This window comes from Triturus cristatus, chromosome 8 (genome assembly GCF_964204655.1).
Source record: "Triturus cristatus chromosome 8, aTriCri1.1, whole genome shotgun sequence".
NCBI lineage: Eukaryota > Metazoa > Chordata > Amphibia > Caudata > Salamandridae > Triturus > Triturus cristatus.
In genome coordinates, this window is record NC_140591.1 from 1,426,832,439 (window position 1) to 1,426,954,334 (window position 121,896).

The 121,896-nt window shown below is 44.8% G+C and overlaps 1 protein-coding gene across 3 annotated transcripts; it reads left to right on the forward strand.

Annotated features, from left to right (window-relative positions):
* Positions 1-4,497: 4,497 nt before the first annotated feature.
* CREBZF (CREB/ATF bZIP transcription factor) lies at positions 4,498-107,701 on the forward strand. Of its 3 annotated transcripts, XR_014967933.1 has the most exons (7): positions 4,498-4,702; positions 25,887-26,736; positions 26,943-27,017; positions 28,702-28,772; positions 58,087-58,119; positions 58,207-58,309; positions 58,401-59,904. XR_014967933.1 is itself a non-coding variant. In XM_085623216.1 (2 exons), the coding sequence occupies exons 1-2, from the start codon at positions 4,648-4,650 to the stop codon at positions 26,738-26,740; spliced, it is 909 nt and encodes a 302-aa protein (XP_085479342.1). In that variant the 5' UTR covers positions 4,498-4,647; the 3' UTR covers positions 26,741-26,880. The 3 variants fall into 3 exon arrangements, 1 of the variants encoding a protein (XP_085479342.1); XR_014967932.1 differs by lacking the exons at positions 58,087-58,119; positions 58,207-58,309; positions 58,401-59,904 and adding an exon at positions 104,873-107,701; XM_085623216.1 differs by lacking the exons at positions 26,943-27,017; positions 28,702-28,772; positions 58,087-58,119; positions 58,207-58,309; positions 58,401-59,904 and having other exon boundaries at positions 25,887-26,880.
* Positions 107,702-121,896: the final 14,195 nt, after the last annotated feature.

A 121,896-nucleotide genomic window follows, 5' to 3' on the forward strand; every position in this document is an offset into this window, starting at 1 on the left:
GCATCAAAACAGTCATGTCGAATACATTCTCAGGTTCACCCTCTCCACGCCCTAATGGAATCTCGTCTAAACTGTCATAGACATGCCTGCCCTCTACTCCCAAGTTATGTAAGAGCGTGGCTTGTTTTCGCACAGCTGAAAATTTCTCTCCCCCAATGGCTAAGAGGTAAGAATCAAACAATGGTTTCCACCTTTTCCAAGGCAAAGCAGGATCACCCACATCAGTTAGAAATTGGGGCGGTTGAGACATCCCCGTGGAAGCCATTATTTTCAGGCAATGTGAATAGTAGCGGTATATCTACAAAATGATATCCCAAGGTAAACACCAACAATCAAAGGAAATATAACTGTGCCAAACTATATCACTAACAGGAAACCGAACCAAAATTCAGCTAAACCCTTCAAAAACATACCCCAAAAGAAAAAAATAATAATAATAATTTGTACTGTAAAGGCTTAATCAAATGTCCGCCAAGAAATAATAGCCCCAAGCCTACAAATGTACTTGAAACTGTGATCCAATTTTCACCAGGCACGAGTGTGTGTATCACTGATACATAATTCCGATGTCCATGTACAAAACGCCGCTTCGTGAGTGAACAATTTTCATCAGGCAAGAGTGTGTGTATCACTGATACACAATTCCGATTCCCATGACGAAAATGCCGCTTCGTGAGTGAAAGTTGAAGTGCTTCGTGAAATCCAAAATGGCGGCACGTTGCGTGATAATCCTGGAACGTCACCGGGTGGCTCACAGCACGTAATTGTCATTCCGAAGATGCCGGGAAGAAGCTAGCACGTCATCCCTCAGTGCTCGAGCCCGGTAAGAATCTTTAGAGTGATTTTTTTTTTAAACTGCAACCGCTGGCTCCAAATTAAAATGCGATGTAATTAGAAATGCCAAAATTAAACTTGACATATCTTACAAGCCACTCTCAGCGCAACAGAGCCACATCTCGAAAATGTCGGCGGACTGCCTAATAATCCAATTCAACTCCAAGTCACACAATCCACAGCCTCAACTTGCGTTACGGTTGATAATTGTTATCCTCGCAATTGGAGCATGAATATCTTCGCTCTGGAAACACGTCGAAGTCGTCGGCTCGCAACGTTGAAATAATCACTTGTTATTCACCACAGCAGGGCCAGTGAATTATTTACCAGTATTCAATGAAGTAATCCAATGGGTTCGTATACGGGGAGGCTGGTGGTCATCAAGTCCTGTCCCCAAGCAGGTCAACTCGTCGCCAGTGTAGAGATTTTCATCAATCCCAAATAAGGAGTCCAGAGATCACTTCAGGAATGAAGAAGTTTAATACAGAGCATAGGTAAAAGACCGCCAGTCCAAAGAGCAGTTGCAGTCCCACTGCCCACATCATATTCTAAACTCCACAGCATTCTGTTGCCATGCCATGACCACATAGAATGTAAGACATAGCCTGACAACAGTGATGAGAAGTAGAACATAATTAAACATAACTACCAAAGCATAAATAAACCCACAACATCTTTATTGTGATGTTTAATTCAATTTCATCCTATGCTTTAATTGATTTCTTCCCATGATATGCTCTGTGCTGTCCTGTTTATATTACGTTGTGGGCAGCATGTCATTCTTTGTTGTTGATTTGTAAAGGGGGAAGATGTGTGGTATCTGGTTCTCAGTGTCATGCATCTTTCCTTATCCTCTGCCTTGCTGCTCAGCCAGAGTGGATGTGCTTTGGAATGCTGGTACATGTGAGGTAATGGAATGTTGGGGATGCCTGGTGGATGAGTGTCAGTTGGGAGTATGGGCTGAGCAGCAAGGGAGCTGTTCCTGGTGGGGCTCGCATTATAATCTACAGACTCACCTTAAGATCTACAATAAACCTTCTTCATTGATCTACACCTCGGCTACATGGACTTATTTATTATTACCACAAAAGAGGCGATGCAGCGCGGAAACCCAGGTAACAGGGAAACAACCCGTACCAATATCCTCCCTGCGTCACAGACCCGACATTACACTAACTCATTTACACATGCAGTCATTGGTGGAGCCCATAACACCAACACTCACATGATTCTTTCACTGGTCTGCACACACAGGAGGGATGAGTAATTCAAGCGCTGGACATGTGGGGGGAACACCGTATAACCTATAGGAAGGAAAAAGTCATTTACAAATACACATTAACGCCCTTTGCCTACAGATCCTTAATCCTAAAACATCAAGGCACTCCTCCCACTTGGTCAATGGACCAATTAGTTGGATTGGTTGATGGTGATTTAGAACCAACTAAAACACATTTCAAGACTTAGATCTTACCTCTCTTAATAAACCACAAACTCATTTCTTATTTATCAATATCTGTTTATCTAAATTTTCGTAATGAGTTAAATTTGCATTTGTCTCGTCAAGTTTAGAAAGTTCATATGAAATTTTGAGTAAATCGCAGAACATCATATTTACCTAATCTGGCTATTTGGAGTCTTCTAATTCATTGGCTCTGCATAATCAAATTTTCAGTAAATCGTCCGATAGCAGGCCAAAGCTCCAAGTTCTTTGGTCAGCACGTTACAGTCCCAAAGATCGGCAAAGGACCAGAGACGTGCAAGCATCTATCATTGCCCGTAGATTTTGGAAAAGTTCGCAGTCATCAGAAAATCGGGCAGCATCCGGACCTTCTAGGATTCAGGAAACGCAATGTCGTAGCGTCAGTCAAGAAGTCAAGAGTTCAAGCGGCAGCGGGAATCATGGGGGGGGGGGGTACCCTCTCTATTCTACTACTCTTTTTTATAACAAAATGAAGCAAATAAGATACAATTTAGAATTTTAGATCAGTCGTGATTGGCTGGTTTGAGATCGTCCGATGTAAGTTTTTAAGTTCTCAGGAAAAGCTCGAGGGGTGAGGTCATTGGTTAGTCCAAGAGTCGGCTTGTTCCGGTTTATTGTAAGGTTGATTGTTCTCCTGTCTTGGCAGACCTCCCATACTCCGTCCTTGCTCGGGTACATGGTGACCAAAGGTCGTGACGAGGCTTTAGGAGGTTTCTGGCGCATGCGTAGCTCACTCCGCACCTCATGAGACAGTCGCCACTTCGTCGTGTAGTGTCAGCGGCCATCTTTGATGTAGGCCCAAATGCCAACTTAAGCGAAACAAACACAAAGGAGTAATTAATACATAGAAATAATGAATCTAATGTTAACCCCTTACTAATCCCTCTATGTGCTTGTAATTATCTAGCGTATAGCGACATTTAAAGCAATTATATTCACCTTTTCGATCCTCCTCATGGGCAACATCACAAAAGCAACATATATCATGCAGTATTCTATTACCACATATACTACTGTTAATATGTGTACATATTTTAGTTATAAAGCTTATTTAGCCATGCAAAATGCAATTCCCAAGTGTAATTCGAATATTAATAATGTTGGTTAATATACATGCAAACTCATTTAAGAATATTATAATTAATAGATTACATAATTAGTATTTTCATGCAGAATAGAGGAGGTATACAAAATTTTGTACTGCCCGCTCGATCAGAGGATATCAAGATGGCAGCGACTCGTTTTCTACAAACAGTGACATGATAATTGGTGCACCGCAAAAAAAAAAACATGCGAAAACCCCAGCAATGGCGGGAAGATCTTGCTCTGTAAATATGTACTATATATTTATACAACCAAAATCACTTAAACTTTTCGTTAAATGTAATCTTGAGTGAACAACTTGTATATGTATATAACTCTAACCACTGGTACCTGTAGTAGACGTATGTACTTATTACCATTCTTATGTGAGTTTAGAGTTTATCTGTTTTGTATCTTTTATGTAATTCATGTACTCTGAAGTCCTAATGTAATGTAACTAGCTGTATTGTAAAGCGCTCTGACACATCCGGGTAAAGCTCCCGCAAAAAATAAACGCATAAATAAATATGTAGCCCCCCCCCCCAAACACACATACCATGCACCAATCATCACGTCATAATGAGATCTATTGGAAATGTAGTCTTTACAAAAAGTTTATACTGAGCTTGTTTTGAGTGGCTGCTGTCAAAATTGCGTTAAGAAACAGCTAAGAAGGAGATGCATAATACTCCGATCTGAGTCCTTAAAAGAATTGAAAGTTCTTGACCCGTTAGAAATATTTTTTTATTCTTGTCATGATCCTCCTATCTGAGGCTCCTGTCGTCAAAACACATCTAAACGTAATGAAATATACATATTTTTTTCATAAAATCTTTAGTAACACATTTTTGTTTTTATTTTTCCGTTTTTCGTTTATATTCATTCAAGAAAAATTCTCTCAAATGTATTATCTTTTTTTTTCCCCCGTTCCGAAAAATATAACTGTCTGATGTTTTGTCGTTGTACATTGTGCCAGGCCACCCATCCAAATATGGCTCCCGCGTTCCATTTCTTTTCCCACAAGCCTGCGGGCGAAATTGCTCGAGTCATTCTAGAGGAGACAGTCCAATAGTCTCTATGGTTAAACCTTAAAATAAACTCTCGCGATATCACAGCGTCGTTCTTTATGCTGTAAGCAGTTGCACAGACCCCGTCTTCGACGTTTTCAAAGGCGAAAATTGTTATAAAAGAATCTTTTGGAGCGGAAAGAGGAGGAGTCCGCTTGGGATCGGACTGACGACGTTCTCATGCGGGCCACGCGCTCCGGTCGTAACCATGCACCAATTCCTCGCGCCGCCTGCGGTGAGTGTTGGCTCCAAGATAAGAGGCCTTTACCGGGCGGGAGGCTTTCCTGCTAGCAGATATTCTGTAGATGTGGTTTGGTGATAAGCCTGTTGCAGGAGGCTTTTTTGCAGTTACAGGCAGGCGCCGTCGATCCCCATCTGTGGGCAGACAGTGTTTTGCTCCGCGCCAGTTAGCGTGACGATGGGCCCCTCCTCTAAATAGGCCACATGTTATCACAAGCGTCGCGCATTTTTTTTTTTTTTTTTTGCAGCTTATATAGCGCGAACTCGATCCGAAGGTATTGGAGCGCTGTACATGAGCACCGTATTTACATTACATATGCAGGCACAGGGAGATCAAGTGATTTGCTCATAATCACAGGATGTGGACGCGACCCCGAGGCTCGAACCCTGGTTTCCAGCACCAAAGTCGGCAGTCTAGCCGACGGACCTAGAGAGGCCTGAACTGTACAGATCACGTGTGCATTAATCTAGAACGCTAAATTGATAAATGTGGGTTGGTCAGGCAACACCCCGCCCTCCGCCCCCCCCCCCCAAAAGGCTAACCACATGTATTAGTGAGATGGACGGCATTTTATTTTTCCTTTATTTAAACGTTTTATATAGCGTGTGTATCAGAGTGCTTTACAAATACACAGGAGATAAATGTTGCATTACATAGTATGATCTAAGGAAGCAACAATAAAAAAACATATGTAAAAACATAATAATTAGGCAAACAGTGAGGGGGTGGGAGACTAAAAATACTAATACGTTAACACGATGACGGAACCGTGCTACGGCCGCAAAGAGCTTAACGGAGTTAGTAACCGCTATATATTTTGAATACAATGTGAATAATTAGGATGGAGTAAGTCCCTTATACAAGGAAACCTTTTTATTATTTTTTTTTTGCGCTGCCGAGGCACAAGTTGCAGCGACGCCTCTAGCGTGATGTTATTGGGCAATTACTAACTTTTACCGTACAGCACGTTGCTGGGACTGTTGTTTAAGACGTAATGGGAATCCAAATATGCAAATCTATATCGGTTGGTCTCACCCTTCACTTTTTACATGAGGGCTCCTTGGCATGGATGGTTTCAGGTAGTTCTAGTGCAACTGCACAAGAAACAACAAGCATTTGCAATGCAATAGGTCTCGCATTTACTCGAGTTTAAGCTATTGGCATTATAAATGACAATGTGTTTTATTTATGTTCCAAAACATAAATAAAAGGCATTGTCATTTACAATGCCAACAGCTCAAACTCACGTAAATGCGAGACCTGTTGCATTGCAATCAGAAAAATGAAAAATTGAAATTTCAAATTATAAAATAACAATACAACTGTAGAAACGTGGAGTTAAAAGTTTAATCTTCTCGCCACGTAAAAGAGTTAATTAGATTTCACATCGGGTAAGACAGATCTACAAAGGCAAGCTAATAGTGCTGTAAACCTACTGTATTTTCTTTCACGCTGTGCGGATTGTCAACATACGTGGTCATAATAGGCACTTTAAAGATGGTGGACGAAGAGCCATACCCTTGTAGTACTGAATCAACAAAAGGGATCTCATTTTGAATAAATCGCACTAAACACTGTGAAGGCTTACGCCAAGTTTTTCAAAGATTTGTAAACAGGGCAGAGGAGAATCTGTACAGGGAACACTTTGGGCATGCACACCCTGCCTCCTAGGCAACAACTCCTCTCAGACGTCATCCGGTGGGATATTTAGTTTTCCTGTATACAAGTGCTTTAACACGTCATCGTGCTTTCAGAGGCGTGATATACTGAGGGCACTCATGGTCACAAAAACACTGACTGATAAGACCTTACAAAAGTGCATATTGTGAAAGCTGGCCTATAACTTGTTACCTCATCTCGTCAACCAAGATTATCCCAGTTTCTCGTATAGTCCATGGGCTAATTCGCCCTCCCTGTCAAATCATTATTTTTTGGATGCAATTTTATATAACGCAAACACGACCCAAAGAGGTTCTAGGGCTTTACATGAGCACCGGCTACATTACACAAGGTCATATTAGTCTCTTTTATACACTGAATTGTGCAGGATCACAGAATGTTAAGCCAATGCTGCTGAGACTCAAACATGGTTCACCAGTTTCAAAGTTGGTAACTTTAGCCCTAGCGCATTCCAAGTCAACAGCAATTTAAAGCCTGGATTTATCTACTACATGGGACATATTTCATTATCTTTACAAAGCATAAAGGTTTAAAACCTTTAAGATTGGCATTTCTGGGGCCCTGAAGCTCTGTGATCACCAAGGGTGAATATAAGTTTTTCAAAGACAGATCAATGTGAACGAGGGAAGGTCCCAATCCCACAGAGCCGGGACCAGTCATCCAAGTTGATCTCGTGGGAGAATTCCTTTGGGCTCATCCATTTGTGTGTGGATATTTCTTCCCTCACATGAATTAGCCACATTGACAAACTAGCAGCATCTTTCCAAAAAAGTAAACGGATCCAGGGCAGACTTCAATACGCACATTAGGCGCACCAACAACAGCTTACAACAGGAGAATGTCTAGTAATGAGGGTAAACAATTTGTGACAAACAGAAGAATTAATTAGAAATATATATGTGATGAAGGCAGCTGTAGAGAGCCCTCCATGCAATATATAAAAAGTGGGATTTCAAAAAAAAAGTGCCAGAGCCTAATCCAATTCACATGTAGCTAATACCATTTTCCCAAAAAATGATAGGGACACGATAACTATCTGTTTGGATCCCACATTGTTTTTTTAATTTGATTATAATGATTAGTACGATTTATAGTGCACTTTAGTGTCCAGAGCATGTACTCCACTTTCGCGCAGATGAAGAGTGAAGTTATTTCTGCACTGTAAATGCATAATTTGGGAGGCTCGTACATTGTGTTTGGAGAAACTAAATGGGAAACTGATGCAAGTAGCTGTCGCCACAGATATAACTTAGCCAACATCTGTTTTCGTAGCTTGAATTATTAAGATTTGCTTTGGTGCACAGATAGCGGAATACGGGTTACTTTGATCCCATTGTAGCTAGGACGGAATTCACTTGTGTAATATGCCAAAACATGTCTTAGAAAACAGATGGTCAACTGTCGAACATTCTGAAGAAAACGTGCCATTTGGACGTGTCAGGTTCGTTCATGAAAGGTTCTCACCTCCATAAAATAGATGACATTCACTCGAGGGGAACGTCCAGGTACTGCATAAATTAGATGGTTGCATTACATTAATCCAAATTCTTCTCGTTTATGTGTGTCTCAAAAATATACAGCTGACTGTAAAACGGGACGCATTGAATTGGTTCGATTGTCTGTGAAACAAGCAGGAATTGAGATAAGGGAGGGGGTGGCAAATGGTGAGCATTTCGCGGCGGCTTTGATGTTTTCAGTGGCCGCGCGGCTCACTGAGAACATCAAAGCCGCCGCGAAATGAGCTTTTGTAAACGGGGGATTTGAAAGTGCAAACTAGTGCTTTCAGGCTGCCAAATGGTGCGCGCGCCTGGCGCACATGCACTGTATTTGGAGGCCTGAAAGCACTCGTTTGCACTTCCAGATCCCCCTTTTACAAAAGCTCTCGCGAGAGCAGCGCTAAAACGCTGGCTCCAGCGAGACCTAAAAATAACGAGACCGTGTCAGTTGTACTCTGATGTGTAACCCCTTAGGGTGATCTAATTGTGAGAACTCAATGGCTTAAGCTGACTGCAATAGTCCACTATTCATCCTCCTGCCACAGATTCTATCTCCACAGGAGCAATCTATAATATATTTTTCAAAAGCAGATGGCTACCATTTGCAATGCTGCTGAGCGTCTCTGTGCAGCATTGCTAAAGGTTACGTTTGGGAAAAGCTTTTTTTTCTCTCTAGTTATACTTTTAGCCGCGTTGCGCTGCTGTACAACGTGGCTAATAAACATGGGCGATGTCAATAGATCTCGCAAAGGCGAGACCTATTGGCTTTGCCAGTGTGTTTATTTTAACACCTTGGTTATGGAGTCTCCCTCGGCAGCATGTTTGTGATGGCATGTTGAGGGTAATTGTCAGAGTTAGACCACCCTGGAAAAAGGATGTACCTGTAATAGTGGAGGTATTTTGTTTTGCACATGGGGTGGCCAGGGTCAGTAGCCAAGTTCTGACATTGGTACTTTCTAAGTAATTCTTGGCATAAAATGGCACCCTTGACAAAGTATTCCGGCTGTCATGCCGGAGGTATTCTTGTAGGGTGCACACGTGGTAAATTGGGGTGGGGGTCAGTACCTCCTGGGGAGTAGGCGTTTTGATTAGTAATGTATGAGATTACATAAATATTTCACGAGCCCACGTTCGGGGCATGCCTTTTTAGCAAATATATTGAAAATTATACTTAAGAGCCCCTCTTTCACCCTTTTTTTTTTTAAACGTGGAAATACAATTTTGGGGACGGTGGGCGAACCACCGACAGAACCTTCCTAAAAAGAAGCTTGACTCACTCAAATATGTCTCGTGTGAAAAGCATAAGTATGCGTGTGGTTTACTCAGCTGGTCCTGGGCTTTCCTGTTGTTTGATAAGAATATAAGAAGGAATGATTGGAGAAACGCAGTGAACAGTAGACCGATGCACAGTGAAAGGGATTGGTCGTAAGGATATACTGGTCTTCGTTGTGAGTAGTGCTCTCGCTCTGCTTTAATGAGACGGATCTGCTCAGGCTTCCTCATCCAAACTGCCTCAACGTCAAAGCCGCTGTGATGGGCGACCAGCCCCTTTGTGTGCATTTTTTTTTACTGTCACAGAAGCTACGTGCAGAAGGAACAATTGCTAATACAAGACCAAGATTAAAATAGTTTCTCGTACAACAAATAGTTTAATTACGCACATTAACAGGTTAGCGCGTCCACCCCGTACATTATAACCGTTCATGTCCAATATATTATTGTAATATAGGATACTTAACTTTGCAATTGCTGCCAGGCTTTTCTCTCAGCTCAATAAATTGCATCACGCATATCCGTTGGCTTTTACCTGGTCACAGAATTTGACATCAAGTGACCCAAGAATCCCATTTTCTGAAAAGTTATTTTCCGGAAGTGACTTATAAACTCATCTAAGGTAGAATATAAATAGGTGAGACAAGGAAAACGGTCATAATTACGTAGGTGATATAATTTCCTCCTTTAGGATATTGTCAAATGTCCTGTGATTTCCAAAATATGTAACTGAGCCAAAATCATGAAGCGTAGTCTAGCTAGTTAAATATTATCAACAGTTGCTGTTTTAGTTGGTTATTGATCTCCTTTGATGCTGTGCTTTCATCTAAAACTGGACGTGGTCTCGTTTTTTTAAAACCACCAGCTAAGTAGGTTAACCTCCTTACGCGTGCCTTAATTAATTAATATAAAGGGCAGTGCACTCGGCTCGAATGCTTTATATGCCGAAACTAGTCAGTCGGTCTGCATGTTTTCATTGCTGCTCTTCGTAAGCCTAGGAGTTCAAGCAGGGTAGAATAACCACATTAAGTCTGGTACTGGTTACTTGTAACGGTGTTCGGATCTTATTGGTTTTTCTTCAACAGATTAGTGCACTGCACAACATCATCGCAGGTACTTTACTAGGTAATCACTATTGAGCAATCCACACGATAAGACGATTTCACGCCAGATCCTATGTTTTCTTATATGTATGCAAGCCCTGGTCGATTTTCAAGTCAGATGTAGCCCATGATAATTGTAATGCACTCGTAGGGCAGGATGTTGCAGGGATACCGGCTTTGTATCCCTGTTTGGAGACCCACCCTTAATAGAATTCCCATTATTTTCATTAACAAAACATAATCTGTTTGCTCAAACTCCTAGCTAATCAATCTGGGTAATCTATAATCCTCTGTTTGGCCCATTCATTCTAGCAGAGTTAAAGTGAAACTTTACCCTTGCCTGTAGATAAATCGGAGTATTCAGTATGTTTTAATCTTATAATACCAGGAATTTGCGAGGGAACTAGGTAATTCTACGCAATGGGTCAAGGTCAGTTTTCTGCACTAAACAAAAAGTTACTTATTTGATGGGGACTCTCCATTTATTTGCTAAAAAGGGTAGTATTAAATTCACAAAGCTTGAATTTAAATTAAATTAGTTTTATTCAGCATGGCACGGCAGACCTCCTTCCAGCTCCAGACTCCAACAACCACTGAGTCTTTCTCTGGAACATTACATCTACAGTTCTATACTAGAACATAGAACAGCGCTTGAAGATAAACACAGCGCATGCCAGGAACACAGTGATGTTACATACATAAACACAAATAAGAATACAACACATCCCCCTCCTTTGAAAGAAACAAACACAAAGGAAACTTAATAAATAAAACTAAAATAACATAAAATAAAAGCAAAAAGAAAAAGACAAACCACAACCCCATATAACAACTAAACATAGTCATTCAATTTTTTAGGAAAATATTTTACACAACTTGATCTGACATTTAATCCAACAGGAACTTTTCCACCCACAATGTTAGAATCACCGGAAACCCCAACATTGTACTCATTGTCACGAATCATATTTCCTGACACCGGATTAGAAACAAACCTGTTTAGACTGGGAGGGCACTTTGCCACTCTTCTGACATTCCAAACCTTCCCATCTTGAGTAGCTACAGAATTTTTAAAGACTCTTTTAATTTGTATAGCTTTCCCAAATCTACTAGATCCCTTACAAAGAATACCAGGTTTTTTGATCCTAACCCAATCACCCTCTACAAATGAAGGTGATTGAGTTTTCCATTTTTTATCAAACCACGCACAAGTCTTGCCTTGCTTACTCTTAACCTTCAAAGAAATGTCATCCACACAAACACCGTTAGTCTACTTTCGTGCACTTTTCTCAAAACCACCACGGACAAATCTTTGATGCTGGCTCCCTTCCCTTCAACAATTTAAACGGACTGACTTCTGTGGTGGTATGAGGAGTAATTCTGTACAACCATAACTTCTCTCTAACTCTGTTTAACCAATCATCTCCAAACTTAACTGAATCAACCACAAACTCCTTCAACACTCTATTAAACCTTTCAACGTGTCCATTTTCATGCGGTCCATAAAGGGAAGTGAAAACATGTTTTATTCCACATACACCAACAAAATCCTTCATCTCAGCCGACTTAAACTGCACTCCATTGTCTGTGACCAAATACGAAGGGCAACCTTGACGTGCAAACGTCTCTTTTAAAAAATTTACCACAATTTCTGTTGTAATTTTATTTACAAACTTTACCTCCGGCCATTTTGAGTGGTAATCCACCAACACCAAAGCAAACCTGCATTTCTCAGGAAGCATATTAAACGGCCCTGAAATATCAAAAGCTAACCTTTGCCAAGGTACTTTTGGCCATTCCACCATTCTTAAAGGTGGAACTCTAACGCTCCACATTCTTTCACTAGACACACACAGCTCACACTCTCTTACTATTCCATCAATAAATCTGTCAATTCCAGGCCGCCAAAAAAAATTCCTTACTAAACGTTTCATTGATGAAATACCAGTGATGAATACAAGCCCCAGCTAGGCCCGCAAGAGACAAGGGTTCGCTCTTCTGTAACGAAATCTATAAGGAAGTTGGCACGGAAACTGCAAAGTACAAAAACAACGTTTATTAACCCTTAAGGGTGGTCCTACAATCCACACAACACTCTTCAGTATTGCAAGGAGTAGCACACAGAACTTGCGTACACAGTCCCCTTTTATACACAACAGAGGGGCTCATGAGTGGGTGGATACCACATGAAGTCGAAGAACATTACCATTTAGGGTCATTCTCGATACTGAATCAATACATGGGCGGAGCTAACACACTCCTTAGGCCCATGAAAACACATGGTCAAGCAAAGCTAATTATAACAGATGTGGTCAAGTCTGGGCATGCGCCAGATGGACAAGAGGGCTATTTATAAACTGTTGCTAGGCAGATTACAAGAGCAACTAACACAGAGGTCGGACTCTCCTCGTGGTGAACACATGGCAGCATGTCAATACAAAATGGAGTCCGGACTTCGGCCAACATAAGGAGGAAAACACGATTAAAGGGGAAGCATTAATGTTTTCAGTAAATGCTTAATCACATTCTGCTTTAATTTACAACAGACGACCCTTTCAGCATTTACTGAAGACATCCGGTTTCCAAGAATAATCATCGTATATGTCAATTATCATCATTCCTTTAACCTCCTTAGCTAGACCCTTCTGGCGGGCAACATCGGCAATAGCTTTCTTATCTGGAATGCAAAATGAAATGCATACGGAACAGCACAATGGTCCACATTGAATACACATACAAAAAAGGAACAGAATTGCTACAATAATACAGAGACCAGTTAGAACCTTCCAACCCCAGGCAGTAACCAACGCCCAAAACCATCCAGAAAAGGACCAAGTGCCGTTTTCTGTGTGGATTTCAGCTGCTATTTTGTGCAGTTTATTAATGGCATTATAAACGGATGGCGTATGATCAGGGATGAACACACAGCAGCTACTTCCAATAATTTTACAGGCTCCTCCTCGATCAGCTAGTATCACATCCAATACCATACGATTCTGCAATGCAACAATCCTGGTTATCTGTAATTCTTCCGTAAGATTCCCAAGAGCAGCAGCAGTCTGATTAGTCACAGCTTCTACCACTCTCGTTAATCTCCGGATCTTCCTACTATTCAAAGCAGCTCCAACAAAGAAAAACAGTCCTAAGTTGAAATCAATATACTGTTGCAAACTGGTATCCGTTTGATCCACATCATCAATCGATAAAGTTCGTTTATATCTATTTACAGTCACATTATTCAACAACTTCAAATCCTTATGATATGACGCGGGTGCTAGAAATACAGGAGGTAATAGGAATGATACATAGCATACCCCAGACCACCCAGCCGGCAAACGGTAATAACCTTTATTTCCACATACGAAATAGGTATTATGGGATGCTAGGAAGGTGCTGTTGTTCAGCCCATCGATGTTTAATACGGTTATACAATCACTGACACCAACAGGGATGAAACCCACACTCTGGACACACAGGTCCGCTTGTGCTTGGGCCACTTGGATCACAAATTTTTCCTTCCCCACAGTGTCTCTGGTATTCGTGAAGATATAGGGAATGGATTCATTGTCCGGTCGGTACTCTTCCCATTCCCAAATTGTTCCATTTGCTTGTGGATATCCATTTCTGTCCTGATGACATTCTTTATTAAGTCTGAAAAGCAATCGTCCCACTGTCGGTTTCCGAGTAGCAAACAACAAAGTGTACCATGCTCTACAAGAGCCATTATGAGAGAAAGGAAGTGGTATGAATGGCGTACCTCCTTTCTTCTGATGGGCTGGCATCATCCCACATATCCAACAGTTCGTAGCGTTCGTAGCAACGTGGGTGTGATGCAGCATCTGAATGAAAGTGTTATTCAAATAGGATTGTCGATGCTTCAACTCTTGGTATGGCAATGTATAAAAGTAGTGCTCCGCAGGCACTGGAGTCGTTAACACAAGTGTCTCTCGGGCAGGAGTTGCCTCCTCCACAAACCATGTGGTTATACCAACGATAGCTACTGTTAGCATGAACCCCAACGCACAAAAAATTTTCTTCTTCTCCATGTCAAAGGAAACAATACCCTGATGTCTTCCTGAAACTAAAAAGTCTGTCAGAACTCTTCCCCTTGGGCAGCGGTTGATTTCTTCACCAGCGGGCCAAGACGGGTGTCGCTACACTAATGCAGGGCTGATCCCCCCCCCTTGCCTCATCGGCTCTCCGTTTCACTAACCCAAGGGCCGTTCTGACAGTATGTCCCGGTACTGGAAACCTCACTTCCTTGGTCGCAGATGATATCGCCTTCCTCCAGAAGTCGTGTGGTCCGAAAAGAGCTCCTCAGTGTCGTTTGGCCCCGCAGCACAGCCTGTCTCTGCTGCTAGGACTTCTCGTTGATCGGTCAGCACGGCAGACTCTACCAATCCGGGCGGTACCTTTCGACAGTGCAAGGAATGGATCCAATTCTTCCTGTTCGAGACTCGCACTGCCGTCCTCGTGGCAAGAAGGACTTGCTCAGGTCCGACCCATCTCGGCTCCAAACTGTTCGATCTGTCGAAAACCTTTATCATCACCTGATCTCCGGGCCGGAGACCATGTCCTTCACCAGTAGACCGATCAGGGAGCGCCTCTCGGACCTGTTGATGAATAGAAACCAAGTTATCCGTTAACTGTGCCAGATAATCACTCATCATCACACAAGGTACATCATACACAGCCTTAGGTCTTGGTGGACCCCAAATATTCATTGGGCGTCCAAATACAATCTCATAGGGTGTAAGGCCGGTTCGAGAGTGTGGCACCGACCTAATTGACAATAACGCCAGTGGCAAGGCGTCCGGCCAGGTCAAAGATGTTGAAGCTTGGATTTTGGCGATCTTAAGCTTCAGCGTACCATTATACTTCTCGACTAGTCCTGCAGACTGAGGGTGGAACACGGCGTGGAACTTCTGGGTGATGCCTAGGCCCTTCAAGACATACTTTATAACATCCGCTACAAAGTGAGGGCCATTATCACTCCACAGAAGTCTACAGACGCCGTATCGAGGGAAGAACTCTTTTAGCAGTAGCTTCGCCGTGGTCATTGCAGTATTGTCTTTCGTAGGGTACGCCTCAACCCATTTACTGAAGGCGCAAACCACTACTAGAACATACTTCAAATTGTTACAGCGCTCAAGCTGGATGTAATCCATCTGCAGAACCTCAAAGGGTGCAGTGGGCGTCGCAAATCCTCCTGCTGGGGTTCGCGTGCCTTTCCCTGGGTTATACTTCAGACAGATCATACAGGTCTGCACCACCCTCTTTGCCGTGCTAGCAATCTCTGGATGCTCCCAGACTTGGGTAAGCAATTTCACAATTGCGGAAACTCCAACATGTGCTAGCCCATGTGCCATTTGAACCATAGGTTGTACAAAAGCCGTGGGTAACTTCCATCTATCCATCTGTTTATTTCTCCAACAACCCTCGTCATCCAACTCTCCCTCGCTAGCCCATTGCTCCCGCTCTTTATCAGAAGCGGTCCTTTGTATTTCTCGCACTTCTTCCTTTGCATCACGCCATCTCTCCACCTGTGATTTCACTACATACATGGCAGTAGTACCGGGCTGCATCGCAGTCTCCCGTGCCACTCGGTCTGCTAACGCATTCCCTTCTCCAACTTGATCAACTACTTTCCTATGCGCACTACACTTAACAATGGCAATTTTCTTCGGGTATGTCAATGCAGTTAGAAGATTGTGGACTAACTCCCCATGCATTATCTGTACCCCATGTGACGTTAGAAACCCTCTCTCCTTCCAGAGTAGGCCGAAATCGTGCGCTACTCCGAAGGCATAGCGGCTATCTGTGTAAACATTCACACACAATCCTGTACTGAGCTCACACGCTCGTGTTAACGCTATCAGTTCCGCTGCTTGAGCTGATTTCTGTGGTATGCGTGCTGTCTCCACTATCGTCCGCAACGTGGTAATTGCATACGCTGCTGAAGCCGTACCATCTGGTAGCTTCAGACATGATCCATCTACCCACAATTCTCCATCTACCTCTGAAAAGGGCGTATCCTGGAGATCAATACGACCCTTTGTTTGTTCCTCAGTCACAAGAATACAATCATGCGCTTTCTGCGCCTCAGGCTGGGTCTCGGGGTATGGCAACAATGTGGCCGGGTTTAACGTTACGCACCTTTTCAGCGTAATATGAGGAGCCAAAAGCGTCGGCTCATATCCCGTTAAACGGGCACTGGTCAAATGCTGCGTCTTTGTTTGATTAAGCAGGGCATCCACAGCATGGGGAACTAACACCAACAATGTGTGGGACAACACAATTCCTTCACTTTGGCGTATTGACACAGCTGTCGCCGCTACCGAGCGAAAACACCCTGGTAATGCTCGGGCGACAGGATCAAGCACAGCCGAAAAGTATGCACAAGGGCGCTGCTTGTCGCCGTGCATCTGTACTAAAACTGACAATGCACATCCATCTTTCTCATGCACATACAACGAAAAGGGTTTTGTATAATCAGGGGTCCCTAACACTGGTGCTGAACAAAGGGCCTGTCGCAATTGCTGAAAAGCAGCATCACACTCATCTGACCAAGGGATTGGGATAGGCGTGTCTTTTGTCAAGAGCGCTAGTAATGGCTTAGCTATGTGTGAAAACCCCAATATCCACTGTCTACAAAAAGAAACGAGGCCCAAAAATGCACGCACATCCTTCTGCGTGGATGGCCTCGGTGTGTCCAAGATTACTTGGATACGATCTGGTGTGAGTGCACGCCCCTCCTTAGACAAAAGGTGACCCAAATAAGTCACCTTTGGTCTACAGAATTGCAATTTCTTCCTAGAGACCTTGTGATTGTGGGAGGCTAAAAAGGAAAGTAAGGCTATCGTGCTTTTCTCGCACAACTCCAGGGTGTCAGCCGCCAACAGGATGTCATCGACATATTGAATGAGGGCGACCCCCTCGAGTAAGGCAAAGGAATCCAACTGTCGCTTCAAAGCCTGACTATAGATACTAGGGCTTTCTGTATAGCCTTGGGGAATTCTACAAAAACGATAAGATCTATTGTTTAATGTAAACCCAAAAAGAAATCGGCTATCAGGGTGAATGGGAATAGAAAAGAAGGCATTTTTCAAATCAATCACTGAGAACACGGTCGCCGTAGGCGGAACCAAGGTAAGCAACGTCGTGATATCGGAAACCACCGGGTACTGAGGTATCACGATCTTGTTTACCTCCCTTAAATCAATTATGAACCGATAGACCTTTGCATCCGTGTCCTTTTTCAGAATAGGGAGAATCGGACTGTTACAGATATTATAGGGAACTTCTTCCACTACTCCTACTGCGATCAAATCCTGCACAATCTGTATGAGAGCTTCCTCGCCCTCCTGGGAAATACGATACTGTGGGAGGCGTGGTAGCACCGCCCCCTCCTGGACACTAATGTGGACCGGAGGAATCACCATTTGTCCCACATCTGTGTCCGAAGTCGCCCATAAAGCTCGGGGGAGGGTAGCCAACAACGCATCCTCTGATATCGTACACATCCGCCCAGACCGGGGGTAGTTGTCATTCAAGATCACCCTCAGGGGAACAGCGGATTGTAGCCCTAAAGTACTTTAACATATCAAGGCCCATAATGTTATCCGGTGTATACGGAGCAAGCAGAAACGGACAAGGCGCAGAAAAACAATCAACTTTAAATGCAAGGGGCTGTGAAAGAGGGCTTCGGGAGAGTGTACCGTCAAACCCTACCGATGTAACCATTGAGCCGGATGGGGGAGCCCCCGGAACCAAGTACCTAGACAATGCACTACGTGTCGCTCCTGTATCCACGAGGAACTGATCAGTAGAACCTAAAACCTCAGCCGATACATAAGGACCCGTCTGATCGACCGGCACCTCAACTGATTCAGACCCCCATCCAACGCATTCCTATGCATGCTGAGGATCATGATATCCCGAGTGATCGATGTCCGATACATGATACTGATGCTGGCGATCGAAAACGTTTGAGCTATCTCGGTGCTGTCCAGCAGTGTCGAAACGGACATTATCGTTAGAATTCCCTCTAAAGTTCGAGAAGCCCCCTCTACCTCTCTGGCCACCCGGAGTGTGCCCCTGCCGCGAAGCACGCAATGCTGGGCACTCCCTGGCCCAATGGCCCAACTGCTTACAGTACGCACATTGGTTCTTATTCAAATCAGATCGGCCCGAAGGGGGACCATAAGCTCCGCCCCTTCCCCTATTATTATTACCCCGGCGGGGCGGGCCATATACTTGTGCTAACATCACTTTGGTTTTGAGATCTTTCGATTTCTTCTCCTCCTGGCCCTTCGCCTCGTGCTCCTGACGCTCATAATACTGAGCGATGGTCAGAAGGGCCGTCGGTGTCGCGGAGGACCAAGAACTCTCACTCGCTTTTAACCGGGCCGCAACTGCCGGCAGCAGATTGGCCACATACTTGTCCGCGAAAAGGTGGCGGCCTGTGTCGTCGGTAAGCGACTGGCCACTAAAGTCATGGAACGTTTCTTCGAAGCGCGTGAAGAAATCTGCAACTGACTCATCAACTTTCTGCTTACATGCCGCTAACATATTCCAGTCAATCTTTTTGGGGGGGATTATTGTTTTCAATTTAGCCACAATAGCAGCAGGGAGATCTAGAATATTCTGGGGTGGTTTCTGTGCAGGCTTCCGCTCCCTATCCTCATCCTCAAGGTCAGACCACCGGGCCTTGAAGGCAACCGCATCATCTACCTTCCGGACAGAGCGCCACGTATCCGGCGGTAGGATAAGGCCAAAGAACAGGTCTATATCCGCTAAGGTCATAATGCAAGAATTCAAGGCCCCCTCGACTTCTTCATAGAAGGCCGCTGGATTCTTGCGGGGGTCAGGCAGCGCATTCTTTAATGCCATAACATCGGCCCTATGCCATGGAGTATAAACCCAATTATATACAAAATATCCCCTTGCATCGGCGGAGTTAACATCCGAGCTAGTCCCTGCTCCCTTAGGAGGAACATACAAAGGTGCCGCCTCTCGCATCGGTTTAGCATGCACTACATTATCCTTATCTGACTGGGGGGTGGATGGGTGGCCCCCTGCCGCAACTGAATCCGACCGCTTCTCCTCCTCCGCTCGTTGGCGTGCTTTCTCTCGAAGGGCCAGCACCTCGTCCCGCAAGGCGAACAGCCGCCGAGCCGCCTCAGGAGCCTTAGAGGGAGAAAAAGCACCGTTACGTATTGCTCTGGCATCCGAAGACACTTCGTCAGGCTCAAAAACATGAGAATATTTTCGGAAAGCATTAATCACTTCGTCCGCGAAATGACCCAGAAAATACACTTTATCTCTCTCCTGCCATGGCCCCCAAATTTGAAATAATTCCTCCATGGATACCTTGCCTTTGAGCGCACGGAAGGAAATTTGCCGAAGCTCAGCCATTTGCTCGGCCGGCAGCATGGACCGTGTGTCTACCTTACCCGAAGCCGGGTCAGAATCTTGCGGCCGCGGAGCGGATGCGCCAACATAAGGGGGCGGAGAGCGATCTAGCAAATAAAAATCATCATCAGGATTATTAAGGACAGGATAAAGCGGCTGGCGAACAACATATTGACCCGAAACTTGTAGCCTACGCTCTTTCTCTTGTCTATCCGTCTGCTCTTTGTCCTCCCGACGCTTCGCTTCCTGCGCTCGCACATGATCATTCTTCCGTTGCTCTTTATCAAACAGCGCTTTCTCACGCTTCTCTCGCTCACGCACTTCCTTCACCCATAATCGCACACACTCAAACATATCCTGACGAGCACGTCGCTTACACATACACTGTTCCACATACTCAATCTTACGTATATCAAACGATCCATACAAAGGCCATCGCAACTCAGGATCCTTCCTAGTATATTTCCTCCATAACGTGCTGTACATTATGGAAGAAAGACCATGCTTCACATACATATCTCTATTAGGAGTCCCTTCTGGGGGAGCTGGAGCAGATTCCTCGAGGTTCAACCGGTTACCCAAACAGCAGCACCACTTACGGAGTGCGCTAAAAGCAGGCATGCTAGGAATAATGCAAAATATGCAGTATTATCAAGAAAAATGGCACTTAATCGTTGCGCCGTTCCAAGTTTACACAGCTCCGGAGAAATTTCTCCACATTACCTGCCTATATGTGTTGCAACGCATATATTTTTCACAAAGACAAATTCAAAATATGACTAGTCACCATCAATCAAACTCAAATAGCCAGACCAGGCTTCAAAACTCGGAGCAAGTACCGTACAACGGTTCTTACCAATCAAGAGTCCAGGTTCCAACTGCCAAGCTCCACAATCGCCCAAACGGCTCTCACGGCAGGACCGACAGAAGAGGTCTCAGTCGATGACCGGCGCCACCCAGACGGTCAGCTCGGAAGGGAAGGAGGAAAAACCTCGGGATGCCAGGGCTAAGACGCCGCTGGCAGTGATCACGTCCCCGGCCAAACTCCTCACCTTCGTCGCGACCAGTCCTTCGAGCATCCGAGTCGCCGATGAGCCCCACGTGACGGGCGCCAATTGATGAATACAAGCCCCAGCTAGGCCCGCAAGAGACAAGGGTTCGCTCTTCTGTAACGAAATCTATAAGGAAGTTGGCACGGAAACTGCAAAGTACAAAAACAACGTTTATTAACCCTTAAGGGTGGTCCTACAATCCACACAACACTCTTCAGTATTGCAAGGAGTAGCACACAGAACTTGCGTACACAGTCCCCTTTTATACACAACAGAGGGGCTCATGAGTGGGTGGATACCACATGAAGTCGAAGAACATTACCATTTAGGGTCATTCTCGATACTGAATCAATACATGGGCGGAGCTAACACACTCCTTAGGCCCATGAAAACACATGGTCAAGCAAAGCTAATTATAACAGATGTGGTCAAGTCTGGGCATGCGCCAGATGGACAAGAGGGCTATTTATAAACTGTTGCTAGGCAGATTACAAGAGCAACTAACACAGAGGTCGGACTCTCCTCGTGGTGAACACATGGCAGCATGTCAATACAAAATGGAGTCCGGACTTCGGCCAACATAAGGAGGAAAACACGATTAAAGGGGAAGCATTAATGTTTTCAGTAAATGCTTAATCACATTCTGCTTTAATTTACAACACCAGGATGTGTTTTATGTGCAACTCTAAGGATAACTTCCCGCATCCCTTTAGGAGGAATACATTTAGAATTCTTGAAAATAAAATCTCCTTCCACCTCAAGTTCATCTGCAACCTTGCAAAAAGACAATAACTCTGATCTGACCTGACGTTTATTAGGCCAACCTTCCATCACAAACCTCCTGACCTCCAACAAATCCTCATCCTTACACATGCATTCTTTCCACAATTCCTCACTGATATCTTGAAATTGCGCTGGAATTAAATCACTAATCTGAAGCACAAAATCAACCTCTTTCACAAAATTCACACCACTACTACTACACGGTAGTCTTGACAAAAAGTCAGCTGTAACATTTGTTTTTCCTGGAACATACTCTGTCTTAAAATTGTACTCCTGTAGCCTTGAGGACAACCTAGCAATCCTAGCAGTTGAATTCCACCCTCCACCAGAAGAAAGGATGTTTACTAAAGGCTTATGGTCCGTCCTTAACGTAAACTTGCTCCCCCACACATACAATTTGAAATGTTCAATACCCCAAACACACGCGAGTAACTCTCTTTCAATTACAGCGTACTTTCTCTCAGCCTCATTGAGTGTTCTTGAGGCAAAAGCCACGTTCCACTCTTCCCTTCCATGCCTTTGCGATAACACACCCCCAATACCGTACAAACTTGCATCTACAGTTATGATGCATTCTTCCTTAACACAAAACGGCTTTAAAGTAGGTGCTTTCACAATATCTTGCTTGATGTTTTCAAATGCCACCTGTTGGGTACCACTCCATTTAAAATCAATATTCTTCCTGAGTAACTCTCTCAACGGCTCCATTTTGTTTGCAAAATTCATTACAAACTTACTATAATACTCGCACATGCCAGCAAAACTCAATAATTGTTCCTTGTTTGTAGGAGCCGGAGCATTGATAATAGCATCCACATTTGACTTCTTAGGAACTACCCCATTCCCAGATAATGTATGCCCCAAATACTCCATGGACTTCTTATACAATTTACATTTACTTTCTTTGAGCGTGAGGCCGTTCACTTCCAACCTTCTGCAAACTTCCTTAAGGTGTGCATCATGTTCTTCATTATTTTTAGAAAAGACCAAAATATCGTCTTGAAAACACTTTACAAAACGGTCGACATCTCTAAATATTTAAAACATTACCCTTTGGAACACCGATGCCGCTGAGGCTAATCCAAACGGCATTCTGGTGTAACGGAAAAGCCCTTGTGGGGTAATAAATGCTGTTGGATTCTTTGACTCTTCAGAAAGACAAATCTGATGGTATGCAGAACGCAGATCTAAAGTTGAAAATACATTAGCTCCTTCCAACATAGATACCATCTCATTTATATTTGGGAGCGGATGGCAATCAATCACTATGTTAGAATTAAGTGATCTGAGATCAACACATACCCTCAAATTTTTATCAGTCTTACGTACTAAAACAATGGGTGAAACCCACTCTGAAGATTCAATCTCTTCAATAATGCCCTCATCTGTAAGTTGTTTCAACATCTCTCTGAGCTCTTCTCTCACATTTATGGGTACTCCTCTTAATTTTTGTACAACAGGGCGTGCATTTGACTTAAGAATGATCTTGTGTTCAAAATCTTTAAGTTTCCCTAAATTTTCACAAAAAACTTTCTTAAATTTGTTTACCAAGTTTCTTACTCTGACATTTTGATCCACCGCAGCAATATTTCCTATTTCACATTTGTCCCCTAAAATGACAGGATCCGCTGCTCGTGGATTTAACATAATGCCTAACTTCCACTGATCGCGCCATCCTAAAACATTAACTCCTTTTTTCGCAATGTACAATTTAATATCAGCAAATCTGCCCTTGCACTGTAGCGACACCTTGAAAAAACCTTCCAAATCAATCCTTGTGCCATCAAAACTTTCAGCAACAACATCATTAGCATGTAGGACTCTTCCAACACAAACATCTTGCAATTTTTCTCTGAAGTAATCTCTCGATTATAGTCCATGGCGAACCAGAATCAGCCATAAGATGAAGTTCAACCCCCAAAACCTCTACTATACATTTTGGAGCCTCCAACCGTATCTCTTCCTCTCCTACTGAATGCTTATTAATGATTGAAACTACAAATCCTCTTTCACATTCGTCGGAAAACTTTTCTTTACCTTCTCCATCCTGCACTATATCTGTACCACTAATGGTCGAGATTGAACCAGAAAAAGATGTGGAAGCACTATTTCTCCTTATCTCCCTGCAGACTGTACTAAAATGGCCCATTCTCCCACACTTCCTACACTGTCTATTTATAGCGGGACAACCTACAAAAGACGCAAAATGTGACCTACTACCACATCTGAAGCACATATTTTGTCCTCCCATGTTCACATTACTTCTGAACTGGCTTCCACCATTATATTTATTGCTTATGCTTCTCTTTTGGACAACTTCCATACTGTCTTCCTTTAACTGCGTATTGTTCCCAGAACTATTCTTTAAAGCACACACTTCTTCCACACATTCTCCCTTCTTAGTACTCTGCTTAATGGTTTGCATCCAACTTTCTGATTGTTCCACTTCTTTCGCATTAGCTATTGCTTCTGACAGACTAGGGTCTCCCATGACCCACAAATTTTCTTGTACTTTTTTGTTTTTTACATGTACAATAATCTGATCTCTAATCATTTCGTCTGCCATAACCCCAAACTTGCAATGTACACATAAAGATCTTAACGACGTTAAAAAAATCGTCAAAGGATTCCTCCTCCTTTTGTGCTCTAGTATAGAACTTGAATCTGTTCAGAGCGATACTTGTCGTTGGTTTGAAACGTTTTTCTAGCCTCAGTAAAGCCTCATTGTAAACATTCAAGTTCTCTTCCACCACTTGTGCAGTCATTTGTGGAAGTGCTCTGAAAACGTCTTGTCCTTCCGATCCTAAGCAATGTAGAAGAATACTTTTTTTCCTCTCTGCACCCATCCGTTCTCCATCAATAGCTTTCATGTAAGTTAAGAACTCTTCTTTCCACCTTGACAATGGTAGTGGTGGGTCTCCCTTACTCTGTAAAAACTTAGCTGGAGGATCAAACTGCATTTCTTTGACTACACTGAGTGTCAAACGACAAAACCCCAAAATAATTAATACAATAATAAAGGACCCAACACCCAACTACCCTTACGACCAGGTTAACAGTTCAAGTCACAAACTTTAAAAAAAAAAAAATGAGCAAAACAAAATAAAAGAAGATAGAAAATTCACTCCGTAGAAAGCACCTTGTGTACTTCCTTAAACCAGCATAAGTAGAATGGGATGCTTGTGGACTTTCAACTACGACCTCTGTAGGCTTGATCCGTGCTGAACAGATGCATGACAGAATGAAATCCCACCTTGACATCTTTTCCTTTATCCTCTGAACTTTCATCTGCTCAACGCCCCAAACGATTACCGGACCTTTTACTGGCTTTTCCTGACAAACGAATATTTCCTTACTCGCGTTACACTCCTTGTTGTGCAGACGCTCTTCTTCCTTCCTTGCCCGTAATGTTACTAGGCAACCTCTGCAAACATCATTAAGCGTCACCACGTGTACGCCTGACGTGCGCTCTCTCACGTTCCCCTTCCGCTTGTCGAGCGCGTTGCCAGGAAACGCCCACTGACGTGCGGTCACTCACGTTCCTCTTCCGCTTGTCGAAGTCGTTGCCAGGAAACGCTGAACCCGTCCTTATGACGCGCTCCTGTACGTCCTCGTCACGCTCGCTCTCCTCAGTGCCTGGATACACCGAACACTCCTCGAGTGTTCTCTCTTGGTAAAGTACGTTACCACTTATGTTTTCCTTTGAAAATGTCCACAATTACTTCTGTGATTACGCCTCTTCACACTTTTCTCTCGCCACAATGAATCTTCTCTCTCCCTCTTCAACGCTCCTCTAACAGCACGACGTCCTTCTCTTTTTTACTTCGCTTTGCCCTTTTTCTTCCTCACTTTTCCTCGTGGATTCTTCTGCTCTCCGTACCCGTGCCTTCCTGACAGGAGAGACTTAAACTCTTCGCCAATATTAAATTCACAAAGCTTGAATTTAAATTAAATTAGTTTTATTCAGCATGGCACGGCAGACCTCCTTCCAGCTCCAGACTCCAACAACCACTGAGTCTTTCTCTGGAACATTACATCTACAGTTCTATACTAGAACATAGAACAGCGCCTGAAGATAAACACAGCGCATGCCAGGAACACAGTGATGTTACATACATAAACACAAATAAGAATACAACAGGTAGCTTAGATTTTTTTTTTGCAAGCAAAATGTGACTCAAGTAGTCAAGATTGTACTATTCCTAAATCAATAGTTTAATTGACACTTTTTAATTATATTTACGTGTATGATGTGTTTTTGGTCATGACACCCATTAGCTTGTCAATTTTCCCTCTTTATAAAATCACTGATTAATACATGCTCAATTTAATAATTACTATAGCTTTCTAATTTAGCTTTTTTTCCTTTGATCTTTAGGTGACAGAGGAACAGCACAGCATGAAGCTGATGGGCCCCACCTGAAGCAAGGGAGACTACTGCCTTCCACTTGGGCAACAGAGCCTCAGTCTCCTACCACGACCATGTCGTCTCAGTCCTCTCCTGGTCCCGCTGATGACATGGATCTTCTCTCCAGCATGGAACTGGCAGAGCTTCTTGGACATGGCGTGCATGATCAGTGCTGGGATGCTCACTTGCATAAGGAAATGTGGAATGATGATAATTCGGTGAGCATGTCTGAGTCCGATACACTCCCTTTTGGGGATTTATTGCAGCAGCTGGTGCGCTGTGACAAGACTGAAAACCGTGGCAGTTCTTCCCCTGTTGATGGTCCCTATAACCGGTTGAACGGAAAAAACTCTACCAGGAAACTGAATGGCACCTATGAGGCAGCCAAAACTAACAAGAATGCCTTGGCTGCAAGGCTAAACCGTCTTCGCAAGAAGGAATATTTGATGGGGCTTGAGGAGAAAGTGTCTTGTTTGTCTTCAGAAAACATGGAGCTGAAGGAGGAGAATCGGAAACTTGGCAAACGAGTGCACGACCTGGAGGAGGAAACCAAGTACTTAAAGGCCGTTCTAGCCAATGAAAGTGTGCTTTCCCAGCTGTTGGGGAGACTGACTGGAGTGAAAGGCATGATGCTCACCACGTCCCTCTTCAGGGAATCTGGCGAGGAGATGGACCATGACTATGCGTTGCCCAGGAAGAGGGTGAAAGTGGAAGAGCAGGAGAGCACGTCTGGTGGCATCTGTCTGCATGTGGACAAGGAGAAGGTGTCGGTGGAGTTTTGCTCCTCATGTGCCAGGAATGCATGTTCTACAGTCAAAATGTAGGGTCAAGTACTTGCTATTTTACAACTTTTACATTTGACATGCCCTATACTGAGAAATATATGTAAATCATATTTTTATAAGTTGGACATCTTCAGTGGGCGGACAGCTAGGAAGCCATCTTAATATTGGTTGATCACTAGTTTAAAGCATGCTTGTGAGATACCTATGTACATTATACTTTACTATTAAACCTTTTTGACAGTTTGTTTTTTAGGTGATTTCCCTGCCCTGCTCCGTTGTAGGGGTTAAAGAACAGTCGTTTTCGCCTCGCAACCTGGTAAGGATCTATATGATTACCATAATGCGGAAAAGATAGTTCATAGTTTGTTTGAAGAGCAGAAATGTTTCTAAGAAAATGAGGCAAGCCATGGCATAGTAAACAGTACAGAAGTGCTCTTTTTTTTGTGAATAGTTTGCAGGTGCTCTGAGGTACAGATTTCCCATGGTCTTTGCACAAATGACCTGTATGAAAAACGTGGCTATAGCAGATTTAAATTGCCACTACATATTTGGGTTCTCGAGCACTTGGGGATAGCTACGTAGTGACTAGTCTACCAAAGAGGCTCCTCCCTGAAGGTTAGATCTCACTCAGAGCTTCACTGTTTTGGCAGCCACAACTGCTTTCTGTTGACTGTGCTGGCTGGGCTCTTAAGACTGTTTGTTTTCTATATACTGTTTTTTGATCTAGTTGTTGAATATGGCCTATGAAGTAACCAAGCATCTTCCATGTTGTATGGTCGAGGTCCATTATGCAGTCTTCTATTACAGCGTCCAAGCAGCAACATTTTATTTGGTCTTGGCTGTTTGAATTGTACTGCAATATATGGTTATTTGTGCAAGCAGTACTAAAATGTGTGGGGGTGTGGTAATACGGCCTGCTAAAAGCAACTTTATCACGGAGATTGCCCATTTTTAAAAGAATGACATTTACATAGTTCCAATATCCATGGAGTTTTCAACTGCATCGGGGAGCAGGTTCATTAGAACTGCCTAGTGTGCCATTTTATCCTGGGACGTTATTTATAAAAACAAATTGATGCTCTTCTCTTGCGATGTCAAGATCGTAGGTTAAATGTAGCTATGATTTATGTATTTTTGTAATGGAACATTTGAGCTACTTTAGGGATATACGAGGGACCTTGAGATAATTTAAGAACATTACAGCCAAAAAATGAGTCCTCACTTTCTATATTGAAAGTGGGGTATTATAAGTCTTACAAGTAGACCTTAGTAGACCACAAAGTTGAGCATTGCATTTGGCATTCAGGTTTTGAAGCTATTGGCAGGAGGAAAGTGAAGGCTCAAGTTGAGAGTGTGTGTGTTCTGCAATGAGGTACAATATCTTTGTTTCAGAAAAGGCCCAATATTCAAATGGGTGGCAGAAGTAATGCTTTTGGTCCGTTCCCTTGGCTATGATGCTACAATACTTTGCTCAACTTCTCCTTGTCTATGGCAGCTGTGGGAGTAAGGTGGGGGGGGGGGGGGTGGGGGGGTGCGGTTGACCCTGCAGGGACATTGCCTAGTTATGTGGGGACAGATTACTTAAACATGTTATCCCAGCAACCAGGCTGTGGGCGATCACTGAGCTTGTAGTTTTATTTTGGTAAACATTGGATCGTTCTTGCACTTGAGAATTAATATGCATTTGTAAACTGTAATTTGTTGTGTAACAATGCTAAATGCTTGCACAGAGCTAATTAATTGATTTTTAAAGATGTCTATGTAAAGTGAGGTTCCACAAAGAAATTGCATTTATTGAAAATTTCAAACCGGAATGCTAGTTTTGAGCGAGAACTAGCTGGGGCTGTCAATCATTCTTTCAAAAATAAGTGTAAATTATAAATCCAGTTATTTGAGCCTTACCCACTTACTCAGGGGCTGCATCCATATTTTTTTGTGAAACCTCGCTCTCTGACATTGTATATGTATATTTAGCATCCTTATTTTTCTTTATGCTAAAGTGGAATCAGCTGTGCTGGGGCAGAAGACACGGGACCAGCTCCTGGCCACGTTTCCTGCTATTTATTAAAAGGTAGTATAACAAGACGTAAAGGTAAAATTAGGGCTTGTCTTTTTATGAAAAGTCTGTAACTATTGGGCTAGCTAATTTTTGTTTCCAATATCTCGATTGTTACATTGGCTTGTAAGTAAGTGTTCTGCTAAATTTTATGAGCTGTTAAAGGTTCAGTATCCCTTTTCTTGTTTAGAGTTGTTTATATGAGCTACATAGATCAGAGAATATAATGCAAATGTCAAGTCTTATCACACTGTGCTCATTTATCCAGATTGCAAAGAAAACTACTTGAATATTTGTGAACTTTTTGTGCTGCATTTATTCAACTAATGGAAGTGTTGAAATAAAACTTTGTATGCTAATAATTTAGGTTTGAGCTTGAAGCTTTTGTATCATTTTGAAATGACTGAATGCTCCCTTTCTGGTTTACTGCGTTTATCCCTCTCTCAATGCAGACGCTCTAGTAATTGTTTTCTGCCCTTGCATAGTGTCCACAAATAATTTGCATTTGCACATTGAATAGTTTACCAAGTTGGTATTATACCCGTCCTCCATCTTAATGTGGTGGAGCTGCCACATTCAGATTTCCCTTGTATTCATAAATTCATTTAACATCTACGTTTGAAATAATGGAGTGCTCTTCCAATTTTTGCAGTACTAAGATTTCTATATAGTTTGCCATTTAGAGAGCAAGATTTGCATGTCGTAAATGCTGTACATAATCAAACGGTAATGTACACCGATGTGATATATTTCAGCAACACCTAAAAAGCAAACCGACATTTCTGTTACCTTTCCCGGTTCACATATTCGCTTGATCTGTCTTGTTCAATATTTTTAATTGTCCATTCATGAACCGCTCTTGTGCCGTATATCCGTGGCCTATACAGTTACTGAAAAAGGAAAGTGAATCGTAAAGCATCGTCTATCGGACTGAACTTGTCTCCCTGAAAGTAATCCAAACTGAGACCCAATATGAAAATCATATTGTAGAAGAGCTGCAAATGGAGATGATGGAACCAGCCATTGTTTCATGGTGTCCTGCTGCTTCCTCAGGGCTCTGATTTCCCTAACCCAGGGCCATCTAACTGTCTGTATATGAATCGGAAAAGCTGAGACTCTCCTTTTCTACTACGATCTCCAATAGTTCAAGACAGCCAGATTGAAGTGGACTATGACCCTTTTGAGAACCTGTTTTTGTTATCTTTGAGATCGTAGTAGAAGTAAAGAACCCCAGGGTGAATCAGCTGCAAGAATACAGGATTATGCCAAACGAATGAATATATATAATATTTACACTTGCGCATGGCTGGGGTTAAGGGAATCTGGGGGAACCCTAAGGAAGCGGCTGGGTGCTGTAAACGTATTGGTTCCATCGGGCTCTTTCTCATTTCTTCTGCAGCATGATCTTAATATTGGTTCTGTCTGGATTTCTATTGTTGAGATCTAAGCATTGTCTGTCAGATTGTATTTTAATTCAGTATTTCTTCTTGGTAACGATCTAGACCAAGGACATTTGGCACGTGAACTGGTCATTAATAGACCAGAAGAGAGAGCAATCGCGACCGATAAAGTGGCGATTACCGATTGAGATACAGATTGATAGCACCAATATCAAGAGGGAGATGAAGGGGCCTATTTTTTAAAGTTTTGTTGACAATTTATTTTGTAATTTTGGTTTGACAGTGGTGCAGAATCCGGAGTAACAAGCTGTTTGGATATATTAATAAAGGTTTCTATGTTGCCTTAAGGTATTGCCTGCCTGCTCTTAATCGGTTTGTTTGAAAAGCTGCTCGGTTCATTCCATTAGAGGATTGGTCATTTTTATTTTTGATGGAGAGGAATAGCAATTTCACTTAAACACGGTTTTAGTTTAAACTTAATTGTTCAGCATTGGCTAACTGGTTTGAATAATACTGTTGGGTCTCTATAGATCTTTATTGTGTGTATTTGTGAGAGTTGCTGCTTTAGTGTGGTGGTTGTGAGAGGTTCACAGCTTAGCAAAAGCCACCTTTCTTTGTGTGGCATGTCTAACTCCACTCCTGTACAGCCCAGATTGAGATTAGCTATAGTGACATTAAAAAGTGTGGTATATGGGTTTTAGATCTTTGTTTGGACGAAAAGTCTTCACTAGTGTAGGGCTGAGACTTGAAGTTATTTCTCAAATCTGTGATTGACCTTGTTGGCCACAACTGAGCAGGGGGGCTTTCTGGTAATGCAAGGCTGTGTTTTATTGTGTCCAAATGTAGTTCAGAGCAGTCCAGTGGACCACATAGTTGCGTTTGGGGGTTTCCCCCCCCATTAGTAACCGTTGTAGGCTTTCTGGTACTACTGAAATGTGGACTTGCCTGACTGCTCTTGGGGCTGCTCTCGCCACTGCTTTATGGAGTCTTCAACCGTCATTAAGAAAGTTGGCATGAAAAAAATGCCATCTGCATTGGTAGGCCTGGATTGTATAAGCACACTGCTCAACTGTTTTGTGAAGTTGGCCTGACGGACAATATTTGGCAATTTCAAGCACTTCTTCTCTGAAGCTGCTACTAAAGGTGGCTAGCGGATAGGAGCAGGAAAGATGACCACATTAGCAGGACTAGGGCTGGAAGGAATGTCAAACATTCTGCGAATCCAGTGGAGCCATACCAGCTCCTCTGCCTTTTGTTGCGTGCATCCGTTTGTCTAAGGTAATCGGACATAGGCCAAAATAAGGACATGTCGTTTGGTTGGAGCTTTAACATCCTTAATGATTGGTATCACTTGTGTAACTAGAAGCACCCGTGAACCTAGACAATGCTAATGAGTAGCCATTGAAAAAAATGTAGACCTACTGCAGAGGTACAACTTCATATTGCTATTGTCTTTATGCTTAACTGAATAAACATGTGATTATCTGATAAAGAGACCGAATCTACTTTAGGGCAATCTCGCCTTAAATTCTGATTTAATTCCTCTTTTGGCATTTTAATTTTTCCCTTGTGTACAGCAACATAGCCTGCTTCAGGATCTCGCTTGCAAAGAAAACCAGCATTTGCAATCCAACAGGTCTCGCATTTACGTGAGTTTTAGCTATTGACATTGTAAATGACAATACCTTTTATTTAGCTTTTTGAAACCATAAATAAAAAGCATTATTTATTATGCCAATAGCTTAAACTCTTGTAAATGCGAGACCTATTGCACTGTAAATGCTTGTTCACAGAGCTACGAGGGACTGGTATGGACAAGAGAAAGGAGTTTGTTCGAAGTCTTTGTAGGCACCTGAGGGGGATTGTTTGAGGGACTAATAACCAATTTGGGAGAATTGCATTTCATGGATGTTTGGCATCTTGCCTTTGTGAACCTCTTGAGTTGGTGAAGATTGTCTAGATGAACACGTGTGAGGGTACACACCTTTCTGGGTGAAAAAGGCTATTTTGAAAAGTATTCTGTTTGAAAGGGGAAGCCACTGAAGCTCTTCAGTGTCATGGATGTATAATCTGGCTCTGCAGGCTAGTGAAGTGCGTGATTTAAGCACTGGTTCACTGGGAGTTTAAGCAGTGCTTAATTTAAACTGGTGGTGTCCGGTGGGGGCACCGGCACTCATATTTGGGGACCGGCACTTATTTTTCTGTATTAGACATTTAAGAGAGGAAAAGACGCAAAACAGAAATGAGACAAAAAAAGTCACAAAGGTAGAATGTAGGAACCTGCAAGAGTGAGCTAAAGGGGAAGGGGGTGTCTGGCAGTGGATTAAAGAGAAATGAGGTAGATTTAGGACTAGCGGGGGCATTTTATGGATTACCAGGGCCCTGGGCCAAACATATTTGGGGGGGGGGGAGGGGGGCCTGTTCGGAACAACTTTGGATTTATGTTCCAATTTCAGCTCTTTCATGGCCAAGTCACCGACAGTGCGCACACACACTGCCAAATTCTAAATGTATTCACATCTACTATCCTGGGATAGTGACGTGTGTTTTCAATATTGGACTACAGCTGCAGCTCACTAATATTATTTCAAAAATCTGACACCCTCCATTTCTCATATGTGAAGTCCTGCTTTGATCTAAAAAAAACTTTAAATGGATTTTTTTATGAAACCTGTTTATAAAATTATCTAAGAATTATTCAAGGCCATCAGGGCAAGACCGTCGGCAGAACATAGCAGGCTCTATTAGGGGGCCCCCTGAAAGATGGGAGCCCTGGGCCAGAATTAATGTGACCATGCCTTAAAAGTCTCTAGGACTACACAGCCTTTGTATTCAGATCGCCAACATCCAGTTGCAGCGGGTGCAGGCTTCTGGGCACCAGTACTCATTATTTTACATGGGTTTAAGGTGCTCTAAAGGAGGACAGCAATTTACACCTATTTATCTGTGACCTCACATGGATGTAGATTTATGACTTTGTGAAGTTCACAGAACTTAACGGGTACACTTGGAATTCTGACCTAATCGCAGCTTTCCAGGCGAACATCTGAGCGAAGTTATGTCAGTTCACCTTTTTAATTTTTTTAGCACCTTCGTATTTCCCAATGCAGAATTCCACATTGATAAAAGCCAATGCCTCTGTGAGGGCAATTTTTTTTTTTTTGCCTGTTTATTTTGCCCCATCCAGTGGGCAGCAGGGATGTGGAATTCCTATAGCCTGAAGCTCGGGACATATTGTTTGGGGTCAAGGGCAACACGTTTTCATGTGTATTTTGTCCTTGGGACAAGTAGGGCCAACCCCATACAGCACAAACCCTTTGGCTGCCATATTACAGTACCACATTATGGATCATGAAAGGGCAATGTCTGCAGTTAAGGTAATATTTGTGTCCATGTGTTATATGTTGTTCAAGCTTGTATTTATGGTTCAGTAATGCAAAGCCTTTATTATTAGGGTGAGTACTAAAAGTGAATTCTGTAAGCTCAGCCTGCACTGACGGTGGTTCCAGTATAAATGTGAACACACGTTTTCAAAGTTTAGTAATATGAGGCTATGTATAATGCTCCCAGAATGCTCTCTGAGCAAGAGTGATTCTTTGCCTGCAAAATAAAATGTTCACAAAAAAATGCAAGTAGGAAAAGAAACGTTTTGCTAAACTACTGCAAGGTTTTTAGCTACCATATCTTTGCAGCATCATTTAGTTCCATGTTGATGTATGCTTGCATTTCCCAACAATATTCATAATGGATAATCAGTGTAACCAGTTTAAATACGATTATGGGAAACAAAAATAAACACGCATTGGCGAAATTGGTGGTCAGCCTTATGGTTTTGTCAATGCGTGACTTGTTTAGGCATGGTTTTTGTAAAACCTTATCGGTGTGCGAGCTGCTGGGCCCTAACCATTCTAAGAAGCATTGGCAAATCAAAAATTGTTTTTGCTCTCAAAAAGCACACATTGCCACAGCAGTTCCAGGCACTGAACAAAACTACTTTGTGAGCCAATATGCTCCTTGTAAAAGAGCAGACTATGTCACAGTGAAGCCACCTGATAGAATGAGAGAGAAAAAAGAGACAGAATTTTATTAAACACCAGGGGTCATGGTTGACGCCAGGCCTAATTATTCCATTGTATATATCCTTGCATTAAGTGCATATATACAGTCTCCGTGAATTCACAAGAATTTACAGAAGTAGGCCATGAAATAGTACTCCCAGAAAATATTTGTGAACTGCATTTTGGCATGAGCAAATATAGATTTGCTCATGTGAAAATCTGAATGTTTCAAGTTCACTTTTCCTCCAACCACTTTTTTCCCCAACCCTGGAAGAAGTTTTACGTCTGCCACTGTCAGTAAATTTCCAACCTTTTTAAGTATGGGTAACGAGTTGGTGCAAACCCTTAAAACACGCAAGTTAGTAAGTTAGCACTGACTCAAAAGGGCATTCCAACCCTTGAACTATTGCTTACCACTACCTTCAGCCCCAGCATGTAGATCTGCAGAAACGTAGCAATCTAAGGGAATTGCTAGTATTCAACCCTACTATGGTACGAGCCCTGGCATAATTAGAGAGGCTATATCAGAACTCTTAAAATAATGATTGCTGCCGTAATTTGTCGCCGTATTACATGGCAGAAAAGGGACAAGTGGATTTTGTTACAGGACAAGTAGATTTATGAGGCAACCTGCCCCATGGACAAGTAGATATTTTATTAAATTCCACACCCCTGCGGGCAGACCTTGTTCCTGAATGCATGACCACCTAAAGTCCAGCATTTAGTGTGGAGACCAGGGCCTCCCTCCCTACTCTTCGCATGGCCTAGGCAGCTCCACAGTTGGCGCTGACTCGAACAGCATTTGCCAATCCACTGGCGAGACCCAGCAATCACACGGGTTCTTGTACTACATGTAGGCAATTCTTAAGTGATCGTCCCTGAAAGAAAACTGTTCTGAGGAACTTTACCCACTAAGCCTAAAATGTCCCCAAATGAATAGTGTTTCTTTGAGGTCAAAGCCATCTTTTTACATTTTTTTTTAAAAAAACTTTATTTATTATTTTAGCATGAAAATGCAGTACAAACAAATGGGCTCCTTGTCAATAACACATCTAAAGACTTATCATAGATAAATTTGTTCAGTTCAATGTTACATTGCCAAGTAATGAACAGAAAGTGCAGTGGTTAAGATGCCCACACATCTACCATGTCCTGATGCGGTTGCTAAAGGCATTTCTCCAGCAGTCTGATGTCCCGTGTCATTGTAAAGAGGGTTATGTGTCGTTGTGCATACTCATTCAATAAGAGACTGCACAAAAGAAAAGTGTGGACGTCAGTACGGATCAACAGTTATGGCGCCAATGGCACTTCTCCAACCCCAGCTGGGACTATCCCGTGTTCTAGTTGTGTAGTGGTGATGTTGTGGGTGGCCTCCGTATACGGCCTGAATGGCCCCCAAACGTCTTTGGGGCAGGAGGAGCGGGGTAGAGTGTGCTTCGCTGTTTGTGTTACAGTACGCTAAGCTGTGTAGCCAAGTTTGTAAGGTAGGGACTGACCTCCAACCCCAGTGTAATGCGATTTCTCGTTTGGCCAGTAAAAACCTGATTGTGGCAAATCTACGGATTTTCTTGGAGAAATTTACCACATATATTACAGTAGTGCGATCTCTGGAATGGGAGCAAGGGTCAGGCTAGTCGGATCTCCTAGCGTCTTATGAATCTACTCCCAGTAATATTGTAGCTTGGGACATGTCCAAGTGAGGTGTGTGAAGTCAGCGTGAGGTGTATGGCATTTGCGACAAAAGTTGGGTCTAGAGGGGTCAAGTCTGTGGGATCCAGCTGGAGTGATGTAGACCCATCGCAAGAATTTAAAATGGAGTAGTCTGTGACGACTATTTAGGGAGACCTCCTTCGTCATCATGCAACATGCGGCCCATTGGTTGTCTGTGATGGGATGCCCTATGTCATCCTCCCATTCCGTACGAATTTTGTCATCTGGTATTGTAATGAGATCAGAACAGGCCTTGTACAATTTAGATGGTAGATATAGCCCGCTTCCGATTCAATGATTGAGGACAGCGGGATGAACAAATCTGGTTTTAAGGGTAAAGCTGGGCAGGGTGACCGTAGTGCTGAGCTAATACGTTTAAGAATAAAGCGATCCATGAACGTGGCTTCGCGGAAGCGGTCTTCATCTGCCATTGCAAAGACGTGACTGCCGGGGAACAGGTATCCCATTTTGGTGATGGCAAATTTAGCTAATGTGCGCTGCACCACTTTTTCTCCCGTGATGGGGAGCGGGAGTGATGATGAGTAAAGAGTGGGTGTGTCCGTTGTCTGCCTTAGCTTGTCCTAGGCCCAGCTGATGGTTGAGATCGTCTGTATCTCGAGGGGGTCTCTCGGGATGTCTTTGGGCAGTACAGTGAATAACTTTTCGGACAGCACAAAATCCGAAAGTAGGGAATCCTGGTGTCCGGATAGTACCAAGCATAGGCGAAGCTGGGTTGGGCCACCAAGTAGTACAGTTTGAGGTCAGGGACTCCCTCTGTCGTACGGGAGGGTCAGTATTTGCCAGCAGACCCAGGGTTGTTTGCCACCCCAAACCAGCCGTATGAGATGTGATCGCAGCGTTAGAAAGAAACTGTTGGTGAGTGGGAAGAAACTGTTGGTGAGTTGGACAGGAATGTTAATGAAAAGATATAAAAATTTAGGGAGCACCATAATCTTTATTATGGCAACTCTGTCAGCGATGGACAGTAGAAGTCGCAACCAGCGCTCCACTTGTGATTCCAGGGCAGTGATCGCCAGACCGTAATTTAGACTGAGTATGTGGGCCATGTCCCGGTGAATATGAATGCCCGGATATTTGAGTCTGTGCACCATTCCAAGGGAAGTTCGCAGTCCCATTGTGTAGTGCATAGCGTGAGGGGGAAAATGACGAACTTAGGCCAGTTGAGGCCCAAACCTAAATGTTGTCTGAATTGTATTATTTCCCTTATAAGTGGCACCAAATTAGAGCCTGGCTCCCTAACATAGGATGGTATCATCTGCATATAGAGAGACCAACAGCAGGCCGGTATTACATTGGAGGCCCCTGTGTAGATTTTTCTCCTGGAAGTGCCTAACGGGTCCATCCCGAGGATAAATGAAAGCAGAGACGGGGCAGCCCTGTCGGGTGCCACGAGATAATGAAAATGGCCGAGATAGCGTGGGGGTGACTAGAGCAAAATAGTGGTGGCAATAAATCTTTTTGGCATACCCATGCGGCGCATGATGGAGATAAAGGGCCACTAGAGTATCGAACGCTTTCTCAGTGTCTAATAAGATGGCTGGGGTTTCAGGGTTGATCCTGTGGAGGGTCGAGAAAAGCGTCCGGAGATTCAGTGAGGTGGAACGATGGGGATCAAATCCCGGTTGAGCAGGGGAGATGAATTCCATCAATTGAGATAGACGCATGGCGAGAGTTTTGGCCAAAATTTTGTAGTCTAGGTTTAGTAAAGACAAGGGGCGGTACGAACAGCACAATGTCTGGTCTCTGCCGGGTTTGGGTTATAGTATGATGACTGCCTCGCGAAAGGTAGGGGGTAGCGTCTTTTTCTCTAGGGCCTCAGCGTACACTTCTATGAGCTGGGGGGCCAGGATGTCTCTGAACGTTTTGTAAGAAATCCCTGTGAAGCCATCCAGGCCAGGCCAGGGGCTGTAGACCCACGTAGAGCCATGATGGCATTGGGGACGTAGTCTACAGAGATTGGCACAGCCAGAAAGTCCTGCGTGTGCTTTTCCAGGTATACCAAACCAATCTGACAGGTACGCCTCTTGTGCGGTGGGGTCCAGCCCCACTTTGGATGTATATAATGAGGTGTAGTAATCTAGGAATTCAGAAAGTAATAAATCCCAGGCAACAAATATCTAGGAATTCATCCTGTATCTGCGAGGTGTTTGTGAGCAGAAGGCTAGTGGAGGACTTGAGTTCAGTGATGTAAGCCTTGTTGTACTGTCGGCGAAGCATCTGTGCCAGTACCCGACCAGGGCGTTCTCCGTCGCCATAGAGGCGAGTGGAGTGATATTTTCCCAAAAATAATCTCTCGGTCTGCTGTGTCCCTATACTCTGTGAGGAGGGAGAGCCGGCGCGTGGCAGCTTCAGGGTTGGACGTATTTATTGTGACGCTGTTAATGTCCCTTAATTTGCGTTCCAGTTGGGATAGTGCTGTTCACAAATCTTTTAGTACCCCAAAGTGCTTAGCTATGCATACCCCTCTGATATACGCCTTGGAACCCTCCCAGAGGACAGGTCATGAGTCAACAGATCCAGTGTTAATAACAAAGTATTCTTCAATGGCTTTGTGGAGTTCAGAATGAAATGGGTCATCGTCGTGAGCGGGGAAGCGCCATTGTCGCTCGTATCCTTCGGGCCTAGGAACGCTCAGGAGTTAACTGGGGAGTGGTCTGAGTACGTCCTCGGTAAAGTTATAAGGGATTGATACCAACAAGCCACCCCAGGGGTGAGAAGCCAGTAATCTAATTTGGTCCAGGTGTTATGGTGGCCAGCATGATGTGTGTATTCAGTAGTGAGGATTGCGCTTTCGCCAAATGTCGTGGAGAGATGGTTGTTGACAAAGGTCTAGAAAAGCCTTGCACGCTCGCCACTTGGTGTAGGGAGAGGGAGCTCTGCTGTCTTGGGCCGGGTCCAAGAGTAGATTCAGGTCACCACCCAATAGCAGGAATCTGGGATCCAACTTTGTGAGTTGAGTGTGTAGTGAGTGGAAATTCCGGGGAGTCGGTGTTAGGGGCATGTCTGTTACAGTACGCTAAGCTGTGTAGCCAAGTTTGTAAGGTAGGGACTGACCTCCAACCCCAATGTAATGCGATTTCTCGTTTGGCCAGTAAAAACCTGATTGTGGCAAATCTACGGATTTTCTTGGAGAAATTTACCACATATATTACAGTAGTGCGATCTCTGGAATGGGAGCAAGGGTCAGGCTAGTCGGATCTCCTAGCGTCTTATGAATCTACTCCCAGTAATATTGTAGCTTGGGACATGTCCAAGTGAGGTGTGTGAAGTCAGCGTGAGGTGTATGGCATTTGCGACAAAAGTTGGGTCTAGAGGGGTCAAGTCTGTGGGATCTAGCTGGAGTGATGTAGACCCATCGCAAGAATTTAAAATGGAGTAGTCTGTGACGACTATTTCGCCAAATGTCGTGGAGAGATGGTTGTTGACAAAGGTCTAGAAAAACCAGGACAACACTATATCCCATTAATGTGCCCGTAACAATCCGATATTGTGAGAAAGTGCCCTCTTTCTTGAATGGTATGCCCCCACTTTTTGCTAAATTGCTGAATGTACTTTGAGTGGACCCTGGGCTCTTGCCAATCAGGTGCCCAGGGCCTATGTTCCTTCCCTAAAAACACAAAACCCAAATTGGCAAACCATGGCCACATGTCAGCCCCTGGTAAATGTGACCTTAGGTACCCAGGGCTTTGTGACCAGTGAAGGCCTCTAAGGGCTGCAGCACTCATTGTGCCACCCTTGGAGGCCCTGTACCCTTACACACACACACACACTGCCCTTACAGGCTGGGTGTCTGGGTGCAAGACAAAACCGAGTCGACATGGCACACATCCCTGTGTGCCATGCCCATCACCTACACTGCCATGGCATACATCAGCCACCCCTCTAGCTGGGTGCCCTATGCCAATGGTGTGGGCACAGGAGCAGGAGCCCTGTGCCCCTACAGTATCCAGGTCCATTCCTGAGCACTGTGTGCAGTGCTGCCATTTAAGAGTACATGGTGCTGAGAGCTCGTCAAACACTAACTCCACAGCACCATAATGGCAACACTGAAGACTGAGAAGTTTGGTATCAAACTTCTCAGCACATTAAACCCACACTGATGCCAGTGTGGGATTTAATGTACCAAGCACCCCAGAGGGCATCTTAGAGATGCCCCCTAAAACCTAACCTACAATCCATGTCTGTTCTGAGGCTGCCTAGGCTGCCACACAGCAGACATGTTGCTGGACCCCCTGGGTAGGAGAGCCCCTGCTCTCCTGGGCCTGCAACAATGCACATCCTGGGCGAGGTGCTAAATCTCCTCCCCCAGGATGGGCAGGGGGAAGCTTCAAAGGCATACCGCCTCTGTGAGCTTCCCCAGGCCACTGCAACCCCCCACTTTGGCGGGAAGCTTGGCCGGAAACCCCAAATAAGGACTGGGGGATGTGCCGGCCTGCCAACCCCACCTCAAGTGGGGGAGGCGAGGTGAAGCACATCTCCGAGCTCTTGCCATCTTGAAGATGGGAAGCCCTGCCCTATCAGGACTAGGCTACTGCCCCCCTCCCACAGGAGAGGCAGGATAGGGGGTGTACCCACCCCAGGACAGGGACCCATTGGTCCCTGCCCTTCACCTACCTGTAACGCCCCTACATCTAGTATTTAGGGGCACCCTGAACCTTCCTTCCCCAGATTCCTAAATCCAAAGAAGAGCTAGAAGAAAGAAGACCTGCCCTGCAGCTGCTAAGAAGAGGAAGACCCAATGCTTTGGCCCCAGCCCTGCCGACCCTCAAACCTGCTCCAACCCGGCATCTCTTGTGGCCAGCACCCTCACAAACCCCGGAGGACCTGGCTACCTTTTTGATTCTAAACCCCTGGGACTCCCATGAGTAGAGGCTCTTCTCAACATCTACTTCTAATCCCTGGCAGCAGCCCGGAACCGCGAACCCAGCACACTCTGCACCAGCCAAGCCTGGCCTGTGCAGGAGTGAACAAAGACCACGAGGACGACCCCCACGGCGACTGTGACCCAGAGTCCGGCACCTAAGGACCTCCCTCGACACTCCTGAAGAAGCCTGCAGCCTCAGAACCAGGTGCCCCCCCAACTGCGATCAACAGAGGGTAACTACCCAACTTACCTTTCGAAGTAGTGGTGGCACCTGAAGAATCTTCGTCCCAGAGCTTGCAGTCTTTTTCTAAACTGGAGATTTCCCATTGAAATCAATTGAGCGCCCGAAGGCACAAAAGCACCCAGCCGCCAGAGTGGCCCTGGCAGTGCAACCTCTACACCTATCTACTTCCCACTTGCCCCGAGTAAGTGACCAGGAGCCCAGCTCCCACAGCCGTGTGGACTGCTAGTCAGCAGCCTCCAACCAAGGCCCCCCTACCTCTCATAGGATAACATTGGGACTAACTCTCTCTGCACCCGGCCGCCCTTGTGCTGCTGAGGGTGAACCAACTGTACCTATCTGACCCTGGGAGACCTCTGAGTCTATGCCCAGAACCTTAACTCTGCCAGTCGAGTACTTGCCTTTAAACCGATAACTTTAATTTTCTTCATAGAGTAACATTGACTGGCTTTTTCCTGAAATTTCTTCTAAGTGTGAACTTTTCAAATCTTAAAATATTCACCAAAAATCAGCCGAGAAACGAAAATACTCACCTGCTATTGGGTGAGCTCCCAGTACTGGATCTTAGTGCCCAGCACTGACTCTGAAAAATAGTTACAACTGTACTTGCCAGTAACCCAATTTTCTCCCTTAGGAAATCATTGACTGTTTTTCTGTGAAATTTCTTCTAAGTGTCAATTTCTGCAAACTTTAAATATTCTTTAAAAATCGTATAACGTCTGAAAACTTAATCGCTTACCTGTTTTGGATAAAGGTCCCAGTACTGAGTCTAGGTACCCAGTACTGGATTACAAAAGTAACAAGAACATACTTTACCTGCAACTTGAATTTTCTTCCATAGGGAATCATTGACTGTTTTCTATTAAATATTTTCCACGTGTCAACTTTTAAAATAGCAAAATATTGTCTAAAAATCATCACAGTAATTAAGTCGACTTTTATCACTCGATTCTAAGTACTGACCCAGGACTGAATCTAGGATCCAGTCCTGTAATCCTAAAATTAATCTGTTGCAAATAACTTGAAACTTCCATTGAACTCAATGCATTGTTTAAAATTGTGTTGCCTATTGCAACCACTTGTAACTTTCTACAAAAGTCAATTGCATATTGCAAAAGTATTTATATAAAGCATCTCATTCTGAGAAAGTATATTTTAATGCCTATTGTTGGTTCTAAAATAAAACAAGCATATATTTTTTTTTTATATATAAACAATTGGCCTAGAGTTTAGTTCTTGAGTGTGAGAGACCATTTGCTGGCTGAGTGTGTGCAACAAATGCTTTACACTGTCCACTGATACTGCCTTACTGCTCGACCAAGCTACCACTTTAGAGTATGGTTATATCTAACTTTAGCCTCTGCCAAACCTCTGGGGACTGTGTACTCTGTACACCCTGTACCTATTTAGGAACAGTATATAGAGAGCCACTTTCTCTCTCAGATATCTACCTACGCTGTCGGAGGAATGTAGACTAAAGGGCACCCTTGAATCAGAATAGCATTGCCCCGGGATTAGCTGCTGAAGTTGGAGAAATACTTGTGTGACCCAGCTGGAGGCAAATCGTGCGGGGTCGAATTTGGGAAGGTGTGTGTCCTGTAAGATGGCAATATAAATGTCATGGCGTATCAAATGGTGAACTACATTCCTTTTCTTAGTTATCGTTAAGGCCTCTGACATTCCAGGACAAAAGGGACAAGGCGGAAGGGCCACTGACATTACTTAATAGTCATTTAGCGACCTTGACATTGTGGGTAAAGTTTTTTGGGAAGATTAACGAAATGGACAACGAGCAAACTAACGGTTACTGTAGAACTTCTGCGTGAGAGCAATTGTCCTCCACCCACCCTAGCCCAAAAAAAGGCTTGGCAGAACCCACATTTCACAACAAAATGACCTAACAAACTGAAATCTTCTGGAAGGAGAAGACTTTGAAGTGGTGCATCAGTATCCCTAACAACAACTCAAGGGTGTACACCATAAGGGGGTGGCAACGCACCAGTAGAAGACCAGCCCATATAAGCATATCCAGATGTGAAGTGGTCAATATCCCTGATAGGCTGGATTAACATGTTAACAGTATGCCCTGTGAGAAATCAACCAGAGCTTGAAGAGTTCCATACACTCGTTGGAGCCGCTTCCCTGGGAGGATGGACCAGCCCTGTCCGTGACCATGTGGCCGCCGGTGTGCCTGTAGGAGCGACAAAATCCCTGCAGTTCTGTGGGGGAGTCGTAGATACGGACCCTACCGTCGATGTCCACTCATAAGTGAGCAGAGTAGAGCATGCCATACTTTAGTCCTAAGTTTTTCAGTGTGGCCTTCACGACAGTATATTTCCGGTGGGGTTCTTGAACCATAATTGTAAAGTCCGGGTAGAGCGCCAACTCTGTGCCCTGCCACATGGTGTCTCCGTGTTCCCTGGAGAGGCGCAAGGCAGTGTCCCGGTCTCGAAGTTAAAAATGCGTGCAATTATGGGACGTGGGGGAAGGCCTGGGTTGGGGCAGGGGCCCAAAGTGGTGTGTGGTGTGCTCGCTCCACCACGAACCCGGGGGTGAAAGATTCCCTGCCGAACATATATTCTAGAAGTGTCTCAATAAACTGATCGAGGCGGCCAGTGGCAGTGGTCTCGGGAACCCCCAAAATGCGGATGTTGCACTGACTGCGCGCCTCTAGATCTTCGTTTTTGATAGCTACCTCTTTGAGGGGGAGTTCCACGCGCTCTAATCTCTTGATGGTGCCATCTCCAATGTCCAAGATGCGCGCATCCGCTGCATCTAGGCTCTGGTCTTGTGCTTGAATCTTGGCCCCCATGTTGTCTAGGTGCTTGTCTAGTGTGTCAAAGCACCCATCTAATGCTCGAAAGCCTGCTCTCACCTCTTGTAGCTATGAGAGGTTGCGCAGCTGGATCTTCCTCCCACCCCAGGTCCTGGGCGTCATCCACCATGTTGGAACCGTCGTCCTGTTTGTTCCTGGTCACTTTCTCGAAGGGCAGGGTCCTTTGTTTGGGGTCGTTGTGACCCATTTATTGTCGCTCGCGCCCCCCCTCCCCCCTCTCCGGAGTACCGCGAGTAACCCAGAACACGGTCCACAGGAGGTCAGGGAGCTGGCGAAGATGACCAGTGAAGGAGGGATAGGGCCAGGCTGTAGGCGCAGGCATGATCAGCGGCTTGAGCTTGGGCGAGCGCGGTGCAGGGGAGGCAAATGGTGTCCACCATTGACCACTTGGTGTTGGAATCGCTTAGTGGGAGCCCCACCACTGCCCTGGTACCGAGTGCTGATGTGACTCGCTGGGCGCCGTTGGGTTGGTGCGAGCGATAGTGCAGGCCGTGTCGTGGTGGCTCAAATTTGGTGACTCGACTGGTGGAGGCGCCCCCAGGCCGGGAGAGCTGGTAACCGGCTGTTTGGACTGCTTGTGAAAGCGCAAGGCCAAAAGGGTGAAGGCCAATCCGGGATGTAGCAGCAGAGGGGGAGGCAGCCGTGCGCTAGGATCAGTGGGATGGCCCAAGCCGGACCCACCAATCCCAAATGCGTGGCGCCAAGGCCCGGTACATGACCCGTCCCTGTGTGGCCGTGGATAAGGGCTAGAGGGTTATTAATAACAATTGATATGTTCGATTTCAGCTTCCATAGGCATTTTCTTGTCAGTCAGATGGACTTGGGCCCAATATTGTTAGCTGCGTGTGGTGCCAGAGAAATTCTTATCTTTGACATCTGGCAAGTTATCCCCACATGTCATTTTTGTGCATGCCTATCACATGACTAGGTGAGCCCCCCTCACCATATACCATCAAACAATTGACGTCCTTTACCATTTTGTGGAGTTTGTCCGGAGTAAGGTATCACCCAGTCATTTTCAGTGCTGACTGTTGGACCAAGGTAGTAGTTGTATGAATAGCCAATCCCATGTATTGAATGGCATAATTGCCTATAAACCCCCATCCTCCAAAGTTCCGTGCGGAGGCCCAGTGGTAGGAGTTCTGATTTGTTTATTTTGTGTCCGGATTATTTACCATAGTCGTCCTGCACTTGGCTATGGTAGCAGCAAACTCCAGATCATCCATCAGCAAGAGCACGTCATCTGCAAATAAGATTTTATGCTCTTCTTTCAAAAGAAATGCCTTGCATAAAACAGTCGGGTCCTAGATTCAAAGCCTTTGCTGCTAGAGGTTCTATTACCAGAACATGCAGTAATGGCGACGGGGGCAGCATGGTCTAGTGCCTTTCCACCAAGGGAACAAAGTCTACTACCACTTTGGCGTTTGGGGCCTGATAGCCCCCTATTGCCATATCTGTAAATGTGAGCCCCCATTTTGAATCGCTCAAACACAGCTGTCATAAAAGATCAGACCACCCTACTGAAGCCTTTCTGCATTTTATGCCATCAAGATTGCCTGAGTTTTTCTCTTTTTTTCTTTACACGCATTTCACCTTTTTGACTAAGTGGACTACAGCCATGTGGTATAATCAAAGCTGTTGTCTGGAGATAAATCGTGATTTCTTCTCATACATTAATGAAGATTAGAAGCTCATTGCGAGAACTTTCACTTATATTAAAGTATCTAAATGTTTTTAACGCTGCCTATTGGTCACGCGGTCTAAATTATCTTTCTCTGGTTTTGAGATTGTCATGATATTGACATCCTAAATGGTGGGAGTAACTCTGCCATACCCCTGGAAGAACTGGTGCACCCTCTTTAAAAGTGGTATCTGAGGCAAGTAGGTTGTGTAAAATTCCCCATTAAAGCAGTCGCCCTATGGGCCTTGCCCACTTACAGACTTTTTATATTCGTTCAAATCTCATCCTTAGGAGTATCCCGCTTATGAACCTGTTCATCTGAAATGCAGGGGGGTGGCGACAGACACTTTAGGAGGATTATTTCACCCCAACCCACCCTCTGTTTTCCCAGGCCCTGATATTTCGAGTATTGGATGTCATAAAACAATATAAACATATTTGGTTTTGTCTTGTTCGCAAATGTCATGTCCCCATTAGCAGCCATCGCTCAATTTGCAATTCCTCTGCTTGTTCTCGCGTATTAGCTATGCACTTGTATGACTCTGCTTTTTGACAAAAAGTACTTAGTTGAACTCAGTAAGTGCCCCAAGATTTGTCTTGAGGCTTTTTCTTTCCTCTCTTCAGCCACATTGAGATCTGTCTTAAGTCAAGCTTGCACTAGGTTTCTCCCTTTGAGCTGCAACAGCCATGGTGAAAAGCCGACTACTAAAACAGGCAGACAAGTGCAGTTATCAAGCAAGTGCTAGGGTAATGATTTCAATAGTGCAGCAGGTGCAGTGGCACCAGGACTAAAGGCGCCAGGCACCCCTTAAACACTGATTATTGCTATATTTTACAGCTAAACAGGCAGTCAAGTGGAGTTCTTTCAGGCCCTAGGGTCATGATTTGAAAGGTGCAGTGGAAGCCGGGGCAAAAGTTGTCATGACTCCTCTAAACACGATCTTGCTATTACATCAATTAATTCTATTTCCCAATTTCATTTTTCAAATCTTTGCTATTACTTACCTGCACTATACCACTAGTAACCGCACAATATATTGCCTTTTTCTACTTAAACAGGTCATAACACTTAACAGATTTTCTGTAATTTCTATTGTACTACTACTCAGCAAGCTACAACAAAAAAGCGTATTAATCACATAGATGAAACCTAGTGCATTTGCCATTGCTTATTAGAGTTCTTGTATCCAGTTCAGTCTGAGACCCTGGAGCTGATTTGGTCAACAGCATTTTCATTATGGCAGTTCCTGATATTGGTGGTTCTTCCATTCTTTCTGTGGGTCCTGTAAACCAGATCTGAGGTCATCCTTTGCCAGGCCTCTGTTCTTTCTTGTCTGCCATATCTGATGAAGCTTTGGGGGTGGGTCTGTGCCTGGTCCTGGTTACTTGTCCACTCCAGTATATGTTGATGCTTCTAGCACCTCTCAAAAAAAAAAAAAAAAAAAAAAAAAATTCTCATTTTTTTTTTTTCCATTCATTAACTTGGGGCTTGCCTTAATGCCAACACCCCTTCTTGTATAGTGCATGTCCTGCTCACAGCCAACTTTTTCTAGTTAGCAGTCTTATCTATCTCTATCGGTCCATCATCCCTGCTGTTCCTACTTCTGTTTCATGACGGCTGCTGCACGCCCCTCTCATCCCTGTGTTCTCCTGAAGGTCCTACCTCTAATGGCTATTTGTCTTCTGGAGCCCCCTATCTGCAGCCTCTTTGCTGCACTTGCCCCTGATGTGCAACAACCTATTGGCACGCTGCCCTCCTGGTTGTGCTGCTCCACCCGTTTGTCTTATCTTTCAGCGTTTCACATAGTGAAATCTGGCCCACACAAGCAATGCACACAGTCCCCTAGGTCAGATGTTACAGCGCCAAAGCTGTTTGGCAGACATCTTCCACCTTGGGGGCTTCCGACCCATCAATCAGTCTTACCTGCACCGGCTACAGTTGTCGTGTGGAGTCTGAGAGTCTCTCTCACAGGTGTTGCTGCTGCCTTCTGTAAGATCTCTCGCGTGGCGCTACATGTGGTCATGGTTGGATGTCTTCATTGCTTCTCCAGTGCAACAGTAAATGGTCTTTGGTCTTCCCACAGGTTTTGGGAGTGAACAACTTGTGGTTCTAGTCCTCAGACGGGACTCTGGCTCAGTTTACAACGATGGCCTCCTTGTGGCGGTGGTATCGCCAAACTATGATGCTTGTTTTCCAGTGGACCCCCACAACAATGGCCCACCACATGACAGCCTGATTGGCAGTTAACTTTATGGGCAATACCTGCCGCAGCACATGGGTTCGTTAACTTACCTATGGCACACAATAAGCGTCCTGATCAAAACGGCAGTCCTCTCCTCACACTACTAAAGGGATCCAACCACTAAGATCTCACGCTGGACCTCACTCCCTCTAGCGAGCTTTTATTTCGCGCAGGGCACACTGTAATACCCAAAAACCGGTCCCAGGATCCTTGTTTACGGTCCAGGGAGGACCTGGCTTGGCAGTTCAGTCTGCACTGTTCCCATGAGGCACAGGGTCAAGACTGATTTGCATATGGCTGGGTGGCATGGTGAGCAAAAGAATGATGGATTTAACCCAAATCTCTTGACTGGGGTTAAATGCATGATTTATTCAGCATTCCGTCCATTTGTTTGCGTAGCAGGAAAAATAAGTGTAGCCCAGTGCAGTGGGGTGCAGCTGTCTCAGTCCACCCAATCCAACCACCGAAGCAAGGTCCAGAGTTTAGACTCACAGGTCTCGACCAGGTTCCCAGTAGCCCGCCACCTATCAATAGGACATATTGTGTTGTTCCAATCACCCCCAACCTGGGTCAGTCCCAAAGAAATCTCCACCCAAAGCCGCAGCAAGCGTTCGGTTGGGTCCCATGTAAGGGACGGGAGAGGGCATAGACACTCCCCAGGACAAATAACTTGCCATGTATTGAGCCCGTAGCAACCACATATCGACCTTATGGGTCGGTCCACGTTTTCTCGTGGGCGAAGGGGACTCTACGGTGAATTAATATTGCTACACCACGCGACCCCCTAGTGAAGCCTGAGTGGAAGATCTGAACAAAACCAAAGTGTTAAGCAAGGAAGTTTATTGCCAAGCAGAGGTCTCTTGTAGAAATAGAATATCTGCACCATATCATTTAGCTTCGCACAAAACTGCCCTCTTTTGACCTCATCCAGTAATCCCCGCACATTCCAGCTGATAACTCGGAGCTGTCTCTCAACCAACCCAGACATAACGATAATCTGGGCAGACATCATTGGATACATGTGGGGAACCAATTGTAAAGAGTATGGATTTTGCTACAGCTACAGAGTGGACAAATGTATGGCACTTAGAAACAAAAAAACTGGGAAAAACAACATTCCCCTCCCCCGTCCCCCCTCCCATCCCCCGATGCAAGGGGCTGAGCAGTCGTGCCCGTAAACGTGTCCAAGGTACGCTGTCTGACCGAAGAACCAGAATTTTTATCCTTAGACATGTTTATTGCCCTGTATGTCAGGCTGCGCCAGCAGGAGAGCAGAGCCAAAGGGATGCACGACAACAGGATCCAGGGAGGTGGGTGACCTCTAGGTACAAGGGGAGAGAGCCACCAATGCCAGGGCCCCAACCAGGCAATGTGTCTACATAAATACCCCAGTTCAGTATGCGGCTAATGCGCTAACTACAGATAGCCACGGCTAGGATGCCTCAGTAGCTTCAGGCAGATATCAACGCCCAGACACCACCTCACGGACCAAGCCCCATGCAGTACCTCCGGCAAATCCCTCCAGGAACACCGCAGCGGCAGGCTAGGACAGACCCACCACGAGACAAAGGCCCAGGTAGGCAGGGGCAGGATCAGTCTTGGTGCTCTGCGTTATAGGACCCAAGGGCAGCAGTAAAGTGAGCGAAACATAGGGCAGGACCCTTTAGGATGGAAGGCAGCACGCCGCGGCCCGTAACAACCGCCGAGGAAGCGCCAGGCGCCCCATAGGTCATTCTCAAGCGCCCAATGGCGGCAGCGCCGCAGTTCAAGGGGCCCAACTCCACCGGGATAGGGCGTTAGCGCCCCAGCCCAGCCTCGACCAACACAGCTCCGCAGTCACCGCCAACAGGTGTATCTTTTATGCCGCTCGCCCACCCCGCTGTCGGGGACCCACAGCCCGACGAGGCAGGCAGCACACAAAGGCTGGTCCAGGACGCGCCACGGCCCAATGTGACCGTCGAGGCAGATAGACACCGCAGCCCTGCAAGAGGGAAGGAGGCCCTGTGCGGTCTGTCGCAGTCTCCCTCAACGTTTTCCCCCCCCCCCCCCCCCCCCCCCCCCCCGGCAACACCCACCACGCAAGTGCGAGGACTGCCAGGCCACAGCTCACCGTAGGGCTTGGAAAGCCGCCAGACCAACAAGGTTGGTCACGATCAGGTTCCCAGGCTCTGCTCAACTAGTAGATCCTAGCCTATCAAGTATGACGTACATGAGGGCCAATAAGAAATAAGACGGCAGGATATTCGCCTAATTAATGAGGGCTAAAAAGAGCCCGTCTAAAGCTCGTCCACCATGTTGAATGGCCTGGCCACACCCCATGCACGCTATGTTTGTGGTTCATTCAACTTTCTTGGAGAAACTTCTTGAATAGTAAATGGTTTGCATTAATGAACCATATGTACAATTTCGAGCATCTTACACATATGGATAATTACCTTGCCAGTAGACCATCCTCTTTCCTCCATTATATTGTGGTACGGTAAGCTGGCAGCTGAAGTTTTTGTTGAAGTTTGGGGTTACTTGTCCAGTGTAAAAAGAAAACCAACATGGAAACCTTGTCCTTCACCCAAATAATGTTCTGGGCTCAAACGATAAGAATTCTGTATCCCTGATTCACTGCTTGCCAGAATCTTGGTTTTGGATGTTAGTCTAATTAATTCTCATGCACTGTGACCCTAGCACATGCACTAAGTAGGTAATCTCCTTTTTTATTATATTTTTACACTGGAGTGCTATTCCCTCAAATGTGTCTTCGGGAGAGATGGAGATAAGGTTCAGTTTCACTGAAGAGAATTGTTTCAGGTTTGAGAAGGCAGAATTTAAGAGGGATCCAGTGCTTTGAATCCTGATCTGCAATAGCTTTTGGCACTTTTGCAAGACTAGAACTATGGATATTTTAGCCCGTCATTGCATGCATGGAACAGGGATAGCTTTCATAATCAGACCATGCATGTTCCTATGTTGAGAAAATCAAGGTTTCGGATTTGTTGTCCTTAAAAATACATAGATAATTACACAGCTACAAAAGGCCTTTGTCCAATCTTCCAGCCTTTAAATAGTTTTAAGGAGAAGGGGCTGGATCTTAACTGTCAGAGCTTTACTCCTGGTTGGTGGCTCCACCTTTTCTTCAGGGAGCAGCTCCATATGATCAGTGACCAATACCTTAAACCACTCTAGAAGTGTCCCAGGATTTGAAAGCTGTTCCTCCCAACCCCCTTTTAACATTCTTCAGGCCAGGGTGATCTCTACACCACCTCCAGCCTCTCCTCTCTTCCTTATCTAGGATAGAAGCACTATAGAGCAGAGTGCCGCCCCACCCCCAAAGGCCCACCCAGTTTGACTCCGAGCCCACATTGCTTGCTCCATGGTCAAATCGCTCCTAGACTGGGTCATAAGGATACGCATAGTTGGTACATGTGACAATTTAGGTTAGCACTCCCTAACGTGACCATAATTCATTCTTCTCCCTCATGGCAGGCCCAAACACTGCTAGCCCCATGAATGTTCTCACGAATGAATGACAATCTTATTACTAAATCATTGCAATTTCCCTAATAAGTTCAAGCAAAATAATTATTGCAATTTCCCAAATTCCTACAAAGTCATTAAGCTAAAATGAATAAAATTACCCCCTACAAGTTCATGCATTTTTTTGAACTGTTGCATGCTCATTGCACTAACTATTGTCCACAATCCTTTGTACAACATTATTCTGCTTAGCCTAGATATTCTAGAAATTTGAAGTTTGTGAAATCTAATTGAATAGATGTAGATTTTAGTCATGCCAATAAATTATTCCCCCTCTCTCTGAGAGTGCACCTCATCAACAGTTCAAAATGTGGTTCTGAATCCTTCCCCCTTAAACTTATTGATCAGTAGCGTGTCAGTTATTTTATGTTTATATATTCTCTTCTCCCCCCCCCCGCCCCCCCCCCTTTGCTCCAAACCAGCGTACTTTATCCTGACAAATCCACTACCCCCCCCCCCTTAATTCCCTTGCCCTTTTGGGGGCATTGCATTCTGTCTCGCCAATTTAAAATTCTTTATAACTGCAGAGGTGATCCAAGCAAACAGCAGTTGCTATTCAGGCTGGCAGAAAGCAGTGTGAACACCAGTATGAGCCAAAATACAGTGCGCACATGTACTCCTATCCTCTGTGCTCAATACCATGCTCTGTACTGCATACCTGTTTGATGCAGGGAGTGCAAGCTGCTGAGTTGATCCAGGAAGTCTGCTTAGTGTGGCTCTTTATTAGTGTTTTATAATGGGGTTTCTTTTTTATTTTTATTTATCCACTACTGCTTCAGAACCTGCACGGTCACAGAACCTTCTGATTCAGATTCATTACTGCCTCTGTCTTAATCATGAAATGTTTCTGTGGAGGCACACTAAACCCTACCACTGCTTTAGCATCAAAAAGGTACCAGTCTTTGACAGCTAGCAAAGGGATAAAGGACATCCAGGGAGTGCTGCATATCGCCTAGATTGGGTTTCAAAAGGAGAGAAGACTATAGAAGAGATCCCACTTCTGAAGAAAACTACTCTTCAAGAAATGAACGCACAATCGGGAGGAACTCTACTTAATGTTGACTGTTCACTCCAGTAGACGCTACTAGTGCTTTGAATGCAGAATGATATTCACATCCACTTTCAGGTCCAACAAAGTCTATTGGGTATTCCTGCTGGGATGGTTTTCCAATGTTCCATGATTTCTTCAAGGCAATGCAGCTGAGATTAATATTCCTATTTTGACCTCAGATTAAAACTTCAGTGATCTTTGAAACACTTTATCCCTGACTTCCATCCAGATCGATTACGCAAGCTTCTTTAACCCCTTCAGTGCCCCGCCCTTTCCCCGCCCTGTGCCGGGCGTTACATTAGCGGGCGGGGTTCATGACGAGATAGTCTCGTCATGGGCAGTCATGGGCACTGAAGAGGTTAACAGTGATCAGAAAAGTACAAGCCACCTTAATTGGACCCACTATTTTAGGTCTGTTTGATAGATCCCGAAAGTTTAACATTAATTCAGAGCGGAGAACTAAGTTAGTATTTTTCCCTACCCCCAAACAAGCTGTTATGAGTCCATTCTCAATACATTTAGAGGTAGGTAAACAATCTGCCTCCCTTGGAAGGGACGAGTTTTTTTTAACAGGGAGCAGATCCATTCTCCCCACTATCCAACATACACAAAAAAGTATCCTCACCCATTGTTTACTGGTCTGCCATACCTAGTTAGTCCCTGTCTGGTCCAGGAATAAGATTACTTCTTTTAAAGACCCTCGCCCCCTCTCGTAGTTGCATGATTCATCTGGTCTCACCCTGGTTCCTAAATCCCAGGATGGGCTCAACCATATTCCAGGGAGCCTTTTGAATAATTAGTAGCAGCCGGGATCTAGGAGAAAATAAATAACTTGAGCAGTACAGCTTTCCCCTTTTTAGTGGTTGCTTGGGTATGGTTAAAAACTAAAGGTTGAGTAAAGCATGATAATGGCCCTACTACCTTATTCACTCATCAGTGTTTCAGCCCAAGAGTGGCCACAAAGGGTCAGTGGGCTTTCATCCGAAACAATTGCCTCCCCTGCATCTTGTACACTCCTGTCTGTATCACTGAGATGAACGACAGTCAAACATGAAATAACAAGCATGGAAAGACGGTGATAATAGCCTGTTGAATGGGTATAGTCTCCACTTTTTGTTCTTGCGGAAAGAGAAAATCCTACATAAATATTGGTGAATGTATTATCATACTCAGTTTTTCAGCTGAGCAAAAGTCGTGCAGAGCAGATGTGATGTTGAACCTGTGTCCTACTCGCTTCCTTCAGCGACCCGTCGACTCAAGCAATCTGAATCTCATAGCACACATAGCCACAACTTTTGTGGCAAGCAAGAACACAGACCTGCATGATGATTAACATGAAGAGATATTGGCAAGCATGAGTGAAATATTTTGTGAAAACACGCGCCACTGGTGTTTGTAATGCTCAGTAACTTACTCAAAATAAAAAGGCCCTTAGGGTGACATGGTAGGAGGAGGTTGTGTGCCCCTATTGTCACGCAGTGTAATAGAGGGTTTAAAGATCACAATACACAGGTTAAAATTAGGCGAGAGAGTGAACTAAGTTAAAAAGCGTATTTGTATAGATCAGCACTTCATCAAGAGTGTCATGCTGCCCTCTTACCTATTTTGACCTCACTCCTGCCGACTCCGTCCTAAAGCTGTCCTGGATGGGCTGCCTCTAAAGCAGCACAGTTTCTTGATGCCATATGAATTTGTAATCAAACTTCGGATATGGGAAAAGTGGTCCTTGACTGGCGCCTAGCTGGAAGTACTAGAACAGGATTGGTTTCTTGGTGAAGGCCTGCTTATAATTGAGTCAACAGGGAAATTTAAAGAAACTACATGGAAGTAAAAGATGTTACAGATAATCTCGAGGGGCTGAGATAAAAAAAAAAAATGGTAATGTACAGTGGGGCCGATTCACAGAAATAATCTGAGATAAAATCCTAAACGTATAACTTTTGGTATTCACCGAAGGCATTTACTAGTAGTAAAGGTAGGAGTCCTAACTTTACTACTACTACTAAATGCCTTCTGTGAATTCCAAAAGTAGTAAGTTTGGGATTTTATCTTGGATTAGTTCTGTGAATCGGCCCCAGTGTGTTTAATGTGTAAACCCATGGTGGTTTAGACCCACCTAGAGCGAGTTTCTAGAAAGGCCAATAGGGGGGGGGGGGGGGGGAGTATAAATTGAGCCATGATGAAAGTGGCCCCCTTCTGCCCTTCCTCCAATGATCCGGGCGATCATTTTGATTATGATCTAGTAAAGTCCAATGTTCATGAATCCTGGTTCTGTTCTTCTGTGATGTCAAACCTAAGTATCTTGACTTACATGGGCATTCAATCCAATAGATGATGCTTTTGCAATTGACCTTGGTCTGTGAACTCGATCTAGCAAAATCACATGAACTGCAATTCCAAAAATATCTATTTGATCAAATGCCCATGTAAGTTAAGATACATAGGTATGACATCACAAAATATCAAAACCAGGATTAGCAAACATAGAGCAACATCCGATCCACCACAAAACTAACTAAACATTTGGACAAAGGGCATGATGATGCAGCCCTTCACTGAACCTTCAACGAAATGATTACCTCCAGCAATGGTATACTGAAAACACAGTGGAACTGTGAGCAATGTTGGGTTTACAGACTCCAGACCAAAAAGTATGGCTTAAAAGATGGAATCACATAGAACTATTTAAGTTTCATCTTTTAAAATGATGAGCACCCCTCACAATTTGATTTTCAATCACCCCTTTTTCTTTTCAACCAAACCCCATGCTTGGTATGCGTGCGATAGGGGGGGTCATTTCTATCATGGCTCAATGTATACACCACCCATGGCCTTTTCAGAAACTGTCGCAGTGAGACCAAATCATAATACATTTAATTGGTTTTCACATGAATCTCACTGTACACTACAGTTTGTTTGCCCCTGGGGATTATCTGGAAGATCTTTTACTTCCATGTTTCTTTAAATTTGTGGATTTCCCTATTGCCCCAATTATAAGAGGGCCATAACCAAAAAACCAAACCTGTTGCAGTACATAGTAATCACATCTAGATTTTTCCCCTTTCCCAAGTGGCATTTCCACTATAGAGAGACAGCGTACTGCGCTAGGTGCCAGCCATAGACCACCTTTCCCATAGTCTTATGCGCCACTTGATTGTCATCGCATGGCATCAAGGAACTGGTGTTCTTTAGAAACTGCCTGTTTGGGACTGCGTTGGAATGGAGTCAGCAACAGTGAGGCCAAAATAGATAAACGGGCATCGTGACTCCCTTGAAGTGTGTGTGTGTATGTATGTATACATGTTTGTATATACATACATGCTTCCGTTGAATTTAAAAAAAAAAGAAAATTAAACCCTCTAATACAGCCTGTGACTGTAGGGGCACGCTCCCCCTCTTACCATGTCGCCTAATTACCTTTTTATGGAATGTAGGAGTTACTGAGCATTAAACACCGGTGTGTTGGGTTTTCCCAAAATATTTCACTCCTGCTAACGGTCCAATTTATTCACCATGCATGTCAGTGTGTTCTTGCTTGCCAAAACAGTTACAGCTATGTGCACAGATTCTCTGAACGCTTGAGTTGATGGGTCGCTGAATTAGAGAGTGGGGCAAGAGACTGAAGTTGAATCTGCTCTGCATGACTTTTGTCAAGCTGAAAAACTGCAAATATGATATATTCACCAATATGTACACAAGTTCCTCTTTCCACAGGAACAAAAAGTCGAGATTATACCCATAAACCAGGCTAATATGCCTCTTTCCATGCTTATGCTTCATGTTTGTCTGTCGTTCATCGAAGTGATAGACAGGAGTACAAGATCTGGGGCAGGTATTTGTTCTGATGATAGTCCAAGGACCCATAGTGGCTATTCTGTACGGGCTGAAACATGTTAACGAAGTAATAGGGCCATTAGCCCCATTCTTTACCCACCCTTTACACGCCCTTTAGTTTTTAACCATACCTGAGCAACCACTAATAAGGGGGAAAACCTGGGTTGCTCAAGGTCTATTTATTGTTCTAGACCCCGGGCGCTACTAATTATTCAAAGTGCTCACTGGAACATGATTGAGCCCATCCAGGTTTTTAGGGACCAGGATGAGACCCCATGATGAAGCATGCCAGTGCTAGAGTGGGTGAGGGTTTTCTAAAAAATCTTATTTCTAGAGCAAACTGTGACTAACTAGATCTGGTCAACCAGTACACAGTGGGTGAGGATTTAATTCTCTCCTCAGGCCATTTATTTCGTAATGCAGTCTGCACTGGGATGTTTCTTTATTCTCTTTAATAGAGCTTAAACCATTGCCATTCCAGTTAGCACTAACCCACCTGCATGTGTCATTGCTTATAACAATGGTTGGGGAATTATATAGCCGTGCAAAGCTAATGCTACTGTTACCTAACATACACGCATCCTTTGGATCAGCATGAAGGAAAATGTACTATTTGGAAGTCAGCACTCTGTAGCAAAGGATCAGTCATTGGCAGTAAAGTAAGTAATTTCCAAATCATTTAAACTTTTACAGCTATCTAAAGTGTCTTAAAGCACTTAATAGTGTTCTAGATGCCGGGCAATATATTGTGTGTAGTGCATGTTGAAAATTTCAGTACAATATTTTTATTTTGTGATTGAAGGGGGCGGCGCTCTGCCTCAATAACAGCAACGTAATTAGAATTCAGACTACTCTGAGTTGCGACCTCATGAGGCAGTAAATCTAGAATGACTGAGCCATTCAGACTTAATGGTCAGAACTGCAGCAGTGGGAGAACTCTTTAAAACTGATCAACACAATACTTGTATTTGCCAGCATGGCAATCAACTCAAAACCTACCCAGTAGATGAAAGAGATGGACCTATTGGAGCCAAACTATTTTATCTTTAGGACAATGAGAGGAGTGAACCCTTATCCAAGGAGTGAACCTCCACTGATCTGTAACAAAGGTGCTGCTTTTTTTCTCCATCTGTTGTCCTTCCTCACACTAAAGTGCAGACACACCACCAAAGACTCATTTGAAACCAGAACAGGACATCCCATTCGTGATTTTACTCCACTAGATTAATCCATCATTAACCCATTCCCTCTACTCTGGTAGCATGTTTTTCATCCTCTCCTTGCCACTTAGCCAGTGTCAGAAGCCTGCCCTTTTCAACTAGTCAGCCAAACTTATTAACCCATCCTGGTCCTTCCCATCAGGACAGTTAAGCAATTTTCCAACCCACTTGAACTTTGGACAGCAGCATGACATGATAGAATTCCAAGAAATAGATAAATGGAGGGTCGTTTACCTTCGATAAGTGGGATGTTTTGCCATATCTGCTTATGTATCTCTGGCAGGTCAGAATCTTGATTGGAGGTTGTGAATCACTTTTTTGTAGTAAAACTCTAGGGAGCAGTAATGGATTGAGTGTAGTAATTTGGAGAAAAAATGTAGCTAATTGGGGGTGGGGAGAGGTGGGTTTTGCAGTTCGTGGGCTATGCCAGTTAACTATATGCAGTTTTATTGACTTCTGCTAGTCTCTTCAGGCCATCTTGTACAATGTTTTAGACTGGGGGATCATTTTCTAGTGATCACATTTGTCTGTGTTATACATCATTTACAGTTGAACTGTTTGTTGGAAGGCTATAAGTACAGGCTGTTTTGAGGGGGTGTTTTTTGTACCAAGTTGAAGATTTTTTTTTTTTTTTTTTTTTAGATCTCGCATACTCGGCGACACGATTCTTCCAAGGTGATCCCCTTAGTTTAGTTAATACTCGCAGGTTGTACCCCGCCAACCTTGATTCAACACTAGTTTCATTATTGTTTTTCTTGACAGATTGAATAGAATATCATGAAGTCCCTGACCCGTGATGTTTAGCCCACCATCTATTGGAATGTGGGACACCTCTTTCGATTTAATTGACCCTGAATCTGATCAGGTACATGACCCATGAGGCTGATCTTTCGTTTTTAAATAAATTGTTTATTTTAGGACAACATCCTTATACCTCCCTGTTTTTAATGTTCTAGGTGCTTGATTAATACCACCATCCAGTCAGGTTGCCTCCTTTGGTCCTGATGAAGACCTGCACGGCCAAGGCTTAAATTCCCTTAAGGCCACCAAGACAGGTCGAAACGTCGACGCCCTCCCCTTACCACCTGGGCCACATAACAGTTCTCTGTGCTAGACCACTCTTTGGGTCGCTTATTTGAAGCATAACAATATATTTTGGCAATTTATGAATGTGACCAGGTCTAGGATTTTGGACGGTGAATTATAACCGATCCCCATTGTTAACTCAATTGAATGTTCTTACTACTATGTATCTATCATTCTTTGTCTCAATCACTCGCCCTTTAATCACTTTCTTTTGATGCACGTTCCCTCTGGAGCAACCCCGTACTGGCTTATCAGTAAATGAATTATTTCAAATTGGTGAAAATAATAAACATATGTATAGTGATTTACAATCTTTGGATGTTGCCCTTTGTTTGATTGAATTGGTATATAGAATATTGTGAGCCCCTTTAAAAAGATTTCTGTTCCTGAGCTCATGATTAGGTAAATTATTTAACTAAGTGAGAAGCATATTGCTCTGATTTTCTTATCTTTACAATTGGCTCGTCTTCCTGTCCTTTGTAAATTATGGCTTTTGATTGGGCAATGCGCATAGTAGTCCCTCCTTAGTTTCTCCTTTTGTAACCTCCCAGGAGGGCTGGCCCTTTTACATATGTTACTTGGTATGTTTAGTTTACTGTCTATGGGCACTGTTTTCTTAAATGACTTTCTCCTATCGCACGCATGACCTGCTTTCCTGCAACTGCTTGTTTACAATTTACTACTGACGACTCTGGTTTCCTCTCCTCGGCTGCCTCCTCCTCCCTCCTGCTTCTTTTATTGATGCTTTCTGCTGCTAGTTTTACTTTGACACTGGAACACTTTCACATTAAATGATGTAGTGTTCCCCATGTGTTCGTCATATATTTACATTGTTTATTACTTAAGTCCGGTCTGCCGAGACTAACCCTGTTCACCAGGTCCAAAGTCGGCAGCTTCAGAAGTTACACCACATCCCTAGACATTTGGATTGGTGTGCCTCTGTGCGTCAGGAAGTTTCAGTACAATTAAGCATTTTGCCTCGTTTTGTTTTTACCCGTTTGTCGGGTTTTATTTTTGGCAAGATTTGTCTCTTCACTTATGCTCGGTGTAGTTCTCTGCCCTGCTTTTAAAAATAAAAAATTCTGCTGCAGAAATGCGAGTTGTAAACCGTGGGTTTAGTGATGAATGAGGGCAGAGGAAGATTACATTTGGAAAAAGCAGGTTTTTAGGCAAACCCACATGAAATGTAGTCTTCCCCACAGTCACCTTTTCTTTCTCAAAACGAGAGCTCTGCAGCCATCCTGATGTTAACAACGTATTTTAATTTTCTTCTACTGTTGCCAACTTGTGGTCTCCAGATGTCATTGCACATGAATCAGGACTGGTGACAGTCGTTTCCCAAAGCCGGAAGCTAGCCGAACAAAAAAAAAAAAACTAAATGGAAAGAGCCAAGTATACATGCATTATGATAAAGAAGGCATTTCAGGACCGGCATACATATGCTAGATTCACAGATGTGTGAAATCCTTCAGGGAACTTCTATTTTCTTTTAAGCACTGTAAATAAGGAAGACCTCCACAGAGGTGCAGTGTGGTGCTATTCTAAGAACATTTAATTTGCAGCAGGAGCATCGGAAGCAAGACATATGTAGAATAGTATTTGAGGTCCAGTTAAAACCAATGGGGACATATAATTGGGGGCACTACTAGACAGTTCATTGTACAAGTATTTTTTGCATTGAGCTAGGTGGGTATGCTTCTTTTTATATTTAGCAAACTATAAAAGAATGCAAAATCTGTTGGTACAGTCATGTTGACTCTTCCCAGCAGTCTCCTAGGTGTGGTGCCGTCCTCTTCACTTCTCCAAGGGAGAGAGGGAAGCAGCGGACGTCCAGCCAGCCAGCCTTTATCACTCTCCTGTAACCACAGATTTTTCGGCTTTTGTACATCCAGATACCAAAAACAGTGGTCCTTGACCAATAATCAATATATCTGAGCCATATGCTTCGCTTAGTTAAATAATTTTCTAATCCTGAGCTTGAAAACAGAAAAACTCTTTGAGAACAAAAGCTCGCAATACTCAATATATAGTTCAATCTAACAAAGGACAACATCCAAAACACTGTGAAATAATATACATACGTTTATTTTTTGCCAATTCGCAATATTGATAGGACAGTACGAGGTTGCTCCAAGGAGAACGTGCATCAAAAGAAGGTGATTGATGAGTGAGTATAGATGGCTTAATCATTGGACCTGGGGAAAAAAAAAAAAAAGAAAAAAAAAAAAACCCCAGACTCTCAATGATCCCATCTTAGGAGGTTCCAAAAAGACCTTTTCTCAGGATTCCCTATTCTGACCAAATCCAGCTTGGAGACTTGCAGGGTGGAAGCAAACCATTCTATGACTGAGGGAGGTGAACAGTCCTTCCACTTCTTACATATCTCCCTTCTAGCAAGCAATATTGCATAGAAGACAAGCTTTTTCGCCATATTGGAAACCCCCTCTAGGATTCCAAAGATCACTAACTGAGAATCCAATACTATGTTGAAATCGACAGACATTGACAGAATCTTACAAATAGATTCCCAGAACTGCAACAAAGATGGACACTCGTAGAACATGTGGATGTCCGAGGCAGCCAGGAGACCACATCTAGCACACTTCACCGTGTTCCCTTGAGTAAATTTGGACAGGCGAAGGGGAGAGTAGTACGCTCTGTGGATAGTATAGAGGTGGTTCCTGCGCAACCATGCCGGCTTCACGACATCCCACAACATTCTACATGATTTCCCCCATACCTCTTGCAGACTGGTATTGCTTATATCTGACCCCCAAAGCTCCTCAGGTAGCTGGAATTCCCCGTCGAACTCCTCCAAAATCAAATTGTACCATAAAGAGATCTCTTTCCTGGCCGGGGGTTTGTCGATTAACAAATTTATGAAAGTACTATAGCCGCCTAATGGGGGCTTGCTTCTCTGAGAGGGCTGTGTTATATAAGATCTATACCAACTGGCCATTTGCAGATATTTTAGCCTAGATAGGCCAGAACCAATCTTCTCCCTCAGACAATCCCAAGAAAGCAATTCACCCTCAACAAATAGGTCTCCCCAACACTCCAACCCTGCCTCTCTAATGGGTAGTGCAAGCAGATCACACAACCAGGCCGGGGGATCGGGGAGATCCCATAAGGGAGTCCTACTGCTATAATACCCTATTTTGGTGGCTTTTAGGACCTGGGCCCAAGTCCTTGCCATCCCCAGTAGGATCTTCAGCCTGATCTTTTTGAAGTATTTCGGATCTCCAAATTTCAAGAGGAATCCAGACTGACTAACCCCCTCTCCATCTAGCAGGGTCGCATATAATATTCCTACACCAGACTCTGATGGCTTTTTTAACAACATTCTGGCATGGGAAAGCTGGAACGCCCATGCATACAACTGGATGTCCGGAGCAGCAAAGCCCCCCTTTTCCCTACGCCTCCTTATCTTTTTCCACGAGATTCTTGGAAGATGTTTATTCCAAATAAATGTATTAATCTCGGCCTGGAATGTTTTAATAGGAATTGGATCAAAGTACAGGGGAATAGTACTAAATAGAAAGGAGAGCTTTGGCAGAACCGTCATCTTGACCAGATTTGACCGCCCCAGTAACGACAGAGGGAGACAAGACCAGGACTGAAGTAACTTTCGACAGTCCTTGACGATCTTTAAAAAGTTGGTCTTGACAATCTGGTCTAAATCCTCAACAATGTCAAGGCCCAGGTATCTTAACTTCTTTCCTGGCTGAATACCGGCAATGCTCGTGCACTGATCCATACCCCAAGTCATCATCTCAGTTTTGGTGGTATTGATCTCATATCCTGATACTTCTCCAAAGGCTGAGGCTAGCTTGAGTATTTCTGGAAGAGCCATATGGGGATCGGAGGTATAAATAATGATGTCATCCGCATATAGGGCCACTTTTCTCTCCCAGCCCCTACACGCAAACTCCTTGATGTTAACATTATCCCTCAGAGTTTGTGCAAACGGTTCGACATAAAGGTCAAATAGGAGCGGAGAGAGAGGGCAGCCCTGCCTAGTGCCTCTCGAGATGTTAAAGGGATCGGACAAACCTCCGTTCACCAATACACGAGCACTTGGGTTCCGATATAAAAGGGCAATTGTCCGCCGAAACACTGGTCCCACTCCAAACTTCGCCAGGGCCTCCGACAGATACGACCAATTCACACTGTCGAAGGCCTTGGCAGCATCCAGGGTGAGGACCGCCAAGGGGGACGGCTCCAGAACTGCAAGATCTATTGCCCCAATTAGGTCGTATGTCAGTTCATATAACTGGCGCCCCCTGACAAACCCTTTCTGATCGGGATGTAATATTTTGGGTGCAACAAGAGCTAGCCTATTTGAAATGGGCATCAATTTGTGTGAGAGCTAATCTTAGTGGGAGGTGGGGAATACTGACTTCCTCCAATGACCCCCACAGCCAATCGAGCGATGTAGCTCCCATCCAATCTGCCATCTTGTTTGTTGGTTTTGATTGGTATTTGATGTACATAACTGTACTATGGTCCAATAATGCCATTGAGAGGTTCTGGAAAGACACCACCTTTTACCCCTCCTTGCAGGATTCTTTAATGAAACGGAGGCACAAACGTTCCCTCCCTTCGAAATTGATGTTGAGAGACATCACCTTGATAAACGCCAAAGAGGCCAAGATCTACCTTCTATTGACGGTCTTAAGAGCGCTCATTCAAAGTGCACACTGTCGGGTGTAGGTGGCTTTTGATGTCGAATTAGGGTTCCCCTTAAAAGCCACTCTAAAATAGGGACTTCTGTGTTTCGACTTGGAAGCAAACACTAGGAGGGGAAATATTCCAAGTATGTGGTGTCTACGAAATAAAATAAGTCTTTTTGAAGGTCTTCCATTCGATGTGTGACCTCGGTGGAATAAGTTGCCTCTGTCCTTATGTAGGAGGTCTTACTAGCCAAGGAAAAAGCACACGCCACAATTGGAAACTAACTCCTACACTCTGACGTCTAAATAATATCCTTCCAGTACCATGCCAGTGTATTACTTTTCTTCCACCTCCAATGGGTCTCTGTGGCTGTTTGTTTTCTCACCTATACGTGTCATCTTATTTTGTTAGTGGTGTTTGCCTTTTGTTTACATCTTACGAAATTGCTAGTTGTACTGTTAGTAAATCTGTTTTCTACATGGTCATTTTACCTGCCTCCTAACAAATGTAACTAATAGATTGCTAAATGTTTTAGCATTTTATAATTCTCTTAAGCAGTGCAGTTCAGGTGCGTCCTTTTCAGAGTGCTTTTGTCACCCATGTTAATTGTGCTCAGAACTCCTTTAGGAAGCATTTGTATTTGAATATTGATGTGCTAAAAAAAACCATTTCAACTTTTGATTCTAAATGTAAAATCAGGATTTGCAAGTTGTTTTACCACACTTATTTACATGCTGCTTTATTTCGCTTTGTTTTCTACCACAATGTTAAGAAAATGGATCTCTCCCCTCCAGACTACTGCAAACCTTCTGTATTTGCTGGTGTTCACTATCAGCGTCCTGAAGTCACACCTGACTCCCTCTCGGGTGCTCCCTTCCATCTAAGCTGTTCTGGCTACAGTGCAGTTTTGGGCTTACCCACCCGAACAGAGGCCGGAATATTCAGGCTATGATACCGATGTTTCAGCCTTTCGGTGAGCATGACTCTGAGGCTGCTGGGCCTGAAGGCCTCCTGCATCCATAACATATGTGGGCTCTGCAGTGGGGCCTGAAGTTCTAGTAGGCGCAGCAGCCGGAGCTCAGACATGTTTCAGATCTCAGAGGGAACTGCGAAAGAACTGCAGTGGTGCCTAACGAAACGCGGTTTGGTCAGAAGCAGAACACTCGCTCTCTTTCCCAACCAGATCTCGCAGTAGTGATGGATGCTTCACACCTGGATGGGGTGGCCCACCTGGGAAAGTTGAAGATCAGAGGGCTCTGATCTACGGCAGAATCTGATTCCACATAAACATGCTGGAGCTCCGAGTGATCCGATGGGCATTGAAAGCCTTTCTACCCTCCATTAAGGGAAGGCTGGTACAAGTGTTCATGGACAACTCCACCGCCATGTGGTACTGCAACACACTGGGTGGAGTTGTGGACCCTTTGTCAAGAGGCCCGCGTCTCTGTAAATGGCTGGAACAGCAGGGCCTATCTCTGGCAGAGTCCCTGAATGCCAGAGCAAACAAACTCAGCTGTTGATGCTTAGCGATCACGAATGATGTTTCCAATCGGAGGTAGTGCTAGGCCTCTTTCAGCAGTGGGGAGAGCCTTGGTTAGATCTGTTCGCCTTTGCCGAGAATGCTCTGTCAGTTATGCGCATTGGAAATTCCAAGGCAGCTATTGCTTGGAGACACTTTTCGTCTCAAGTGGAGCTTCGGCCTTTCTGCCCATACCACTTCTGCCCATAGTTCTCAAGATCAGAAACGACCGAGCCAAAGTCATCCTTTTGGTTCTGGACTGGGCCCGGAGAGTCTGGTATCCTTAGCTTCTCAGTATGGGCATCAATCCTCCGATCAGACTGCCACTTCGGGAGGACCTTCTGTTGCAGCAGCAGGGGAGGATCAGCTTTTGACATTCCTTCAGGGGGTTGGTGGGGTCCTGGACATCTGCCAGGCAGCAACGTGGGCCTCCCTGTACATGTTCACCAAACATTCTCTTCCAGGGGATCCTCATCAATAGTCATAAGCACTGAATATTCCCGCCCATGTGCGGGGACCCCGGAAATAATAAAATTATATATGTAAAAAGCATACATATATACAGCTCTGTATATGTATAAACATATATCATTTTTTCCAAGCAAATGCAGCTCCCATAAAAGGCTAGGCAATGTAAATATACACATCCAATAACACATATATATATATATATATATATATAGGTATAACAATACACCTAAATCTCTTTTTTTTTTTTTTTTTTTTTTTATGAGGTAAACACTCATGAGAAAGCAAAAAATAAAGAGAACAAACTGTGGAAAAACACAGATGTACAACACATTGCCAGCCTGCAGGCTGCATTGCAATATAATACCATAGAGACTAAAAAGCCCTGTACAGGTAAAAACTGGCACCGTGCCTTTAAGGCAGCCCTGACTTCCATATCCCATCATGCCTCAGGGGTGACAGTTAGGTCAGTTGTTCTTTCCGGCTCCTTCAGTCCCCTGGAATTCAGCTCTCTTCTTTTTTGACTCTTTAGTCAAGAATTATTACTACTTTAAGATTTATTGGACTTCTTCTTAGAACCTCTTTGAGGAAGTCTGTATCCTGTGTTTTTTCTGACTGACTTTTTTGCTATTTTGTCAGAAAAATGCCTTCTTTATTTGTTCCATGTCCATCTTGTGGAAAAAAGAAGGCGGCTTCAGACACACATGAGGTGTGTATTATCTGTCTGCCGGACTCTCACTCTCCAGCAACTTGCCATCATTGTGAAGACCTTTCCAAAAGGACTTTGAAGGAGAGGGAGAGGATTAGGCTGTATGGCCTAGCAGAACGGTCGACGTCGAAGCAGTTGGTCCCTGTTTGCTCCCCATCGACGTCGGGCTCGGCGTCGAAGACTCCAGCGGCGGGATCGTCGCTGAGAGGTGAGGAGTCAAGGGGAAGTCATGCTGCAAAGAGAAAATCGTCGTCGACTTTAGATTCAGCGTCGAAGCGGATGCGTTCGACGTCGACGGCGTCTAAGAGCTCGGCGTCGAGGACTCGGCGCCATAGTTCAACGTCGAAAAAGCATCTGTCGACGTCAAGAGAAGATCGATCGACGTCTGCACAGAGATATCGTTCGTCGTCGAAAGAAAGACATCGTTCGACGTCGGCGAGACATCATTCGACGTCGCAAGAAGTACGTAGACGATCTCCACAGTCGACGTCGAGACCAAGATCGCCATCAAGATCGCCGTCGAGGAAACATCGTTCGACGGCGAAGAGGCTTTCGACGTCGTCGGAGCATTCGACGTCGAGACAGAAGTCTCCGTCAGGAGTGACGTCGAGGCAGACGCCTCCGTCAGGGCCGACGTCGAGGCAGGAGCCTCCGTCGGAGTCGACGTCGAGGCAGGTGCCTCCGTCGGAGTCGACGTCGAGGCAGGTGCCTCCGTCCTCACAGGTCTCCAAAGCTTTGGTGAGGTACATGAAGCCTCCGTCGAAGATAATCTCGACGTCGAGACAAGAAGCTCGGAGCCTCGAAGATTCGAGTCAAAGATCTCCGGTGATAGGCCTATCACCGTCGAGACAGCCCTCTGTTGAGGGTACGCAGGAGGTGTCACATATTCGCCTCACGATTCGACCAGTCTCAAGGCGGAAATCTCCTCATAGACTGATATATACGACTCCTGAATCACCGCGTCTCATATCTATCTCGCCTTCAGGATCAGAGGGCTCAGGTTCAAAATCAGAATCACCAGAGCTGGTGCATCAATCTCCAGTACCTGCAAGAGAAAGTTCGCAGGAGGAGGACAATGCTGTACCTCAAAGTCCCGTAAGGGAGATGCCTCAGGACCCTGCTATGCCAGACACAATAAAGGCATCGCTAACAAGAATAAGGGGCGTGGTATTCCCAGCGACACCGATCAGACCAAGATCTCGAGAAAGGGAATCCCGAAGTCACTCTCGAGCACCAAGAAGGCGATCCAGGTCTCCCTCCCGCAGAAGAGAGTCGACCAGATCAGAGAGAAGGCGCCGTAGGACCCCTTCTACCTCCCCTTCTTCCAGATCATCCAAAAGGGATTATTCACCGACACTCTCGGAGACGCCACCCTCTCGGGTATCTCCGGTAGATGATATTTCTACGTTTCAAGAAGTGTTGTGTAGAGGAGCTACAAAATTAAATATCCCTATGCCGGTTCAGGAGACCACGTCATCCATAATTTTTGAAACTCTTCATGAGCGCACAGTGTCACGCCCTTTATTGCCGTTAGTCCCCGGTTTGCTACAGCCGGTAATGGATATCTTTCTCACACCAGCAACCACCAAAACGGCGCCGGCGAGAATTCTAAAAAAGTACCGTCCAGCTCCGGAGGATCCTCTATTCCTTAAATCGGATCCTCCACCGGACTCTGTCATCACCGCCGCTGCCAGGAAGACGCATGCAGTAGCGGGATCTTCAACGGTACCACCAGATAAGGACAGTAAAACACAAGACTCCTGGGGGAGGAAAGTTTGCGGCTCAGCATCCTCAAGCCTTAAGGTGGCGAGTGCCTCGGCTCTTCTGGGGCGCTATGATAGGTCATTATGGGACTCTCTGCAGAGGTTCATTGACAAAGTTCCATCAGAGGACAGACGGGACTTTGAAGAGATTTTGCATGAGGGGAGTCTGGTTTCTAACCAGATCATAAGTGCAGCGGCAGATGGGGCAACACTGGCAGCGCATGAATATGCACATGGAGTCACAGCCAGAAGATCATCCTGGCTTAGATTGACGGCCTTGAAACCGGAAGCGCAGGCAAGAATTTTAAATCTGCCTTTCTCCGGTAGTTCTCTTTTTGGGTCCCATGCAGACGAAGAAATGGCCCGTATGAAAGCAGAGTTGGAGACCATGAAAGCTGTCGGGCTTGAAAAGAGAAAAGAGTTTCGACGCCGCAAGGGAAATGACAGGCGCAGTTACCAACAGAGGGTTCAAACCCCTCATTGGCAAAAGAACCAGGACCAGCAAGGTCAAAAGAGACAACAATACCAGTCCCGCAAGCCATCCAGGGGACGAGGTAACAACAGGCAGTCTAATGCTGGAAACAAAGCTCCGGGGAAGCAATGAGAAGCCGCTTCCTCCGATGCTGTCCACCGCTCCGGTGGGAGGAAGTGTTGCACATCATCTTCCAGAGTGGCAATCCATCACAAAGGACAAGTGGGTACTGAATATACTGCGTCATGGGTACTCGCTTCGTTTCAAAAGTCACCCCCCATCGATTCCTCCTGTCAATTCATCCCAGCATCTAAAGCAGCTCAGAGAAGAGGTAGCGACGCTACTACTCAAATCTGCAATAGAGAAAGTGCCCATAAACCAGAGAGGAAAGGGAGTTTACTCCAGATACTTTCTCATCCAAAAGAGGAGTGTGAAGGTAGAGTTCAGACCCATTTTAGACCTACGGATACTGAACAAGCACATAAGAAAGGAAAAATTTCGCATGCTGGCGCTCCACCAAATATATCCTCTTCTCCGGATGGGCGATTGGATGTGTTCACTGGACCTTCAGGATGCATATTTCCATATTCCCATCCTAAGGAATCATCGAAAATTTCTCAGGTTTTGTGGTAGGCAACTCTCACTATCAGTTCAAAGTCCTCCCATTTGGCCTGAAGTCAGCTCCTCGAGTATTCACAAAATGCGTGGCAGTAGTAGCGGCTGCTCTGAGACGCGCAGGAGTCTTCGTCTATCCCTACCTAGACGACTGGCTAATAAAGGGCTCATCACCACAGAATGTGCGGTCACAGCTGTCGCTATGCCTGAACTTATGTCGCAAGTTGGGTCTCAGAGTGAATGTCAAAAAGTCCAATTTTTCACCAACGCAGAGGATCCACTACCTGGGTGCAACTATAGACTCCGTAGTAGGAAAAGTGTTTCCTTCGGAGGAAAGACAGTCATCCATTATGCTAAAAGGCAGACAGATCATAACCAGCAATCTGTCGTCGGCAAGGCAAATCTCATCTCTGCTAGGGGCCATGGCATCCTGCATCTTCCTAGTGCCCAATGCCAGGCTAAGGATGCGTCCTCTCCAGCAAGATCTCGAGGACAAATGGGATCAAAGGAACTCCCTGTGGGAAGAAAAGGTTTGCCTCTCCTCTGCAGCCAAACAGTCAGTCAAGTGGTGGCTGAAGCCAAGGAATCTACAAATGGGGATCCCCTTCCATCAAGAGCCCCCAATTCAGACCTTAATCACCGACGCATCCCTTCAGGTATGGGGTGCGCATTTTGGGACTCTGCAGACTCAGGGACGGTGGTCCAGCAGCGAGCAGTTGTACCACATCAACATGCTGGAGCTCAGGGCAGTCCACCTAGCCCTCAAAGCGTTCCTGCCTGCGATCACGACGAGTACCATTCTAGTACAGACGGACAATACCACCACAATGTACTACCTGAACAAGCAGGGGGGTACTCGATCCAGAACGCTCTCGCTGGAAGCTCAGTCCCTGTGGCACTGGATCCTAGCAAGGAACATCTCATTGAAAGCGGTGCACCTACCAGGAGAACTCAACGTGCAAGCAGACTTGCTCAGTCGGCATTTTCAAGAACCAGAGGACTGGGTGATCAACGACGAGGTGTTAGAAGACATCTTCGAGGAATGGGGGCGCCCGCAAGTGGACCTCTTCGCGGACGAGCAAAACACAAAATGCCGAGGCTTCGCCTCAAGATACCATCGACCAGGATCCCTAGGGAATGCCCTTTTGATCAATTGGTCAATGACATTTGTGTACGCTTTTCCGCCTCTCCCACTAATTCCCAAGGTGGTGTCCAAGCTACAGAATTCATCTGCCAAGATGATCCTCATAGCACCGGACTGGCCGAGGCAGTGGTGGTACACGGATCTCCTACACATGTCGATCCGCCCCCACAAGCGGCTGCCGTGCAGGCCGGACTTGTTATCCAAGATGCAGGGGAAGATTTACCATCCCAGCCTTCCCTCGCTGAGCTTAACAGCATGGCTCCTGAAGTCCTCCAGTATGGCCATCTGAACCTCCCTCAAGAGTGTATGTCCATACTGAAGGAAGCCAGGAGGCCTTCGACAAGACACTCCTACTTCTGTAAGTGGAAAAGATTTTATATATGGTGTGCTCAGCATCATTATGATCCCACTAAATGCCAGGAGGATGTAATTTTGCCCTATCTTCTACATTTAGCAAGGGCAGGGTTGAAATTTTCATCCATAAAGGTTCACTTAGCAGCCATAACAGCATACAGGCGTTCGCCTTCACAGCAGTCATTTTTTAAAGTGCAGGTAGTAAAGGATTTCTTGCAAGGACTCAAAGTCTATCCCCCTGTTAGACCTCCCTCTCCTTCCTGGGAGCTAAACTTGGTTCTGTCAAAGCTCATGGGTTCGCCTTTTGAACCTATTCATAAGGCTACCCTACAGCACCTCACATGGAAGACAGCATTTTTAATAGCCATCACTTCAGCACGGAGGGTCAGTGAGATACAGGCCCTTTGTTCTAAAGAACCCTACACAATTTTTCATCTAAATAGGGTGGTGATGAGAACTCATCCTTCGTTCCTACCCAAGGTGGTATCGGAGTTTCATGTAAACCAAGCCATCTCCTTACCAACCTTTTTTCCCAACCCCTCCTCTCCGGCAGAGAGGGCGTTGCATTCTCTAGATGTCAAAAGGGTCCTAAAATTCTACCTAGATAGGACTAAGAATGTCAGGAAATCTGATCAATTGTTTGTGAACTATGGGGTTGTCCGTATGGGCTTTGCTGCATCCAAACGTTCCATTGCTAGGTGGATTGTTTCAAGTATTACATTGGCCTACCAACTGGCTCAGAAACCATTGGGGGCGCGCCCTAAAGCGCATTCGACAAGAGGAAAAGCGGCTACCGCGGCTTTTCTCAATAATGTCCCACTCTCCGAGATCTGCAAGGCAGCTACTTGGAGATCTGTCCACACTTTTACCAGGCATTATTGTCTGGATTCGGACACCAGAGCAGACACTCAAGTAGGACAAGCCTCCTTGAGGAATCTGTTCCATGCATAATCATTTTCATGATTCTCTTTCTCCATGGGTGATACAACCTTAGTTTCATTTGCCTGCAGGTGGAAGGGGAGCTTGCTACTCTATTCAGTGCTTATGACTATTGATGAGGATCCCCTGGAAGAGAAGGGTAAGTTACTTACCTGTAATCCTAGTTCTCTTCCAGGGGTATCCTCATCAAAGTCATAAGCAACCCACCCACCTCCCCAGGCAAATGAGAAGAAGTGTATTATTCATTATGGAAAGGATATATCTTTGTGTTTAGGACTACGGTCCCGCAAAGAACAACTGACCTAACTGTCACCCCTGAGGCATGATGGGATATGGAAGTCAGGGCTGCCTTAAAGGCACGGTGCCAGTTTTTACCTGTACAGGGCTTTTTAGTCTCTATGGTATTATATTGCAATGCAGCCTGCAGGCTGGCAATGTGTTGTACATCTGTGTTTTTCCACAGTTTGTTCTCTTTATTTTTTGCTTTCTCATGAGTGTTTACCTCATTAAAAAAAAAAAAAAAAAAAAAGAGATTTAGGTGTATTGTTATACCTTTATATTTATATATATATATATATATATATATATATATGTGTTATTGGATGTGTATATTTACATTGCCTAGCCTTTTATGGGAGCTGCATTTGCTTGGAAAAAATGATATATGTTTATACATATACAGAGCTGTATATATGTATGCTTTTTACATATATAATTTTATTATTTCCGGGGTCCCCGCACATGGGCGGGAATATTCAGTGCTTATGACTTTGATGAGGATACCCCTGGAAGAGAACTAGGATTACAGGTAAGTAACTTACCCTTACTGCCTGGACTGTAAGATCCGCAGAGATGGGCATTTCGCCCATTCGGTCTTGCAGGACTTTCTAGTTTAAAATTTGTCCGCAGCTCACCATTGGAGATTGTATTGCTTGGGTATCTATTTAAAGGTAAGGAATCTGCAGCTAGATATCAGGTGAACAAGGTACTTACCTTCGATAACACATTATCTTGTTGAGACAATATCTAGCTGCAGGATCCTTACCGACCCACCCATCCTCCCCACTCTGGATTGATTTCTAGGGTTAGGGTTTATCTTTTCAGGGCCTTAGTTTGAACGCAGTGTCAGTGTAATTTATGACTGTGCTTCTGGTGTTGAAAGTTGTGAAAAGTAACTGACGTCAGCGTGCCAAAGTGGCACCAATATTGGTGTCGCAGACTGCTTATCGCCACCTGCCGGTGTGCAGGGGTTCTACTCACACACAAATAATCTGGATACAGTCCAACGCCTGATTCAAAGGTAAGGAATATGCGGCTGGATATTGTCTCTACCAGATAATCCATCACCGAAGATAAGTAACTTGTTCAACAGCGTTTTGTGTATAGCAAGGGAAAGCACACAAGACCACTTGCCATCATTGGTACTTCCATTCATATCCCAGCTACCTACCACTTAGCCGTACACCAGTTTTACACCGTGATTAACCTTTATCTGGATAACATAGCACCAAAGCCCTAAAGTTTCCAATAGCACATACCTAACAATCTAAGTTTATAATCTGTACAAACAAATGGGGCCGGGGGGGGGGGGGGGGGTGGAGGGGGTTGTCGGTCGTCACGGCCGGACGACATCACCATATAACTGACAAACACTATTGAAAGGAAGAGGCGGTGGACAAACCAGGGAAGAAAATCCTTCTTTTGAGTATTGCAGTATAGGATTGGTCAGAGCAGGCAGCTAACACCAACTGCCAAAACCCCTGACCATTCCAACTTTGCACTTATCATGGTGGCATGTGTATTACAATCATAAAGCAGAGCCCAACACCTCGTCTCCCATAATAATGGGAAATAAAGGAGAAAAGATTAACATAACTTACATAACACTGGAGACATCTATTCACCATAAATATTTGTCTATAATGGCATAACATGAAAACGAGAACCCCCCAAAACAAAACGATGCATTAATATCTCACAATCCTTGAACCAAACAGGCGGTCTTCTTTCTTGTTCTGACCCATTCAAACTTGGAATGCTTTAAGTGGTAATACGCATTCTTTGCGCCCAGCCAGATCTCTGTTTAGGCAATCTCTCCTTGTTCCACCATTTCCCATCACTCAGCTTGACAGTTCTGCCTCCGAGAGAAATAATCTGCGTGGGACTGTAACATTTTGAATGCCCCTTAGCAACCCTACCAGGCAATCCCACTTTAACCCAATCTCCTGCATTGAAAGAGCTTGTCATCTTCCTTTGATTGGCTCCTTGGTCACATACTTGCTCTGAGACCTTTCACAATTCCACTGTCTTACTAATTTGGTGGCAGCCATTCTACCTTTCAACAAAGCAAAAGGTAATGGCACTGGTTGTAGTGCGCAGGGCCCACAAAAAGTCAACCAGTTCCTTCTTCCAATTTTTAATCATTGGCCACCGACAACTGAATACTGTCCTTTATGACCCTGTTACATCGTTCTACCAAACCATTACTACGGGGATGATATAACGCAGTGGTAAGGGGTTTGGTGCCCCAATGACTCATGAACCCTTTGGCATAAATTGCACCCCATTGTCCGTGACAAGTTCACAAGGAGCTCCTTCTGTCAAAAATAAGGACTGGAGAAATTCGCACACCTCCTCTGTGTTGGCGGACTACACAAATTTCCCTTCAGGCCACTTAGAGCCATATTCCACTGCAACTAAACTGTCCAATCCTAACTTGAACCATGGTTTGTCCGGAAACAGGCACTGCTTCAATTGGACTAGGAAACGTGACTTGGGTCACATACACGCTACACAATCTCTCAATGTTCAACTCCCCAATCCATGCCTGGCCACCAAAAGATTTCTGATTCTCCTCTACATGGCTCTCATGCCCACGTGACCCTCATGGGCCGAAGCCAAAATATTGCTTTACAATACCAACGGCACCACCAATAAATCCATGCATGCCTAGCTCTGGGAAAAATGTGTTTGAAAGAACTGTCTTCAGGCACCCAACCCATACTTAACATTCCAGCCACCCCTGAATAGTTTCACCCTCTTGCACTGCAACCTTCCACTTTTCCTCTGCTATGTAGCCAAAGTCTGATTCCCCCAAAGAGGCCTCAATGCAAAAACCGTCATCCACCTGTTCCCCTGCCTGCGCATTAGAGAGCGGCAATCTGGACAAACGGTCGGCAAAAACATTCTTGGCGCCAGGAATATATTCCAATTGAAACTGGAACTCCATCAACCTGTAGTGCCACTTAGCAATACGGGGAGGGGCTTTGCTGGCACCCTTCATTTATTAAAGTCTTGTGATCCATCCGGATGATTAACTCCGAACACCATAGGCATTGCCTAAAATTATCCACACCCGCCAACAAGCAAGGGCTTCACGCTCTATTACAGAGTAAGTGCATTCCAAACCTCTTCAGGTGCGCGACGCAAAAGCCACCACTTCCTCCTTTCCCTCTTTTTTTGGAGTAAAACAGCACCCAACCCCTGCTGACTAGCATCTGTGACTACAATAGAAGGAACATGTGTATCAAAAGGTTGCAGGGGAATAGCACACCTTAATTCCAGTTTTATTTGCTGGAACTCGTGCTCTTGCGACCACACAGACTACTGGTGTTTCTTCATCAGCATCCTCGTGTTATGTTGATCACTGCACTTGGGAATGAACCTGGCATAAAATTCCAACATACCAAAAAATGACCGGAGCTGGTCCTTGTTTTGTGGTGTGGGGAAACACTTTATGGCCATTACTAAATCCTCCTTAGGTTCCACCCCCTAGCAGACCATTTATATCCCAGGTAATCCATCTTGTCCACTGCAAACGTACACTTCTCTGCATTTAATGTGACCCCCCCCTTTCAGTTAAGATGGATAGCACTGTGCCCAAGGTCCTATGACCTTCCACGTTCTTACCACACACCAAAAAGTCATCTTGAAACCATTTGACATTGGGAAAACATCTCCTCCACGACCCTTTGAAATACCTCTGAAGCTGATGCAAGACCAAAAGGCATTCTCCTAAATCAGGAAGCACCGAAGGGGTTACAAAGGATGTGAGATGGTGAATTTTTCTTCCTTTCAATGTGTATCCCAGTTGTTGAGGTTAACCAAATACAGCACTTCGTAGTAGTGGCATGTACCTCAGAATCCTGCCATCTAAAACTAAGAAGTTGGTCGTAGACATCCAGGGCCTTCCTGCACATCGGAGGATGAGACAGAAGCCACTGCGGTGCTCTGCATCGGAGCAACGTTGTTGGTGTGTTCTGTTTGTTACGCTCATTGAGCACTCCAGCGAGACTAAAACAATCTACCTTTGACTTATTGCTTGAATTCTATGCGCGTAGCTTCTCTTCTCCCACGAGTATAGTGCGAGTAAGCCAACATGTTAAGTACAAAAACATTCGAAGGTCGAGAGAGGATCACCTGTGATGTTTAGTCTTTTTTTTTTTTTTTTTATCTCGTGAATATTGCATTCATTTTTAGGACGAGCCTGTGTTAGCATTCGCTCTCACTTGCAAGACTTCTTACTAATAATGTGCATGAACCCACCCACAGCTTACCACTTGTTGGCATCGTTGTCGCTATTCTTTGTTGCCTTCTCATTGGGCAGTACGTGTCACTTCCTTATGTTTTAGTGGTGCATGGACCAAGTACACATTCATTATTGTTTATTAGTATCCCTCTGCTGGCCATCTGCTGTTATATTCCATATAGGTACCCCAATATAAGCCCAGATAACTTCATAACCCTTCACCTATATTCTTCCCTACATTACACTTAACGGTTTACAGGGACTGACCTTTTACCTAGATACGACCCTGCATTCAGAACGCTGGTTTTCCCTAGTTTGAAATCTCATACATTATGCATGAGGATTCTTGGAAGCACAGCGGGACTACCATCTCCTGTATAATATCTATGTATAAAGTTCATGCCTGACGTCATCCTTAGTCTGCCACAGTAATACAGCGAGGTAGGACCCCTGGGGAGAACTATGGGTGTATATATACACACATCGCATATTGCTAAATGAAACGGAGGAGACCAGGACTTCCCGGCCAACACACTGACCAGAGACGCTGAGGTTCCTGCATGTAAATACTCCGTCTCGCAGCGGTCTAACATCCCTTAGGGTGTCCCAACACAAGACCAGGACAAGGTCCCACAGTCTCTTGCTTCAGGTAATGGGGTTGACTATCCTAGAGGGATTCTTGGCTTAACACCTACACACATGCTAGGTACATCTAGTTAGGGAGGCATCGTAGGAGTACGAATCTTTTTTTTTTTTTTTTTTTTTTTTTTTTTTTTTTTTGTCATGTATTTTATGTACTCGTATGTATTCATGAATATCGCAAGATGGTAGAACTGTCATCCTTTTACTTTCATAGTACTTCTAATCATTTATATCTGTTACTGTTTAACGGTTGTTGCAGCTCATCTATTTTACACCAGAATAACAACTGTTCAATAAATACTTATTGAAAAATACCCTGCCTGTTTATTCTGTGTATCTCTCTAAGACAGACTAAGTAAGCATGAGTGACTGAGCGAAAAGTAGTACATTGTTTCCATGATCCTGAGGGATCAGGGTTGTCATGTTCGATGGTTGCCAAGAACTATTCTCTCCTTGGTAAGAGGAGATTCTAGTGGCACTGTGAGCTAGCTGGTACAAAAGGCCAACACACCCGGTGGTGATGTTCACAATCAGTCTGACACCAAACCTGCAGTGTATGCTGTCCGAACCCGCAGATCCTGTATAGGTTTTATAGGAACAACGCGACATTGCGACAACTGGTGACAAAATAACCCACAGTGCAGCCCAAGGAAGACTAACAACTGGAAAACAAGAAGCGTGATGCCAATTTAACCCTTCTTCCAACATAGCCCCCTGCACAATCAAACACACGCACAATCAAACACACACACACACTCACTTTCCCCCGATGTCTTATGCACTATTTGAGCACCCACCAGACTGCTGGAGCGAAATTGGGAAGCTTATGCAGAGGTGGCCGGTTTGAGTACATTCCTCTGAGCATCGGACTCTGCTGGTTTGAAGCTCCATGTGCTCGCAAGCACGCCAGAGGTCATGCAGAGGTTCCCCATCTCCACTCCTGCTGCTGACAAAATACTGTGGACCCCAGTGAGAAGCTACTGGAAAGGATCTCCACTCATGAGGTACTTCTCACAAACTAAGCGAACCACCATTAGCTTGGCAGCGGTTACACAATTACCGCAATGATTAAAAAAACACTGAGTACATAAGAGTATTATAAATCCACACTTCAATGTTTCTTGCAAGCGATGGGATACGTTACCGCATCACTTCTCTGAAGTAATTTTATCTGTTGTGTGGCATCTCTTATTTCTCTATCCTGTCCTAACCTTGACCCCTACCTGCTGGTTAGTGTATAATGCAAAACTGCCAGATCGCACAGGCTGTTGCCAGCTTTTCATGCCCACTTGCTCTTTAAACACAACATTTGCACACACTGAAATAAAACAAGAAAATAACTGGTCTTGAAACATAGACCTGCTCAGTAAAAAAAGTTGTATTTGAGCAGAATACTCTTGTAAGTAATTATACCGGAGGTACCTTTTTATTGAGAGCAGGGCTTAAAGTTGGCCGGGTCCTGCTGGAAATGGGCACGGCAATTCCTAAAAGAAGATGCCGAGACTGATCCCTATTGGGTTGTCTGTTTTTGCCCTCCCCCTCAGGATGATTTAAAAAAAAAAATCTGCTGGAATACCTCCCTTCACTGATTTGATGTTACTTCAAAGAGACTAATTTTACTTCTTTCACAGTCTCATTTCAGAACTGAAGCATTTTCAATATTTGATATACGACGTAGACCTAGTTGTTGCTTACTTACATTATGCAACTAACAATCCTTGACCAAGCCAATACTCCTGGCTTGTAGGTGTAATGTGTTATATATCCGGATTCAATGACAGAAGCAGCAAATTAAGTCTGGTAGCGCACTATGCTAAGCACAGATTTTTAGCTTGCATGTTTTAAGCCATGCCCTAATTCAGTCTGCCACACCCTTTGAGGGCACCCCCACACACCGTTTTTTCATCCCACTTGATTTTTTTTTTTTTTTACTTTTTATTGAAAAATTTGACATGTTGACAATTAGGACACAGCATTTCACAGGTAATCAGTAACACACAGTGCGATAAGACATCAAAAACCCCTTTACCACAGTACAATATTATTATCCTCTGGAATACCGCACTATCCAACATTAGCAACAATATCATCGGCTCCCCGGTGGTACACATCTCCCACCAGAAGGTGTTCTAAGGCCCCCATATTTGCGACCACTTCTTCGGGCATCCCCTGGAAATCTCGATCACCATACACCAATCCATATCCCTGGCCCAGTCAGCAATATGTGGTGGGTTCGGAGCCCTCCACAATCGTGCGATATTCCGCTTGGCCACCATGAAACCCAAAGTAACCCAGATCCTCTCCTTGGCTGTAAGGTCAGTGGGGTCCCATATGTTCAACAAAATCAACTTGATGTTGCACGGTATCTGCTGCTCTAATACTGCCCCCATCATGAGTACCACCCCCTCCCAGAATTTCTGAATTGTATTTTTCATCCCACTTGAAGCCCTGATTGAGAGTGCAATTTCAGCTCCCCCCCACTGCCTGGCAAATAATGGGGTCAGGGTCTTCCTCTTAACCAAGTCTTAGTCGGGCAGCACAGGATAAACAGCAGTATCTTAGCACAGACCAAGAGGGAAAGTTACCACAACACTGCAATCATTTCAGCACAGCCTTTTTTTGTTTTGTTTACGTTCATCTGACCCCCACCTCCACTTGCTCAACCATTAACTTGCCTATTTCCGCTCTATTATTCTCTTTGAGTCCTCCCCCGATCCTCACGAAGGTTCCTTGGCTGTCTGATACTTATTCCGCCACCGCCTCCTCCACCCTCCGCATATTGCTTTAAAAAAAAAGTGCTATGATTAGAACATGGTGGCTGGGCGCTACCCCCAAATGCTCTCCCTTTCACAACCCCTCCATCCGACAGTCAAAGCCAATAGCTTGCCCATAGGCAAGGCTTATTGGCTTTGCCAATGCTTTTTTGTGTGAAAAATACAAAATGTTTACAACTAATATTGATTCCTTCGTGATGATTTGCAGGTTTCCATCGTATGCCCACAAGGCAACTTCATATACTGCTGTGCTTCCTGGTGTGCTATCCAGAGTAGATGACCGAATGCTGCGTACAGCCAGCAGACTTTGACCTTGGCAGTTTGGTTTCTGAATTCTACCATTATTGACATTTACCACCAGACAGTATGAAAGAAATCTAACCATTCATATCCTTTCAAGTGCAAGAAGGTCATATCTGTCATCTGGAAAATCCATTGCCTCCATTTATCATTTTAAATGGTGCTACTTTGAGAAGGTTTTGATTACCCCACGTAGCCATGAAATGTCGGCTTCAGGACCATTCAGTGATTAAATTGCAAACTAAATAAGTGCCAGAGCGCATTTGTTTTCTTTGCAGGTGACTGCACTACAGCTAGTGGCCCGACATCTGCTCCTGGTGCCAGCACTACAAGTCTTCTATTAGACCTGATCCATCTCCTTTCTGACCCTCACTCAATTTCCCCTCTTTTCTGACCTCTACTGAAACACTTCACCCGACCTAGTGTTGGCTTCATGAATACTACAACTGGGCCTTTGTCAAAGCTTTTTCTTTCTAAGGTGCATAGAATGAATTGTGATTATGTTCTCCGATACACACATTATCTGGACACAAAATCCAACATAAATTCTTTTTTTCATCTTTAGTGTCTGAGTTGTTTTGGTCCTGCCCTGTTAAGAATTGGCGCAATAAGGAAAACTCCTCGTCAACAGAAGATTTACAGCATTACTTCAGCCGCAAAGCTTCAAAAACAAACCTGTTGTAGGATCCTGTTGGCGAGTTTTTTTTTTCCTGCCTCCCAGGTCATATGAACAAGATTACACAGCGTGTGGAAAATCCTTACTCATCAACCTTAAAAAAATTTCTTCCGATGTAGATTCTTTTAGGCTCTTTACTAAGGGGACTTAAGACTAGACTCCTTGTTCCACCTGAAGATGATTCAGGTTTCAGATAGGCCCAAGATACAAGCTAGATTAGTATTACTGTGCCAGAACAACACATTCCCTTCAGAAAGAGAGTTCCAAGTTTGGAACATCATCCAGAGAGTGTGGCATACATAGGTTATCTGTGAAACATATTCAATTAAAAAGTCCCCAGATGAAATTTAAGCATATAATTTGAAGACCATCCCTGCAACATCAAGTAAGGAGTAGATTTGAAAATACAAAAGTAGCATGATTTTTTTTCTTTTATGGAAATGTCAAGAATGGAGAAGACCAATATCTACCCATGCAATTGACAGTTTTGACACTTTGTCAAGATTCATGTTAGAATTCCTATTAGACTATAACACAAATACTTCTCTCAAAACTCTATTATATTATAGGCCATGCTCTTCCAACCTTAAAGGTAGCCCATACAGCTATAAGAAGTTTTGGCGCAGTGCACAGGAGGTGGGCCACAAATTGGTAAACATTAACCGCATAGACTCAACAGGAAAGAGGGTAGTGATGGGAGCCAGCATTAAGTGACGCATCACCAATTCACAGCCTTTATTGTGCTAGTGTGATTGTTTTCAGTGGTTAGAAATGGTAAAACATTTTTAATACTACCCTGAAAGCCATAAGAAATAGGTTGTAGAAATGATGGAAAAAAACGAAGATTCTAACACCGTATGAAGTGCGCACTGAATATACATATGCTTCCTGTCAAACCATCAATGCAACTATCCTTCCAAGAAGGCTTACTTGCTGCCTGTCATCTTGATTTAGACCTGATGTTCAAAATCGGAGTATGCCACTTAATGATGACAATCCTTTTCGGCTGCAGGTAGATGAAGTTTTGAAGGAAATAACATTTTTTTTTTTAAACGGATGCAGCCTGCAAAGCTCATGGGGGCGTTACAGCAGTTTTTTTGGATTCACATGCTGTGCATTATTCCGCCATCTAGTGGTTGGGTCTGGAATTGTATTTGTCTTTTTTTTTTCTCTGTGGGCGTTGACTTACCACCATTTGGTGTCCTGTGACGTTGACATGCTTCCTCCGGAAGCTCCCACCTTTGGTTGCCATCTTCAGATTTTTTTTTTTTTCCAACTGTTGGATTGATATGGATGGAGCTCCTGAAATTTAGAGCGAAGAATCGGTGAAAATTAAAGAATAGTCTTCAAGAACATTCAGTACGATGATACGACGTTCCAGACTTCGAATAAAGGTGCCGGAGAGCGCCAAAAGGTGAAAAGAACAACCTCGCCAACGACCGGACAACGTGCCTAAAGGGCGCTCCCTGTGCCCAGTGATAGACAAGACACTGTTCAAATTTTGCCTAAATTGTCACCACAAGTATGCCCAGAAGGACCAACTTCCCGTCTGCAACCTTTGCTTACCACTGGATCACCGAAGTGAATATTGCAACGCGTGTTCAGCTTTCACCCCAAAAACTTTGAGGGTATGAGAGACGGAGAAGAGCCAACTACAACATGCAGGGGCAGGGCACGAGGTTCCTCGTGATTACCTAAACCAGTGGAAGTAAGTGGCCATAGACTAATACGCATTCTCAATGGTTTAAAATTGTTACTTCACAATATCATATCATCAGTCGGAATCACACAAGACCAATAAGGCGTGTAACTTCACTCGGAGTAGTTTAACTGGTTACTTCTGAAAGGGGCAATACAAAACGTCCCAGTGGAGGAAAAGTTACGAACAGTATATTGTGTATACTTTCTAATTCTAAAGAACTGTTCACCAACATCATTTCTGGATTTAAACACATCTGTAAAGATATTGCAAATCACAACCTCTTCAGGAAGTAATGCTGCTCCTGCGAAGGGGATCAGATTACCATTCTGTATTTAAAAGATCCGTACCATAATACTCTGATCCATCCTGCTCACAGCCAGTGCCTCTGGTTCCTTGTCAGTGAAAACTTGCAGTTTGAAGTTTGCTGTCTTAACAATGAATCTGCTAGGTGGTTTACAAAATGCTTGACAGTTATAGACACAAATACTTTTTCTTTGTCCCTCCATACCCCACGTATCGCCAAATCTTGATACCTGGCCGCTGCAAAAATGCATTTGCAAAGTAGAAAGACCATGACCTTGCTGCAGAAGTTGTTACCCTATTTAGACTTCTAAGGTGCAACACTTGATCACGGCTAAGTGCTACCCAACACCGGTGTTCGTATTGGTATGTCAGACAGCAATTCCTTTTTGCCAGACATCACAGTATCTGACAGTGAGGAAAATAATGCAATTATTGGGAATGATGGTTGTAGACACCACTGGGGCAGCAATCATTATTGGCCAAAGGGTACATAGAGAAGGTCCTGAAGCCTAAAAACATCTTGGGGTGCTACTCCGGATATAATTTGCTGCCCAAAGTAGACCGAGGTCTGGGGCCAAATTTGGACCTACGGCTTGTGTAGCTCATTCTGCGGAAGAACAGGTTCTAGATGTATGTGTTGGGCCAGGTCCTTGATGTTCTAGATCCAGGGCATTGACTGTGTCCTTGGATTTTCTAGGATGCATACTTTCATGTCCCCATGCTGCAGTGCCACTGAGGTTTCCATCAGTTCAAGGGGTCAGAGCATTAACAATTTTACCCTTCAACCTCATCTCGGCTGTTGAAGTGTTTAACAAAGGTGATAGCGGTGATCATGGCCCATATTTGCAGGTCCGCATTCCTGTACCTTGTCAACTGGCTCCTTAAGGTAGGCTATCTGCAGTCAGTCATGGACCACCTGTGAACAACAGTCGTTCTTCTCTCATCTCTGGTATTCGCCATCAGCTAGCTGAAGTCCCTCCTGCAGCCTTTACAGAGGATTCCTGTTAGAAATTGAGTTTTCTGGTTGGTAGAGTATACACCCTGTTCAAGCAGGAGCCACAATCCTAGTCAGGGCAAGTCGGATACACAAACTAACTTAACCTGTGCTCATCCTCTGGTAACTTTGCATTGAGCATTCAGGCTTAACTTAAGAGGCAATGTGTAAAGTATTTGTGCAACACTTCAATTACAATAAAACGGAGCAAACACCACAAATAAACTTCACACCAGTTTAGTAAAATAGAGAATATTTGTCTGAGTAAAATAAGACCAAATGACAAAAATCCAGTAGATGTCGCGATGGAATTTTTAAAGATTAAATCCCAAAACAGTGCTTAGAAGTCAATAGTGTTAAACGGTTACTTGTCATGCTTGACCGGGGTAAATCCATAGTTCAAGCAGACCACGATGGAGGGCAGGCCGGCCGGCCGGCTACAGGACCCACGCTAGGCCCACTGAAAAAGTACCTTGAATGGAGCAAGCTTTGGCATCAAAGACTCCCTGTGTAGGCTTCGATTCACACAGTTGGGCCGATGCGTCTGAGTTGAGTCTCGCAGTCTGTGTCAAAGGATCGGAGCTTTTGTTGAAGTAGAGCCTCGCAGCAGTGTCTTTGGATTGGTGCTGCTTTGACGTTGAACCTCGCAGTCTGGACCCGTGCCGTTGTCAAATTAGCACTGCATCGATTTGATTGGCACAAAGGGTGTCACTGCATCGAGATTTTTTGTTTTGCAGAAAATAGCTGCAGAACCTACATCTGAGGCCCAGGACTGGATGAGGCACCTGAAGCAAGGGTAGGACTCAAAGATGGCAGAGTTGAGAAGGAGGCAAGCCTGCAACCCCTTGGAGAAATGTAGGTTCAAAGATTTAGAGAGCAGGTCCAGTCCCCCTCTCTCCCAGGCAAGAAGCAGCAGACCAACACAGCAGAGCAGGTAGCAAAGTAGTTCCCTCTAGCAGCACAGCAGCTCTTTTTTCCAGGCAGAATGTCCTTGGTTCCCGCAAAGATCTGATTTGGTGGTGTCAGGGGGTCCAGTTCTTACACATAAATGTGCCTTTGAAGTGGGGGAGACTTCAGAGAGCACGTTGAAGATTACAAGGTCCTTGCATTTCCTGTCCTGTCTCCAGACTCGCTACAGAGGTCTATGCAGCCCTATTCAGATGCAAGTGTAAGCTGCTCCCTCCCAATCTACCTTAGGAAGGCCCATCAGCCTGGTGATGGGTCTTCAGGATGCAAATGTCACACCACAGCTCGCTTTGTGAGACTGTCTAGGGGGTGTGTTCAAAGCCCAGCTGTCACCCAAACCATATGTGTATTCAGAGACAGGCAGAGGCACAGAATGTTAAAGTAAGAAAATGCGTACTTTCTAATTGTGGCATTTTCAGACTTACAATTTATAAAAATCCAACTTCACCATAAGTTTTTTGATTTCAAATTGCAAAGTCCAGAGACACCAAACCTCTATATTTTTCCAATTGGAAAATTGCTCCTTAGGCAATCCCAATCTTAACCTACAGGATAGATATGCCTTGCAGTAGTAAAAAACGAATTTAGCAATTTTTCACTACCAGGACATGTAAAACTAAAAGGTACATGTCCTATAAAACTAAAAGGTACATGTCCTACCTATCAAATACAATACACCCTGTCCATAGGGCTGCCTAGGGCCTACCTTAGGGGTGATTTATATGTAATAACAGAGATGGCGTGGGCCTGGCAAGTAGGTGAACTTGCCAGGTCAAAATGACAGTTTAAACAGCACACACAGGCTTTGCAGTGGTAGGTCTTAGCCATGTTTAAAGGACTACTGAGTGGGTGGCACAATCGGTGCTGCAGGCCCACTAGTAGCATTTAATTTACAGGCCCTGGGCACATATTGTGCACTTTACCAGGGACTTCTAAGTGAATTAAATATACCAGTTGCGGATAAGCCAATTTGACCATGTTTTGAGTATAGATCAAATGCACTTTAGCACTAGTTAGCAGTTGCAAATAGCTTAGAATCCTAAAGCCATCAAAAACTAATTTAGCTAAATTAGGAAGGAGGAAGGCAAAATGTTTGGGGGGGGGGGGGGGTGGGTGACCCTACAGAAAGCGCCATTTCCAATACTTTGATGGACTTCCCTGCTTAGGGTGATAGAACATGGACAATGGCCCACTATTGCAGGGATACTTGCCAGTTCTACGCCTCCCTGGATCCCGCTGCCTGTACTCTCGGGACCCACTAAACTGACCCATGGGGAACTAGCGCTTGATTTGTAAACAAATAAGTGCTGGGGCCCTTTCAGGAGGCCACTGCAGCTTGTACTGGCCACTCAGAGACCGTACCAACACAACTACTTACCATCACACTCCTACAAGTGTGACCGTTCATGCTATTTCAGGCGCCCAGAGCTATTAGAATGGCTTGGGTGGCAGGTATAAGTCTTTTGTGAGGTATATAAAAATGAAACCACTGTTGTGCTGCTCATTACTAAATTACACTAACAGCGCCACCATGTGGCACTGTCATAGGTGCGGGGCACTGTGGGGAACCCTTCTGCTCACCTTTTGGACCCCATCTGTGCAGCGCATAACCTTAAATTGCTCACAGATGCATCCCAGTAGGCAGGCAGTACCCCATGACCAACTGTTTGATGTGGCCTATTCCACCCCTTGGGTCTGACTTCTGTCCCCAACCCAGGAAAAAATCTGATCCCAAGGACAACAATAAACAGAGGCCACAGTAGCAGTTAGTGTCAAGAGCCAGGCCATCTAGGGCACCAATACTTATGTGGTTTCTCAAGGGGTAGCGTGGGGGGGGGCAGTAGCCCCAGGTACCTTGCACCCGTTTTCCACTTTACCTCCCACCAGTTATGGGGTGGTATCCTGAGACTGGTCCAGGGTAATTAACCTGCGGATGAGTAGGAGACTGGGGTGGGCTCTGCCTGAACTTGTTCCTTCCTCTGGTGTCCCGTACCCTCGTCTTGGTAGTAGTGCCACCAGAAAACTAACTTAGGCCACCTGAAGTGGCTGCTCTTCCAGTTCCCCGAACACCTTGGGGAACTCATTCCCCAGAAGGCAGTCTATGGGCATCTGGGAGATGAACTATGACCCTCCTCTGGGTCATTCCCACCCTAGGGCTACCAGGGCCATAGAGCAGTAGAAATCCTGCCCATGGACTGGAGTTACCCTACACACCTGGTCGGTGTACTGCTCTGCGGAAACTAGTCTTTCCACTACCATGGTCTGGCTAACCCCAGTGGACCAGATTCACTTGCACCTGGTGTAAGTGAAGTCTCCCGCTCTCTCAATCACCAGCTCACCCATTGATTCCACCTCTGAGCTAAGGGAGATCACAGCATGGTCTATGACCTACCCCTGGGGTCTACTTGCATCTAAGGCCACATTGGCCACCCCTGTATAAGTGGGTGGTTCCGTAGGACAGAGTTCCCCTGCTTGTGTCCTAGCTGGGAACACTAAAAGCAGCAGGGTTGGAAAAGGGGGCCCTGGGCCACCACCCACCGGAATCTCCTCCCTGTTTTTCAGAAGGGGCATGGCACAGCTTTAAGTTTGCCTTTTGGACAACATCTGGGACCTTCTCTGGTGGCTACTGGACACCAACCTGACCTGTGTCGGGAAGTTTCCCCTACCGCATTCATCATTCTCAGTGGTGACGGATGCATAGTCTCTAGGTTGAGACAGTCATCTGGGAGAGGTGGGGATAAGAAGGATCTAGTACTCGACCTCCTGGAGGCACATGCCATTGGTTGTCTGACGTTTTTCCCCCCATTTAGCAAGGGGAAGGTGGTTTGGATCTTAACCACGAAGTACTACTGCAACTTACAGAGAGGTGTGGAGTCACGGATCCAATGCCAGAATGTGCTGTCCATGAACATGGCTGGACGGTCGATGGATCTCCTAGATAAGGGTTCTCCAATACCTGTCCTGGAAGGTCGGATCTATGCCAGGTTTTTAAGATGACTACATTTATCGAAATGTGGATCTGCTAAAAATCTGGCATGAATCTGGCCATCCAGAACCGACATTGGAGATCCATGTCCTAGATGGTAAACCAGTTAACTTGATCACTGAATGTTAGGGTGGACGAGCTCAGCAAATGTGAGGTGGCGGACTAAAAAGGGCATCTCCTTCCAAGGGTGGTGCAAGCCATCTTCACTTGGTGAGGTATATCATGGTTAGGTGTTTTCGCCACAGTAGAGAACATTGTGTTGCATTATTATGTACCCGTGCCTTCTGTACTCCTTCCTAAATCTCCCTCTCAAAGCTCTGAAGATCAGGACAGACTTGGTACAGGTCTTCCTGATTGCTCTTGACTTGGCCAGGAGAAAGTGGTATCCAGAGCATTTGACCGTGAGAATTTGTCTCTCGATCAGACTACCCTCCTGCTGGAGGACCTCCTCTCTCAGCAGCAGGGCTATACCCGTGTCTCCACACCCTACAAATCTCTGTAAAGATTAAACCGCAGCAACTGAACAATTTCGATTTACCTTCTGAAGTAGTGGATGCTATTCTTGCGACTAGCTGCCCATCTACCAAATGTATATGTTTGTAGCCGGAGTAGCTGTAGATCAAAGGTCTTCAAACTTTGGGAAGTGTCCCCAAGATGGGTTCATGTCTGTATACCCAGGAGGTGCAAATGCCTCAATAAATACTTTTAATTGAAAATGGCCTGGAAGCCCAACTTTATTTTGCACACAGCAGTACTGAACAAGCATTGGTCTCGCCTTTGATTAAGTTAAAGGCATTTGCTTTGCTGATGGTATTGTATAGCAAAGCAAATGGCTTTAACTTAATCAAAGGTGAGACCTATTGCATTTTTAATGCTTGTTTTCCCTTGGGGAGAACTTCCGGAACACCTTTTGATAGAGATATTCAAATATCTGAAGAATATAAATAAGGATTTAAACACATGCATTGTTCAGATGAGTGATGTCAGCAGGAGGGATCATGGGAGCTTGCTGTGCAGAACTTTCCGTCCTGCTGCGAGCTGCATTTGTGTAGCAAAAGATTCAGTAATCCTTCACAGCGGAGTGGGGCTGTGAGCAGTGATGTACCCCCCCCCACCCCTCATGCTATGCATGGGGCAGTAATGGCGCACTAAAGTTAATGACGGGCCAATGACCCGCCTGTGACAGCAGACGCTACTCTCAGCATCTGCAGTGTGTCGGCACTGAGATCACTGTCCCTTAAAGAAACAGAGCAGATAATGCCCCTTATAGTAAGCAGCCACAACAAAGAATTACACATTATGAATGGGATGTGGGAGACAGCATAAATCAGTCGGTAGGACCGCTGTCAGCTCCTTCCAAGTCGGTACAGGCAGAGAGCGAGTGAGCTCCGCAGTTACCCCCTGCCTTCACAGTGTGAATCCATGCCATGCTTTGTGGCAGTGGGTGTGGTTGCAAAACAGTGTGCACAACCATGTGCATTGCCACGAGTAAGTGCCCGCCACGTACCCGCCAGGACTAATTGCAGCATATTTTTTTGTTTGCACTTTACTTTAATATGGCACAAACTCGTCCCGGAGGTATTGGAGCGCTTTAGATGAGCACCAGTTACGTTACCCAAGGACACGTTCATTTTTGGTACGCACGCGGAGATTAAACGATTTTCCCAAAATCACAGCATGTTAAGAGCGACGCTGAGATTCGAACCTGGTTCCCCAACTGCAATGTCGGCAGCTCTGACTATTGCGCCACATGCTTGGCTTGTTTTTTTCTTCCCTTTACTATGTGCCACGAATGCTCACAGGTTCTCTTACAAAATGGACTGCAGCTGTGCGTACTTTTTCATCTAGCTTAGACAGTAAAAGCCGCTATGGATTACTTTGTATAAACACCACGCATTGTGCCTTGAGATTTCTGTTGCCATGCTGCGTTCTGCGAAGAGAAGCTGCCCTTTTCGAGTAAAGTAAACCAGTCTGTAAGCGCTCGCCAGGCAGCCGCGGTTGACGTCGCCTTTTTGCTTTTTCTGCCGTCACACTTGGACGGCCTGCTTTCCTTCTGATCTTTATGGGGCCATGTGTTTGGCCCCATAAAGATAAGAAACCTTTTACTTCAGAAGGAAAGCAGGCGAGGCCGTCCAAGTGGGACGGCAGAAAAAGCCGAGCGAAAACATCACCAACAGCTCTTTCCCAATGGCTGGCTGCTGTTTAGAATAAACGGTGACGCCGGCCAGTGGGAAAGAGGGGCGGGGCTTAAAGCCCTTTACTGAAAAGTCCCCAAAACGTTAAATCTCGCCAGCAAGACTGCGCATGTGCGCAGCCTATGCTAGTGAGACATAAAAAGAAAAGGAGGGTAACGTGTTGTTCAGAGTGCTGTAGTGGTAGATTCAAAAACCTGGCTACAGAAAAAAGAACAAAGTAGAGTATAAATATCGTGATGTTTAGACCTTCAGGTAGCTACGTAATAAAAACAAACCTTAAATGAAAAATAAATGCAAATAAAACTACTTCCTGAAAAATGCACTGTTACGCTATGAAACCTCAATTGTTTGATCACGCACGCAAGACATTGGCAATGATGTGCATTAAGAATGACAGAACTGAATTGTGATTGGTGCAGTAGGGAAACGGACTGAAACTATTGACATTTTTATAAATGCCCCTTAAATGTACGCTTTCCAGAACTCTGCTCTTAACACCCTTGCATTACCTCACAAAAGAATAGATAGTTGTCACCATAAAGCTTCAAGTGGTTCGTCCATTAAAGTCTATACTGGCTCCTAAGCAGCCTTTGCATTTGGTAATTAAACAATTGCACACATTAATTTCTCAGGTAGAAGGTACCGAAGTGAAAAGGCCTGTATCTTCTTTGGCTTCACAGCACAGGAACCTCAAGATCAACATTAAATGTTCAAGGATGGGTGTTTTTTTTTATTTTTTAAATGTATTTATTTAAACAAAGTATGGGAGCTGTTTTTGAATGGACATGCTGTTTCCCATATAAACTGCCCTCTTCGAACTCTGTTCAGATTTCCTTTCAGGTGAAGTTAGACACCACAGAAGGGTCATCTTTGGAAAAACTCACTGAAGTCATCGATGCAAAGCAGAAATAGTTTTTCATCTACCACGGCACAGGCAAAATACTTGCCAAACCTCAGGACTAGGGCTCACCTGGATCCCCCCCCCCCCAGACCATGAAGCCATGAAAGGGTCTGGAATGCCACAACCAGTCCTACCTTATTCCCACACTTTCACCCACACCTTCACCACCACAACCCCTGCACTCCAATACTCCTGACTCACAGAAAACTGATTGAGAACCAGGCAGCCCAGAGAACCCCTATAATGAGCCCTTTAAGTCCTAGGAGGGAGATGATCCCTGTGCAGACTGGTAGACCTCCATGACAACCCAGATCTAGAGACCTATCCTGCCAAGTCATCCCCACCAGATGCTACTACTGTATGCCATAAAAAAGAGAAACAAGGGTCAAAAAGGGACCAAGGGTGGTAATTATTACAAGAGACAACGGTCCCTTTAAAAGGAGAAATCAATAAAAAGTAGCCAAATTGTCACAATCAACATTGGCTCAGTTTGTGTCTAAATTGACAGTATCAGGAAATTTCCTGATACTGTCAATTTAGACACAAACTGAGTCAATGTTGATTGTGACAATTTGGCTACTTTTTATTGATTTCTCCTTTTAAAGGGACCGTTGTCTCTTATGATAACTACTGTATGCCATGCAGTAATAACAAAGGTTGCACATCATCTTGTAAAACAATACACCATGGAGGAAGAAGACCACTTTTTAAACAGTCTAAAAGAGTATGCCATCTGTTGCCACCTCGTGCTCAGTGGGATGCTATTGTCTGCCACTGACAAGGAGCTGGTGAAAGCCAAGCTGGTTACACCCCATGTGGAAGAAAAAATGTAAGCCTATCCTAGAAGATCAAGCTTACATTTATGAACAATTATTCTTGACTCCTCAGTTGTGCATTCTGCCCATAAGAGCTTCTGCACAGTCCACAGGGGACGTTACCCCATCTGATGGAGTCCAAACGAATCAATGCCACTGGCTCAACCCGGGCAGAAGAGAAGGTCTTTGAGATATAACGCTCTTGCTACGATTATATTCGGAAGTTGTTGGCATTTTGGATGAATTTTGCCTTTTATTAGAGGCATTTAACTTATGTTGAGAAAGATTGGTTATAATTTCTGAGACAAGGACTGTTTTTCACATATTGTATTGATATCCATGATAGTTTTTGCCCTGAGGAAGTCCTAAGGGTAGGCGAAACGCGTTGGCTTAACAAGGGCTAAGAGGTTGATAAAGCTTTGTGAAATGTATTTGGAAAACCAATATTTTGTGAATTATTGAATCATCATCAATTGAAGATACCACGTTTGTGATAAATAAAGAAATTTAGAAGACAGAAGACTAGAGTTCATGGACTTTTTTTTATGGTGTTCCTTCCTCACAATATTTGATGTTTATGGACTTCATGGTTGTATGACAGTGAACCATTGGAAACCGAGCACCTAAGAATTTTTTTTGGGGGGAATTCACTACTTGGTGCGCACTGCAGAAACCCTTCACTGTCATTGGTTATAGATTAGTATGACTGTTACCGTAGAAGATGGAAGAGTTGGTGAAGAACCAACCAGAGGCCCATCATGATAGACCAGATTTGTATGGTGAGGGAAAGAGGAGCAGCAGTGCTAATTCTAGATGTGCCTTCAACACTGGATACGGCCACAAGAGGTATTCATACCATCATCCTCTTGCGCAGCCACGCCTGGCATAGGGTGTTGGGGTTGAGAGCCAAGGAGCAACAGCACCTCTTAAACATCCTTTTGATGTTGAGCATACCTTGTGACTCCAAGTCAACCAGATGCTTGAAAAAATCAAGGAGTGCTCTGATCTTGGCAAATCTATGGGTGTCTTACAATTCCCTGGTCTCTCATCTGCTATTCGTAAGCAACAAAGCAGTGGAGGTACCTGACTTGGGGGCTCAAGCAGAAATCCCTGTGCGAACAGGACCAACAATCCTTTTGAGTACCCCCTTGCAACCTAAGACCTTCTAGAGTGGCGCTTATATGGATAATCGGCATGGAAAAGCAGAGGAGGTTCCCTAAGGTGCTCCTCTGATGCAAAACAGCAACTCTTCTCTCCCTTTCCCTCTCTAACCCCCACCCCCCCCCAACCACATCACATCTGTCCACTGAAAATGGCACTTCCTAGCGCAGTGGAAAAATACCTCTGATCTATGGGCCCTTTCCATTGTGCGGAAAGGGTACTGCCATGGATTTCACACAACTCCTCCCAGCATTTCACCCTGCTGTTATGTATGGATTTCAGATCACCTTCAGGATCAGGAATTTCAGGCTGTTCTAGAAAAGGCGCAATAGAATCAGTACCTGCACACCAGCACAGAAGTGTATTCCCGATCATTTTCAATCCCTGTTGGGAAGAAAGAGTTCCTCGCATGGTGATGGATGTATACCCCTGCTCTGACTGACCCAGCTGCAAACATACCTGGAGCCCTGGTGCTGATTTTTGTTGTCCTGGGCAAACCAGGATCATGCATGTGCATCATGACAATCTCACGGACAGCAGTCTTGTTGGACTGGGAGAGGCACTCAAAGTGCTCCACTCATGATAATAAAAGGTTACTGCCTTTACCAGTAGTTAAGCAGCAGAAGCGCAGTGTGGCAGCATATCCTGTAGTGATCAGTAGGAGTCAACAGGATTTTTTGCTTGCCAAAAGAGTGAGGCCTACAGGCCGCCTCATGAAAAGTACTGCGGCTGTGTGCTGAGCTCACCATTGGCATACATCAAGTTAGTATGTAGTGCTGTGCAGCTTGTGTGTGGTTGTGTACGGGGTGGATATGACTGTGAGTGACCCAAGACTGATAGGTGGAGCATGGGGAGGTAGAGGATTCCCACCAGACACATTTGTGAATTGCTGCATTACTAAGAGGTGGGTGGGACACACTGGAGGAAGGAAGAGTCCGGCTATTCAGTACATTTCAAAGGGTGCTCTTTGATTCATTGAGAGATCACTGGGGAAGGGGCCAGGGTACATCTTGGAGAGGAGATGGGGCTGATAAGAGAATCATAAAGGAGATGTCTTGGGTCCATGGATAACTTTTTGATGCACTTATCTCTGTGGCTGACCTTCAGATGTGGACAACTCCCATGGCCTGTGTTGAGGGGCTATCTGATTTGGAGTTAATCCTTTTGTGGTCGACTGCTTTCTGGAGGAATGGCATGGCAGAGGAGTGGGCATTTCAGAAGGAAGCAGACCCCTAGCACAAACTCCAAAGACTCTGACACGGAATCACATTTTGTGTCTGGAAATAGACTATAAGAAGGGGTGTTTGAGGCCTCCAAAATGGTCACTTGTCAAGGTGCAAATAAGGCTGTATGGTGAGGAGGAGAAGGTCTGCAAGCTCCTACTGGTGACGAGACCTGGGGGCTATGGTCTATGAGGGAACATCACCCAGGGAAATGCAAGACCATCGGCTCTGGAGCACCAGTGCCTGTCTCCTTGCCAGGACCAGTTTGCCCTGTGAGCAAAAAGAGTGCTTGCAGAGAGTGAGATCCAGTTGGAGATTCTGACTAGTGAATCCCCATTGTGAGGTGTATGCCGGTGGGGATGGTGGGGTTGCTGGAAAGAGTGCATTGCTGCTGTGCCGATCGGGCTGTCACCTGTGTGTAGAGTGAAGTTGGCAACCCCATATGCCAGAGGGGGCCACAATGAAGAGTGCACTACTGCCTTGACGATCGGGCTGTCTCCAGTGTTCACATTAAATTAGGCGACCCCGGATGCCAGAGCGTACTGCCATGAAGAACAAGGATTGTTGCTTAGTTTCCCCAACGTAGAGAGAAGATAATGCCATGGTAATCTGTGCGTGTCCAAGCCACGACTGGAGGACTGGAGCGTGAGTTGTAGTCTCCCTATCTGCGAATCAAAGGAACTTGCCTTGTCCTCAGAGGAAGTGCTGTGGATGACCAGCCACTGCCCATGCAAAGCAGAGCGTGCTATGCATCACCAGCAACTTCTAAAGCCCTCCACGAGGTCCCAGTGATGAACGCTCCAGGCGACACCAGCAATATAACCCCGGTAGGAGCTGGTAAGACTGACCATGGGGTCGAAGAGCCCAGGGGAACTTGTTCTGCCTCATAGCGCTTTAGTAGGCGCCGAAACACTTTTTTGACCTGAGACGCAGACTTCTAGTGGGGACTAACCTGAAAGTCTCTGGATCATGAATGGGTGAATAATCACTACATTTAGAGAGAGGGGGGGGGGAGTGGAATTTGGGGAGCTGCCTATCGAACACTAGAATAAGGACCTACGGGGACTGAGTGTATTATTTGTATATGCCTGTTTTATTTTTTTCATAAAGGCAAGTATTGTCCCTGAGAATCCTTTATTGCTGCTTTTGAACCTATTGTAAGTTGTGAACCTGTGTCCCCCTTGCATCTACCTAATCCCCTGCCCTTTCATCCCCCCGATAAGTCTTGGACAGCTCGACCTACGCTATTACTGAGAGTCAAGTGCTGAAGGGGTACTTGGCCCAGTTGCTCAGGATTCATAGTAAGTTGGGTCCCGGGACACAGAAGTAAAAGGCCTCAACCATCAGGGTTGGCCCTCTGAAAGGGGCTCTGACAATCTCCAAAGAAGGACTACTTTCTCTAGATTTTCTTTGACCTCCAGCTATTGAACAGGTTAATTCTCTCCAAACAATTTCACATGGTTCATCTACAAGATGTCGCCCGCCGGCCACAGCTTCATGTCAGTGCTGAATCTGAAAGACATGTATTTCTGTATTCTGTTCCACCTAGCACATAACCAGTACCTTCGATTCGCTGTAAGTGGATGACACTACCAGTTCAAGATGACACCACGGCTTGAGGGTTTTTTATAAATTGCCTATTGGTGATACCAGCGCACCTGCACAGAAGTGCTGTACATGTCTTTCCATACTTAGACAGCTGACTAATCAAGAGCAGCAGCAAATGACAATGCCTAGCAAACACTCAAGCAGTAGTGTCCACTTCACAGCCTAGGTTTCACCACCAATGCTAAGAAATTGCAACTTCAGCTGCAGCACATTCAGCCCTTCCTTAATATAGTCCTAAAAATAGTGACTGGCAAAACATACCCCAACCAACAGAGGGTGATGGTATTCCTACAGCTATTGCCCATTTTCCAGACACATCGTCCCACTACTGTTCGAACTGTCATGAAACTGTTGGAGATGATGGCTTCGTGCATAGCAATTGTACAATATGCCAGGTTGTACATGTGCGTGCTACAAGAATGCCTCTCAAAGCAGTTGTCATTGGGAAGATATGGTGTTATTAACAGACACGCCCAGCACTCTGCTTTGGTGGAATTGCAACAATCTGTTACTTGACTGGTCCTTTACGTGCCACCTTCTACACATGACAATCGCACAGTTGCCTTGAGAGCATGGCTCACCTCCACTGCTGGTGTCACATAAACTAACTGGAGATCTAAGCCATCAGACTAGTACTGAGAGCGTTCTCAGTTCTGTGGGAGAAATTATTACTAATTAAACATGACAAGCCATGCCAGAAGCAGGGTGGTAAGCTCCCCCTACTCCCCCCAGCTTCCTGTGCTGGCTCAAGATGTCATGGCACTGGACAAACGCCAAGAACATTTACTTGTTGCTAGAACATTTACTGGGAGTGGGGAATGACTTTGCATACCTGTCAGCAGAATGCATCAACAAGTCGACAAGTGGGAACTCCACCCACAGGTAGTTCCAAAGGTGAAAACCTCCAACCATAGTCCTGTTTGCCACTCATGAAAACCCCAAATTTTAAAACTTCATATCCAAGTACTTGCACCCACAGTCCATGGGCAGTCTACCAGGGGTCAACTGGCCAAGGATATTTGCTTACACCTTTCCGCCTCTCCCACTCATTCTGCAGGATAAGGCAGGTGTCTATGACCCTCCTCCTCTGGCACCAACTTTGGAGAGACAACCTTAGTAGTCAGTGCTCCTAAAGATGTCAGTCAATCTCACTAGAAGCTCCCTCACACACCAGACCACCTCACTAAGCATCATGGCCAGCTCCGACTTCCAGATTCCAAATAGCTGAACCTAGCAATCTGCCACCTACGTTCCTAGAGTTTGGTTAACTCAATCTGCCATAGTAATGCATGGTAATCCTGATGGAGTTGCAAAAGCCCCCCTTACATGCGCCCATTATGCTGCTCAGTGGGAAAGTGTAATGCAATACTGTATCTCCAACAGTTACATCCTTTTAATATTGCCCTGAATGAGATTGCAGCTTTCCCTCTGCACTAATATAAGGCAGACCTTGTTTATGCTTGTATAGGTTTATGCTAGACCACACTGAATATCAAGTGTTTACAGTCTTCCCTGTGTAAAAAATAAATAAAACTGCCATTAAAGCCTTAATGGATGGTTTAGATTGATAATTCCAAATATGGCCCCAGGACCTATCTGGAACCTCAATGTGATCCTCACAAGACTCATGGGTCCTCCTTTTAAACCCCTACACTCATGCCAATTACAGTGCTTGTCTTGGAAGGTGGCTTTCTTCATCTCAATCACCTCCCTTAGAGGGATTAGTGAGCTTCAAACTCTTATAGTCCAAGAACCATTTATTCAAGTTCACTTAGATAGGGTGGTTCATCATACCAACCCCAAATTTCTACCTAAGGTTGTTTCGCTTTTCCACGTAATCTAGAGCTGCCCTGTCTTTTCCCCCCACAACTAGAGTCTGGCAGAAAGTATATCACATTCTAGTTGTCAATATCAAGAGTGCTTGTGCACTGAATTGATAGAACTAAGCCCTTTCAAAAGAATACTCTGCTGTTTTGTAGCCTTTGTAAAACGCCACAGAGGATGTGCCGTTCCAAAAGCTGGCCAGATGGATCGCTAAGTTCATCCAGATATGCTATGCAAGGCTAAGCATACACAAGCCCACTCTACACACAAAAAGAGCACAACCCTAGTTTTTTAGGTGATATCCCTATAGCAGATATCTGCAAAGCTGCTTGCTACCCGGTAAACACTTCACTTCTTCACCAAGCATTCCTGTATTGGTGTTCGAGCACGCTAACAGGCTTTAGTTGGCCAAGCTGCCCTGACAACACTCTTTCAAACATGCATCATCAGCTCGCTAACCGCCAATTTAAAATGGGACTGCTTTGTATTCTGTGCTACGCGAATGAATCTACAGTCGCACATGCAAAATGTTACTCGCCATACAACCATTGGTTTGTAGAGTGTAGTGCTATATTTATGCACATGCAGACTCTCATCTCTGGAAGTCAGCCATGATCACAGATGTTTGTCATTCTTTAGTATGCACAGCACACTCTTAAACACTGCACTCCACTTACATTACTCGCCCCCTGTGCAGAAAATAATCTGAGCTGGAGTCAGTGAGCGAATGCATTCTGAAACAATGGTGGAGTCACAGCAGGTCTTGTGTCTCAGAGTTCTTTGAAGAAAAACAAGTTGCACTCCTCGTGGCCCAATACTAGATGGCAGGAGTATGTAGAGCATGTGAATCTACAGTACTACAGGCTACAAACGCATTGTTATAGGTTAAGTAGCAGTTTTCATTTAGGCAATTAGACTTAGTTTGTGACCTGTTGCAGAAATTGCACTGTTGACTTTTACAGGCCACGTTTTGTGGTTTGTTTTATTTTTGCCCTAGCTAAGGTTTGCAATAGGTACTATACAATGATTTATCCATTTCTCTGTCCAACTTTCGTTCAAGGCAGCAGTAGTGATGTGTTTTCTAATACATATTTCCATAACTGCCTTTCATTATTCCTCAGTGGGCCCTTAACTTAGTCCTTACACCCTTCGAGACAATGGACTGTTTCTTGCTGAGACAGATTACAATTACACTGGTTTTCCTCATTGCAGTTACGTTTATGTGCGGTTAGTGAGCTGCTTGCATTGTTAGTGCATTTTCCCTTCACCACCACCTTTGCTGGCAACTTGGTGCTGCGGACTGGAGCTGCAGTGATGCTGAAAAACGTGTCACCCTTCCACATGCTTTCCCTCCTTTCTTCTCCCAACTGCGTCTACGGCTGAGGGGAGGCTTCACGGCTGCAACCAGAAAAAGCCCAAAGCTTTTACGTCAAGCACGCGAGAGAGTACTAAGTGGAGGACAAGCAGTTTGTTGGCTTTACTGGGGCAGAAAAAAGGGAATGCAGTGTAGAAGCTACTACATCAAATTCTGCAGACATGCAGCTCTGAAAGTGATGCACTTCTGCACTAGCAGCCAGTCCAGTGAGTAACTCTGGTGATATATGATCATGTTTCTGTAAGTTAAGGACCAGTCTTCGTGCCACATTTTTCACACATCATGGCAGCGCTATAGTTTCTTGGAAAGAAGGCCTGCAGAATACACCATTAGTATGGTCCAGTTTGGAAATGATAAAATCCAAAAATTGTTTGTGATGCTTCTTATCAAAGTGGGCAATGTCTTGTACTGTAGAAGACAAAGTGCTTCTCGATATACTGCCCCCGCATGCATGTCTCACAATTAAGTTCAGCATCCCATAAGACTGCCCCTTTATTTATTGATTAGTAAAAGATGGTGGAATCCTATATAACTCGAGGTTGGAGAAGCATAGATAAGTCTTGTATTCCTTTTTATACTCTTAGAACACCAAAGGGTCCTCTCTCGTCTGCATATGGTTGGTAACTCTGGCCTCTCGTCTTGATGATCGGAAACACAAGCTTTAAGTGGATGCTCGTAAGAAATGGAGACCCGTGACTTTTTTGTCAACTCTCCCTTCACAGATTATGAAAGGGCCATACTTAACGATACCCTGTCTACACCACATGAAAAAAAACATCGAAACCATCTCAAAGCTGCATAACAAAAAAAAATGTATTTTATGATTTTGGCAAACATAACACATAAATAGCAGTACGCACCGGCAACAGATAGATTCTTAGTTTCTAGTGGCTGTTGGCTCATACCTTTCGATATCATATTCCAACATTGTTTCAGGACTTTGGCAGACAGGGTTATTTGCTGTTTACAAGGACTATAATCAATGCCCTCTCCCCCCAACCTGCAATATACAGCGTTACCCAGTTGTTCTTGCGGCCTAATTGTTTTTTTGTTTTTTTCTTACTTACATTGTTATTAACATATGATAACACTATCATTTCAGTTGCTTTCCACTATATTTCGACCCTCTGTGATTTCCAGTTTATTCGATTCTCTTTCCTTGCCTGGGCTACCTAGGGTGGTTTGGTGTCATCACTCTTTTTGTTTGACTAATTACAAATCTCATTCCACACATCTTTGTATTTGTTTCGAACTTCTGGACCGTTTGGTCAATGCCCTCATCTCTGCCTGTACCCATTTACCGAAGTCCAAATACCACCTCAAATGCGGGGATACATCAGATTTCAAACACATCGTAATTTGTTTTTTGGCCAGTACTATAGGCACGTTTACATGGCAGTCTGTCTTTTAGATCTCATCAGAAGTAGACCTACATCTGCAGCCAACTCCGGTTCAGGTCAGTGACCTCCATTGCACGTTTAAAAACTACTCTTTAGTATGTTGTGAGTCATGTACAGGACATGCACCAGACTTTTAATCTCATCCTCGATCTTTTCTTTTTCCAAAAGTAAACTCTCTTTCTCTCGGCATGTTCAATTCGTATATTCATCATTCCAAGAGATGATGATGAGTATGAGATTTTCCCACTCATTCAATAAATCACTGTCTAGATCCTCGCAGGATGGAAATATGTCTTGTTAGGCCCCTAGGGACCCGTTTCAAATCTATGTATCTTTTAAGAATGATGGCATCTCACTCCACCTTTTGGAATGATGAATATACTAATTAAACATGCCATGAGAAAGAGAGAGCGTTTACTTTTGGAAATATAAAAGATTGAGGATGGGATTAAAAGTCTCAATCTAGAGGAAGTAACTGATGAGAACTACGCCATCTTGAAGGAGGTTTTGACTTCACACCAATTGTAAATAAAGAAGAAAAACATGAGAAAACTGAAAGGAGATGATGATCATAATTATCGTAATGGCAGGATTTTTACATTTGTCCGTAAATTTGATGGGATCAAGCCAAGTCAACAATTACTATAGTAGGATTCTGGGCCACTTCCGAATTCAACCTCAGCCAGTGAATTGCATGTTTCTAGCATCACTAGTGAGATCAGTGAGCCACAAGATCCCGCCAAATCGCCCTCTTTTTTTAAGCAGGCACCGGGGATACTCTATCTACACGTGGTGACTTTATGCTATGGCCCCCCATAACCGTTTCTCTGGAGTAGACTAACTTGGTTTACTAAATAAACAACTACACAGAGAATTTGATGAATATGTATGTATACATCAGATATTTGAGTTATACAGCCCTAGGTGTCCCAGGGTCTTGGTAACACCAACAGCATCTTATCCTTTCCGCCGCCATCTTGCTCTCCTCCGCCGGTCGCAGACTGATGACGCACCCAAGTGGAAAGGATGGGATGCTGTTGGTGTTACCAAGACCCCTGGGACACCTGTGCTGGGAAGGTTACGTAAGGCTCCAGGAGGAGCATAGTTCCGGAGCACTCTTAACGATTCTGTAGAGTTTCGCAGAAGAGGTTGAAAAGTATCTCAGAAGCGCATAAGGGGAACCAGCCAGATAAGAGCCGGCAGCCCGTGTCCGGAGCTGCGGACATGGCCTCGGGCTGCCGGACAGTGTTTGCCAGAATGGAAGCAACATGATACGATGCGTTTACGTTTATTGTGTTGAATATGGATGCCGAGTCTCCTGCCCCACCTGGGGGTGCTGCTGTGAAGTTTGAGGACGTAGTTGCTGAAGAAAAACAAGGCTCCCTCGGAGAGCACGTCAGGAGCCGCGAACGCGTGTGCGGGAATGGCATGGCAGAGGGGGTGGAGTCTCGCCACGCCTGGCTGAGCTAAGGCACGGTCTCCTTCGCAAAGCTTTCTTGTCTTTGAGGCCATATGTTTGAAACACATGGCCCACTAAAGATAAGAAAAGCTTTTACCACAGACGTAAAGGAACCGAGCCAGTCCAACTGGGACGGCTCTAAAAGAGAGAAGTGTACGTCACTAGATGCTCTTTTCCAATGGCTCGCCACCGTTTAGCATAAACGGTGACGCCAGCCAATGGAAAAGAGGGGCGGGGCTTAAAGCCCACTCGAAATCTACCCTAAAACGTTAAATCTCGCCAGCGAGACTGTGCATGTCTGCGCAGCCTACGCTAGCCAAGACCTAAAAAGTGCTTGTAGGCCACATTGTTTACCATTTGTCGGCTTGCGTGGCACTCTTCTTTACCGCCTTGTAATTCGTCATGGAAGACCTAACCTCATTTCCGTTACTCTCGCTGTTGCTCTCTGTGGCGCACGGAGCTGGCACTTTGATTGATTCAATGTAATCAGTGCCTGTCCGAGCTCCAAAGGTACCATTTTGTTCTCTTTAACTTTTAGTGCCCTGTAAATAGAAGGAATGTGACTGGCAAAAACGTACCCAGCACGACGAACAAAATAGCAAAGATTTATTTTTTATAGTTCACTTTCTTTTATTTTGCTGAGTCTCACTGCGCTCATGTTTTCTTTTATTTTGCTGAGTCTCACTGCGCTCATGTTTTCTTTTGTTTTTGCTTGTGGGTGTTCTTTTCAAAAGATGATAAATTTTATTGCTAAGCGTCATTGTTTCTTATGTGTAATTTCTGAAATGATGCTTTAACATATAATCGTGCAATATACTCTAATCCGCTCCACTCCCAACCAAATCCACCCCACCTCACTATACCCCACTCCAATCCACCCCAGACCCCTCCACTCCAATTCACTTACCCAAATGCAATCCACCACACTTCGATTCTCCAAATCACCCCACTCCAATCTATCCCACTCCAATTTGCTCCAATCCAAAGCAATCTGCCCCACTTCAATCCAAAGCAATCTGCCCCACTCCAATCCAAAACCATCTGCCCCCCTTGAATCCAAAACAATCTGCTCCACTCTGCCCACTGCAATCCAAAGCAATCTAACCGATTCTACTCTAATCTGCCCTACCCTAATCCAAAACAATCTGCTCCAATCCAAAACAGTCCGCCCCACTCCAGTCCAAAAGAATCTGCCCCACTGTACTCTGTGCCCCACCCTAATCCAAAACATTTTATCCAAATCAGTCTGCCCACTCCAATCAGTCTGCCCCACTCTACTCTAATCTGCCCCACTGTAATTCTAAACAATCTGCCCCATCCAAATCCAAAACAACCTGCCCCACTTCAATCCAATCTGCCCCACTCTAATCTAAAAAAAACCAAAACTGCCACACTTTAATCTGCCCCACTCTACCCTGCCCCTTTCCATTCCAAAATAATCTGCCCCATTCTGTTCTGCCCCCACTTAACTCTGCCCCCACCAACCTTTCCCACTCTAATCCAAAACACTCTGCCCCACTCAATCTGCCCAACTCTATTGTGCTCCTCTCCATTCCAAAACAATCTGTCCCTCTTCATTCCAAAACAAACTGCCCCACTCTACTCTGCCCCTCTCCATTCCACAACAATCTGCCTAGCTCCAATCCAAAACAATTCACCCCAATCCAATCTACACCACTCCAATCCACCCTCTCCATCAATCTACCCCACCCCACCCCAATGCATTCTGCCCCACACATAAATGCCCAGTAAAGGATTTGCACGAGGACTCCTCTGCAGGGAGCATGAGGATTGGATGCTGTCACAGTCTCATGGCCGAACAACCTACTTTATGCGTTCCACCCCCTTTACCCTGGTTCCCTAACTTCTGCAGGAGGACAGGGTTTTGATAATGGTGGTTCTTTTTTGGCCCAGGAATTCATGGTTTTCAATCCACAAATCGCTGGCTCTTCAGGATTCTTGGTTGCGTCTTCTTCATCCTTCTCCTCTCGGGTTCTTGGACAGAATTATCTCCCCTAGAGGCTGCAACTGTCGGTTTGAAAGTTGAGAGATGGGGTTGACAGCATGAGGGACTAGCTTTCATTTGGCAGTTGCTGTTCTGAATTCCTGATGCCCTTCGACTTTACATTCATATGGGCGCCATTGGGCACATTTCTAAAAATGCTGTGCAGAGCATGTTTCTCCTGTGACTTACCCTCTGCCTGATGTGTTGCAGTTTCTATCGGATGGTTGTTCGTTTCTACGTTGAGGGCCCAATGGGCGGCCATCAAGGCCTTTAGAGATCCATGGCGGAACTTAAGTGATTCAGGTGATTTGGCATCCTGTTTGAAAGTTCTGTCCTCATTCTAGGCCCATGGTCAAGCATTTGTTTCCCCTGTTGGATTTACCTTTGGTTTTAAGGGCTTTGACGTCTGATCCTTTTGAGCCTCTCGACCATACAGGTATTAAGTTTGGCACCCTGGAAGTGTTTTATTTTTTTTTACTGGCAATTACATCTGCTACACTAATTGGGCAGTTTTCAGTTTTTATAACCAGGGAACTTTTCCTTACTTTTTTTGATGACAGGATGGTCCTTCGACCAGATCCATCCTTTGTTCCAAAATTGCATCTACCTATCTTAGTTATCAGGAGGTTGTTCTCATAGCTCTTATTGATTTGTATGAGCCTTCTCATGAAGTTGGTTGGCACCTTCTGGATGTGAAGCGGACGCTGGAGGTCTATTTAGCCAGGACAAAGCCTTTTCGTAAATCTTACTATATTTTATGTTACTATTGCTTTCTCTAACATGGGAAAAAGGCATATGTAGTTTCCATTAGCAGGTGGATCAAGAAAGCTGTTTCCCTGGCTTATTCTGCCTCTGGTACCCTCCTCCTACCCCCAATCATCCCACCTTTCCCGAGAAGGATTCAGGGCCGCTCTGCTAGAAGTCTTTCTTCTCCTTGGGCTGAGGCGGGGGGTTGGTAGGTTGCGTTGCTGAGATATGTGGTGCAGCTACATGGGCAGCTCTGAATAAGTTTGCGCCGTTATTGACGTCAAAATCTTTTGCATGCACATAAGAATTTTGGGCTTGTGGTCTTGGATTTGGCTTTGTTCTAGATTTCTTTTATTTTGTTTTTCATTCACCTGTGTGAATTTTGGCAGCATTTCTGGTTTTCTTTACAATTATGATCTGAAGGTCTTGTGGCTGCTTTGGTACTCCTGATTAGGAAAGAATGAGACTAGGACATAAAGGATGTTAAGGTATTTTTTTCAATTACTGGTAATCTTCACTTCACTAATCCTGGTGAGGTTTGTCCCTGTCCCATTCATTCCATCCCTCCCGGAATGCTAGACCTTCAGTAGTTTTGGAGGGAGCTTAGAGTTCCAGGAGGAATGCTGAGCATGAAGTACCCTTATTAGATATTTCCCGTGAGGGAGAAACACTTGCAAGCATTTCTGGTTTTGGGAGGTGGATCACCTCATTAATGAATGAGATGTGGACAAATGGAACTAAAAGTAATGCAGATTACCTGTACGTAATTGAACATTAACCTGACGGCGGTGGTCTGTACTATGAATAAATGTGACTAGGAGCTAGCACGAGTTACCGTTACGAGTGGGTACATTGTTCTGTGTGAGCCTTTATCTGGAGCATTCATTATTCTAATGTTAGCCCTATATGTGTGCACTGATATGGATGTGTTTGAAATGTTAACATCTTTGCAGGTTTGGTAGTATGCTTTCTGTCAATCACAAGCGACATTTTCTGCACCTTATGTGGATAAGTTCTCAGCGCTAAGCTTTTTGAGTTAACTTGGGTATGTGATGAAGCTGTATTTGTTATTGTTGACACTTATTCTCTTCTTTTTTTCAGAATGAGGAGCTGTCCAATAAGGAGTCTGTCGTTCTTGCCAATGGACTACCTGATCTACACAGTTATTTAAGGCATCATAAATGTGGTGTGGCATCGGTCTTGCCAACCTACCATACATTTGTACTACAATCACTTATAGCGTGCCATCGCCTGCAGTTGAAGTGTGAAAAGGAGCTTTCTGATGCTCACCAGTACTTCAAGATGTGTGGGAAATTGTGAATATTGTAAGAAGAAATTGATGTGGGACCTTGGTTAGGTTTTGTTCATGTTGGATTTGGAAATAAAGTCCATGGTTTTACTTGACAGTTGATGCGCTGGAAGGAGCTTTTGCCAAATGTTACCATCAGGACCCAAATTAACACACAACAGTCCCTTTCACGCTGCATGAGTTTAAAACAAGTTACCAAATTTCCATTATTTATAATGGTCCTCTCTCCCGCCGATGAATTTTGTATATTTGACAGGGATTGGCAAAGAGTGGACAGAATTCTAACAATGAGGACCTAAATAAAGCAATAATTCATTCAATATAACCAAAATCGACATTAATAAAGACACTGATTACTTATCAATATACCTTTATCTATATTAATGTGAATGCTCATTAAGTACAATACAGCTCGAATCCTACATCATCACACAAGAGAAACAACAATATAATAATTCATAATATAATCTCAAAACCGTGTCATGAGTGGATAGGAGAAGACACAAAACAGTAAAGAACATTTGCAAAATATGATTAATGCAAATTTAGAATATACGAACCTATAGCACAAAATGCTAGGAGTTTGAAAGCTACTCTCTGGCCGGAAAAGTAAGCTGGGGCACCTTCAAGAAGGTATGAGGAGCAAAGAGAGTCGGGAACAGCAGAACAGACAACCAGTTAATTTAGGAAACAGCAACACAGCTCTCTCCTCTCGCAAAGTCAGTCTCACCTCAAGCCTAACTATAGATTCTAACACTAGTAATTATACCCTAATTCACTAAAGGTCCAACCCTGTATCAATACACAAAAAATCCTCAAATCCCATTGGACTAGACCAGGGGGTGTCTGGACACTCCATTTCCTGTGTACCTAGCTTTTCAACAGTTCCTTTATCTTTAGAGAACTTTCATCATTGTCCTTCAGCAGATGAAACTCCGATAATCTCTTCCGCGGCTTGCACATTTCTCCAACTCGCTAATGTATCAAACTCCTAGCACAAGCGTCCACATACTCCGGTCGGCAATGAGATTCCATTAATAACGTTCATTACTTCCTCCGCACAGCCTTGGCCATTAGGAACTCACAAAAGACAAAATACATTTCTTTGCAGCCTATGTTTTACAAAGCAAATTAAACCTAAAAAGACTCTTGAGGCATTCTCTGCAGAACAGTAAAACGTGCTCTAGGGAAAACAAATACATGTGATTATCATTGTCACTTTAGAAAACTCCACTATTGATGCTTCTATAAATGTTTTGCATTTCTCTTCACGTTATGTACATTATTTTTAAACGGTGAAAAGGAAAATACCATGTCTCTTTTAAACTTATTGCTTCTATCATTATTTTCTTTGGTTGTTGTGTCTGCATAAATCATTCACATTTGAGACCTATTATAAGAGCACTGGAAATGCTGATTTCTTTCCAGCACGCATTTGCTCAATTTCATCTCCCCTTTTTAGTTTTGCACAGTTTATTTTCACACCATTTTGTTAATAATCCTCACAATGAGAAGTTTGATCCGAGCAGGTTTAATTTCGCAAAACCCTGCTCCATCATAGTTGAGAGCAATCCCAACTTCACTCCACCCACCAAATACTGTTATTGGCTATGATGTTTGTTTCCAGACCATGTGTATTGCCCATTCATTCAAGTAAAAATTGTGTTTTTTCAACAAAATTCAGAGGAACAAAGTTGGCATTTCAGATTGAATGTAGACTGTTTTTAAGAGTGCCGTCCTGGTGTTCGAGTGGTGTTGCAATGTCATTCCTCGTCCAGTTAGGCGAAAATGGGGTTATGCTCGAGAGACAGAATATTGGTCGAAGTTAAGACACCTTTTGCAGTTGACCCTCGGAACTGCCTCGACTCTGAAAACCAATCAAAATCTCCTGAGGTATAAAGAGGTTTGAGGGAGGGAAACCTTATTGCCAAAATAAAGGCTTCAATATGTGATGCTGACCAAAAAATAATACTTGATATGAAAAGGGGAAGCTGTTAGGACTCTCAATGTTGATGTATTGACATGACATTGAATTTCACAACATTGATCTCTATCTGCAGAATGGCTCTATCAATGGAGATTGGGTGTGCCTATTTTGAGATTAAACACCCAAGAGCCCGAATTTGTCAGAAATAAAGGGGGTGATGGTGCCTTTTCATGTTTGAATTGGTATGCCAGTGTTGCTCCTCGCATACTACAAAATGCTACTAACAAACTGGGGTGAAGACTTCTACCTCTCCTATTGTTTCATGAGTATTTGTTTTAGTAGCAAATGTGGGAAGGATAATTGGGAGTGGATGGGAAATGGGCAATACTCGCTCCTACCTGGGAGGAAAATTTAAGGAGGGGTTTATGGAAGGTCATGCTAATACAAAAACATACCAACAAAAGTTATTGTAAGAGCTATTCACACACTACACGTCTATAGTTACTCCATCGTTAACGATGTCCATACTGGTGTAGATGTACTCCTGCTAGTCTTGGAGCAAGTCCAGCGCTATAGATGGTCACTGTATTTGTCTTTTTTTGTATGTTGAGATCATCTTTTTAAATGGTACCTTTTAATGTTGTGATTTTAATTGTACATTTACTTAACTGCTTTATAAATATTAATTTTATGACGTTATTGTGTGTTTATGTGTATAGGCCGAGATTTACAAAGATTTCTAACCTGGATTTTGCTTTGGGTCTGCATAGAAGTAACCAGACCTGTGGAAGCCTGAGACAAAATCCAGGTTTGTATTTACAAACTGACGCAAATGGAGATTTGTGCTGGTTTGTAATTGAATGTAGTGTAAAATACTGCCTTGAGTTCCTTTGCGACAAGGGGGCATGCCATGGGCGGTGCATCTTCTCATGGGTTTTGACACAAATCCATATATACAAAGGGGATGTATGATGATACAACGCGTACCATCACAGCGCGGTATGTTACATCACGGTTTTGACAACGCAAGTCGTTACATTGACTTGCGTTGGAGGGCGCTGGATTTAGGAATAGTGTGAATTACTATTCCAACTCCAGTCTACGTACAGTAGGGAAGGTGTTGGAATAGTAATTCACACTATTCCTTAGTCTAGAGCGCTCTCCAGTGCAAGTCGGTGTAACGACTTTCGCTGTTAAAACCACGATATAACCATACCGCGTTGTAATGGTTTCGTGGTAAAGGATGTTTCCCATACAAAGGATTGTAGATCTAGATTTGTAACAAAATCGTGCACCTCCCTGAGGATGGTGTAAAAAATGTTTTGTTTTTTTATTTCTCCTTGTTTCTTCCTCTGTGCATCTGTACTTTATTCTGCAGCACATATATGAAGAGGAAATTTCCTTAAACCATAGGAACCCATTCATGCATAAAAAAGTAGTCTGACCACATTGCAGACACCCTTGCATTAAGGCACAACAGTGCCTGTGTTGCTGCATGGCTGCGGACAGTGCACCATTGCAGGGAAAGTGCAGAACTGTACAACATTTTTGTAGCTACAGTGCAGTTCTGCTGTCTGCAGTTCACACAACACAGTGTAGCAACGTTGCTTGCCTTACCTTGTGTCAACTCTTGGTAAATGTGGGATGTCATTTTTTTAGGGAAAATATATGTTCGAGGCATATGAGCTGCAGATCACACACTTAGGATAAGATCGCCATCTGGTGTTGGGCCCGGATGATTGCAGGTTGTTGTTGTCTTCGGAAGAAGCCTTTTGGTCACGAGATAGGTGACTCCTCCTCTGGACAACAGTGCGCATGGGCATCCACTCCATCCTAAGATTGTTTTTTCCGCCATTGGGTTCGGATGAACTTTTCCACTCCGGCTGAAAACTTCTGAAAATCCAGCTTTCGAAACCAACAACCTTTACAACTCGACGTCGAAATCCAATCGGACCGGATACGGCTCATGGAAAGGACACCTTTTAAAAAATGCCCCCAATGTGGAGCAAAGTTCCCCCACAGTGACCAACACGAGGTCTGCAACCTGTGCCTCTCGCCGGAACATAACTAATCCAACTGTCCAGCCTGCGCCGTATTCCGTTCCAAGAAAACCATCCGGGACCGAAGAGCTCGACGCCATATCATGGCCAGACCAGCTCCAGAACCAGAGGACATCTTTGCCCAGGATGTCCCGGAAGACGATTCCGAAGACCTCCAAATCGCATCCGAGGCGGACGATTCTGATGACCTCATCACTCCGGGGCAACGAGTGAGTACCAGTGCCCCAACCCCCCAAAAAAGACATTGGTCAAGACTCCGCCAGCTGGCCCCAGTCGCAACCGAAAATTGTCTTCAGAAGCCCCGCCCTCGGGCCCGGCTCCGAAGAAATATAAGCCTGCAGGTGGCTCGGGCTCGAGCAAACCACATGTTATTGTGCCCACAATACCTTTGGCACCGAAGCAGGCTCCGAAACTATCGAGGCCGAAATCTCCACCGGCACCAAAACGTTCTTCGGCACCGAAATCTCCGCCGGCACCGAAAAGTTCTTCGGCACCGAAACCATAGTCGGTACCGAAAAAAGTCCACAAAGACTCTACCGATCACCCAAAACATAGATCGGAACCGAAAAAGTCGGCACCAAAGCCACTTTCGGACAATGAAGAACTTTTTCGCCCGGATCCCACGCAAAAAAGGATTTATATCAATCGAAACAAGCATTGGCATAGCCAATAGGTCTCGCATTTGGGACCTTATAAGTGTTTAGCCATGCAACAGTTGCATAGCTAAATACTTATAAGGTCCCAAAAGCGAGACCTATTGGCTATGCAAAGCGGCCGTGAAAGTGATCGCGGTAAAGTGCGGAGCGTGCGCCCGCTCACATGCACTGTAGCTTTAGGCTGGCCTGGTAGCACTTTTTGGAGCCCTCTCAATAAGTTTCGCCAGACCAGCGCATGCGCTGGGTCATGCGAGACCTTAAAACGGACATGTCGCCGCTGTGCCATACAAGAAAAGGAAGCTGGACACAACACCTCCTCCAGCTCCCATAAAGAAGAAGGACTTTGCCACCTCACCCATTCGTCCTTCCTCTCCTATATCACCTCTCATCCCACCCCCTCTGCCCCCATCTCCTTCTCCTCTACCATCTCTTTCACATACACCACCTCCACAGGATGATGATGATGACTTAGGGGGAGGGGGGGATCCGGATGACCTTAATAATCCTAATGATCCTAATACACTCCCGGATAAGGCACCCTTAGACGACTGGGCTTACCCTTTACCTGATAGTCCTGATCCCACTACATACCCCTCCAAGCCCTCCCCTCCTGATGACCACCTAGGGTTTGGACAGCTGATAAACAGGGCGGCGCTTTTCCATGGCGTCACCATGCACTCAGATACACCTGAAGAGGACTTTCTTCTAGACACATTTGAGCAGTCGCAAAAATCAGTTCAGATCTTGCCCATGATTAAGGGAGTCATAAAACACGCCTCAGAGGTTTTTAAAGACCCTGTTAGAGCTAGGGTTCTTAACCCTCGAATTGAAAAAAAATACAGACCGGCCCCACAGGATCCTGCATACATTAAAGCACAGCTCCCTCTAGACTCTTTAGTCGTTTCAAACGCAAGAAAGCGGGCTAACTCCCAAACAACAGGAGACACACCGCCCCCAGACAAAGAGTCCACGCTATTAGAGGCCTCGGGCAAAAGAGTTGCAGCACAAGCTGCTAACCATTGGCGTATTGCCAACACACAAGCTCTATTAGCCCGGTCTGATCGGGCTCATTATGATCAGCTAGAAGATCTTTTACAACACCTGCCAGATCAGTACAAATCCCAGGCCAATGACCTCATCCAAGAGGGAAAACTCATATCTAATGCATCAATCAAATGTGCACTAGACGCAGCGGACACTGCCTATAGGGCGGTCAACACAAGCATACTACTTAGACGCCACGCATGGCTACGTATTTCAGGCTTTAAGCCGGAAGTACAAACAACAATTCTTGCTCAACCATTCAACCAAGAGCAACTATTTGGACCCGCAGTAGATACTGCACTAGAGAAGATGAAGAAAGATAACGAGACTGCTAAATCAATGGGAGAATTACAGTCTCCACAACCGTGAGGCTCCTTTCGACGCTCCTTTTATAGGGGAGCCTCCAAAAATGTGGGAACAGACACCTCTTCCACTTTCAAAACCTCCGCACAAACATCACCTAACAGAGGATATTTTAGAGGAGGATATAGGGGAAACAACACCAAGGGCCGAGGTCTGGGCAATACCAACACCCGCACCTCTCCAGCCACTAAACAGTGACTTGCCCCCACTCCCCCCAGACCATTCCACTCCAGTCGGTGGAAGACTCCAACAGTTCCTACCTGTCTGGAATTCCATCACAACAGACAAGTGGGTAAGACAAATTATCCAGTTTGGTAACTGCCTCGAACTCACAAACACCTCCCCACACATACCACCCAAACACCGTCCAATGTCACCACACCATCTTACACTCCTCAAACAGGAAATTCGGTCCTTGCTTCAAAAACACGCAATAGAACCAGTTCCACTCCAGCATCAGGGTACAGGAGTATATTCTCTATACTTCCTAATTCCCAAAAAGGACAAGACTTTAAGACCCATACTCGACCTCAGACTACTAAACCAGTACATACACTCGGATCACTTCCATATGATCACTCTCCAACAAGTCCTCCCACTACTTCAACAAGGCGACTTCCTTGCCACATTGGACCTCAAGGACGCATACTTTCACATCCCCATGCATCCGGCTCACAGGAAGTACCTAAGATTTGTGGTAGACAGACAGCACTATCAGTTTACAGTCCTCCCATTCGGAGTAACAACTGCACCCAGTGTATTCACCAAATGCTTAGCAGTAGTGGCAGCGCACCTCAGGAGACAACAAATCCATATCTTCCCGTATCTCGACGATTGGCTCATAAAACCCAATACTCTCGACAAATGCGTTCTCCACACTCACCGCACTATTCAAACCCTACACGACTTGGGATTTACCATCAACTATCCCAAATCTCAACTGCAACCCTCCCACATACATCAATATCTGGGAGCCACCACAAATACGTCCAAGGCCATAGCTTATCCCAGCACAGCCAGGATAGCCAACATACAAAACCTCATCTTAAAATTTCAAACTCAACACTCCCTTCCAGCAAGAGTGTTTATGCAACTGTTAGGCATGATGGCGTCATGCATCTCCATCGTGCCCCACGCACGACTTCAAATGCGTCCCTTGCAAGAATGTCTAGCACAACAGTGGAACCAGGCTCACGGACAACTTACCGATCTGGTGTTGGTGGACAGTCGCTCACTGAAATGGTGGAACACCATCAACCTGTCCAAAGTGCGACCGTTCTTAGAGTCTCTTCCACAAGTAGTGCTGACGACCGACGCATCTCTCACAGGGTGGGGAGCCCACCTCCTTCAACACACCACTCAGGGCAGATGGACCACTCAACAAAAACTGCTCCATATCAATCACCTAGAACTTCTAGCGGTGTTCCTAGCACTGAAATCCTTTCAAGTACATCTAAGGAACAAAACTGTCCTCATCCGCACAGACAACATGACGACAATGTATTACATACAAAAACAGGGGGGGACACATTCTCTCCAACTGTCCCAAGTCGCACAGAACATCTGGAGATGGGCAATTCCCCAAAACATCTACCTGCTAGCGGAACACCTTCCAGGGGTTCACAACCAGGTTGCCGATCTCCTAAGTCGTCAGACACAGTAAATCCACTATTCCCATTCTTCCAAAAATGGGGCCAACCAGACATAGACCTGTTCGCCACACACAAAAACGCAAAATGCCCAACCTTCGCCGCCAGGTTTCCACACCCACAGTCGAAGGGCAATGCAATATGGATGAACTGGTCAGGCAGATTTGCGTACGGTTTTCCGCCTCTCCCACTCATTCCATTTGTGGTACGCAAGCTCAAACAACTGATCCTAGTAGCTCCCACTTGGGCACGTCAACCCTGGTTCACGACACTTCTGGAACTATCGCTAGTTCCACATCAAAAATTGCGCCTTTCCCCCGCCCTATTAACCCAGAACCATGGTGAAATCAGACACCCAGATCCACAGCAACTGAACTTGGCAATCTGGCTCCTGAAGTCTTAGAGTTCGGTTACCGCAACCTCCCACCAGACTGTATGAATATCATAAAAGAAGCTAGAAGACCTACTACTAGGGCATGTTATGCTGCAAAATGGAAAAGATTTGCCAATTACTGCACTAACAATAATATACGTCCACTGGATGCTTCCATCCAAAACATTATTTGCTATTTACTACACTTGCAAAGATGCAATTTAGCGTATTCCTCCATACGTCTACACCTAGCAGCCTTAGCAGCCTACTTACAAAATAGACAACACCTGTCACTATTTAAGGTACCAGCCATCAAAGCCTTTATGGAAGGTCTCAAAAGAATTATTCCTCCAAGATTACCACCTTCCCCAGTGTGGAATCTAAATATTGTTCTAACAAGGCTCATGGGCCCTCCATTTGAACCTATGCATAAATGCGAACTGCAGTTCCTAACATGGAAAGTGGCTTTCCTTATAGCAATCACATCCCTGCGAAGGGTAAGTGAGATACAAGCCTTAACTCTTGGAGAACCATTCCTACAACTACATCGTAACAAAGTGGTTCTTAGGACAAACCCAAAATTCCTACCTAAAGTCATTTCCCCTTTCCATCTTAACCAATCAGTCGAGCTACCAGTCTTCTTCCCTAATCCAGACTCAGTAGCTGAGAGAGCCCTTCATACCTTAGATGTTAAAAGAGCCTTGCTTTATTACATCGACAGAACCAAACCTTTTCGCAAAACCAAACAACTGTTTGTTGCTTTCTCTCCACCACATAAAGGCAACCCCATTTCAAAATCAGGTATAGCCAGGTGGATAGTTAAATGTATCCAAATATGTTACCAAAAAGCTAAACGCACTCTTACAGTTCCCCCTAGGGCGCACTCCACGCGTAAAATAGGGCATTCTTTGGGAACATTCCCTTAGAAGATATTTGCAAAGCAGCCACATGGTCTACCACACACACCTTCACTAAACATTACTGTGTTGATGTGCAATCCAAACAACAAGCTTCCGTAGGCCAGCTGTCCTAAAAACTCTATTCCAAACTGCTGCAACGGATACAGGTGACCACCGCTAGGGGAGACACTGCTATATAGTCTATCCTAAGTGTGTGATCTGCAGCTCATATGCCTCGAATGGAATATGCTACTTACCAGTATGCATCTGTTCTTGGCATGTAGAGCTGCAGAGCCACACACGCCCACCCGCCTCCCCGGGACCTGTATCTGTTCCAGCATTGTCTTAATTACACACTACACATGGACATCCTTTCTCTTTTTTCTTATACACTCCATCATTTCCCATCATGGCGAAAAACAATCTGAGGATGGAGTGGATGCCCATGCGCACTGTTGTCCAGAGGAGGAGTCACCTATCTCGTGACCAAAAGGCTTCTTCCGAAGACAACAACAACCTGCATACATCCAAGCCCAACACAAGATGGCGATCTTATCCTAAGTGTGTGGCTCTGCAGCTCTACATGCCAAGAACAGATGCATACTGGTAAGTAGCATATTACATACTTAGCATCAAAGGTTAAAGGGACGTTAACGTTGGGTCAAAAAACGTCTGCTAAAACGTACTTTGTAAACAAACAAAAACACAAGATAGTTATCTCAAGTAACTATAGCTCACACCCCCACCATGCTTAGTGCTGTCCTCAATGATGTTTCAGATTTTGCAGTGATGTTATCAATGATGTAATAGAACATGTTATGAGTGATTAAATATGTGAGGTAATTAGCAGTGCATGGAAGGAGCACAAGTTGTAGTTACTTTAGAGCACAAGTCTTTTTCCACCAAAATTACCTTGACCAGTTTTAAACTGGGCCATTTTGGTTTGTCCTGCATTATGTTTAATTCAGGCTTGGGTAGTGGTCAAGGTCACCCATCCGGTACTGAAAGTCTCCTGTAAAATCATTTTCACACTTTTCTCACTCTGTTTGTGGCACTCTGTTCTCAGACATTACTCCCCCTTTTCCAGCACTGAAATATTAAGTATTCCTTGAGCGATAACAAACAAAATCACAAGTCCTCTGCTGAAGAAAGGTCCACCACAACCAATCAAATGCTTTTCAGTGCTGAGTAAAATGACAACCAAGGCAATCCCTCTCTTCTTTTTTTTTTATTTCTCAACTAAATGGAAAACCTGACAAATGTAAATGAACACCTACCTGTGCTTAAAGAACCCCAACTGATCAAGGAGAGTGTATTCAGTAGAACATACAATCTTCCATATGACTGGTCAGAAAGTTCTTAAAGATTTTAAGCTCATTGTCATGGTCTAGCAGAGGTCTGCTAGATTTCTGCTTCTATGTTATGTCCATGTCCCTCATAGAAGGCCTGACTACCTCAGTCTGCAAAAAAGAGCTGCACACACTGACCAAATGATGAGCCAGTATTGATCCGAATCTCCTATGCAAGGTCCCTGTAAACCCATCTGGGCCTTTGGCTATGTTCAACCAGAAGTATTTGATCATGCCCTCCATTAACAACTCTTACAAACAGTCTCTTGTTTCTGCACCCATTATTGGCATATCAGCGTCCCCAAATATAGGCATCCAACATCAGAGTGTACTCCTACTGTCCTTTATGGAGGTTCTGAAAGACTGTTTGCAAGGTTTCTTGTTTACTCACACTTGAGTCAGATAACCTATTGAGAACATTCCAAACATTATGGATAAGCAACTTATCTTTAGTGATTCTCACTCAGTCTTTACGCTAGTATTTTTATTATTTGTCTTTTTCATAAAAATATTGCGTCAATCTCAACAAGGTTCTTTCCACCATTTCTGTATTGAGCAGCTTAAACTGTCCTCTCCGGGTCGTAATCTCCCCCAAAGAAGAAATTCTTGAATTACCATTGATCTTCATTACTCTGCCTCCCCTGTTTACAGCATTTACACCTAAGTCTACCAAACCACATAATGGGCAGCGAATTCCCTTTGGCCATTTTCCCCTTGTGTAGATAAATGACAGACTACTCGTTCAACTTCCTTAAAACTAAGAGCCATATTTATGAGAGGAGTTGCGTTGCTCTTTCTCAGACTAAAGTCCAAAATGCTATTTATGAAGCCACGCAAGGACTCCTTGCGTGGCCCTGAGTGGCTCTATAAAGTGGAAACAACGCAATTCAGTGCAAATTGCTACATTGCGTTAGTCTGCCCTGGGAAGGGTTTGCGTGAGTGTTCCCACAGAACTCTCATGGATTTTGATGCATTCCCAGAATGTCATAGAAATGCACCTTCATGGGGGAGGGGGGGGCATAACGAGGAGAAATGTTTATTTCTCCTCGTTACTTCCTCTTTCTAGATGTGCTGCATTTTGCTCCTTCCTGCTCAAAAACAATGCTCCTTAGAATGCAGGCAAAACGGAGCCAGCCAGAGACAATGGCAGGAATGCGCTGTAGCCTATTAAATACGGGGCATTCCTGCCCTTTCCCTGTGATGTAGTGTAGCAAGTTGACTTGCTGTGCTGCGTCGCGTCACATTCTCAAATATGGGCCCAAGTTATGTGTTATGTTATCGGATTTGTAAAGCGCATGGCTGTCCCTGCAACGGGACGTCACAGTGCTGATTCCACAGATAACCAGACAGAAAAGGAGGGACGAGGCTGAGGATTAGGCATGGAAGAGCCAGGTCTTTACAGCCTTCCTGAATGCCCCATGATTTTGTATGCTTCTGATAGTACATGGAAGAGCGTTCCAGAGAGAGAAAGTAAAACTACCGACCATGGAGAGGCCCCTACTTTTCGCAACTCCTGCTAGGGGTTGATGTATATATTGAATAGTGTCGGGCTCAGAGCCGAACCCTGCGGCACCCTATGTCATGCAAAATGCACCTGCGAGTCATAGAGAGGGGAGATCACTTGAAAGGAGCTGTCTGACAGGAAGGATACAAACCAGTTTAGAGCTGCGTCACCCAGGCTGATCTCTTGTAAACCTTGCAGCTGAATCTTGCGCAATACAGTGTCGAAGGTGGCACTGAGATCGAGAAGGATCAGGGCTGAGGTATTGCCCTCGTCCAAAGAGCTCCACAAATGTTTAGTAACTGCCAACAGTGCTGACTCGATGCTGGGGCAGGGTCTAAAGCCATTTTGAGAGGGGTCCAGTATTTTGTTGGACTCTAAAAACATGGGGGCAGATTTATGTTCCCTGGCGCATCCCTGCAAATCAGCATGGATGCGCCAGGGAAGATGCGCCACGAAAGTTTACCCTTGCGCCACAATAGATGCGCCGCATCTACAATGCAGCGCATCGTGGCGCAAGGATAAACAGATGCGTGACGCATCTGATGGCGGAAGGTTGGCACATTGCTGGAGTTGCGTCGCAAAAGCGACGCAGCTCCAGCAAGGCTCGGGGGTGCCCTATCCTTACAATGCTGCGTCAATCCTTACGCCTGCTTCAAGCAGGCGCAGGGTTTCGACGCAGCATGGCCGGAAAAGTGACTGAGTGAAATCTTGTAGATTTCACTCAGCCACTTTTCAGAGGCGTTCCTGCGCCGTAACGCCCCCCCTGTGCAGGTACACCCACATGTGGCGCAAGCTATACAACGTGACGCATCTCCCTAGATGCGTCACGTTGTAAATGGGGCGCAACATGGCGCAGGGTTAACGCCGCCGCTGCGTCACAAAAGTGACGCAACGGCGGCGTAAAAGTGGCGCAAGTCCGTTATAAATCTGCCCCCAGGTCTAAATAGAGTTGATGTAAGACTTTGTAACATTGGCCTTGAAAGGAAGCAGTGAAATAAGGCAGAAGGTTTCAGGTTTAGATTCGTCCAGGGTAGGCTTTTTTAGCAGAGGGATGACCTTGGCATGTTTCCAAGAAGCAGGTACATCTGATGATGCCAAAGACAGTTATAGTTGCATCCGACAGAAAGTGGTTCTTCTAGGAGCAAAGGCCGCAATACTGAAGTAGCTCGAGGAGCAAGGAAAATTACATATAAATAATTAAAGGATTACCATCTCATGTCAATCCTTACTACTTGAGGAAGTACTCAAGCAAGATAGGAGGTTGACCCCACCTCATGTTTAAAAATAAAATAAAAATGAACTTAAAAACTGACTACAGTTTTTCAAAACCCAGTGAGATTTATTAGCCTGTACACCGTGACATGATTATTGGACGGAATTCAAAACAGCAGAAGCAAAAGAAGTATCCATTACACCTCCAATACGTAACGGGAGATCAGAAATAAAGGTATTGGTAGAAGCCAAAGTGGCCACAGCATAAATATCCTTCATGGAAGCTTCCTTGAAAGCGCCTCAGGAAGCAGACATGCTTCTAATTGAATGGCCCTAAACCTCCAAAGGAAGATCCTAGCATCTTACCCACCAACTTTTGGTAGCTATAGAGACACGTTGACCCTTAGTCACTCAAAGGTTACAACAACAAAAAATTGAGCAGTCGAAAACATTATCTGTCCAAACCACTAGACAATGACCTATGCAAATCTAAGGAAGACATTGCCTTTCGTCTGTGGTAGGATTGGGGAAAAACATGTAATACCAAATCCTGGACTACATGAAAACTTGAGAAAACCTTCGGCAGAAAGGTAGGGTCATGCCTAAGTACTACGTTTTCTCCCAGTCTGCGCATAGAAGAGATAGCCACCAAGAAAAAAAAACCTTTTGGCTCAGATTGAGTTTAGGGCTAAATTCCGATTCTTGTGCAAACCTGTGTTTGCACAGGATTGGAATTATGATGTGTAAGATAATTATCACACCCTCGCATCTTTCCCCTGATAAATTCTTGCAGGTCAAACCTGCTGAAACATATAGGAGGGAAAGGCCTGTAAAAAAGGGAAACCATGTGGAAATCTGTGTTGCATGCCGATGCTGCATGTCAGGTCTCATTTGGAAGATACAAACTCTGAATAGGAGGCATTTAAAATGTAGTAAATACCTCACACTTTTCCATCTCATTTCCAATGTGGGCTTTAATGTTAAAGCTTTAATAAAGGAATAGAATCCAATGGTTCAAAACCATTGACTTGGAGACCTTGTAGAAGAGGTAAATCCGAAGGAGGTACGGGAGGATGCATCACTGGATGTCTTAAGGTAAAGGTCCTTAAAGGATCCGCTCTGCTTTAGTTTTATTCTTTAGCTGCTCTACTTCGGTTAGTTCTAATGGCACTCCAATTACTTCTGTTGTAAAAAGCAGCCAAACCTCAGGAAGTCTAAGATTTTAGCCACAACACAAGTAACTGCTGAAGTTTTCTGAAAACATACCAACAGCTAAAACGTTTCCATTGTCTTGAGTAAACGTTAAGTAGGCTTGGGTGCCTAGAGTGATAGCTAGATAAGGATACCTAGGGAGAACATCTCAGGGAAATTAAACTCAGCCTCTCAAATTGCTGAACCCCCCCCGGACAGGTGCTGAAAAGACCTTTATTGGCAGCTTTAGAGAAAAGAGGGGAGATGGATGGATTGGGAAGATCCAAGTGGGCTGCACTGCCATCTGCTGTAGAAGAGAAAAAACAGTTTCTGTGGCCAGGCAGGTGCTATCAGGAGAACTTCCACATGATCTTCTGTAACACCCTGCTCAACAAGGCAAATTGGGGAAGGCATAAATGACACTGGATCTATATCTCTGCCTTCTGAGGATGGAGGAAGAGAGCAGAACCTTGGCAGAAGAGCATTCTGAGATGAGGTAAACTGGTCCAACCAGGTGTCTTGAACCTCCTTTGGGTGGAAAGGAGGAGGTATGGACACAGACCGAGAGCCTGACATTGGGAAAAGCCTTCTCAATCAATATGCACGCACATTCTCCACCTGAGGAATATAAACTGCTGAGATGAGTAGGAGACTCAACTCTGCCCAGTGACCTATCGTAAGAGGTTGAGATTCAGAATTCGGGTTTTCCCCAAGTGACTTTAATGAGCACCTGGGATCCACTGTCTCTCTGAATAAGAGCTGCCTGACTGGAAATCTGAGGGGCAAAAACTACGAGTGTTGTGAAAACTGCTGTTAATTCTTTCAACCTTTTTATTGCCGAAAACGCAGGAGTAAGATCTCCCTTCATTGTCCTCTGACCTAAGCCACTGGCATCCAACATTACTTCTACTGGGGGAGGATGAACTAGGGGAATCCTATTGACAAGATGTTCTGGATCTAACCACTACAGAAGATCCTTGTGAATTGCTAGAAAAACTAGCACCCATAGCTCGTAGACTTCTGATGAGTCATCCCAGTATGCCAGGAAATGGTTTACGGGGCAGGAGATGGAGGTGAGCCCAAGGCACAAGCAAAAGAGCAGCAGCCAAGTCCCCCTGTGCTCTTAACCAGTCCATGGAGAATGCCTTGGAGGGATTAAAGAGAGTACATCATTTTACCAAGGAGCCGCTGGGACAAAATGGCAGCCGGTAGAATCGGCTTGGAGCGGAACGGCTCCTGAACACCAGAGGAGCGGCAAAGGTCCGATTGTCCTCCTAGGAGCACCACAGACAAGTGGCAGGCACCTACGGCCCGCGACATCACCCGAGCGCACAACGGGAGAAGCTCGGCGGGGTGGACGGAAGGGCCACGGGGCGTCCTCCCCACACTCCCTCAACAAAACTTAATAGCAAGTGTTAGACCTGACATCCTTGGCGTGGGTTTTTCCCCTATCTTTTGCCTCTGCTACCTGGATTTTGATGCTATGCTGGATTTCGTTTTTGCTGGTTTAGATGCTTTGGACACTCTGCCACTGCTAATCAGTGCCAGAGTGTAAGTGCTCCCTGTGTAAAATATCATATTGATTGGATATACCTGATTGGCATATCTGTATCACCATGAAGTCCCTAGTAAAGTGCACTGTGTGTGCCAGGGCTGGTGATGACAGATGCTACTAGTGGGGCTGCAGCGCTGATTGCGCCACCCACCTGTGTAGCCCTAAAATGGTGTCTCAGGCCTGCCACCGCAGGCCTGCCTGCAGTCCCCGGACTGCCATGTCCTCCTGGCCAGTGTCCACACTGACCGGGCCTAACCCTTCCCTTTTTATACACGTCAGTCATCCCTATGGAAGGCCCAAGGTACCCCCCTGGGCAGGGTGCAGTGTATGTAAAAGGTAGAGCATGTACTAGTGCAGGTAACATGTTCTGGTAGTGAACAACGGCCATTTTGTGTGTTCACTGCTGCAAGGTTATCTTGCTCCATAGGCTAACATGGGGATGGCCGGTGCCAATGGCTATCGGCCTATCTTCTCATAGGAACAAGATAAGACATGAGTATTTGATATCCCTGAGCTCAGCATTTAATAACACATCTTGTAGGAGAGGTTGTTTCTAAATCCTGAGTTGGAGGACAGTACTTTTTAGAGAGTGGCTGTTCTCTTGTCTGACCCTTCTGTGTGCATGGGCGCGCTTGTGGATTGACTGTCTGGCTTGCGAGTGACAGGGGCTGGGGATTCCCCGGGAGGTTGGCTGAGTCAGCCATCTGCTGAATGGCGACATTTGCAAGAAGAGCGGAGGGAGGAGATAGCACCTGGGAGTGAATAGGGCTGTGCCTGCCTGCCACACTGCTGGCTCCACCTCCTGCTGGGCGGCTGACGACTCTGCCCCTCACTCTGAAAAGAAAGCAGAAGCCAGGAAAACAAAGTGCTCCAGCAACACCCAGAACTGGATCAGACCGGGCTCAGGACCCACTTGCACAAAGACTTCAAAGACTTTTAGGGGTATAAGTACAAGACCCCTGACAACAGATTTTTAGATTCTACCATCAAGAGGAACCTCTGCTGAAAGACGGACCGCTGAAGAACTAAAGGAA

Bases quoted from the DNA above. Each gene is read 5' to 3' on its own strand.
- CREBZF (XM_085623216.1), top strand. From the start codon at position 4,648: ATGCGGGCCACGCGCTCCGGTCGTAACCATGCACCAATTCCTCGCGCC. The intron at 4,703-25,886 runs GTGAGTGTTGGC...TTTGATCTTTAG, and splicing joins AATTCCTCGCGCCGCCTGCG to GTGACAGAGGAACAGCACAG.